The 144,179-nt window shown below is 45.9% G+C and overlaps 1 protein-coding gene across 1 annotated transcript; it reads right to left on the reverse strand.

Annotated features, from left to right (window-relative positions):
• Positions 1 to 8,346: 8,346 nt before the first annotated feature.
• On the reverse strand, positions 8,347 to 105,540 carry LOC144139672 (lysosomal alpha-mannosidase-like). Its single transcript, XM_077671965.1, has 25 exons — positions 105,171 to 105,540; positions 101,311 to 101,413; positions 81,769 to 81,942; positions 68,940 to 69,133; positions 67,251 to 67,356; positions 61,322 to 61,419; positions 59,019 to 59,090; positions 55,531 to 55,647; positions 48,384 to 48,584; positions 45,681 to 45,747; positions 45,181 to 45,220; positions 42,198 to 42,267; positions 41,988 to 42,110; positions 36,312 to 36,428; positions 33,112 to 33,274; positions 30,460 to 30,527; positions 25,191 to 25,406; positions 23,850 to 23,974; positions 21,703 to 21,804; positions 18,101 to 18,188; positions 16,366 to 16,452; positions 11,651 to 11,881; positions 10,564 to 10,716; positions 9,599 to 9,713; positions 8,347 to 8,652 (listed from the first exon to the last, which is right to left on the reverse strand). The coding sequence occupies exons 1-25, from the start codon at positions 105,270 to 105,272 to the stop codon at positions 8,522 to 8,524; spliced, it is 3,063 nt and encodes a 1,020-aa protein (XP_077528091.1). The 5' UTR covers positions 105,273 to 105,540; the 3' UTR covers positions 8,347 to 8,521.
• Positions 105,541 to 144,179: the final 38,639 nt, after the last annotated feature.

The following is a 144,179-nucleotide window of genomic DNA, read 5'->3' on the forward strand; positions in this document are numbered from 1 at the left end:
TCTACCGAAGCTGCCCGTACAAAAGACTCGGACTGCGTGGTTTCGCCGTGGACGCACCTCGCCCTCTCCCTGGCTAACGACCACGCGAAACTGACGAGTATCTACAAACTAGCCGTGGCCCAGCCCGTATCAAACATTCTCCGTCGCCCTACCCATACCAATTGCCGAGCAATCGTAGCCATGCTGACTTCGCATGCAGAAGGTCCCCTAGCCCACGTCGGGGAAACTAAGACCAGCAACCTCTGGAGGTGAAGTTGCACAACGGCGGAAAAGCGAAAAACCCCCGACGACGCCACGATTCACCGAAGACCGTTATTCACGTCATGCCCTCAGCCCGACGACCCGATCTAACCCTGACGTGACTCCCTAACAGGACGAAAGCCACATGGTGCGACGCGTACCTGACATGGCCGAGCCTAATGCTGAGAAGACGACGACAACGACGACGCGTAGTGCCCGACTGTCAACACGAACGACCCGAGATACGACGCCCCCAAAACTCGAGGAAGGTGGCGTCCGACATCCAGATGTGCATCAATGGCTTTGATGTGTCGCCCTTATAGACACGTGTGCCGACCACTCAGTAATGAGCGGATCATTCGCGTCTAAGCTGAGGAAAGTTACGACCACATGGGGCGGTTCATACATACGCACAGCAGGAGGCCATCTCGTAAGGCCAAGTGTAACGTGCACATCGCGCGTCACCATAGACGGCACAACGTACCCTGCCGCCTTCGGCATTTTGCCAAACTGCTCCCGCGACATAATTCTCGGAATGGACCTTCTGGGCCCGTTCCCACGTCACGATCCGAGAACAATTGGATTGTCGTACCGCCGGACTACATGACGCGCTACGCACGGACCGCCGCCCTAACAAGGGGTACTGCACAAGAAGTCGCGAAGTTCATAAACCAGGTTGTCCTGCGACATGCAGTCCCTGAAGTCGTAATCACGGACAGCGGAACCGCCTTCACTGCGGAGCTGTGATGGGGGATTCTTAACGTGACCCTAGGTCCACACTTGGCATGAGAAGATGGATGCACAGACACATGGAAGATTTCAGCCAATATTTAATAGAATCAACTGGCTCGATCTCGCTTACTGCTCGCCGTGTCTGTGCTGCTTCGGCATGATGCGGTACGGGCTTGTAGGAACGGCCTGACGTTCGCAGCAATTAGGCTGCCGTGGGCTTGAGCGTGGAGTACGCCGCGGTCACGGCGCGGTGGCTGGGGCTCGAATGAAGGGCCCGCCGCGATGAGCCTGCTACAGCTCGGGCTCGAACGAAGTGCAGAAGTCTTCCGCAAAGAGGCTGCGTCGGTGCAGGCTCGAACGGTGGCTGGACGTCGGTTGGCTAAGTGTGGCGGCGGCTGGTCAGACGTCGCACCCAAGCGATGGCTAGACTCCGGAGCCCTAAACCCCCCTGTCTTATGCCAAGCGCTTCTTGCGACCAGTCTCGTCCGCTCCCCCGATCACTCCTCCCCTCCGATCGGCCTCCTCTTTTAATACCTTTCGTCGTTCTTCCACTCCTCCTCCCACGCCGTCAGTGACCGCTGTCCCCTCGCATCCGGCGGGGGCATAATGAGCGACTTAGGTTGTCACAAAAGGAGTTATTCTTATCGGGGGGCTCTATTGGCGTCTCCAAGAAGGTACGAAGGTGCCCTTTCCAAGGTGAATCATTGACGCTTGCCAACGCACCAACCTTTCCGCCGCTTCTCGAAATTCCCATTGCTGGCTCGGTGGCGCCGTCCCCGTGTGGCGCGCTCGACCGTTTTTCGGAAGGGTCCCACCGCCGTGTCCCGTCGCCGACACTCAGAAGCTCAATGCACTCACGCGGACACACATATACTGGCCAGGTACAAGATTAGAACCAGCGATAGTCTCTTTTAATGCCGGTTCCGGAGATTGGTGGTGCTGCGGGATGACACCAAACCAGTATGGCGCCATGCACAGTTTATTGAGGCCAACCACCTGTGAAGTCTTTTCGGCGAACACGAGCCGTCACAGAGCTTAGTAAGGAATATTACTCTACACCAATACGGATCACCGAAGAACGACGGCGCACCACCCCCAAATGAAAGGACGAACAGAATGTCTGAACAAGACGATCGCGGATATGCTGTTTATGTAAGTTGACGTTGAACATAACTTTGGACGAAGTTCTTCCGTATGTCACCTTTGCGTACAAAAGGGCTATCCAGGAAACTACACGGATGACATCGTTCGAGCTTGTCTACGGCAGACGGCTGACTACGATACTTGACGTCATGCTTCTGCACGTAGAAGACGACGACTTCACCGCCGGCGTCCAAGGATAGCGTGCGGAGGTGGCCTGCCGCTCGCTCGGGTTCGTACAACGGACCAGCAATTGGTGAATGTCGGACGCTACAACCTTCGACTCCGAAACACCGAGTGCCACTCAGGGATCTTGTGCGGGTTTGGACTCTCATCCGACGCCGCGGACTCAGTGAGAAGCTTCTGTGACGGTATTTCGGGCCCTACCGAATTCTACAACGTGTGGGCCAACTTACCTACGAGGGGATCCACGATGGCGATTCCGGAACTTCCCGACGACGCGCGCAGCCCGATGTCGTCTGAGTGGTTCGTCTTAAACCTTACTACGGAAGATGACGGACTTCTTATGTTTGTTTGTTTGTTCGGACTATCGTTTTATTTTAGCATTGGGTCGATGCGTCCTTATTGGGGAGAAGGGTAATGCCGCGAACCATGCATTGAATTTGTGGATTTATGCTTTGTTTTTACCCCTCGGCTGCGCCTGACTGCGTTATCTGTGTCCCAAGTGAAGCGCGTGTTCCATTCTTTCTTATTTATGCCGCACAGATTATCTCATTTGATAGGTAGAACGTTTCGCCCTAACTTCACTAGCGTAGAATAGTCTTCTTTGATCTACAGTGCCCTCAAGGTAATTCGATGGTTCAAAGAACACCCGTGCCGAAAGATAAATGCCCTCAGAGGAGACGTCACGGCATTCGATTCGCCGACATCCGCCCGGGCACGTCCCTTTGTTCAGTGCTGCTTCCCCGCCTGTGTATTTTTTGACTTGTTAGCGGAGCACAGGTTCGCGCCAATAAACTTGTTTTTCCTTCAATACAACTGCTTCATCTTTGGCTTCGTGATAATATCCAAGCGAGGAGACGTTTTAGGCCTGAAGTCCAAATTATGTTTTGAACAGCATCGTTCTTCGGTGCTGTTCAAATGTTCGGTGACGGGATGTTGCTTTTCCCATGCCTCAGGCTGCGGAACGCCTCGCGCTTCAAATAGAGCAAGAACCGCCGGAATTTTTCTTCGCACACGTGAAAAATAGATGAAATACCAACCATACAAGCACAGCTTAAAAAAGAACTTGTAAAATAAAGGGAGAAGGCTTACGGGTGACTTGGGCTACGGGTACAGGCTTTAGGAAGCGTAGAGTTTGGATAGTGTTTTCTTTACTAAAAAAATGGTTTGACTCAACCAATGACTCCCTCTCTGTGATAGTATCTCTCTTTTTTGGGCTCAAATACGAAGAATGTAAAGTGGCAACTTTGTATATTTTTTCGTCTTACCTATCTCCGAGAAGCCACTTATTGGGTAGCCCTGGTTGTTGTAATTACATCCACACTTATGCGGCTGTATTATATTTTCTCTCATTACATATCAGTTACATTTTACCCATCGGTTCAACCGGAGCACTTGTAACGCTTCGACCCTGAGCAATCATCCTTGTGGGACTGTGCTAAACTAATCATGGCGTAATCATGACCATGAATGTTTGCTCTTTTCGAGCCCACATAAATCCAATAAGTCAAGAGGGCGTCGATTAAGGAGCAGGGAACGTAGAACAAAAACGAGAGAGGAAAGAATAAACAGTAGGCTGCCAGCAGAGACTTGCAGAGGATGTTAGAGGCTCTAGAAAAACTTCTATCGGGAAGGCATCTCAGATGATGAGGCCATGAGCACTTCCGCCGGGAACAACAGGTCTAAGAGAGCGCGAGTTAGAAGACCGAACAGTCTGCTCATCGCTGTTAGGGCGCTGCGGTCTGGGCTGTATGTGGGACACTCCGACAGTGTGCGGGTTGTCTTACCAGCAGGGGTGCAGAAAACGGGTGACATATAGGGGAGTGCGGGGGCTTCGTTGTGCCACTTGGCCTATTGTCGCAAGAAATTCGTGGTATTACTACATCAAACGGAATGCTTTAGATTTAATAGTTCTTAGTGCAAAATTCGTACGCGAAACTACCTGCTGGTGTAATTCGAAGGCAGCCTTGCTGCCTTCGAATTCTCAACAAGTATTTCCTAGTCAAAAAACACGAAATTCTGAACTCCTAATACGCGCAGTTTCTTGTGTGGTTTCTTCGTATACCTAAGGAGCGCGGCCAGAAGTACCCCGTCGCGGTGATTGAGTGGCATAGGCTTTGTGTTCCTGAGCCCAAGGACGCAGGTTCTATCCAGGCCGCAACAGCCGTTTTCCTGGCGGATGAAAAACAGGAAAACGCCTGTGAGCCGAGATTCGAGCACATGTTAAAGATTATCATGTGGTAAAAACGAATCCGGAGCCTTCCTATGCGGGCCGTCTCATAGCCGCGTGTATTTTCAGCGCGTAGAAGCGTCACCCTTAACAGAAGCCAGAGTGAAAAATGAGGCTTAAATGAGGGAATCCAAAGCCATGTATTGCTTATGAGCTTCAACAAGGGACAGTTGTCGCCGCCACACTAGTAGGAAAGTAGTATAAGTGTTCTCGATAAATCGAACTGGGGTAGCCGCAGCTTTTCCGTGAAACCGGATTTCGCTATGAGAAGGTGATGAGAAGTGAGGCCGTTCTGTATCTTAAATTTGCACTACTTATCTCCATTTGGCCAATGAATTGGGAGGACTGTGAAAAGATGCACGAGGGTGTGAAGGTATTTGTGGTGTGAGATGGCTAAGGGGTTGTCCAATCTAGACAAACACAAAAAAGAATGAGGACGAAGAAGTCCGGACGACAATTGGTCGCCCAGCTGTTGATCAACTGTCGGGTGGGGGGGGGGGATTTTCCTTTGAGAGCTGAGAAGGGCCCTGTTGTTCCCTGCGAAGATGTGAAGGGAGGGAGCAGGCTGTATGTAATTAATACCTTTCTGGTTGAAAGAGTCATGTTAGTCTCTGGAGGAAGATATTGTTCTTGCGGTGTACCCATTTGTGAGCTATATCCTTCACTGTTTTCAGCATATCATCTCAACATGTCAACTTCTAATTCTGTCGTCAAGGAGCACTGCCGTAAAGTTTATGTAGACTCACAAAGGGGACGTCACGTGAACCGTTTTCTTGCGCAAGCGCTGTTCCAAGGCAAAAGAATAATATCCCACAATGCAAGGGGAAATCATAAGGCCGAGCTTGGCGTAATTGTTTGTATGTTCTAAATTCATTACAAAACCTGACGGCACAAGCACTTCTTATTTGAAATCGCCATTATCGAATCGAAAAATGCTGAGAGCCATGGTAGCCAGGTCGGCGCTGGGAGAAAGGTGCGCAGAAGCAGCCGCGGTAGTGTGATGGTCTCCGTGTCGCGTTTTGAAATAGAACTAGCTTAACCAGAGACACTCTCCGCTTTTCCAGGTGGCTTTGCGCACGCGCTCGCAGTCACTCCTGCGCTTTACATTTCGTTTGTGAGGTGGTCGTGTTGTGTTTTTGTGGGACACATTGCAGGGACAATCGTTACTTAGGATTAGCGACAGACACCGACGCCGACACTCTCTTTTCCACGCAATCCACTCAATGGGTCATTTAATGTCTTCGCTATATACCATTATACTGGCCAGTCAGGACAAGGGTTCGTATTCCTGACCTACCTGCCTATCCCTGGTTTGTCCCGGCTAAAAAGTTTTGGGATGGTTCCAAAACTGGTGTCCGAAAACAAAACTACGCTTTTAACTCAATGGATAAAAATAATAAAACATCACACTTTAAACAAACTTTGTAAGACATCGACAGAAACAGCTTAAGACCATTTTTATAGGTGCGGGTGAAATCCTCGATGTACCATCGTAGTCATCACGAAACGGATTAGGGGTACCTGAAGAACGACAGTTCCAAAAATGTTACATTGGCAATTTGGAATCCGTGAGCAATTGGAGGCTACATCAACGGCAAACACTCGCTTCGCGCTGAAGGATAACCGCACGCCATACACACGTGCTATTAGTTTTTCTTGTTTTGAATTATGTACCTCTTCCCACAATGTACATCGTATGCCTTCCGTGCCGTTTAATGGTGACGCCAATCGAATTCCAGAATGGCGTCTTCCCTGTAGGCCCTTGTTGTATGCTGCTCGTCCGTAGAGGCGGTGCTATGCTAGTCCCTGCTTGTTCTTTATTTCAGATAGGAAACTATTTTGAAAAACGTGCAGTGTGCGCTTAATTGTTCATACTGCATATTTAGCGGTCTACGATTCACTCGTTGGAGTTGTATGCCAGATATCGCCCCCTTATGAGGCCAAAAACGAGGCGTTGTGAGCAGTAGATCGTTCCAGAATTTTATGTTCGTTTAACTAAAGAAAAGAATAACTTGGCAGGGACGCGAATAGAACGCCCAGACATGCGGTGAAAGTCAGCTGACTTAACCACTTCTGTACTACACCGTAACTTTCAACTGACAATTGAACTCTCGTCCACAAGTGCTCTCTATGTATTTACAATGGAGCACTTGACAGACAATTAGTTCAACGGCCTTCAGAAGGCATTTTGAAACGGCTGTGTAGCACAGGTATAAGTCCCACACGTACCGGATTTGGGGTGCGCAACGCATGTTGTACGAGGTACATTCTTTGGATGTAAAAATGGCGTTTGTCGGTGGTACTTCACAGCTACACCGCGTGTGTGTCATGCTGGCTAAATGAATCTAAAATAATACAGATTCGTAGCTTCTCATAGCAAAGCTCGGAATGGTCTTCGAACTGACCACGTGTCCGCTTAATGTGACTGGTGAATGATGACCGCTGCGCGTAAGAATCTCACCGCCGATTCACCAATTTCCCTTCGGCTACGACGTCACCACACCCACCCGTAATTCCCACATATCTATTCAGGGGAATTGCCCATTCAGATGACGGATGTGGACATCGGCTCACGGGCGATTCTCCCCTTTTCATTGTGGCAATGCCTTAGCATTCAGCCACCTAAGGAGACTTAATCGCACCAATGTTTTACACAGATGAGTGGCCGATCTCATTTGCTCATAACTAACATCCCCACATTCCCCTAAACACAGCCAGCCTTACTGTTTTCAGTAGAAGTTGCTAGTCTAATGAAACTGAAACTTCTTATCTCCTGATAGTCATGCTTGGCGGTCATTGATATGTGTGTGCCCTGCGCTGCATTTCGTCTCAATTCCAGGGACAATAATGGCGACGGCGATCCATTCAGGTGAGACATTTTTACTGTATAGTTTCAACTGTCTACACTTGCAGTAAATGTATAGAACTCGAAAGACTTTGCACATTACAAACAATCAATAAAGAAGAACAGGTGACAGAGGAAGACAGGTAAGGAGACTGTCGACTCCCATGCCGCTGAGCCAGCAGCAATCTGACTGGCCCCTCAGTGGCGATGGCACCGCTGCTAAGGCTGCACCGCAGATCCACAAAATCCAGGTAGATATAGGGTCGAAGTGCGTTCATTGGAAAACAGCGAGCGCGCTGGATGACAGGGTACTACGCGCGGTTTCATCAGGGAGAGACCAAAGCCCAAAGATTCCCGATTTCCTGGTGGGAGACTGCTGTAGTTCACTCCCAGGGCTTCGGGGTGGCGTCGTGCACCTCTATTTAAGACCGATTGGTCCCACTGAAGGTTTGCAACGGTCGTTCGTTATCCGCCTTGGTTACCACTGCCAGTACGCGGCGCCTTGCTTTCAGCGGCCCAAACCGCTAGCTGAAAAAAGCGGGATGGGGATGTCACATTCACGGAACAGGGTACTTTCCCTGCCGCAGTACTCTTGTTGTGCTCTTTATTTCTTCACTGTTGCGAAGTGCTCATTTAGAGTTCTCGTGCGACTTTCGCTGTCAAAAGAGTAAGCAAAATCCGTGCGCGGTGAGTGTTCTTTCAATTGAACAAGGGTCAGTGCTCTGCACTATTTCGTTCCGGTTCTCAATTACAGTGACGTACATGTCCTTCACCTTGTATACTATGCCCAAACCTCGACGATGGCTCTTTCGTTTACTCACCACAGCTATAACAAATTCAAGTTAAAGACAACAACACCAATAACAACGGAGGAACTTCTGAAAGAAAAGAAGGCTGAAGTAACAAATTGCTCCTAAAAATAAGCAGAAATGAACGCAAAAATCAAGATCCGCACCTCCACACGGAACGAGACAAGTTTGGTCTTTAAAATCGAGTTTATTCATTAAAAAGTAATTTCTCGGATACATAATTCTTCAAATGCTCTATCAAGTACTTAAAAATTATAAACCCGTCAAGCCAAAATTTATGGGAGGGCACTTTTCGGCGCACCCTTGCTTTTGCAACAACTCTTCGTATTCACGTGCTATGACCTATACCACGGCACACTTCACATGCTCCATGTCGCCTGCTGAAAACGTAACTAAGAAGGTTCTTATTTCCATCGGTGTCAGGTATACGTAGTATTCTGGACCAAAAACAGTTGTGTCCACCTTGTCCTTTCCTGTAATAAAAAACACACACGTAAACCATGTAGCCATGCAATACTGGGTTGGCGAGAGACAGTGTAGATACCCTCACGCACATATATATGAGTTCTAACAAAGTCCGAGAAAAGAATTTAGCTTTGCAGTTCTGCATCCTCTTCTGCATCGGCATCTGCAGTTCCCTTCGCTACACTGCAGAACATCGTTGTAGTCAACAGCCAAAGGCTCAGCCAGCGAGCAGCTCTTTAGGGTTACAATTGCAAGTGTTTAAACTTTCCAGATGCGCGAAATCTTTTAAGCAAACTATGAAACGCGACAGGTATGCACATTTCGGGTGCGGGCCTTCACCGTTGATGAGTTGAGCAGTCTGTGGCCCAATTGTCCACACACAGTAGCAGTGAGGGAAGGGCAAAGTCGATGTTCCATATCACCTGCAGGCTTCCGAGAATAGGTCATTTCGTCTGCTCAGCCTTGCAATTTGCTTGCGCTAGCAGCAGTATAGATTCACGTTTAGTTCCCTATATCCATAGAGCTGTGGGGATTCAGGGATTCTGTTCTCGTCTCGCAGTCGGGGCAACACTGGTTCGAGATCAACCGAGCGCAACATTTACACATTTTTGTGCAATTCCTTTGGGTGCTTGGCACGTAGAAGCATCCCTGAGGAATAAGGAGTCATTCAGAACATTCATTGTCCTCGTTTTTGTCATTTGTGCAGTACTTATACACCCATCGTTGACACCATCGGAAATACGAGGCCATGGTGACATCATCACGATTGTTCATTGTGCTTTCATAATCGATCCCAGCAATCCTATAACGTGGAGAGCCCATAAAAACAAAAGAAAGAAAGCACGTTTTCGCATGTATAAGTTTGTCACCGTTGGATTTCTGTTTCCCCACAAACAAGGCTAGTTATCAGCCTTTATCATTCATACCGTGGCTGTCCATGGACGTGTTACCTACCTGCTGGTGAGATGTCGCACTCAGCCTGAAATTCAAGGCGGCGAGTCCCATCCTTTGTCTTAGTGACAGCCAGGTTCATTTCTGAAACACCTGTTATGGTCCGAAGGAAGGATGCCTGCGATTTGTAGAAACAGGGCAAAGCAAGGTGAAAAGGAGTGCGCGCTGGGCGGAGGTCGGCGAATGTCATAATATCTAAAACGTGTGTGATTTTCTAGAACGGCATTGTTAATAATCGTCGCTTTTTATTTACTTCCGCAGTGTGGAGGAACTTAAGAAGTACTTTGTATCATTAAATTCTCCTATAAAGTTAAAGAATTTTCACATCATCAAGGAAAAAGACAGATTGATGGAATATTACTAGGCACCAATCCACCGCACAGTTCATTTTGTTAGAGAATTACAAAAAATGCCTAGTATCCATGTAATGCGCTATTAAAGCCGTGACACAAAGCCGTAATGAGTTTTAAGCATCTTCTAAATATTTGCATCTTTGCTAGTCGTGCTCTCTTACAAATAGCTTGTGTCTTCCTGCATTAACAACCTGGCGCTATTCTGACTGGCCAAACAACTATCAAAACCGATTCGTTGAAAAGGGTTCACTTTATACCAATACGAGGACGCATACAAAGCACGATTTGTGTGTATTTCCCAGTAAATACTCACCTACGGAATCGGCGTGAGATATTGTTTGACAAGTACCAACTTTCATACATTTATGTCAGTCCCCGATGACCAGGAAATTCAAGCACTGATGCAACTACTTTCAGTACCAAAGCTTAAGCCCACATATTTGGATACCTCTATATCGAAATTATGTTCACTGCCACTTTTGTTGTCGTTCTCGTCCGAGATGGCATGAGTCTACTATTTCCCATAGCTCGTATAATTTGGAACTACTGAAATACCATACTATTGGGAGTGTTAAACGGAACACCAACTGCAGTGGGGTGCGTGAAACAGCTCACCTGCAAGCTAAAGTTGGCCGGCTTAGACAGGTCTCCCGCGTTGTCTTTTGTCTCATAAAAGTGCTCGACGCGAAGCAGAACTTGGTCCTTACTCCAGTGCTCCAGAGTCAGCAAGTGCACGTTGGGGGGAAGTGGCTTGACAAGTGCTGAACACTGCAGGAGGAAGACGTGTGACACGGACGCACACTGTGACGTAGATGGCGATGACAGACACGCGACATATCAAGCTCGAGGCTACTTAAAGAAGTTTAACGAATGTCTCTCTATTTTAGCTGGTTGAGAAGTTGGGTCAGTTTTTTTTTTTCCACCAGTGATGTTTAGAATTCTCTCTACATGTTTTTGGTGGGTTTGCTATGGCACTATGAATATTAAAACCGCTACGCTCATGGAGACCAGTTCGATTCGTAGCGAAGTAATGAAATATTTGATTCAAAATGATATCTGCGCTATTACGTTCAGCAATGTTAAACGTCTTACTTGTGTTGTATAACACCACAGCTTAGACGCTTTTTTTCTGCTCAAGTAATATGTTGGGCCTCATTATTCTCCCATTCCTTCTCTCCAGTTTGGTGTATAGCCATTCACCTGTGTTGTGATGAAGCACACCCCTGGCATGCTTTGGAATCTAGATTGTAGCTCAAAATGTTTCTGACACCAAGTGAATACAGGGCCCACATAGCTTCTTGGAGAGTGGTGCAGTAAAAACAGTGAAAGCGTACACTTCTTTACCAGTATGCATTAGACGCTGCTGTACGAGCTAAGCCATTCGCACTACACGGGCGCACGCAAAGATTGGGTCGACGTCTAAACTGCCGGGAGGGAAGAAATTCTCCACATAGCCCTGCTACTTCACCTGAAAACCGTTCTAATATTATGCTGGTCGGCTGCTGTAACACTAGAGGGTCGTCACTCCTTGGTCACATCCTGTGATGTGCAATGAAGCTGTTCGCCGCTGATTCTACAGTCCGTTTTTTGCAAAACTGCAGCCGGATTGACATGTAACAGACGTGTGGTCAAGACCAACGGCAACCGCTAACAAGTAGCACGTTGACACCCCCCTGAGAAATAGCCTTGTGGGGATGCTTACACTGGTGTTGCACTGTTCCATATACGAGGCCGGGTCGAGGGGTGCGAAGAAGAGCGCAGGAGCGGCGTACAGCGCTTGCGCCAGTGGCCGGTGCAGTAATGATGCTTGGGCCAAGGGACTCACGGTCACGCGGTGCGTACCACGTACGACCAGGCCCTTGCCGCCGTAGTAGGACTCGTTGAGCGCCTCACCCACACCGAATGCGTCGTCATAAAGGAGGCGCCGGTGGACCTGCGCAAGCACGCCGGTATAAGCCCTCACAGAAAAAAAAATGTCGAAATAGCATGCATAGACTCACAAACATCCTTTGACCAGACGAGAGTACCTTATGGCTTTCGAGATATAACTTTAATCAGTACCCCTACGCGCTTACTGATTTAAACAGCCAGGTGCGACCAGATGCTTATAAATGTATAATAATAATAATAATAATAATAATAATAATAATAATAATAATAATAATAATAATAATAATAATAATAATAATAATAATAATAATAATAATAATAATCAATCAATCAATCAATCAATCAACCTTTATTTTCGGTGCCCAGGAACAACCCTAGGGTCTTGGTACTGGTACACCATATACAAATCGTACATAAAAACAAACTAAAATCAAGACAACACAACACACACAACTGTATGCATGAAAGAAACAATAAAGTAAAGATAGTTACAGTAATCTCAGAAAGCAAAACAGCAAAAAAAAAAAAGAAAAGAAAAGAAAAGAAACAGGAGACCTAGCGTTGCAAGCCATAATAATAATAATAGTAATAATAATAATAATAAACATTGTTTATTATCAAGGAGTGCATACAGAAGCGAAATGGGGCCGCCAAAGCCTACAGGTGGGCTTGTGCGGCGTCGCCCGGCAGCAACGGCCTTCACTTCTGTAAAAAACACTCATTGACAGTGGTAACTGAATATGAAGGTAAAAGAAAGACAAGCAAAAAAAAGAGAAGCAGAGAAGAAGAAAAAAGAGAAAAAGCGGGAAGACGAAAAATTAAATTGAGGAAAGAAAAAAGGAAAGCAAACAACAACCGACAAACGGAAGAGACGAAGACCAACAAACAAAGATGCAATAAATCAACGTGGGTTTAAGCTACATGGGCGGCATTTTCCTCATCACAAGAAAATAATTAGACAACAAAGAAATAGCTACCAATCACCGCATACACATACATATTTCAGCATATTTCTTATGCCAGCATAGCAGCACGCAAGTGTTTCCCCGTTGTTGAAGAGAACAATTCGTCGGGCAATTCGTTGAAGATAGCAGGAACATAATATGGCCGCGCAACCATTCCCTAACGGGTACGTACCCTTGGCGTCATATATCGAGGTATGTGCGCAAGAGGTATAGGTCTAACATTGGGAGTTCAGTAATCCGTACACCAGAAATATTTTAGCACGACGATTTGCCTACACAATGTATCGAATGACGGGAAACCACTTGCCTTAAATACACGGTCCGAATCCGGCCCGTGTGAGTTATAAAGAAAAATCTTGGCTATGTTTTTTTAAAATAAGATTAACTCTCTTTTTCCAGGTAGCGGAGAAGTTACAAAAACAGAACATGCCATAACAAAGAACACTATAACCCAAAGTTTGAGCAAGTATTTTTCGAACAGAGAAAGGCAGTAACACTTTGCAGTTGTACAGCATACAGGCAGTAGTTCTAAGCTTTTTACATATGTGAGCCATGAGTGTGTTACACGAAAGATTCCCATCAAAATTTACACCTCGGTATTTAACAGACTCGACACAGAAAATACGGGCACAGGAACAAGATGCACAATTTGATGAGTGTACTGTAATGAAGCAGTCGTTCGGGACTGTTTTCTGTCGATTTCGGAAACAAACTAGCCTACGTTTTACAAGGTTGATTGTTATTAAATTTGCTTCGAACCAATCCGCTACCCTTCTGGCATCGTCTTGAAGATTTGAGAGAGCGAGGGAGTAACCAGAGTTGCCAGACACCAGCAGGGTGTCATCAGCGTATTGATAAATTTTCGAAGCTTTAACAATAGCTAAGTCATGAACTTAAAAATTAAAAAGAAGGGACAACATAGACCTTTGCGGGACACCTCTCTTAAGTCTGATACTATCACTCAGCACCGATTCAAGTGATACCACTTGAGAACGATCCCGGAGGTAATTTTGAAGCAGAGATAGAAATGGTCCGCGGAAGCCATAACGGTATAATTTAGTACAGATTATGTCATGGTTCACAGTATCAAACGCTTTCTTAACATCAAGAAATACCCCAAACGAAACCTCATTGTGATCTATGCTGTTATGAAGGGTATCAGACAACTTTTCAAGTAACACCTGCGTGTCCGCGCCAGAGATGAACCTGTATTGATGTTCACTCAGTAACTCATGTTTTGTTACAAAGGAAGTCATGACACCCAATATGTTCTTTTCAAGAACTTGAGAAAAAGAAGATACAAGTGAAATAGGGCAGTAGTTTAAAGGGTCTTTTTTTGCCGCTTTTACAGAAGGTAACTACGCGTGCGCAATTTAGACTGTCTGGCCAAGAGCAATGTTCAATTATGTTGTTCAGTATAAACAAAATAACACCTTTTAAATGCCCAATATTTCTGCAGAGATCACCTATGTGGATATTATCAAGCCCTAATGATTTCTTCCTGCTTAATCTACTGACTATGCAAAGGAGATCAGGGTCTGTCAAAAACCGGATAAATGCGCACGATGACAGAAGATTTGGTAGTATATTGTTACTTGCACACTGAACTGGATCGTTTTGTTCCAATGAAAACGGTTCATGGAATTTGTTGGCCAGGTCGGAAGTCGCGGAACCAAAGTTGCGTTCTATTGTGCTTTTTGTAGACAGGCGTTCGTTACCTCGTAATTGATTTACTAAGTACCAAGTTTTAGTCATATTGCGACTAGACGCTTTGAACTGTTCGCTACAGAATTGCCTCTGTGACAAAGGAATCTACGCGGTCATTTTATTTCGCATTGTACGGAACTCGTTGCGCAGCGCTGTGCTGTCAGGGGCTCGGCGACATCTTGCCCCAAGCATATTTTTTTCTTTAATCAGTGGCAAAACACCAGGGGTAATCCATTGATGCTCAGCCCTCCGTTTTTTGTTGCTACCGTTTTTTTACACGCTTCCTTCATCTGGCCTAACGTGCGAACGAAATTGTCATATGCAGTGGCATTGATATTATCTAGGATGAAAGAATTTCAGTCAAAGCTAGCAATTTGTTTGTCAAACATTTTTTTATCTAGGATGGTGACAATATGAGTATGGTCCGATTGTAAAGAGTTGGATTTGGTTAACTGACCCACAACGAAGTAGCTCTCAGGTAGCTCTCAAGCCTACTTAAAATATTCCAAAATTTACTGACAAATGGCGTATATTTTTGCAGTATTAGTGAGTCACGTTGATGAAAGAAAAATGTTGCACAGATCATCTCCGATTGTGTGACTTATGATTTGGGCGAGAAAGCGGCCATTCGATGCTTGTACTCAGTTGCAGCACTTTTCAAGATAGAGTGACATGCTTTCGAATAACCTTTCTACATGCGCCGGTTGCAGAGCACAGCGACCTCGAACCTCGCACGCTGGTGACTGTTGCGCCGCTCGTAGAGGCCGCGCCGGGACTATGAAGCTCGGCTGGAGCAGTGCGGCGAAATACTAAAAGCATCTGTCTAGCGAGCCTCTTGGCTACATCTCTGCTGGGCTATAATCACGTGCCCCTTTCATTCCCCCCAACCCTGCTTCTTCTTTTATTTGTGGTTTTATTGTCTTAACACAGTTATAGTACCTTGAAGGCCCTGTTGGCCGTGGCATCACCGTAAAGAAGTGGTTAGGCACCACTATTGTCGCTGTGCATTCGCAGGTTCCCTTCCCGTCCATGCGACAGTTTTGTTACTTAAACAACTTGACGTCTGCGCTGGAGTCGTTTTGGTGGGAGAGGCGTATCGGTGGGATGGCGTCAGTTTTGGGCACGGACGCCGAGCTGGGCTATTGAACACGGCTGGCGAGTGCAAGGGATTCCAAGCATTAAATGCTTTTGATCACGAGTTGGCGTTAAATATAGATTATGCCTATTGGCGCTAAGCTTGCTAAAATACTTAAAGTCGGTTCTGAAAACATCTAATAAGGCAGCCCTGGAAATTAAATGCTGCCCTGTAAGACCGTAAGAGTGCGCGATTTTACTTAAAGAAATGTTGACCGAATTATGAAGGCAGAGAGTCCATGCAATCGGTGGGTCGTCCGGACATTTGCTCACCCATGGCCCTAGGCTATAACTTGTTGGGAGTTGAACTCATAATTCGTGTACAATTCGTGGACTTCTTCTTTCGCACATCGTTTGTGCAAATTACCTAATCGGATTTCAGCTGGCCAACCGTTTTTATCAATGTTCTTGTTCTGTTAGTGACGCAATTGAGGTATCTTTCTGCGACCGCGTTTTTCCCTGCCTGAAGTATTCTAGAACGGCACGTGTTAGTACGACTTCGCAATACAGTCGTTTCGAAAAAAAGCCGCAACTCAAAATTGTTATCATTAGGACAACCAAATATTAAAACTTTCTGAGCTAAGTTTGAATGTGCCCCACGGTTCCCTCAGTTGAACATAAACGACACGAACCAATGCTGTAAACGATGAGTCAATTATTATTATATGTCTAGCAAATTCCTACCCACGTAACCGAAGGAAACTGCCTACGTTTCACTTACCATTAGCTCCACAGACCCGTTCCGAATACTGCTTCCGCCTTGAGAGCGGTCGGTTAGCACGGTGAGTTGGGCGTCTCGGGCAGTATCCTTAAACCGAAACAAAACAAAGAAGTCATAAAAAGTCACAAAAAAGCCTGCAGAAATTCCGAGAATTGTCTATAATGCGTAGCATTTTTATGCCGCTTGTCTAGAGTGTGAGTTCTTTGCAGCCAATTTTTTTGGCTTTTAAAAATCCTCTCCGACCAATTGTTATCATTTACGCTATTATAACGATCAAAGTTGGAACTTCCGCGAAATCTGCATTTTTGTGCAAACGCGGGGCGTTACACGGTTCGGTATTTTTGGTATCTTTCCGTTCCTTATTTTTTGTTGTCATAATTCTGTTCGACCAAATATCTCCATTTACGCTATTATAACAAAACAAAACTTGTTACCTCCCGCGAAATCTCGAATTTTCTGGAAATTTAGGCCGTTACACTGTTCGCCATTTTCGCGATTTTTTTTCTATTTTCTTATTTTTGGATTTTTCAAAATTCTGTCGCACCAATTATCGCCAATTACGCTATTATAAGGATGAAAGGTAGAAATTCCGGAAAATATGAATTTTGTGGAAATTCAAGGAGTTACACTGTCCTGGCTGTTGCTGTACTCGGCCACGAATGCTACGCATCAAAACACAAAAGACTCAGACATGACATATAGTGCTTGCGTTGAAATATGCTACGTACGGAGTTCGCTGCTTTTCATCATACACTAAACAACCAATATAGTAGGGTACTCGAGGCCTAATAAATGCTGGAAGAATGTCAGACTTTATTACAGCAATCCTGCTTTCGGCACTCTTCTTTTTGCCGCTTCTGCACGAATGCTCCGTTGGAATACCTTCGCAATCCCATCACCCCGTTGGTGGCACTGTGATAGAGATTCGGGAACGCTCCAGTCGAATTTATTAATATTCATTTATAGTTGTCAACCTATATTTTAAGATCCCTTTCCGTAAAAATTTACACCACTAACCCCATTTAAGGGAGATCTTGCGCGGCTGATACAATGACCTAAATCATGCACCACAGCACTGATACATAGGCTAGTCGGAGGATTACTCTACTAACAACATGATTGCGTAGATTTTGGCAGGACAACTGTGGGTGGTGACCGTAGCAGTGTGGCTGAGACATATGTGGTGCATATGTCTCGAATGATCATGTCGCGATATGTTCATGCCTCATATGTCACGATTGCAAGGTAGGACAACAGAGTTTATGCCACTAAACACTACACAGACTGATTATATCATTTATATTCTTCTAGTTTCTGAAAAACACCCACCCCCATAACACTTAGGGGCGTACCGGACGTAGCTTTAAGTGCTCTTGGGCGGACCGATTGGCGGCGCGGCTTGCAAGCCAAATTCTAGAGGCCTTTGCTTCGGTGATACGTGCACATACATACTCTATCTTGTTGTTGTGGTTGGATGCACGGTGACTTTTAGACATGCGATGCTATTTTGGGCTGCATGACGATTAAAAAACAAACTTGTTTTGTTCGCAAGTTCTTCCTTTTTGACGAAAACATCAGTACGGAACAGCGTGTCTGTCTGCCTGTCTCTCAGTCATTGGGAATTAACCGACCGGCCAAAAGTTGAAGGAATGCTAGAACAAGACATATACTGTATATATACAGAACCTCTGCAAAGAACTATTATTGGTGTTGGTTTTATTGCTGCCAGACTCACCATTATAAAGATTTTGCTGTTAACGGGATAGTAGTTTCCAGCAACCGGTTCTTGAACGTCAAGCTGCCATGTCGGCCTGAAGTTTCGCCTGCAAGAGAAGCAGAATATCAAAGAATTCTCAGGGGACGTTTCGTCTTGTGTTGTGCGCGCAAGGTATATTGACAGGGAGTGTTCCTCTTAGACTAAATACATATCGTTTTAAGTTATCACGTGGAGAGGACTAAAACAGCAATAGACGTCGACATCGTAACCACGACGTAGAAAACGTTCATTGTAAAGCTCGTTTAAGATGTGTGTGTTGTGCGGTGCTGCAAACAAACATTTGACACGGTTTCTAACATCTAAAAGTGTAGGAGGAGGCATTGACCTCTCAACGTATCCGGCAGCTCCAGGCATACCACATATATAACCGTCTGCACCGTAGCTGCTGCAGCGGCTTAATACGGAAGCGACGCTATCAGATTCGTTTGATGACTGTAATTTAAATTGCCATTATATTTCAGAGTTTTTGGCGGGTGTTTTGTGTTGATCAACCACAGTAAACATCACCTTAAGCAGTTCCAATGTATAAACAACCCCGCTTTTCAACAAAAGAACCCAATACAATTTATTACGCTAGATTAGAGTACAGTGCCACAGCCTACACTGCAGTGAAATAGTGCCCAATATCGTACAATGAACATTGTAAACTTTTTATAAGCGCCCAGTACATGTGCGGCTTCCATCCTCTCCCTCATGTACTGCTTAAAAGACACCGCAGTTTTAAAAACATAGTGGCGACCACCGAGTGCGAGGTCCTAGTAGTTTTCTTGCTACGATTGGCCGAAAAACTGTACCATACGGGAAGAGTGAGGGGAATAAAGGGCCACAAGCGCAAATACCACCACAGGTAAGCATGGACACCTCACGGAATAATCGAAGCAGCGATAGCCATATACCGTAATTACCCGATTCTAACGCGCACTTTTTTTCCGGAAAAATAGGTCGAAAAATCGCATGCGCGTTAGAATCGGATACGAAACCGAAACTGCCGAAACAGCGAAAATTTTGTTCCACCCATCGCCATTTCAAGATGGCGCCAAAGCTTTTAGCAACAATTTTTAGGACGCAGGAAGCACAGGTGCCTAGGCTTTTCTATCGGCGTTCACACAAATCGTCAAATCGTTCCACTTGCGCGCTTGATAACAGCAATGGCAGCAGCGGCTCTCACGCGTACAAAACGAGCGGTCGGCTGAAGCGTGCGCCTCTGGAGGAGCTCGTGGGATGTGCGTGCGCGGCGTGGGCCACGATCCCATCGACCATGGTTGAACGTCCGTTCAGAAGTATGGCATCGCGAACGCGCTTGACGGCACCAAGGACGAGATGTTGTGGTCCGCGGGGAGTGACGAGGAATGAGATGAGTAAGATTACTTCGAGTAATAAATCGCCGGTTTCTCTCGCACACGTTTTTCTGGCTCACAAAGTTCCGCGCGCATTTCAATCGGAGGTGCAAGTTTTTTCGTTTTTTTTTGCCAGGAAAATCGGGTGCGCGTTAGAATCGGGGGCGCGTTAAAATAGGGTAATTACGGTACGTGCATATGTTTGCTTTATTTTCGCGGTCTAGTTGGCGACAATCAAACTTTTTTATCAGGCCCACAGATCATTTGAAAAGCGCTGAAAAGTTACACTTTTGAAGAAAAGTAAACGGAGCACTGGATCAGTAGCTGAGGGGCATCCCTGTGCCGCCTCGGAATGGCAATGTAAAAGAACAGCCACGCTCTAAGTGTGCATTCGCTGTTCCAGCAACCATGCTATTCGCTATGTTCAATCGCCACTTTTTGAAGCGTGTCCGCATGGTCTTAACAGATGGCGCCGAGGCTGCGCAATTGCGCTGGTTACCTTCCCGGACGTACCTTTTTATAAGCTTACTCATACCGCCGCTATTGAGTTTAAAGAACCTACGCGCCATTGAATACGTGCTATTTTCGCACCATAGAGTGGCACCATACTGCTCACAGGCGGCATAGTATTGTCTTGCCATGTTAGCGTGCCGTAGACGTCTTAAAATGAAAACCAATTTGGCCTGAAGAGTATAGCAAGCACATTCGGAACTTAGACGGCGACCAGAGACGTAACGCCGTTGACATGAAGCTGTATTGCCGCTGGGAAAGCAGCGTTGGTTTTGCATTGTTGACAGGATTGTGAACCATTCGTTATACGTTCCATATAGGTATTTGGTGGACTTCACTTTCTGAAATTTTTTTTTTCTTTTTGGGTCCTCCTTGGGCCGAAAGTCGCCTTTCTACCTTTCTCTAGTCTAAGTATTGTGTGACATTTGGGCGCTATTTTTAGCAATACGTTCATATTTCCAAAAATTAGGAAGTGGCCCACACGACACCGCATGTCCCGACCTCCCGAGAGTCATCACTTGGTAACGAAATTCATGCGGCATAGCACTAGCGCCCCCCCGCCCCCCCCACGTGCTTAAAGGCGCCCATCCCAAACTATTACACTCCTCTTCCCCCCACCCACTCGCCTCTCTCAGGCACGTTACCCCAAAACAAGGCATAGAAAGAGAACGTTTGCGGCCGTCACGAAGACAAGTCGCTTGTCAAAACCACTGACGTGGACTTAAGCAGTGCCTGTTCAGAACTTTTTACCCCTCTTGTATTATATCAGCCCCATGGTTCTTTGTACCTTGATTTAGAATTCAACGGTGTTGTATGAAGTCTATTGAGAATACCAAAATTTTCATAAATCAGCAAATTTCATAAGATCAGCAAGTTCGTAAAAATCGAGAGCATCAAGTGAAAACTACTACTTTATTCCCGGCTAAAAGTTGTTATTATGACTTCCTTTGTGGTATTTACAGAACTCCATCGCACACTTCCACTCTATTCTCATTCTTTCTAATGAGAAATTAAGCCTGAACGTTTTGCAGAAGCAGTCCAGAGAAGAAAAATTGAAATATTGTGGGCCCAATCTCCCTAGCGGAAAAGTGTATAATTCTTCAATGATAAAAATACAAGTCTCAATCACATCAGTGCAATGACTGCCTGTGCACAGTGCCCACTTGTTCCATAGGCACCCGGAATCTTTTACCGCGCTTTTATAAATATGGTTGGACCTCTACAATATAGAATTTTTTGTGTAATCTGGATTTTTCTTTTTATCTGCCTGCCTTAATACGCCTCTATTTCTTTTCGGAAGACCATTTTTTTCTGCCTTTCAGGTGCGGTCGCCATTCTAATTGAATATGTCTTCGTTTCCCACTGTTTAACTTTCCTTGCAGTCATTTTCGTCTCGGATGCATTCTCAAACACGATTTTCAACTGTTGTGAGATTTGCAGAAGTTGCGGGCCCTCGCATCAAGGTATAGCGATTTGAACAAAAATTGCACTATATAGGGGAAACCATCGTCTCCAAGTATCAAGTTCATAGCTTAATAAGTTTCAATTACATTCAATGGCTACTTTTTTCTGGTATTCCGCCTTGTATGCATAATGAGAGTATCTTCAATAACCTGCCAACTTTGTCAAATAAGAGCGCTTATTCTACGGTACGAAAGGCCTACAACATCATACAAATGCATGAGAAGTAAGGCCCCCAAAGGAAGTTCTCACCTGCGCTGTAGAATCTCCCTGCCATTAGAGTCTGTGTAAAACAGTTCATCCGTTTGAAGCTCGGTGTCAAACCTGGTTACAATTTCTTTTCCAACTTCATCGCTGTAAAAAGAAGGGAATGGACAGGGAACAAGATGCTGATCACCGCGCAGCAGCCATTGTCACATGGCAGCGATCAAGTTGGTCTAAACAAAATATTCTGCATACAATAAAGCTATCTAAAAAACATTTTCGCAGAAAGTTAGGAATATAACTACGAACTATCATGTCCCTCAAGCATTTCGTTGGAACTGCCTCCTTTGGTTTCTATTTTATTTCAGCGTTTTCATTTCTCTTCAAGGTGGCCCACCACGCTGCTCCCTTCATAGGTTAGCATCCTTCACTTACAGCGGAAGCACTGTGACAAATGTGGGCCTACCATTGCAGAAGATTGCTTTGTCTTTTCGTGACAAAGTAACCGCGTGATAAATGTTTCCTCCTATCAGCATCCCAGTAGGACGAAGCTGGTTTAAAGGTTTCCACAAGTTTTCGGCCTGTGTTCTCTAAAGTGCGCTACCATTGAGATGGCACCGGGAGTGAATACGAAAACCCTCACACGTTTTCAGAAACGAAGAGCATTTGAGAAGGCCGCAGTTCTGATATTGTCGTTTGACAATTCTGAACCAAACTGCTGATATTGTAGACAGCTGAGTCAGTAAGCGGAATTTGTACTTTTAGTTGTTGTAAGGCATAAAATTCTCACCCCCGTTATTATAAACATCCCGCACCCTCATTTACGGAGGTGACGCACCCCTGCGGAGGCTTAACGTTAGTGGTTTTATGCCCGGTGTGAAACATTCCCATATACAACAAAAACAGCGCAACATATAACATCAAATTCTATACGGTCCAACGGCTTGACTAGTCAACCCCAGGGCACGCACGCGGAGACGCTGTGCATTCATAACATGTTGGGATGAAAGCACAGTCAAGAAATTTTGGCGTGCCCTCTTTCGCGTACGTTGCGCGGTGATAACACCTATACCTTGGCGGCCACATGTCGTGGCCTGCAATGAACGCATCCACACAAGAATGCAATGTTAGTCGTTCCTGGATCTTCGCTACCAAAATGTGGGCTCAGCGAAACAGCTGTTCTAATTGCGGACCAAACAGCCTTTTCTGCACGTGTTTTTCTGTGAGGAAGTTTTGTTGCTGACGGTTCACGGCATGTGGGTAGCCTTCCCTCGTAGTAGGCTTAAACGGCAGCTCCATGCCAAATCGTCAATGCCCGTAGTTCGTGCCATTTCTGTCCGGCATGCACTCGTCGTTCGGCTGGGGCGTTAAACCTGACAATGTCGTTGTTGCGTTTGTTTATAAATTTATGGGTAACTAGCCAGTGGCACTTGGTTTAGTCGAATCAGAACGGAACTGGAAGAAAATGACGCCACCATAAACCGGGCACCAAGTTTCTGTTTAGTTCGGCACCTTTGCCTAAATCTCTGGTTTGTGACTCTTCATAAATCATGCCGGCCTAACGATGTTTTTTTATGCTTTTTGCTTTGTATCTATAGCCCTTTCGTCGCATCTGGGGTACTGTCTTCTCCGCTGTCCTAGTGAGCTGGAATGACACACAAGTTTACAATATGCCCGGGGAAGTTCAGATTCTTTTAATTGGTTTCTTTATTTCTGCCCAACCTGCCCAATCTATTTTTAAAGGTAACTATTCCGCCCAAACGATACTCTATACCTCTCATCCCATCGCATACCCAGGGTAACTGGTAGCGGGAGCACAAAAAGAATGAAGCGATTTCCAATTATCCTTAACGGAAAACATAGTAGCGCTCTCCACCACTGGCGTGTACTTCACGGAGTTTGCCTGCTTCGATTTTTAGACCTAGAGGTGTTTCTCTTTAAAGCATTTATATAAAAACTGGGCGAGCCCTCTCATTTGATGTGGAGGAATTTACTATGCCCGAACTGTTTATACTTGGTTTTTGGATGTCCTGGGTATACTGTATGTCACTGTTCTTACAACATTACAAAATATTAAGTGCCGTGGTCTAGAATTATTCTAATCCCTTCTAGCACACGAATGAAAGTAATCATTTTTTTTCGGAAAGGCTGCCAATCCTTTCTAGCCCACCAATGAAGGGTCATAGGTTACTTACTCGACAGGAATAGAGCCCACAACCCAGTCGAATTCAACGAAGTCTGCCTCTTCGTACACACGTATGACTTGCGTTAGCCAGTCAGAGAACTTCTGGTGAACTTCTTGAACGATTGAGCCATTGTTCTGAAAAATAAAAACACGTTAGTGCTAGTGGTGCAGGAATTTGTCGAAGATTCAAGTACTCACGTCGCAGTTACTATATGATACAAATACTAAAAGCCACAACACATTACACACAGTACGTATCGACAACAGAAATTAGTGTTTGCGTATCGTCAGACTAAAAGAATTTGAGGAATATATATCAAGGAATCTTCATCGACTAAAAAAAGTACCTGATCACCACGCGACTCGCTAATAGGCGGTGGTGAACATAGAAACTGTCCTACATACATCTCTGAATGGTGGTACATAAACGAGAGAAAAAAATTCGCACAGAGAAGCTCGCGCAGCAAAGTGGCGCCACCGCCTCAAGCGGCTGCAATACGGCGCATTAACCTTCCAATTTGCTTAAAGTACTTGTCACAAAAAAATAACACCAGCAGTCTAGACACAGATACACGCCAGGAAAAATGCACAATAACTCTGACGAAACTTCAAGGCCTTTTAAAGAAGATATTTGTTCATTCAAAGATAAGCTAGAACCCTTGACTTGACTTGAGTGGACTTGACTTCTTGTATTCTACATTAGAATCTACGCAGAATTCTTCCCATCGGTATGAAAGTTTAGGGCATTAGGACAAGAAAATCTTGCGGTACATTTGCGTCAGTCGAATGGTCTGCTGGAGAATGTTTATTGGTCATGTGAGCGGGTCAAGGTGTGAGAGGTTTGAGCCGTCAAACTTTTACAATCTGCAGTCAGGAATTTAGGACATCTATCACTGCAAAGCAGCCACGAAGTTGCTTTTGGTAACTGTGGCTGATCGCATAGGAACATCCGGGGTAAGGACAGGTTCCCTTTGGTCAAGAACGCAGAATGGCAATATCATTATTATCTGGTTGCCGCAATGCTAACTTGGGAAGGCTTTGCCTCATTTCAGTCTTTCGTTTGTCACCACTGGAAAGCAGACTTTATTGAATTCCCCAGGAACGCAGGGATTTTGCCTAATTGTAGGTCATGAGATAGGAATAGCACTTGACGTGAGCTCTTTGTGCATCCTATTTACCGACGGAAAGGGGTTGTCCGCACGGCCACTGTGCGTGTAATTGCCTCAAGAGGGACAATACCAGTTATGCACCAGTTAAAGCAACAAATAAAACAGTGCACACCGCTCTTTGCCTCTTCGGAAACCTTTCACAGAGCAATTTCGAAAAGATGGAAAGAACAGTTCGGACTAACCACTATGTGGACGATCTCTGCCTTCTTTGCCACGGGAAGTGGTTCGAGCTGTGTAGGTCGGAATATGTAGGCACCAGATGCACGGAACTCGAACTTGGTGTTATTGCCAGGATGTCCCTCGTACCAGTAAAAGGACTGTTTCACACGGACGGTTGTATTCTTCCACGAGATGGCACTAAGCAGGCCACTCGTGCAGTTGATGACAGCACTCGCCACCTGGAATAAATGAAGCTTACTGTTGAGCTAGTCACCATCCCATTAGGAAGCGCAGGGGCACTACAATACAAAAATACAACACGCTGCAGGACGAAAACCCCAGCACCCATATTGTGAAGTCCGCTTCACCGAGTATGCTTTTTGCTTTTGTTCATATCCTGAGCTTTGTATTTCCCTGGAGAACCCTACCATTTTCATTCAGTTCAGCCTTAGCCACCATTTTTAAGGTTTACGTTTTTGAGGACCACGTCTTTATGCTCTCTCCTATCGGGAATAAACGAGAGTACAATGCAGGGCGGCAAAGGCGTATACTGCCTTCCACATAATCTTTCTCCTTATTGCAGTAATGTATATGAGATTGTAAATTATATTTGGATATGTTACCTGAGACATCGGGTAATATACAAAAATAGCAATACACAAGTGGTATTTAAAATGATCTTCACAGTGTAACCCCAAAAGTAGGTTACTTTTTGGGCAGGGCACAGCAAGCGCGAAAACTTGTCCAAAATCGTCCTTGATTCAGCAAAAAATTATTCTGATACCTATATCAAAACTTGCACCCACTTATGGAGAAAATGCACAGAGGATTGTCCTAATAAGGCACAGATTAAAGCTGTTGACGCCTAGCTATATGATTATACCATACTTAAAACACAGTATTTTATACAAAACTTCCTAAACTATTGCCTTTAGGTCATATCATTATTTTGTGATCACCTGCAATCGCATTTCATTTTCAGCCCTAAAACGAGAAAGAAAACGCTGAATCGAACACCCGAAAATAAATCTGACCAATTGTAAAGCTGTATCACCGTAAGCAGGATCTTAATGTGGGAAAGCATCGGTAAGACTTCTAGGGGTTAGAACTGGCCATCAGCGGTGAGAGAGAAATAACGGTTTAATGATACTGCCGAGGTTTGTCCAGCAAAGAGCCTGACATGCTACGTCAGGCGAAAAATGCAACAATTGAGAAAGAAAAAAAAAGAAGAAAAGAAAAATAAAAGCAAGAAGGGAAGATAGAAAGAAGGAAAAAGAAGGCCATCAGCGGTTCACATATATGCAGCGATATCGGCTTTAAAACTACGAGATAGTATTGTAATCGTCGGAAATGGCATGTACGCATATGTGGGAAGTGACCTGGGATATATGGGATGCAGTTGCCGATATTACTAGTAAAGTAATGGCCTGCCATATTATATATGAAAGCTTCGTAGCCTAAGCCTCGACCTTAGTTTACTCAAATATATAGAATGTTTTGTTTCTAAATGGCACCAATTTGTTTCAGCTAATAATTTCAACTCTTCCCCAGCAATAGTAACATCTGGAGTCCCACAGGGCTCAGTTTTAGGCCCGTTATTATTTTTGATATATATTAACGACCTTCCTAATTGTGTCTTATCCTGTATTCGTCTGTTTGCTGATGATTGTGTTGTATTTCGTGAAATTAAAAATGGCGCTGATGTAACTACCTTGCAGGCAGACCTAGATAACATAGCTATATGGTGTGATAACTGGCGAATGGAGTTCAGCATTTTTAAATGCAAGGTAATGAGAATAACTCGTACTTCAACAACTCCAATGTACTTTGTTAAAGGGATACCATTAGAACCAGTTGCGTCATATATATATATATATCTAGGAGTCCATATCACTAATTATTTGAAGTGGGATATGCACATCGATCACATTACCGCTAATGCTATGCGTACCTTGGGCTTTAAAGACGTAACTTCTCCGAAGTCCCACCATCCGTAAAACTTCTGTAGAAAACGCTTATAAGGTGAAAGCTGGAATATGCCGCTTCAATCTGGGATCCTGACCCCGCTTTTTTATTCATAAGCTGGAAATGGTTCAAAACAATTCTACCCGTTTCATTCTTTGCAACTGCACTAGAGCTGCCAGCATACGTTTTATGAAATCAACACTTAATTTACAAACCTTAGCGCTCCGTAGAACATTTTCAAGCCTGTGTCTCTTCCATAAAATTTACCATCATCCGCTCTTCAAAACAGAATTCATTCATGCTCCCGCTTACGTGTCTGAACGACTTCACCATTCCCAAAAAGTTGCTGTCTCCTCGTGTCACTCTCATTTTTACGCTGCTTCATTTATTCCACGGACTTCAACTGACTGGAACCACCTTCCCGCCACCAGAACTGCTACAGATAACGTTAATAAATTCATGTCTGCTATCACCAGTGACTTGTATAACGTTTTTTGCCAATTACCCTTGTTGTATTTTGTATTTTTGGTTGTATTTTGTATTTTGTATTTCTGTTGTATTTTTTGGACTAGGGCTGTGTAACTCCTCTTCGATATTGAATGTTATTATTGTTTAGCCTACTTGAAATGTACATGTAATTTTCACTGCTCACCGTTTTTTTTATTGTTTTACTTACCACCCCCTCTATAATGCTTCGGCCCTGAGCGTACGTGTAAACAAAATAAGCTTAATAAATACACACACACACACACACACACACACACCCGTATATATGTATAAATATATGCTTATATATATATATATATATATATATATATATATATATATATATATTGTACAACAGAGACGTACGGGACGAGGGATTCCGTAAGGGCACATATCAAAGTTGCAGTCCTTATTGCCAGTGCTGTTTGGCGTTTTAACTTTAACAGTGTTTTATAGCGCCGAATGAGGTATGATTGCATTTTTTTTTTGCAGGAATAAATAATTGAAAATTCAAGTCGAGAAAAAATGCGCCGTTTTTTCCGGAAGCGGGAATCGAACCCACAACCTCCGCATAACGCGTGCGGTGCTCTACCATTGAGCTAGTTCCGCGGCGACTCCCTTCTCGACTATACGGCGGGGTTTTGTATTTACGACTGCTCAGAGCCCGGTCAAGTGATATATATATATATATATATATATATATATATATATTGGAAGTCAAGAAAACCTTGGAAAGGAAGAAAGAAAGTGGAGAAAAATGCCCGCCAGGTGGGATCCGAACCCACGACCTCCAGAATACCGGTCTGGTGCGATAACCACTACGCTACCGGCGGGGCTTTTCTGGGGTATTTATGTCAATGTAATTTTTTCCTGTGCTTGGGGGTGGTAGCCAGCGCCACTCCGACTTCTCGTGGTGAAGGGGACCTTCTTTTTAACCCCCGGGCCGTGACTCCAGTGTCTACGACATGTCGAGAGTGGTCGACCAGCGTTGAACCCTCTTAAGCTTCCTATGGCACCAAGACTGCCAGAACAGAGGCCCTCGCTATGCATGTAGCGAATCAGAATAGGAAATGAGGGGCTCGTTGAAAATAAGACAGAAATAAAGTTTGGCAGTCAAGAAAACCTCGGAAAGCAAAGGGGAGGATGTGGTAGGTCATTGAAACAGATAAAGAATTTGGAAAGAAAAAAAGAAAGTGGAGAAAAAATTTTTCTCCCCTTTATAAAGCTTGATTAAAAATGGCATTTTCGATTGTCCTTGACGAAGAGTTGTAGACGAATGGTGAGAATTTCCACCTTCCGTAAGATTTCCGTAGCCGAGTGTATCGTGGCACCAGCAACGAGCATACAGCAACCGGTACACGTTGGGCACTCTGCGCAGAGAATAAGTACCCTCCATAGTAAGCTATTTTAAGCTGGAACGGCAGTGTTGAAGGAGGGAACGTGGCAGCTGAATACAGAACACGTTTGCATTTAGAAGGCGTTTGTTTTGATCAATTACATTTAGGAAACATTCAGTTGCAATGTTAGGAAGCGCACAGTAAATGTACACATATTTAGTACCTAAAAAGCAGGCTCGAAGTTATGTTTGTCAAGCAACATTGATTACGATTGTAGAAGGCGGTGTAAATTAAGTCCTACTGAGAGGGTGGTTAGGAAAGAAAGCAGAAAAACAGAATACAGCTCAAGAAGGGCGGATGACAAAAGAAAACGATGCTTACTCTAGACAGAGCGTTTTCCAATTACTTGCAAATGAACTCGCTATCATTTATAAATGTACTGGCTATGCCGCATCGGCGACAACTGTCTGATGCTCACTGATCGTTAGGTATTACGGTTTGGTAAACTTTGAAAGGAGCGAAATATTACCGGCACGTTTTTATTAATAGTGATAATTCCGTGATTTTGAGCCCTTTTAGCCTGGGTACGCATGACCAGTTATGTATACACACAGTAAGAAACCTTCCGCAAGTAAAGCTCCAAAGAAATAAAATGGCAGCCACTACTTGGGTCCGGAGTAACTTCAGAAACCATGAAATCAGTGAAATATTGCATTTGAACCATAACAGAGAGATTACACAAAGAGCTTCATGCATGCGAGCCATGAGAATTAGGTCACTGCTTCTGAGCGCATAAGAAGCCATGCTGTAATTCAAACCTGAAAACGGAAATCCAGATGAATGCTTTTCATTAATCAGGTGCATTAGGCAACCAAATTTAGCATTTACACAAGAACACCACATGTCACGATGTATGCATTTTGGAAGTAGAAAGTGGTACAAACCGATTTGGTCTAGGAGAAGGTGAATATCGAAATATGAGGAATGTGATGGCTGCCAGTTGACAGATTAAAGACCTTGGCTTCAGAAACAGTGCGAAAACATATTTCTGTTATTTCTAGCTTGAAAATAAAAGGGCAATTTTTTTGTTCACCAAGGGGTGAAAGTCAAGTTTTCGAAGTGCTTAACACCCTAAATTACGCTCGCACTGTAGGTAAACCAACACGGCATGATCAAATTACCCGAAAACACCGCAGTTCACGTTGTTTATTGAATGCCCCTGCGGAGTAATTTGATGAGCACAAGTAATGAGTTTACGAACGGACCAGAAGATATTGTTCCGAAGGAATAATATGCAGTAGTATTTTATGTAAACTCTTTAGTAAACAAATTGTACAAGGTTTCGTATAGCTCACGTATCCATAATTATTTCACTCCATTCATGAATGAAAGGGTAGTGTTTAAACAGCATCCACTACGATTAAAACGGTTTTGAAATTCAATCAGATTCGCATGCATTAAAATTAACTGTTTTGATTTGATGATTTCGCTGCAAATACTTTACCTTTCCTTGTAGAACCATTTGTTTGACGCCAGGTTCACCACAGGTTGCCGTTTTCACCATCGAAAGGTCTTGAGTACATGAGAAAAAATGTGCCATAAATATCAAGCTTGAAATAAAATTGGCAAGCTTCAAATAGTGGTATCAGCCAACTCTCGCTTCTGTTTACCACTTTAAAACTATGCACAAATACTGCATGTTAAGGAACAAGGAGCGCAGGCACAATACCTACCCAAATTGAGCTCTTCTATGCTGTAGTCCATCAAGCATTGCTGAATACAGCGTTGAAAATGTGAAAGTGGTCAACTGTTTTGTTCAACTTTCGTTTTTACCCGCCACGGTGGCGCAAAGGTTAAGCCAATGGCCGCCCGAGCCGGAAGACACGATTTCAATACCTGTCGTGGTTTCGGTTTTTAACAGGGAGGCGAAAAGTGGAAACACCTGGGTGTCGACATTTCGGCGCACGTTAAAGATCCTCAGGTGGCCGTAATTATCCCGGAGCCCTCCACCGCGGCTTGCCTTATACCCCAGGTTTAATTTCTCCGCGTTAAACCCCTGAAGTTTGCAATTCGAACATGCCTAGTTTATGTTTTTGCTACCTGCGTCAGGCCGCGCCGGGTTGTGCTATTGTTTTGGAGCTTGGCATGGGCTTGCTCTTTTTGTCATGCGCCGCACCGGGCAGTCTTATTTGATGTGGAGAGGGTTTCACCCTGTCTTCAGCAGCCTAGACTTTTTTTTTCTTTGATTGACAAAGTTCTCGATCAACTATGACTTTTCGGGAAAGGATGTCGGTAAGCAATAGTTTGAACCCTCCTTATACAGAAACGTTTTTGTGACTCTGCTGAGCCATAAATTTTCTGACCGGGTAGTTTTATATGCTTCGTGCACAGTCGCATTACAGGGTACAACAAAAGCAGAACCTGAGAAAAAAATGGAAATTGCTAGTGTATGGCATGCTTCCAAAACGGTAATGAATGACCTTCCCTGGTCCGCGTCAAAAATGATCATTTTCCAGCTCAAAGAGGATGTGAAAATGAAAGGTTCCCGAAGAATGAAACTTTTTGAGCCCAATCAGGGAGACAAAACCAAGAAGGCTGCTTATAAGCTTTCAAAGTGTGAGATCGTCAAACGAACCACTTTATGTTAAGCTTTAGGGCTGCCGCCGGAAATAAAGCGGGTCGTTGTTTCCCCTTGAGTGCAGTGCCCGCACAATCCTTCCCACTTAGCGGCTTAAGCTCTTTGCTGTGCTTCGGAAGCTTCCAACGGTTTTTTGGTTCCCAATGGTTCACACAGGCTTGAAAGCATCCGACCCAGAACACTGTAAGGCAACATTCTACAAAGCGCTTCGTGTCTCGACACTGGACAATTTAGAGAAGCTAAGTCAAAGCAGCGGTTAATGCAACCGGCCACACACAGAAGACAGCACAATGGTCACGTGGTGTCCACGAATTTTGGGAAGGTTAGAAAAGGTTGCCAATAGTCGGGCGACAGCAGTTGCTTTGCGTGAATTTCCATAACAGATCCCAATATTTATGTGCAAGCTTATTCACCTGCTTCCAAAAGTAGTTTTCAGAAGTTGAAAATAGTGATCTAAATTTGTGGATGCTACATTGTTTCTGCATTGATTAGAGGAAAGAAGGCGCAGCACAAATGAAAATATCTGAACACAAAGCGAAATCGTTCCTTACCAGTCCCTTACCAGTTTAATTCATTACAAATAAATTTATGCGTCGTGTTTACTTTGAAAAAATCGGCCGCGTATCTGCTCCTTTCGTTGCAAATGTCGTCAAAAGACTTGTAGACATTTGCCGAGGAAATGCCCCTCTTTGCTTTCCCGCTCACCTCACATGCTGTTCCTGTACCGTCGCGCTCATTCCAATGTAAACACACTAAAGGTTTACGCAAGGTGATTTGAATTTACCGCATTCTACTGCTACAGGCCGGGTTCTTCGATGCCAGCGCTGGAGTACGGCGGAGACGCGCGTGAATGGAAGCGGCTGACTAGAAGGTTTATAGAGCCGCGTGGCCGTGCTTCGCGTGCGTTCCGAGCAGAACGTGGAACCTAGCTAGTGCAACCTTTCGTTGCTGTTGCCACGTGATTTTTCATATGCCGCCAGGAGGCGGCGGTTTTCTGCAGATGTAGAATATCATTTGCTATCGAAAAACCACGCATCCATAAATTTTTTAATAAAGGAACGCTGTAAATATCCCTTGTGTACTAATTTCCTGTCTTATATTTGCGTAATGTCTTGTTCTTGTTCAACAAAGCTGACAAGTATGAACATATGAACCGGGCTTAGACGTTTAGATGTGGCTGTGAGTATGTAAGACTATTGCGCAATATCAGTTTTACTTCGGCCGGGTGGCTGAATCGAGTCACAGACAGACAGACATACAGACAGACTAAAATTTCTGGGTTTAGGTAGCCCAAGAAAGACTATCGTCTTTAAAACATACATCACCGGACCATGCTCCTGAGCGTGCCAGTGACACATCACACTATTTAGGGAGAAAACAAAGCTAGGTTTACGGCCGCAAGTACATGCCCATGTGTCTGATGTGCGGTGTAGCTCAGCTTACTGTTGCAGGCTCAGTGCGAGTGGTGTTCACTTACAGAACAGCCAAAGATGAGAACCTCCTCCCAAGTAGTAGTACCTTTTTTGTGATGTCGGGGCCGTTGGTCAAAAGAATGGTTGTCCACTTCAACAAAATATGTCGCGAAACCAATTGCTGGGACGTCCGCAACAGCAACTATCTCGTGGTCAGCCTTGCTCTTTCTTTCTGGGATGACGGTCACACCATCAGGTATCCTTGTAATCTGTAAGAGACACACAGATGAATGTTTCACTGTATTCGGTGTTGTGACAGGGCTAAACAAAAGGTACTGAGACTGAGTTTAAGAAACCACAATACCACCTCTAGTGTCTTCATTATATCTAGAGTCGAAAATGAAGTGGGCTGATCCTTTTTCCGGTGAGATTCTGCTGCCATGCTCTTGCACGTCATACAAACGAGGTTTACGCCACTGCTATTAGTGTCATCTTTACACTAGGGTGAGGCAATGGTGAGCAGAAACACTTTGCCATTAGTACAGCTTTCGAAATTACTGAAGCTCGTGGTTGTGTTTTATGGTGTAAATGGCTCCATTTCGGTGTCACCCAACATAACTTACGTTCGATAGCTAAAAATAACAGAAAAAATAAATAACAAACTTGCTTTGACCCTGGCACATACAAACAAAGGCTGAAGTTCCTTTTCAGTAGATGGAAATAGAGAGAGAGTACCGTAAAGTTCCGAGAGAACGCTTTCCACCGAAGCATCGCCCACCCCCCTTACGGTGGGAAGTATTCAATTTACTAAAAGACACCAAAGATCACCCACCACTACAAGATGCGCTAGCTTTGACGCCTTCGAATTGCGGGGAGCTCCCTCCGGGAAAACATACCGCGGCCGCAAATACCGCTGATGTCTCGACTTGGGACAAAAGAGACACATCCTGTCCGGCTTGCTTGGCAAGAGGAGGAAGGATTAGTAGATATAACAGAATTAAAGCAGGAAGAGGTAGTAGAATGCAAGAATACAAGAGCGGGAAGATACCGTCGCGGCACCATTTAAGCGGTGCGGCACCGCGACAACCCTTGACGATTCTAAAGACGGCGAATTCAAGGAGCCCCTAGCCTCTGCCAGCACATAACGCTCGAGGGGACCCGAAGCTCGAGAGAGCATGGTGGACGAAGTGTTGCAACTCACGTGTTAGACTCTGACAGCGACGCATGGTTCGATGCCTTTAGCGACGACGAGGGATTAGAATAAACAGGAATCATCTATTTTTGTGTCGATGCGGTCACTTATTTGTCCCTTCTGCACTTGACCGGGAAGTTCGCCCATCTCGAATTTTTTACTTTATATCCACGCAGTTTTGGATGTCGGTGCGGCCACTTTATTGTAACTTTTTGCACCTGACCCGAAAGATCGCTCATCCCAAATTTTACACTTGATATATCTGTAGTCTGGGTGGGCGTTCTTTCAGAAGTTCACGGTATTCGTAAATTTAAATACAATACTGATATACCAATTTAAGGGAACCGACAGCATGCTGTACGTGTATACACTGCCAAGATGTTGAAGGCAAGAAATGACATAAAATAGGGTTTAGTACAGCATTTCTAGGCCAGACCACATTGGTACGCTTGGCACAATATTATAAAGGCGAAGACCTTGTATGCCTCAGGAATTTAAAAAATCTGACGTTTTTACATGGAATGGCTGCAAAAATCAACGTTCTCCGGGCCGTTCTGGCTTACAAAACGCAAGTAGAAATGCAAAACCAGCGAGCACTGTGTCTTAATGGTCCGTGCAACCTGTCCTTAGGTGACAAAAAAAAAACGTGGGCGGCACGCAAAACGAGCGCGGGCACCGCGTGGCACTACAATGCTCTTCAAACAACTCGTGCATCGTGTTTGCGTCTCTCTGAAGGCTATTCTTTGTTTTCTTTTCTTACCAGACAGCAGAACTTCGGAAATCCGTCCGTACTGGGATGCTCTGAATGTGTTGTATACTAGCTTCATGAGAGTAGCACGACACACGTAATTAGCAGTAAAGAAGTCTTCATTACCTTAACCACGTGCTTGGTGTGCGCGGCAAGAGCTCTTTAACGCACAGCCACATTCGGCCGCTGGTTTATTTCCTCTCACCCTTCTTCCGTTCCCCACAAACGAAACATTCTACCTCTTCCTTCTAAATTCATTCATTCATTCATTCATTCATTTATTCATTCATTCATTCATTCATTCATTCATTGTCAGAAGAATTGAGCAACGATGTTTCCACATTCAAACCAAGTAAGTAGACTTAAGAGGCCCGCAATTTTTTTTCGGGAACGCCAGCCGGGCTTTCAGTCAAAATAGCAACAAAAAGTTAAAGGGAAGGTTCCTCTTGCCCCTTGTCCTTGTCTCACAAAAACATCAAAATAAAAAGCCGGAACCTGCCCTGCTTGTAACAAGCCGGAAAGGACATGTGAAGTTTATTATTTGTGACTGCGAAACAATGATTCACGGGTGGCACAATTGCTTGCTAATAATAATGAAATATTCTTATCATCCCAAATACGATTCTTGCCAATGAAACACGTTGCAGTTTTCTTATCATCCCAAATACGATTCTTGCCAATGAAACACGTTGCAGTTAAAAAATAGAGAGTACGTTTTCGAGTACTCTTATATTTTCTCATTACCAGGAAAAATATTGATCTAAACAAAATAAAACAAGCATTAGTGAAATTGCAAGTAAAGATCAACTTTTCATTGTTAATACGACAAAAACTTTCCGGTATAGAATTTTCGTCTGAAATATTTCAGAAAACCCTGAAACAATCACATAGCGTGTTGCACACATTTTAAGTTGTTCGATATTGGTGTTTTGGGCAACGTTCTGCGCTGTTTTTCGATGTGCTAATTGCAGGCTTCTTAAATTCCAATGCAAAATTTGTCCGGTTCTCAAAGTTTACTAAAAGTTTGGTGCGGTCAATTAAGGCTTTTTAATCTCATCTTGGTAGTTTTAACCTCGAATATCTTTCGACTTAGCCCTTATCTACATAAAGTTTATCCACCAAAGCGGCTGCTAATGAGCCAGTGCTAGTACTTTGCAGGACTATTTTATTATGTCAACACAGCTCTTATTTGGAAAACATGTTAGAAGAATTGAATACAGTTAAGCGAAATGGTGCGCCTGTTCTCAAAAGGATTATATTGTTTTACCCCCTGCCTTCTTTGCTCTAAGTAAAAGAGCGAAACGAATATTGACAGTAGGGTTGACTGTGAATATACAGATGGAACGGCCTATGACATTCAACCTACCTGTGTGGGTAAGTCCTTTCCGTCGGCACCGATAACCCTCCATTGATCACCCAAGACAGGAATTCTCAGTGGTGTCTGAACAGGCCTTCCTTGCGGGTTATAGACCAGCAGCACGACCTATTCAAAAAAATAAAGCAGTGTCTGAGGGAACTAAAAGCAGCTGCACAAAGCAAAAACCTTGAATTGAGTCAAAGATGTCTTTGTAAGGCAGTACATACAGGTTCGTACAGCTGTTTCAAACTGTACGTACATGCCGTACTTACAGCCTGAAAAAGATATTTTAGCGTTCAAGCGGAAACACATATAATTAAATGTACTGGGGTCATTTCAGGGCTAAACAACTCTTTGATGGCCATTCCCCAATAACAGGCATCAACCAGGCAACAGCCTGAGCTTAAACGACACTCGCATGCAGTGTAACAGATACTTGTGGCTGTTTCTTACTGCATCTCAATCAAAGCTAGGCACCTGCCGCGGTCGCTCAGTGGCTAAGGCGTTGTGCTGCAGAGCCAAAGGACGCGGGCGCGATTCCCGGCCGCGACAGCCGCTTCTCTGATAGAGGCGATTTCGGCGCACATAAAGATCCCCAGGTGGTCAAAATTAATCCGGAGCCCTCCACTACGGCATGCCCCATCGCCCGTGCAACGTCGGCGCGTTAAACTCTAGAATCAATCCGATCAAAACATCTTTATGGCTTTACATTAGGCGTGCATGTAAGCTTCAGTCTTGTGCGCGTTATTTATTGGATCGTCAGCTGCATGGCAGAGACTGTGGACATTCAAAACCGAACATGATGCAGTCATGTACTCCTTACTAGTTGCGTGTCTCCTCATCAATGCTGAATTGAAGCGACGATATTCTTTGTAGATTGTAGAATCGATTGACGCAGTGGCAACAGCGCCATGGCTTGACATTAACCAAATGGCTGTATTTTTCACCGAATAGGATAGTGATAGGTGTCTAACAGTAGCTGACGTAGACCTTCACGCCACAGACCATTGTAATTCAATGCCACAAGAATCGCTCCCACAGGACTCCTGTGCGTATTAGCTCCACCTCGCCTACTAAGACTCCCAGAAGCCTGTCACCAAATCTTTCTCAGGACACTGAGAACCAAGAGACACTGCTGATTTACTCTGTCGACATATCTGGAATCACTTCTAATTATTTCGACGTCACGACACGCTGGGATGTGCGGTAAGGAGCAAGCAAACACGCTCAGCCATGAGATATTACTCCGGGGCCACACAATCCTAGCTCCGCGGCTGCCCCTCTATACATCTCCTCTTTACCCAACTGTGCGTGAACCGTCAAGAAATTCCGCTTTTAACAGAAAACACACCGATCACCTCCTCCTGGTTAAGATAAATGCCTTCCGAATTACTCTCGTTGCACTCGTGAAGACCTGCCTCTGTATTCAATTTCCTCAGGTGCCTACCACGCTATACATCACTGAAAAGACTCTCTCAATGCCACAAATATTCTGGGGAATGTAGGGCCATTCCAATACACCTTTGCCTGGCGTGGTGCACTCAGGCCACATTTGAAATAATTCCCGCGGATCTGCTTTGCCACAATGCATCTGAAGGACCAATGGCGGTGAGCGCGGGAATTAATTTGGCAAATAAAGAGTCCCGACGTATCATTTTGACTGAAAAGTTTGATCTGCGCTGTGAAATCACGCAATGCACGTGGCATGGTTGCATTGCGCAATGTCACAGGACCGACCATGTTTCTTTAGTCAAATGTTATGCTGAGTGTCATCATTGGCCTATTTTTTCTCTCTGAGATTGGCCTTGTTTTGTGCATTATCAAGCCCATTTTCAAAGACCGCAGTCTTTCTTGGGCTACCCAGAAATTTTGGTCTGTCTGTATGTCTGCCTGTCTGTCTGTCTGACTCAATTCAGCCACCTGGTCAAAGTGAAACGAAGTGCGCGCAATAGTCTTATATACACACAGCGAAATGTAACATTGTTAAACAAGAACCAGACATTAGCAAATATAAGACAGAAAATAATTACACAAGGGATATTTCCAGTGTTTCTTAAAAAAATTCATAGATGCTTGATTTTTGCGAAATTAAATACCACATCTACTGCAGAAAAAAAATCCTACTGTCGCCTGCTGTCGTACGCGTCATTATAGCTTCGGCGGAATTTTAAGTATTCAAGCGGCAAGAGTTGCGAAAGGTTCCATTAGCTAGGTTCCACGTCCTGCTTGGAACGCAGGTGGACTAAGGCAACGCGGTTCTATAAACGTTGAAGTAGGGCGCCTCGATTCACACGTGTCTCCACCGTACGGGTTCGGCAGCGCTGGCATCGAGACACCCGGCATGGAGCAGGGGAACGCGGTAAATCTAAATTGACTTGAGCAAACCTTTAGCGTGTTTACCTTAGGATGAGCGCGACCCAAGGCGGACAACATGAGAAGTGAGCGGGAAAGCAAACGGGGGCATTTACTTGGCAAATGTCGACAAAAACTATCGTCTTTTGTGGACCTTTGCGAAGAAATGAGCATATACGCGGCCAATTTTTTAGAGTGAAGATCATCAAGGTAATTCATGACTTCGTGTAGCGCCAACAAAACGACAAGGACAAAGGGGGGCGGCAGGCACAAGCGCTAACTTTCAACTGAGTTTATTGAAAAAATGCGTTAATTTAAAAACACTTATCAAAAGAAACAAAGATAGGAAAGAACAGAAAAAACAGCTAATGACAAAATTTGCACACAAAAATAATTCGCACAAACACTGTGACGTCGAGCACAAGGCAGCACGAGGCATTAACTAAGGTGGCACCCACCCCCCACTCAGATAGCCAATCTCCTTATCGGATAAGGCCACGGATGGCGCGGACACGCAACGATCCCCCAGGCGTGCTATTTCGGCAGCCTCGATTATTTCTCTTGTCTTCTGGTTGGCGTGACGAGCGATGACGGCACAACTGTCGAAGAAGGGCGTACAACCGCAATCGTGGCAATTTATGCGCTAGTGGCCCTTGACAACCTTATTAACATTGTAGTCATGCTCACGCAGTCGGTCGTTCAGGCCTGTTTGGCCGACATATACTTTACGGCACTTGAGGGGAATGGCGTACACAACGTTTCCCATGCATGGAACGAACGGCTTTTTGTGGTTCTTGTCACACATTGGCTGCCAGGGATCTGCGCCGTCATTTATGCGGCAAAGGCTTAACAATTTCCTTCGGGCAGAAAACACAACATTCACCTCGGTCTTCGCACCAATCTTCTTCAGCATATGTGACAGGTCGTGAAAGTAGGAAATCACAGCGAGCCGTTTCTTGACAGGGCTATCAGCGCCGTTACGCGCCTCAAGCTGTGCATCTCGACCGGCGTGCTTGATAGTCCTGAGTAAGGCCTCAGCGAGAGAGGTGACAAGCTGTGGCGGGAACCCGGGCTGTTGAAGGCGCCGCACCTGCTGCAAGAAGCTTTCTTGGATCTTGGATTCCCTACTTTCACGACCTGTCACATAGGCTGAAGAAGATTGGTGCGAAGGCCGAGGTGAATGTTGTGTTTTCCGCCCCAAGGAAATTTTTAAGCCTTTTCCGCATAAATGACGGCGCAGCTCCCCGGCAGCCCATGTGTGACAAGAACCACAAAAAGCCGTTCGTTCCATGCATGGGAAACGTTGTGTACGCCATTTCCCTGAAGTGCCGTAAAGTATATGTCGGCCAAACAGGTCGGTGCCTGAACGACCGACTGCGTGAGCATCACTACAATGTTAATAAGGTTGTCAGGGGCCACTTGGGCATTCATTGCCGCGATTGCGCTTGCACGCCCTTCTTCGACAGTTGTGCCGTCATCGCTCGTCACGCCAACCAGAAGACAAGAGAAATAATCGAGGCTGCCGAAATAGCACGCCTGGGGGATCGTTGCGTGTCCGCGCCATCCGTGGCCTTATCCGATAAGGAGATTGGCTATCTGAGTGGAGGGTGGGTGCCACCTTAATTAATGCCTCGTGCTGCCTTTTCCTCGACGTCACAGTGTTTGTGCGAATTATTTCTGTGTGCAAATTTTGTCATTAGCTGTTTTTTCTGTTCTTTCCTATCTTTGTTTCTTTTGATAAGTGTTTTTAAATTCACGCATTTTTTCAATAAACTCAGTTGGAAGTTAGCGCTTGTGCCCATCGCCCCCCTTTGTCCTTGTCGATTTGTTGGCGCTACACGAAGTCATGGATTACCGCTACCAACTAGCCCAAATCCAAACTCTAATAATCATCAAGGTGTCAACGCAAATTTTGCATTAGATTTTAAGAACAGCCATACAAGGCTACAAAGAAAAGCTATGCAGATTTCGCAGCAACTTCACAGTTTAAGGAATATTTTGCCTCGTCTTTAAGACTTGAAATTGGGAAAGTACATTTCTATCGTGGTAGAGGGCACGCGAAGGCTGCATGTTTAGAAAATGCACATTTCAAGGAAGTAAAATGGATCCAATTGTGTTTTAGCAAATTGTAATTATCTACAGGACCAATAACATATCGCACTGCTACTTGCGGATATATGCAGCCAATATAAATGCCAGAAAAGTAGTACCAGGTTTTTGCTCTAACCAACCCTTACGGGGCGAAATCGGATGAGCGGTAACGTGCGTGCTTTCACGGATTCCAAAATGTCTGGCCGGCACGTTTAAATAGCGAGTGGTTTTTGGCTGACAACTTTCGCCCGAAAATGCACAAACACAGCTGAAGTTAAGGATTTCTCTCTGAGAGTCCTCAGAAAGGACGAGTGGGACTTCGTGAAGTTACAATCACAATGCAGTTAAAATGGCTACGATGGGATATCAACGACCAGCTAAATTGGTGAAATAATGCCTTGAAATTTCGGGAGTACATTCCTACCCTGCCGGGTGAGCTCAATAGAGCTTCATTCTTTATTATACGCATATTGAAGCCAATATTTCTGCATAATATGCATTATCTTATCCACGATGTGTTAGGAGGTTCGACCGACAGTTCTTACTCTGAAATGTTTTAATCCATTACGCCTGTTTTCCCATTATTTATGCACATTTACCGTCCAATGAACTCCAATAAAATTCATATTTCAAAATCGAAAACAGAAGAGGCTGAGATGTTTCTGTCAGAACATTTGTATTTTCTTGCAGGCCCGTTCATACCTATATAAATCTGGTTGTTCCTGCTTTGTAAAACGCTCAATAACGTCTACCAAGCATTTGGAAGTTTGTCCCAAATAGAACCTAATTGAGAAAATCTGGATTTGGGGCAAAATTACGCGTTCTTGCGGATTTCCAGAATGTGCTTGGCTGTTCATATATTAGTGTTTTCGCATATAGGGCAGGGTGCACACGTATAGCGTTCACGTAGCGGGTGGCGTGGGTAGCGGTGGCCAGTGTACAGGGACCCAAGTGGGGGTGATCGGGCAGGCATGGCGCGGCGGGAACGCGCGGATGCGGCGTCGGGTCCGGGTACCCCCAGCCGATAGAGTAGCGTACGCTATCTCTTATGCGAAAACACGCCATTAACACAACAGTACACCCGCTACACTGTACACATCATGCATAAAAATGGCGCAAAGCATGAAAGCGAGGCGCACACGTAGTATTTACCTTGGAACATTTTCCTAATGATTCTGTTATCTGATACTTCTGGTAGAGAAGCAACATCAGGAGAAATTTGCCACGCCCCTTCCAACTCACCTGTGTTGACGATTCTGTGATCTCGCAAGCACTGACGTTCAGGGTATGGCAACGAACGAACCGTGGAACTTGTGCCTTGGGATGCTTGGCGAGCAGCTTCTCGAATGCGTAGTTTGTGTAGTTCTGAAAATTATTATGAAACGGGACACATAGTTAAGCTCGGCCATCCTGGAGGCAAGTCGCAAGAAAGGAAATGGACGACTGCCTCACATCCGAAGCTCGATGGCCGATAGAAATGTGCTTTACGTAGTCGTTTGCCACTGCCTGCTTGGCGGTTCCGCTGAAACAAAAACATGCATGCATGTTACTCATACGCGTCGAATGTCCACGCGAGTAATTTAGTAAACGCAATCGTTTCGTCTTCACTCCTTAGTGGACAGTGCATTTGTTAGAGTAAGTATTGTCAGCTGTCACATTCGCCCGCTAGATTTTCTATCCTTCCTTTTAGAGGGGTTTGGGTATTCAACTTGCTCTATTCACACCTTTAAATTTGTGTGAAGCCTACACTCGAAGAAACCGCCGTAGGGCGTCTTCAACAGATGGTTTCAGAATGATCAATTGAATTGGCCTAGTGTGAGAATTACGAGCCAAATGTACGGGCAAAGATGTCTTTTTTTTCGCTAAAATTGAATGCTCGGAAACGTCACTCACCGAATTCGCTGCCTAGGCCTCTTGATTGGTCATTCTAGAGCACTGTGGTGAAGACGCCCTACGAGGACTTAGAGTGTATTTCTCCTTAGAGTCGACTTTCCACAATTCGAAGTCCCATAAAGGGAGTCTGCAACACTTCCCATAAACACTTTCACTCTTTCCTTCGTGTCTGGAAGCATGTGAAAGTTTCAGTTATCGCCAGCACAAAGCGGCTCTGCTTGATTTGCTCGTCGCTTCAGATCCGCCTCCCGTTTCTGTTTTGCTTTTGTGCAGATTTTTTAAAGTGGCTACCGAATGCGTTTATCGCTGCAACGGAAAGGATGCCGACCATTATCCGCTACATCGTTCTAATGGCGTTATTCAAGTGCTCGAAGAACGCCAACACTGGTAAAGAGCGAGAAATCTTTTGAGCAAGTTTCGAAGTTATCTGATGGGCATAGATCAGTAATTTTTGCCTGAGGTGCGTCGTGACCCTCTATTTTAAGTACTGGATGTGTTTTGTTTTACTCCAGTCTGAAAGCCTTTACGATTTAAAGAAATCTGAGAAAAGTGTTGCAGGGTTTCCTTAAATAAAAGTTTCACTGAAATGGAATTGATGTTGTGGTCCCGGCAGTATATCATGCAATTCTATAGAAGAAATTTAGAATGAAAAGCATCGAGGTGACCGTCATTTCTCAGTAAAATTCGAAATTTTAATACCAATGTCCGCGCCATTGCAACTGAGACAACGCACAGTCGATAAAGCGGCAGTGCACTTCTGATTTCAGGTCGTCAACCTTCTTTGCTGCGGACAGCGCCGCGCGAGCAGTTTGCGTGATCGGGGCTTTGGGCTTCGATTTTTCCCGTACTATTAGGGCAAACCGTGTCCTACGCTGAATCGGCGACGACAGCCGAGATTCTGAGCAAAATTAAGAAGGCAGACGCGTTGTGGACTAATAACAATGGTTCTCTTGTGCTTTTTCTTTATTTGAAAAATCAGTGTATTAGAAGCTTTTTGCGGTCCCCGTGGACTTTGAATTAACGGGAGCGGACTCTATTTCTCGTTGGAAAGGCCCGAGAACTCGTTTTTGCTTATTATGTCATCAGTTTTCGGATGAGTACTGCTCCTCTTCGTTTCTGAATCCTGCATTAGTAACGATCCCCCCCCCACCCCCCCTTTTTAGAAATTTCTCCAGACGCCTATGGCGTTGCCCCTTATCCGGTCAACAACTTCGATTATCTCCTCTAATTGCGAGTTAACGAGGTTTTGCATAATTTTATTCCACAGCTTAATTGCCTCATGAATAAATCAGCGACAATATACTGAAAAACACACTCTCTCTTGTCGCGACGAGCTATTATGCGAGCTCCTTTTGGAAACTACTAAACACAGAACAAATTGTTTACCTTTCGAATACCCGCTTGGAATAACCCGTATACTTAAAATCGTCATGCCTGTTATACGGCTTTTTTTTAGAGTTTATAGGTGTTTTTTTAGTTGTTAGTTTTAGTTAGGTGTTTTTTCGCTAGCTTTGCTTTTAGTAAGTGCCCTAGATCCACATAGACTGGTTTAAAAGTTGTTTCTTTTCATGCAGCATAACGCAAATATGGAAAATATTGCCGCGAACCATGCATTGGGTTTGTTTATTTATGCTTCGCTTTTACCGCCCGGCTGCGCCGGTCTATATTATCTGTGCGCCCAGGGAAGCGCGTGTTCCATTCTGTCTTTCTATGCCGCATGTGTTATCTCTTCTGATAGGGAGAGCATTCCGAACTACCCTGAACAGCCTAGAATAATCTTCTTTGTTCTGGATGTAAATCGACGGTTCTACAAACGCTGGCGCCGAAAGATAAAAACCTGCAGAGCAGACGTCGCGGTATTCGACTCTCGACGCTCGACTACGCACGTCACTTTCTTGACTGCTGTTTCGTCGCCTGTGTATTCTTTGAGTTGTTAGGGGAACACAAGTTCGCTCCAATAAACTTATTTTCTTTCAAGACAACTGCGTCGTCTTTGGCTTCGTGACAATATTTTGTAGCTTTAGATTCGTTTTTATGGCGCTGAATTGTATCATGTGAAAACGTACGATCTATTATGGGGTTATGTTAGTTTTGCGGAGTTGAAATTGTTTGAAGAAATTTTGAAGAACAACGCAGTAATAGAAAAGCAGACTATGCAATAGGGATCCTCTGTGGGAAGACAATCTCAGAGTAGGGGTTTCAGCCGTAGTAATATCGCTTTTACAATCATTCCAGGAGTGAATCGCAGTAGTAACGTTGACTAGACCCTAGTGAGTGAACTTTTATATTATATATATACAGTTGTTTTTATTGAAGAAAATGCCTTAGTTTTTTTTCATTGCGCATTGTTTTGTGGATGGAAATGGTAATCTTTTTGCAGGTACACCCACTCAAACTAAAACAAATGTAACAATTACGGTAGTCGGCGCCTTTAGTTTTTCTGGAAGTAGATATATGCGCTGTAGGGCTTTAGCATCCCTAAACTGACTTCTGGGGAATAATAGAATTTAGTATCTGCTTTGTAACAAAACACGGAACATACGTGATGGCGTCATGGTGCTGACCGACTGCCAATGCTTCGCCTGCAAACGAGAAATAGGGTGAGTTAGTGTTCGGTTTGGTGGCCGTAGGGAAAAAGGGCCAGAATAAACAAGCATTTGAACGACAGAAAATTAACAGGGCTGATTTTCTTTGCTTTGCCACGGTATGCGGCCTTCGTGAGATGAAAATAGCTAAAAAACAGAAGCACATTCAACCTATTAACAAAAATAAAACTGCCAGAGTTAGCCAAGATATATTTGGCATCTAGAATAAACTGATTTAACGAAATGTAGATAACTGCAGACGTTCTCTTCGGCGATCGCGCTCTCTTTTTTAAGTAATGATACCTAGAATTATCAAGTGAAACGTGGTAAAAATGTTAAAGATTTAGAGACTATGAGTGCTATTTTTCTGACTGCACATAGCTTTGAGAATTTTTTTTTGTTCTTCAATAAGTGAAGCATATTATTTGACAACTGAAGAGTAGTTGCACAAACTCACGCAACACGTTCAGGGATGCTTCGGTAATTTCTTGGGGACCGGCCAAGACACCCAGTTGTTTGGCGACCTGAAATGTTTGTTTGTGCCCTGTTCACGTCACATGCCAGTGCAGAAAAAATGGCTCAGGTTTGCACTTCTAACGACAGTTATCACAAGTGATAGCAAACAGTATGAACACAGCGTTTCGGGGAAGTTTGCCTGTGCTTGAGATTCCGCAGCCTGCCATCAACGTATCTCCATTTATCCATGGTATATCCACTGGCTGATTAGATTTAGCATTTCGCTTGCGCTGAAGGGCATGCACAGACAGCCGCGGCGCATCAGACATTAAACGGCGGGGCTCCCTGCATGCAAAGTGGTCATAAAGAAAGGTGAAAATTGTGTGCTGGTGGCTGAATGTCACTTCCGATGCAACAAATGACCCTGAATGGTGTAACGTATTTCGCTCTAAAAACGACCGGACGATATGTTTCAACATGCAGAAGCTCGAATTGACTGTTACGCAGAAATCTTTACGAAAGTCGTGCACGGTATGATGAAACCGGATCTTCAAGAAAAATAAGACGGAAGGAGTCAGCATTAATATTATCATCATCATGAGCCTGTCTACGTCCACTGCAGGGCAAAGGCCTCTCTCATAGATCTCCAATTATACCGGTTCTGTGAACAATTTATCCCCGCGAGCTTCTTGCTCTCATCTGCCCATCTAACTTTATGCCGCCCCCTGCCACGCTTGCGTTCTTTAGGGATCCACTCTGTTACCCTTGATTACCAACGGTTATCTTTTCTTCGCATGAACATGCCCTGCATACACCCATTTCTTCTTCTTAATTTCTACTAATATGTCCTTAACACGCGTTTGTTCACTGCCCCACTCCGCTTTCTTCTTGTCCCTTAATGTTACACCCCTCCTCTTCCGTTTTATTGCTCACTGAGTCGTCCTCAATTTAAGTTGAACCTTTTTATTGAGCCTCCAAGATTCTGCCAGTAGGTGAATTTCGGTACGATGCAGCTTTTATACACTTTACTCTTCAGGAACAATGGTAGGCTGCCATTCATTATCTGAGAATGCCTGCCGATTCCATTCTAACCCATTCTTATCCTGATAATTATCTCTGCCTCATGGTTGGCATCCGGGGTCACCACTTGGCTTAGGTAGATATATTCGCTTAGCACGTCCACTGCCTCGCCCCCTATCTCAAACCGCGGTGCTCTCCCGAGGCTATTGAGCAACACTTTAGTTTTCTGCATATTAATTTTCAGGCCCACGATTCTGCTTTGCTGTTCAGGTAACTACATCTGCGAACTCTGCAAAGTGACTCGGGGGACGAATTAGAAAGCATGAAGGGGAGAATAACGCGTACTAAACGTTAAATAACTAGAGCGCCCGAGGGAACTCAAGGTAATGACAATATGTTAGCGGCTGTCTCAGCAATGGTCTCGCCAATGGGCCGGCCTCTAATTGGAAAATGAAGCAACTGCCTGTTTCCTTTGAATCAAATATGAAGACAATTTACAAAACTTATGGCTTAACAGCCCGCGGTGGCTTAGTGGCAAGGTGCTTTGGAGCTGAGCGAAAGGACGGGGGTTCGATCCCGGCAGCAGCGAACGCCTTTCTGAGGGAGGCGAAAAACCAAAACGCCAGTCGGTCGAAATTTCGGGACACGTGAAATTTCCCGGGTGGTCTCTAAACTAATTCGTAACGTTTCGTTAAAGTGCGCCTCATATCCCAGGTGTACCTTGGGTGCTTAAAACCTCCAACAGCGGAAACAAAAACGTATTTCGACGCCAGTAGGTTCATGAATTAAATAAAATAGCTATAGCTCAAAAAGAACAGAATGAATCGACATGCAGAGCGACTAATCCAATAATTTATCGTGGACATATCGAACTCAAAGCCTTCTGCCACAGAAAAAGAAGCGTGAAAAAGGGAATTTGTCTACAACAGTTATCTAACTGAGCTTTATTTACCTTCCCATCTTTCTAACTTTACTATTTCCAGGTCTCAACATTAGAGTTCTATTTTTAAAATATAAAAATCGCGCTATTCGCAAACAAAATTGAGTGCCTTAGAGAAAAGTTAGGGTAGGCACTGGCTTATTTTGGCCTTTTCTTTGAGTGTAACAAATTTCATTCTAGTCGTCTCAGTGCTTGGGAGATTCTGCTTTGCGTTGGGAAATATTTTCTATTATGTGATGAACATAAAGCTTCAGTTCAGACTTCGGATTGTCCACGAAGAACGCGAGGGAATGTTCGAACATTATAAGAACAACACCTTGCTATCACCTAATTCAGACCAGCTTACTTCCAGTCATATTTACATTTAACAGCAATGATTTAGACATCATGCTCGTTGTGATCATCACCCCGCTAACCGGTTGTTCATGAGCGGAATTCTTCTGTTCGCACTGCCAATGTCAAATACCTGTTGAATGACTAGAAATGTTGAACTAGTTGACTGAGATGTATAAATGCGGAAGTTTAATTTTGTTGTATTGCCAAATATTGCACTGATAACAAAATTTTTAAGCAAGATAGGCATATAATAGTATGCCGTTCTTGTTATAGTAATTAGCGTGTCATTGCCTAACTTAGGCAAAGGAAGGTAAGCTTTGAATCTCGCATCATAATTACATGTTACTGTAATAAACGTCTAAAATAACCTGCAATTCGCGACCACCTACACGACAAAGCTTCTCTCACCTGAAGTTGGTTGTTGGTGTAACGGTCGAGATACTTGAAGGCTGCCCGGCTTGTGAAGTATCCGGTCCAGTAGGCATGGGGGTCGCTGGCATAAGGGAAGAAGTCGTCCGTCTTGTTGGGCCACTTGGCGCCCGACTCATGGAGAGCCTTCAGGTAGCACGACGGGGTCGAGTACAGCAGGTTGATCTTGGTCTTTTCAGACTGAAACGAGAGTAAGAAAAGTGATGCTGGAGGGTGGGGAAGGTACGGCGAACGCACCATTGGACGCCGTAAACGCGAACATTTGTTTATCTCGTTGTACAAAAGTGTCTGTGCATGCCCACGCTCAGAGCCCGCTAGTGATACTCCGTAAACAGAAACACTACTTGGTCATGAACTCTCATTTAGTGCATTAGGGGACCTTATGCTCAATTATTAAATATCCAGTTTCACTGTAATGGGCCGTAACTGCATGAAGGATAAAAATCATGCAATGGAGAGTTCTGAAATTATGTAGACCATGTGCACTACGCCAAAGTATGTGCGGTTAAGCCCGTTGTTAGAAATGTTTATTTCGGTCTCCTGAAAAACGACAAGCTACTGCGCAGTAGTTTTCAACCTGTGGCTTTGTGCTTTGAAGTAGAACACCTTAGGCGATTAGCCCCTGGTATATTTGAAGCTACAGAGTGGGTTTTCTTATGCAATGCTTAAAAATTGTTTCACACGTAAATCACTCCCCATGCCGTCTACGAGGGGTCCTGTGGACATTTGTTAAATCTGAATGTTTTGAAATGTGATATAGAATAATAAAGCCCACTAGCTGAACGTTTCTTTAATTCAAATTCGGATAGTGGCAATAATAGTTTAAAAACCCGTTGCCAATGCCTTGGAACTCTTAGCTCAAAATTAAATATTAAGTTTGCGCTAACAATGATGTACTAACAGTACGTATAAAGTGTAAACTAAGTACAGAAGCGGCCGCTGTTACGGGTTAACACGACAGCGCGTGGCCACGGTCCGCCGTGGGACACAACCGGCGCAGCGCGAAGTGCTGCGGCGGAAGCGCGGTCAGTGCAAGAGGCGAAGATAGTTGCGTGTCGCCAGGTAAAATTCCCCCCACTAGGCCGCGAGCGCGAAAGTGCTCAAACACTTTCGCAAAAGTGCTCTAAATAAAAGTATTCGAACTCATTTATCAAAGCCAGAATGCCTGCATCACGCACTCAAATTTTAAATGCGCCTTCCACTTCCGCAGGTACATGTTCGTTGCCGAGGGTAGCTTTCAACATTTTTATCCATGCAGAGGGAAAAAATCACGAGACACACAATGCCAAATTAGTAATGTTAGAGCACCATGGCTTCGTACTAGAGCTCTGGTCCCCCAACCTGCCCTTCTTGCGGCGCGTACCCCTCTATCCCGCACTCCTACTGGGACTGCCACCCCCCGAAGCTGCCCCCCTCGCTCTTCCGCGTCACCTCATGGGACGCTTGGCTGGCTACCCCGCCCGGAACAGGCGTTCGGGCCGCCCAGGAGGCTCTCTTCCTCCATATCCAGAAGACCTCCAAGGACATTCTGGACTACTATGAAGACAGTGACGCCTCAGGATCCATCGTTTAGCTGACCTGGACTTAGGGTGGTGACTGGGCAATAAATGTTTCCTCTCTCTCTCTTTCTCTCTCTCTCGTTCTCTCTCTCTCTCTCTCTCTCTCTCTCTCTCTCTCTCTCGCACTTGTTCAGCATGCACCGCAAAACCACGCGGCGCCAATCTTGACGCTCCGCGGAGGTTCGAGGTAACACTGCCTTATTATCTAGAACAGTGGCCGCGCCTGTACATACCAGCAAAAAAGCTACGGTGCTAGTTTACTGCATTTCACACAAAAAGTGCAATCTGTAAATATGCACTGTCTCTCCGGTGTCTCTCCTGCCTATAAATGTCATCCTCTTCCCCAACACCAGCAGTCGTTCGGGTGTGTGCACCCCCTGGTGAGACAAATTACGCCAGCTGGTACACTTCCCATTCAACTCACCTGACAATTCATTCATTCATTCATTCATTCTGTGGTAAAACACGAAGCTCAAACGCTGCGGTGACTGAGAACTGACTTAATTACAAAGTATGCTGAGCAGTTGTATGGACCAGGCCACGTTATGAAAGTAGGTAAACTACAGGCGTTGGCACATCAACACGAGATCAATCACTGGCGAGGTAAGTAATTTATTGGCGACGTAGAGCGAATAAGGTCGAGCTGACGTGGCAGTAATTTTGTTTATCGATAGCGCATCCTTCTAGACCAAAACACCGCAACACTGGCCGGCAGGTTTTGTGCGGTCTGCTTGCCACCTGAATGAAAAAAATTCGGCCACCTTCGCAATGGAGACGCGAAGACTGAGAAAACAGTGGAGCTGGTAGTCTTCACCAGCTTTAAGTGAGCATTTATTAGGTCTGCCCCCTTTTGGAGAGAAAGACAGTTAAAAAGCGAAGCTTTCCAAATGAAAACAGATCGAGTTAAATCGAAGTACACAATCCACCCTCCTAAATTACAAAATCCAAGCTGCCAAAGTCTGACGCCAACGCCCGCTCGACGAACCCAAAGGAAATCTTGTGCGCCTCGATGGGATGATAGCGGCAATGAGATAAACGCCGGTTTTATAACGAGAGGGACCCCTGTTCGATACCGACCAGCGGGAGCATCAATTTCTTGAGGCGCGCACTCCCACCCGTCATCATGGGATCCTTGCCCCCCTCTCTCCTCTCGCCATTTTCTTCGGATTTCTTGCCATAGCGTTTTCCCCTCTCTGGTTCGCCGTGCGGAATTTTTCTCTTGAAGATCTGCACGGACAGAATAACGCTTCAACAGCTCCGCTGTTATTAATATCGTGGGGCTGTGGCAGCGCGTTGGAAGTGTGGAGAAGGAGCAATTTTTAAATATTTAAAGTGGCCCTAAATAAGTCCGGATTTTCAGTGCGCTACCGTTAGATTATGTATGGTTTTTTTCCTTGTTTGCGTGTGAATGCTCATTGCCATTCAAGGTAGCATTGACGTAGCTTTTCTCCTGCAGACGTAGCCTCGGTGGCGAGGCTGACGCTGAAGACTATGACGCCGCTATTGTAAGCTTGTAACACTGCCGATAAACGCTTTCCCTTTTTCTTGTATGCCTGGAAGCACCGTGAAAGGTATAGTTATCGCTAGCACAGAGTAGCACTGCGTGCTTTTGCTCCTCTTGGAGATAGGCGTACCATTTTGTGCTGTGCTTTTTTGGGGGCTTTTTTTTTTAAGTGGTTATGGAGTAAGTTTATTGCTGCAGCGGAAAGGAAGCAGGCCAATAGCCGCGATATAGCACAAATGCCGTCACTCGTGAGGGAAAACAATGCCCACACTGAGAAAGAGGGGTAAATGCGCTCATGCACTCCGTAGAGATGTTAACCATGCGAAGACGTAACGCGCGTTTCTACCCGCAACGCCTCTGCCACTCCCCGACGTTGTCGCTCCACCCGGGCTTCGCGCACTAGCTCGCTGTGAACTCGCTTCGTTGCGATAAATCCTGCTAATCTCTATCTTCTTGCTCCTAAGACCTCTCCAACCTGGTTTTTTTCGTCCATGCACATGGGAATGCGCCCGGGGGAGAGTTTCCTGCGTACACAGGCCCGCGGGATTTTCGTGTCGCTTAGCCATGCAAACATGCGCTATAAAAATCTGCTGGGAAAGCTTATACGTTATCTGATAGGCGTAGGCCATTATTTTTGTTTAAGGTTGTTTGTGACTTGCTATTCTATGCACTAAATGGACTTGTTGAGCACGTTACGAATACATTTGGGAAAAGCATTGCAGGGTCCGTTTCAAGTGCACCGTGGCTATTATTGAATGGTCTTATCGCTGCAATTGAAAGGAAGCGTCTAATACGCATGACGATGCTCTAATGACATCACTAGAGTGTGCAAACAACGCCCAGGCAGGGAGAGAAGGAAAAATATTTTTGAGGATGTTTCTAAGACATCTCATAGGCTTAGGGGAGCACTTTTCGACTGACGTATTTTGAGGCCCCTTTTTCTAAGTGCTGGATGCACGTTTTGAGTGTGTTCAGAAACCAATTCATATTTGGAAAAAAAAATCTGTCAAAAAGCGTTAAAGGGTGCACTTAAACAGCGCTCACAATTGGATAAAAAACTGGAGGAGATACGGCATGGTATGCTGGCTGTGAATTGAAGTTAATAGTTAAAAAAGAAATATCTAGGAAGAACACACGTGCGGAAAAGGGTGAGCGAACATGATTTGTGAAATGTCACTTTATAATGTGGGAATTGTAAGTATAGGTGCAGCATTTCTTTGAGAAGAGGCCTATTAACGGAGTCCCTGTACATGACGCCACTCTTGTGGTAATCATGAGCGCTTCACAAATCACGCCGGCGTGTTGTTTTCGATACATTTTCATTTTGCCAACATCTTCAAGCATAGGAGAAATCAAGCCACATGGGGCACTTCCTTATTATTGATCTTCTTTTGTTCTTCTGCATAGCCTTAATGTCCCTGAATGCGTGTAAATAAATAAAAAAATGAATGACTGTACTTCTTCCTCTACTTGCTTATAATGTGTTGTGATGCTCCCATACAGGGTCGTTAACGCAGAGTCTTATATTGCGCATAGTATAATTTCCCGCAGGATAACTACCTTTCGCACACTACCTTAGTGACACTTACGGGAGTGCCTAACACGGTTATTTCTACACACAGTACCAGAACTCTTCTCTTGGCTAATTAGGCGGCACAATCCTTTATTATGTGCACCGAAAAAAACGCGTACTGCTGGCCACAAAACATTGCGGATGTGCAGTGCGTGGTGCAGCTGCGCAAATCTGCATTGCTGCGCCACCTGCCGTCACAGACCGCCGGGTCGAGGCTCCAGAAACTTGCGCACCACGCACGCTTTGTGCATGCCGGTCCTTACGTTGTTATCAAGGTTCTCTGGGCACTCGCTTCCCCGTGGCGTGCTTCCCATATTCACGGCAACCACTGCCGCGCCGCGTGACCATCGTGGCGGTTCCGCTCTCACTGGTAGAACAAAAAAATGTAGCTCGAGGACGCCTTTTGCGCGGGGACCAACTTTGTCTTAATATATGCAATCTATACAGTGTAATGGGCTGGTTGAACAATAAAGTAATTATAGCGGAGCTCTTATTGGCTAGGATCTGAAGAAAACTGCGTGATCCGACAGGGTGTGTAGCCGTGAAGCCATCTTACTGTTGAAAGTTCTGGAGGTGTCAATCTAATGTCGGTATCTTGAAAAACATCTGCGAAATCGGCGCTACGACGATTTAATGTCAACAAATTACGGGCTCAAATCACTGAACGCCCCTTTTACGAGGCTCCGCATAAATGGATGCAACGTTGGAAGATTTACGGGCGTAGCAAGTATGCCATTTCATATCAAGGTTTTTCCTGTGAAGGTGAGTAGGTGCACCGATTGGAAATGTCGCAACACACAGCTCATCTTCGTTGAAAAGAAATTGGGGAAAATGAGTGCCCTTCCACTCTTTAAAGAAAGATGACCAGCGGATCTGGGCACAGTACAAGTGAACGAAAGAAACACGTTTGTAAATTGCGATTGCGCATACTTCCCATTTAGTCACCCGAAAGAAACTTGGGCGCAGTAGTTCTATTCTAGCGCACAAATATTGGGCTGCCCGTTTCCTTCCCATACAAGCCCATGTATTGACAGCAGATAAAAATATCGTGATATTAACAACTACATCGTTAAATATCTAATTTTGAAAAGAAAATGATAGTCGGCGTACCTGCAGAGTGGTCCTAGGAACCAATTTCAGAATGACTTCTTCAAAACCCTTAACGCAGTATTCACCAGAAAGTTCGCTTTGCCGCAGCACACCTTGTCTACGCATGCAGTTTTCTTCAAATCCTAGCCTATAACAGCTCCGCTGTAATTACTTCAAGGTTCGACCAGCACATCACTTCGTAGATAGCATGTATTCAGACAAAGTTGATCCCCGCGCAAAGGGCGGCTGCGAGCTACGTATTTTGTTGAACCAGTGAGAGCAGCCCCGGGGCGATAGTCAAGGCGCGCCATAGTAGCTGCCGCGAATATGGAAAGCACGCCACGGGAAAGGGAGTGACCAGAGAGCCTTGATAACGAAATAAGGTCCGGAATCCACGGAGTGCGCGTAGTGCCCAAGTTTCTTGAGCCTCGACACGGCGTACTGTAGCGGCATATGGCGCAGCAGTGCAGACTTACCCCTCTCCGCCACGCACACCACAGCCGCAAACTTTTGCGGCGGACAGTACGTTTATGATAGCCGAACAAGCAGCTGTATTTATGTAGTGACATTTCAGAAATCACGTTCTTGTTGATAAGTTCCAGCTTAATAATTGAGGACCAGCAAAATCTGATCCGGCGGCCCACCCGTGCAGAAACAGCACATGGCTACCGGGAAGGCGGCCGCCCATCGGCTCTAAATCTGTAAAATAAATGTTTGTTCTCCTTACCAAATAAATTGGCAGCGAGTGCATCGGATTAACTCACAGTGTATTAATCAATACTTCGAAGGGAGTGGTACAAAAGTGCTGTAATTGATTGAGGAAGCTAGAATGGTCAGCCATAACCAAGCACTGAAAGTGGCTTAGCCACACAGAGAAGGGGTTTTTGATTGTAGGGTAATTTAACGCTCCGACGCAACGCAGGCGATGAGGCACGCCGTAGTGGAGGGCTCCGGATTAATTTTGACCCCCTGGGGATCTTTAACGTGCGCCGAAATCTCGTACACACAGGCGTTTTTGCTTTTCGCCTCCATCAGAAAAGCGACCGCCGCGGCCGGGAATCGAACCCGCGACCTCGTGCTCAGCATCGCAACGCCTTAGCCACTGAGCCACCGCGGCGGGTACAGAGAAGGGGGAGGAATTGAGGAAGTGATGAGAGCCGCAAAATCGCTTACAGAACCACGAACAAACAAAAGTCATAGCTTTGCCCCGCTTTCTGAGTTAACTTTTACGGTAGATACTGGCGGTAATGTTATGTTATGGGGCTATTTCTTTTCAATGATAAATGTGCAAGGTTGCAGCAGCCCGTTTTCTAAACACGCGTGCGGGGATTCAGGATACATTGCTTGCTCAAAGTTCAAATTTAAAAGCGATATTCTGAGATGTAAGTGCTTGCCACTTACCGCCAAGTTGGCGTGATGAATGAGCTTGTCCAAGTTGATGAACCAGTGTCCGGCACTTTGGTAGTTGAAATCGTTTCCCATAGTGACAGGAATGTTGTTCGTCTGGTAGAAGTCCGCCTTAAAAATTCAGTGGTAAAAATGCAGAAAACTATTCAACACGAAGTAAGCGCTTCGGGGATCCCTATAACGGCTTTATAATATTCTAAAGTGTACCTCTTCTAAGTCCATAGCACTCTCTATGCAGCTGCCATGTCGCGTTTGACTAGTCAACATGTAGAATCATTGGTGTGACGCCGATTGCCCATTTATTTCCTGGATCACCCCAGCAGATCGGCCATGAAAATGTATTTCGCAAAGAACCTTGTGGCGTCATCTGGGTTCAACAACTGGTACACGCAGATTCATTCGATAGTGTGAAATTGAAGAACAAACAATTTCAAGTTATAGTTTTAGAGAGATTTTGAAACAATAGTCTGCCGCACTTTGGCGTTGATTCAATAAAACAAATTCTCAGAAGCTCCGTTGGGAGGTCCTGAGGAGATGGGCTTCATATGCTTACTGAATTACGTATTTTTTTAACTCACTTCGTGTTGATATTGTTTCATAAAGTGAACGTATATAAAACAAATATCACATTTAGTTCCACAAGCCGCAGCCTATGCCAAAGTATCGTTTACACCAAATAAATGTGGACAAATTGGCGACTAAAACACAGTCATTCGGACAGACTAGGAGGAAGCGAAGCTACAGTGGTAGCTGAATGGCGTGGCGTTGGGCCGTACCGCGTACGATATGGGGTCATGGGTCTGCGCAGCTCGTACTGGTGGCCCATGGCACCTTATGTTTTGCTCAATGAAAAGTCAACCTAGCAATCTTGGTCGAGAGTATTTCTCTTCTTTTCTACACAGGTTAATTGCGTACGGGGGTTGTTTGAATCACAATTGAAAAATGTAGTTTAATTTATTAGAACACTACTGCTCTAGCTTTTGTATGTGTGCTTATCCTCAGATTGGCCTAAGGTATCTCTAACGCCAAATAATGTTGACCAGCATGCACCTTTCCATCAGTTGAGCAGTTGGGAAAGTTTTTGGTATCATTATACCTTTCGTTCATCATAGATGCTCTTTGCGCACAGCTGCTTTTTGCGACGACACAGCTCGATACCTGCCCCCGGCAACCTAAAGGGGCTGCCAAAACGTGACTTTATAGAACCAACGACAAACGATTGCCGGCGTGTACTAAGATGCGCTCGTATGTAAAAAATATCTTACGTATTTTACAAGTTCGGGTGAACTATATATTTTCCTAAATAGGTTGAACTACATCCAAAGAGTCTGCGCGAAGAATGTGTGAACTTGAAGTTGCTTTGCTCTTTATAGAAAACTTGCGTAGTGGCTAGCAGTGTTCGATAAGGCGCATTATTTAACATCACTATGATAAACCCTAATAAAGTATCCTTTGAGTTTGACTTTTTATTATTAACAAAAATCTAATTTGTCACATCACAGTTAAGCACAACGCACAACTTTCTCCCACCAAATCTCAGGCACCTGCAGTACCAAATAACCGTCCCAAAAGCTGACAAAACCTACTAACAGTGAATAGATAAATACAGCTACCTAAAAAGACTTCTTTGACAGATATTAATAAACCGACCAGAGCAACTGGGACGCCCCCTTGACACTCAAGGCCCATCCCTTTAGAAATATTAATACATAAAATGTATTTTATATTCGAGGTTTTTTTCTGTTTAACCATAACACTGCTCACCACATTTCACTGCACATTTCACTGCAATCACATAAGTAATAGTTATTTCTGGGGAAGAAACGAGGGACGTTTTTCAAATTACTTATATGAATGTCAAAGTACGAAGCATTTTAGAGCTGCGTGATCAAAATGTATGGAACGAAGCCCATAAACAGCAACAGCTATTTTAAAGAAATTAAGATTATCTCGAATCACTCGTAAATACGCACATAAAATATGCCTTGGACATTCACAGAAAGCAATAAACAAGCACTGACTCAAAGATTTTTGTGGTCGAGATCAAACTTTTACCGAAAACAAATTATTACACACAATTTTTTCAAAAGACCAACAAATCCATCCATAGCAGACTGCACGGCCGCATGACTGCAGGGATACTCTTAGTCAACAAAGAACGTTGCAACAAAAAGGGCTAATTTTTGTATTTGCTTAAGCTATTCCTGTTTTAAATTTGTCTAGAAATTATTTTTAGGTGCTTTACTCACTTCACGTAATTTAAATGGCCAAAGCCCGATATAGATTTGCAGCATGAGATGGGCCGTCCTATTTTTATAAGGGACCCACAATAAAGCTTATATAGTTGGATTTTGCTGCTTTTGGTTGGAATGGATGTGGACGCATTGGGTACGGCTTCGCTAAACGCCCAGCAATAATTACTTACAGCGCATTTTGAATACAAAACGTGTACTCTGATTGCCGCACTTTAAAATATTCAGCTCAAAACGGGCAGTGAAACAAGCGCATTAGGTTACAAAAAAATGTAAGGCAATTGCTTGGCTTATCAGCGCAAAACACAGATGTTTGTGTGTACAGTGAATATTTCTCAATATGCTGGGGTGGTAGAAAAATTGCAGAACCTCCAAAGTGGGAAATGTGGAATAGATGTGTCAGCAGATCTGCAACACCCCAAGAACCTCTTTAAATTCGGCTTCATCATTACAGACACATGCATTTCTGGGAAGGATTTTTTCAGGCGCCATGTGTGTCGCCTTGTGCCTAAATATGAAGGCCCCGAGGGCCTTTAAATAAATATCTTCATTAGACTGCATGTATCCACGAAAGCACTCTATACCGAGCTATTTTAAAGCCGGTTGTCGCCGTTACTTTTACGCACGCGTGTTTTGCTGAGACCGACGTTTTTCAGGGGCTATACAAGGAGTCTCACATCGAACTATGCAGTGTTACACACGGGGCGTTACAGACGGACATTCCGTTTTCCCCTGGAGCCCAGATACAAACGTTTGAGCATTTCAAACGCACTCACGAGGTGTGTTCTGAACAAACCCGTTCATACTACATGACGGTTGCACAGGGCTTGTTTTCAAGGAGCGTTTGAGGAAAAAATAGAAAGACTAATTTTGATGTTTCACTACGCATATCTAGAAATGGAAAGTGAAAGGAAACGCTCCAACGGCAAGCATTGCTATATGATAATGCGAGCTTGATACTGCCATTATGGGCTCTCCTACACAATAGCTATTACGCCCAGTGGTTTAACTGTAAGATGGCTCCACTTATGGGAAATTCCTCTATTGCAGCGGTCACAAATGTTTGCGGAGGGTGAGACTTGTAATCGCAATTATTGAAAACAATTGTGAAAAATTGCGTATCAAGGCAGCAAACGCTACAGACCAAACATTCAGCTCTATAAGTGTGAAGCGAACTTGCACTCTCGCAAAATGGTATGAGGAATGTGTAGAGGTAATATCACACCTTACCTGCTCCCTTGCATACGCGACGAAGGCATCGATCCTTGTATCGACATTGTACTCCTCGCTGTCACGGTCGTCCTTTAAAACAAAAAGTGTGCAGCAGAAATGTAGGTACTATTATTTATAAGATGTACTCCAAATCACAATAAAGAAACTATTCACATCATTGTTTCTTATTGCAGTGCGTTACAATACATTGTTAAGAGCTGTAATCGCTGAGCAGCCATTTTTACCCTTACCTCGTACTTCAGTGTGAGAGGTGCGCAGTTTCACCTTAAATATATTTCTGACAGGTTTGGTTACTGACGATGCGGTACACGTCTTACCCATTGGAAAAATAACGCTGAAGGAGCTTGGCAGAGAAGAACCTAATTCGCTTACAATTTCCGAAACTGTGAGATGGGTTATAATCAATGCATCCAGTTCAAACCGAGACAATTAGATGTGGAAGCTTTATTAATAGTCATGGCAGCCTGGTGCTGAGTTTTTTTAAAACGTTACAAAGTGGACTGTAACATCACTCGGCCGTGCAAACTTGCAATGTATGCGGTGACAGCATTCCAGTGCTGAGACGCGATTTTGTGTTGAGAGATGCAATACAGAAATACGCGAATATAACAGCATAGCGACGTTAGCAAACTCTCAAATTTTAATTTTCAGTAGATCCACTTGTTCTGCTTGAGCTTTGAGCGTCTTTGTTGTTCTAATGGCGCTCCACAAAAATCAAGAAATTTCAGGTATTTCTTACGCAAAAGCCAAGAAAATTGCATGATTGCTATAGATATCGTGTACATCAACCGACAAAAGATCATATATGACACGAGATGCACATTAAATTAAGTAGTATTCTATAGCAACCAAATTTGTTTGCTTTATTTTTGCTTTATTCACTAACAGGTCCGACAACCTACCCTCCGATCTTACGTTGCGCGAGTTGCACAACTGTACCGTTCAGTAATAGAAATTACCGCTCAGTAATACCGTTCAGTAATAGAAGTAATAGAAACCTTTACCGCATCTCAATAGAATGAAATACTGCGTAATGAGGAATGTATTCTGAAACCAATATTGCTTTCTAGGGATGCCCCTAAGCCACACATTGCAAACGAATGCTGACGCATCCGGAGATCAAACAGCTCGTATGGAGCAGCGCATTTAAAAGCCACTCGTCTACAGCAAACGCTTATTGTGGAATCTCGGTTCGAATTTAGTGCCAATGATCTATTAGTAGCACAGCTGGTGTAATGGCTGCTGCCTATTTGCTCAGCAATATTAGCTGGATAAAGATTTTTATTATTAAAACAAAATTACCGTTTAAATTATCAGACATTCCTTAGTCACAAGTTTTATTGTCTGTCAATTATGTATGTTAGGTTTCCCGAAACGTAATAGACACGTCCGTGACACACAATGTCGAACACTCCGAAACCTGTAAACCAAATAACCAGCTAACCATAGAGTTAGCCTACTTTCAACGTATTTGCATGTAACAAGGTTTTATATTACAGAACACCAAAATTGAGGTTATGCGTGTAAAAGCTCTTTTTATAGCATAAAATAACAAGGATTTATCATTAATACTACATGTTCGCCTCACCTATTCCACATTGTCATCGTGTAGCAGGGATCTCATCGTGAAACTATATACAAAAAAACGGACCATGACAAACCTACATCGCGCCAATAGCTGCCCCGAGCGTCCAAGTGATGACACTGTTTACGGGAGGACATGTATTCCTTACACAGACCCATGGACAGGAATGATGACTTAACTATAGTGTACAGGGATCAAAGTGCTGCCACCACGAGCAACAAAAGGGTTTCTCAAGTCTGCTATACAGAATTTCTGGCGTATAAACCTTGCATTGGTTCGTTGCATCATTTGTATGCCGTGATCGATATTTGTCACGGTCCTCAAGGAAATAGATATAGCGCATATTATCCAAAAAGACAGCCGTACTTGCACCTTTGCGCAAATAGTTGGCATACGTATTCTCTTGCATTCAAAAAGGTACAGCCACGGCGGTATTATTTAATAAACATAAGGCATCAGGTTTGGTTGGCTATAACAATAGAATGTTTAAAAACAGTTTTTGTTCCAAGAGCTCTAGTAGAAGTAGTTGTTCCTGAAGTAGTTCCTGCTGGCAATAGTGTTTTTATTTTTATGCTTCTTTTTGTCAGAAATATATGCGAAAGGCTGCCAATATGAGTGCCTGAAAGGTGAATTGGTGGCTGTGTCTTTTGATTCGTGATGGTAGAATTTTTACGATGTAGTCTTCTTTTACTGTAAAGTAAAATAAGTAACTTGCCACAATTGCATCGTCAGAGCAGTAAACGTCGAAGCAAAATCCTTTAGGAGGGCTGTAGGTGTTTGGCAAGATTCCGGTGAACATATTGGCCGCAGTTCCTGCATTTGAAAAGAGTAAATGCGACATAATTAGGCCCCACAATTTTTACAATCACCTGTAAAAGAGGACCAAAATGAAATTATGTCCATACATTAAATTCGTTAATCTTTAGCAGTGTCACAATGGCGGATCCGGTAGTAAAACATCGCAAGAAATAAAGGCGTCAGAAAAGGGTTATCTTGAATCGATATTGAATTGTTCATCGCCATCAATTAAAGCGCTTTTGGACGAAACCATCTCCTTCACTGAAAGACTTGGCTGGTGTCATTGCTGATTAGTGCTGGCTTTTCCTTCAAGTTCTGAACAGCGTACTACAGCGCAACCGGTTCTGGTGTGGCTTACATACATATGTCATACAAACCCGAGTTCACGCTAGTCTTACCAAGGGTGGCGGGATCGCGTATACGGGGCATAATTAGCACCGCTATCTACGGAAGCAGTAACAAGGCAAAAACCGAGTTTGCAAAAAGTGAGCATTCAATAAAATATCAAGTAAATTGAATTTTTAACTAACATTTTGTATTGTTGAAAGCAACCAAGAGTCATACGCGGAATCTCTTTTGAAGCAATAAAATACCAATATAAAGCCAGTATGCGTAGTCCCGGGAACAGAAAGCCGCAAGAATAATATTGAGAGCCGCAGTCTTAGAAGTTCGTGTTCGACAAAGATAACGCTACTGCAAATTTCACAAAGTCTAATGCATTTGTACCAATAGTACTTTGTAACAGTCATGATGGTTTGAAATAGATGTTCATGTTAGCCACAGAGAGTGTCTACATTGTTGGTAAATAAAAAATAATAACGTATGTGTCCAAATCACTCACTGCTTCAAACATGTTGGCATGCATCGTAAACCCCATCTCAAATTATAATCTCTGGCTGTGAAAGTGCATTACCACCAAAGTAGTGTAAAATACTATAGTATGGGAGACGGGATGTTTGCGTAAAGCCGACCCGCTAACCAAACGTTTTGAAATAACTTCGGTCATCGCAACTATGAGATAAAGATTTGCTGGAAGTTGAATTAGTCGAATTAAAGTGTCTGGCAAATCTGTCCCCTATTTTATTAGTTGCAATAGCGTGAAAGGCAGTAAAAACTGTGATGAAATGGGTATTTTGTTTTTGCAAACTTACAAACCGGCTCACGTTCCTCCTACTTCCTTCCCCACGTCAACAAGGAACATGAGGAGGAGCCTATTCAGGACATGCTCTCCTCGAGAGGTAATGTGATGCATTATTCAGAAGATTGAGTAGCGAAATAATGGTCCGTCTGATTAGGAAACGAACATGAACAGTACAGCCAAGAACAATACAAAAACATTCTAGTCATCTGTATCCCCATCCGTCATTGTTTATCATCAATGGCGGAATGGCCCTAGCAGGCTTGGTCGTTCGTTGCGTTACTAACGAGCATGGAAATGCGCCACTTCCTCTCATGAGCGGAATCACGATCCAACTCTTCATTTCACATGCTGATATCAGGCAGGTGCAGGTCATCTCAACGTGAGGGAGGAAGTGATATGATGATAATGACGATTGCTATGCGTAGTGGCCATGTAGGCACCCACGTAGATACGGAGAATGTTTTGAATTGGGCCATACAGCTTATTCTAATATAAATTCCTCCGGTTCAACTACGGTAGTGGAGGAATAAAAAATCGCGAGAAACTTCTAAAGCAGCTTAACTTTTAGGCAGCCTTCAGTGTTCCTTGGCCGTAGTAGCTCTGCCACTACAAACGGTAGATCGAGCAAAAAAATATGTGGTGGATGGCACTTCCGCAATCGCACACGAACCCGAAACGGGAGTTTTTCACTGTTGTCAGATGTTGCCTCATGCTCTGATGCACTACTCAAAACGCTTTGCCCTGCTCAGAAACGCCCCTGTACGTTTCCTTTCGCATGTTTTGTGGAACCTGTTGAGAATCTGCGTGGAATTCTGTTTGAGAAGGCTGTTCTAAACTAGTCGGCTGTCAGAACGAATTTTAGTTAGGGAAACCGGAAAAGTTCCGCAGGTCGTGATCATAGGCAGTGAATTATTCATACTCGATTAATATATCTGTGGGACCGGTCACAGGCGGCCTGCGCCGTTCAGTCTGCAATTTTACGTTAAGTACGACTTAATAGAGAAGCAAGTCAAGAAATGCTCAAACCAGCCAACAAGGCCGTTCAACTCCTTGTCCATTACGGGCAACGCTTATATAATCTTCACCTGTTCCGGGCGTGAATATTCGCCATGCTACAATTTCTTCATAGCTTTAAGAAAGCTAGACTTCTGTGCGGCGACAATGTAATTGACCGGAATGTGGCACAACGAGCTAACGCTCCAAAACTAAGTTATTGCAAGGCTCGGCGTGATTGGATCAACGAACGGACATTATGAACTGAAGCTTAAACGATTGCAGACACATCGGACTCTGCTACTAGTGGGTGCAAACTAGAAACTGATTTATACTAAACGTTTACCTGACAGTTCGTTTTAAACACGACGGTTTTAGCGACATGTAAAAACGAGAGTACGAACAGCACACAAATTTCATGTAGGCCTATAGCCCGTTGTTTGGGCCTTCTCTTCCCACGCATGCCTGTTGATTTGGAAGCTCCCTTCCTATAAGCTATCTCTTCTTCGTCGACGGTTAAGGATGGGGCGCTGACGAATCCGCCTTCCAAAATATGTGACTTTTGTGAATTGAAGCAGTGTAATATATTTAGGCGGGATCAATCATAGCTGTACAACAACAATCCTGGGGGATTATTATATAGTTTTCGTCTAATTCTTCCATCCACGGTGTTTCTGCCGGCATGAAATTTTACTCACGTTTACACAGCATATATTGCTATTACCAAACACATACTAACTAGTCGCTGTCAAACTTTAGTAGTTTCGCGTTTATGTTGTGTTTCCCTCAACTGACAGCTTCAGTCTCAATGCCACTGTAAGTTGTTTCAGGGCGGTTCTGTAAAACTGAATATCGACAGCTTGTTCCCTTGGCAGAACGCACAGTAGGCAGCTGTCCCCTAGGCACAAAAAGTAGGAACTACATTATTAACGCGAAAGCCTTATATGTCTCTTTGGAAGGTGACCTTGAGTGACTCCGGCGGCGACAAGAACAGTGAAAAAACCTATGAAACGCCAAAACCGAATCTTAACATCCCAGCCGGGGATAAGAGATGAATAATGATTTAATGATCACCAAGGCTAACGAAGGGTTGACTACGGATTGATCGTAATAAATAGTAAGGCCGGTTCAGATTGAATAAAGGTTGAATTCATGTGGATAAATATAAATTGACGTGGATTAGGGTGAATGAAGTCTCTACGTAGAGATGGTGTCATTTGATGTCCTCCGTATTAGGCGGGAACAAGGCTCGTGATATATCTAAGCGACCGACAAAGGAAAGTTATGAAATATATGTTTTACGTCTGAAGTGAAAGCACTTCAATTAAGTAGGTCTCCAAGAGCGATCTATCCGTGTATCTTTGAATACGTAAACGCTATGTAGGCTGCCTACCAGTTAAAATGAACGCTGGCCTCCAGGACAAAAAATCAATGCATAAAGCTGAGATTTGTACTTCAGAATAAAAAAAAAAAACGCTACTTAAAACATGACATAAACTGAAACAGAGTGTTATCCGCCCACAGTTTTAATGACAGAATTTGGGCAGCGAACGTCACCTGCATGACATTTTTACAGCATCCGGCACCTTAGTAGGTTAATGTCCTGCATTTTAATAAGAATTTCTGTCTATATTGTTGACTATATAAAACGACAAGATTTCTTTACCCGAGAAGTTTCGCACACCTGTCCTTTAATCTGACACCTATCTACTCCTGTATCCCTCCTTTATGAACGGCTGGGGAGTCTAACGAATGAAGCAGGAAATTTCTGCTGAGTATTGCCGTAAAGGCAATGAATATCGACACCCCGCTTGTTGTTTGCGGCTTTCAATGCATTGTTCGATTAATATTGGACAAGCCCTGAGAAGAAGACGGAAAAACAAAACTTTGACAAGCGCACCATTTAAGAAAGCAGAAAGAGCAAAAAGTAAACAAAAATGAGCGACTAAAAAACGGAATACAGAAGTAAATGAAGCCGGACAGAATCACCAACACAAATCCGACCCAGTGCAAGAAAAACCAGAAGCACGCGGCGCTAAAGACTTTCCAGACTGTTGTTCTCAATTTAAAAAAAACTTAGGTCCTCATTCCTACTTCGCTACCTAAAAATAGTGGTTTTTATCGACGGATCAATATTTACAAACTTTTTACGCGCTAGGTACACTGTACCCTTTACACTCTAATAAATTTACACAGGTGGACTTCACCCCAACGCTCACAAACGTCAAATCAGCAAGCCCAAATGTGCGAGTTTGGCAAAAGATGAGGCCCAGCATGGGGTTAGAGTGAAGAATAGAATCTGCGCTGGGACAATGCGCTGTTGTCCCAGCGAAGATTCTGCTTTTTAATCAAATCGCATGTTGGGCGAATTTCATCTACGTCAAATTCGGGCGTTTTTTCACGCCATTTGGTCAAAGCGGAAGGTTGTACGAGTCGGTTACTAACTAATGAATCCATACTGCTAGCGAACGGGACACTGGATGAGGAAAGAAAAGACAAAACACTAGAGTTTTTTTAGTATTTTGCTTCTTCGCCCAGTGTCGTGTTCGCAAGCAGTATGGGTTCATCAGCGATTGGTCGCTCTGGTGCATTGGGGTGGACCTCACCTGCGGCAATTTCTCAGAGTGTATGGTCTCAAATTCATATAAACAAAATCCAGCCAGACATTTCCAAATGCTTAGCCATTTTTTACGCGTGTAAATGTTACAAACAAATATTATTTAATCGGTGTTTTGAGCCTAATTAGCCGTTTTATGGCAAATGTCTTATCTGCACATGTTGTGGACATCACGCTTCATGTACACCGCTCAATTTTTGAGCACGTTTTGCGTCATTGCATTGTCAACACAAATCGTGGTTTCACAGTGTTTATCTCTCTGTACATTTATGCTCCTAGGATAATGGTAGTGAGTTTATTTCGAACTGAACGGAAACGGCGTCTGCACGGTTGGGTAGCTACTGGTTTCGCAATTTAGTTATAAGGAAAATTCCCGCTGACATCCCCATGCTTTTTCATGGCCCGCTGCTAGCCATTCGCCAACAGCTCGTACGCTTTTCGAGACGTAGGCGCATACTTACCTAAACCGATGATTTCTGGACTCTCAATCCTACGGTGCTTGGAGACTGTGCTAGCATTCTGCATATCGGAGACTGCATTCATAACTATCAATTAAGGCTTCACGCACCTGCTTAGGACTGTACAGATATAAGCAGAAGGCGACTTCTACAAGAACCAAAAGATTTACTAGGAAAGAAAAGCTTAGATTGAGGAAAGTGTTGAATAGTTGAATGCAGGGTGACAATTGGTGGATCTCATTCATTGCGAGCAGCCCAGAAGCGGTGGAAACGCGAGCATGCGGTTCCAATACAGTCACACAGCTAAGCTTGCTCTCACCAGCAACGTCGATAATGTTGAGCTTCATAACAAAAAACAAAATAGCTGAATACCAGGTCATTGATTTCATTTGTCTTTAACTACTGAATCAAAGTGGACTACTGGAACACTTCGTTTGGAACTGAGATAATAGCCCAGAAAAGAATACCACAAAATAAATGACGATGAGGAGGGAGGTTCTGTCCTTCTGTATTCGTTGCGCACGTAGCATCGAGTCCTTCTCTTGATCACTGTATTTTTTAAGCCTTTTATAACCAAACTTGCTTCCACGTTCCTCAGGCCATAGTATATAATAAAAACTAAACACTGCCAACTCACCGAGATTGTCACTGGCGTCCCAAATAAACTCTAGCTGCTTGTTAGTCTTGCGGGCTTTGAAGTCTTGGTAGTCAACTCTCCCGAAGAAATACCCATCCATTCCCATCTGTAACATAAACGTATTAATAGTTGGGACCTGGTGACATCATACCAGTTATGGATGAGCCATGTCTATAGAAATGAAAATACAAACTCAAAAGCAGCGTCTTTCAGTCCCGCGCTTCTTTTGAGACTTTACTCAACGTTCGGTCGCTTACGGAAATCAGTAAAATTGACCTAAGGTGTGTCAAAACCACAGCCCATGCAAAGAGTTACGGATTCGAAGAAAGTTTCCCACATTCAGGAAAAAATAAAAGATGGGAGAGGGCAGAGGTAAATTTATTTTGATCAAAGTATAAGGAAAAACTTGATTGGTGAGGATGAGAATGCTGTTAACTTCTTTGCAATGTTTATGCAATTTCGGGGATTTGTAGTGGCTGTTTGATGCCTGGTGAATTCAGACAAACACTTATCTTTTTGCAAGGACCAGCTCAAGCTACATATCTGCATTGCTCTATTAAAGTTTCAGTGGCCACCTCAATGTATATTTCAAGATTCTATATTGTTTACAAAAATTCAACTTTGTGGCAACAGACACCAATAAGGGCACAAAATTAGAATAAAAAGAAGAGTAAGAATAAAGCACTACAAATAATATACAATGTACGTCCTCAACCACTACTTCCCGTTAGCAAAGTGTGTTATGGTTGACTATTACTTCGTTGGCTTTTAGATCTATTTGAATATAACTGATTATACTGGTAAACGTTTGATAGGACACTCTTCTCGGGGCTAATATACATGAGTTATTATATAAGGGACCACGAAGACAAAAAAAAATGTTTCGTTCATAATAAAAAATCTACTGTCTCCTAATAACAATGGTAGCCATTTTAAAACAAAGTTCGAAAAAATAATCAACATATTAAGAATAGAAGAGACGGGGCTGGTCACCACCTATTTTTCGCTCAGCCCTTGTGGTGTACCATGGATTGTTTAGAGACTACCGACGGCCGACTGAAGCCCCCACTAAGAGTCATGACTGCGATTGTAGTAGTACCTCTTCTTCTGTTTGGTCCTAGCTACTGATAATAACATTGGATTACCCACTGATATCCTGGTTTAGTGTTAGCCTTATTACGTCAGTGATGACGTTGCGCACGGTGAAATGTAAATACTTTATACTTCCTATTTTTTAATAAAAAACAACCTGTAGTGGGGCTGGCACGGAATTAAATGAGTTATGAAAGACTAATCATTCCAGAATTGCTGCGGGTGCGATTTTCTGTAGTCTTTTTGAATGTTTGTTCTGGTGTTTTATAAGCTTTTTTAGATGTTGTTTGGTACGGAAAGAATCAAAATGTTACTTTGTTAGGCGGAAGAAAGCCAAAATTACTATCTGGTAACACTGCCGTACACTCAATAGCGTTGCGGCGTTCAAAATTATTTGGGAGTTTTTCCAGCAGTCCGCTAATGTTGTGCATACTTTACGCGTGTTTGTTGGTACCTTCTTGTAAGCATTTTCAGCATGCAAGGCTAGGCAATAAGGAAGTGCTTCTAGGAGATCTCTATAAGATTAGACAGCTGTGTGAGAGGTACGAGTACATTCGATGCGCCTGCCTTCGTCACAAACTTGTTAACGTCTTTCACCTGCGCGAGCAAGGAGGCGTATTCCCTGGAGTGGCCGAATGGATCAATCTGCCAACCAATCCTGGGTACGCCGCAGTCTCCAAAGATGTCTTTCAGTTTGCGTATGCCGTAGGTCATCTGGTCGATGGTGTTGGAGTAGTGGACGCTGGCCTCGTCGTTCATCACCCATCCACCACTGATAAACTCCATACGACCTGCAAAATGTCGCAATGAGAGTTCGGATGAACACCACGAGTAAAGACAGGTTGCACGAAGTGGTTTCAGTAATATCATAATAATGAAATTGTTCTAATTATAATCGTATAGACGTAATATTAATATATTGTAATAGTATAGGCATCTTCAGACTACGACACAACTGAGTTGTGTTTCAGGGCTTTACAGCAAAGGCACACAGTTCAATCCGAAAAAGCAGGTGCAGCTTTCAGGCTCATGTCTGTCCTTGCAATAGTGATTACTCTGGAGTTATTTAACGGAACGTAAAATATTTTCGCGCGGCCTACATTTGAAGCGAGAGCTCGTTTTGTGCACACTTTCAAGTCTAACACGTTGCGCTATAAAGCTCCAGAGCCATGGAAACTACCCCTTAGAAATGCATAGAGAGTAAGATTTGACAGCGAATTACACATAAAAATATTCAGTATCCCGGAAAGGCTTTTTACACGTCTCATCTCCAGCTCTACTTCTTGCTTTATGTCAAATACCACTTTCTCAAAGTTGATTTACCAGGTTCCCTAAGAGGTCATAATTTTGAGCGAGAACGCGGGGGATGGAATGGATAACGGAAGATGAAGCGTAGTCGCTTGCCGGATTCGAACACTTGTCGCACGGAAATTATGCTATGATGTTGTACTTTCTCGTCTCTATAATCTGCAGTCATGCAATAACGGCGCAAAACTGGTTTCGTTTTAATAGTTGTGGTTGGCGCCATTTGTGCCGAATGCTAGGATGTTCAGGTTTCGGTCCGTGAAACCTGGCTGATGAGATAATAAATAGCTAGTCTACAAGGTTACAGGGTTTTCCAGGTAACTAAGCTCTCTAAGAGTGTGTGATAGAGGTAAAGTTCGCAGCAGTGACAGCACAGTCGACGCATCGCGTAATCTGCATTTTCGCACTGCAGGGAATCTGGCCGGACCTGCGTGATCGCCAACAGTACAGCCTGTGCGTGGAAACCCTTCTGCGCGAGACCTCTGCGCCGGAAGCGACACAGCACCGGAAGCGACGCAAAGACAGGCCTGCGACACCAGGGCGGATCAACATAAAAGGGTGTCGGTCCTAGGTGCCAGCATTCGGTAGCAGTGACAGCACAGTCGACGGATCGCGTAATCTGCATTTTCGCGCTGCATAGAATCTGGCCGGACCAGCGTGATCGCCAACAGTACAAGCGTGCGCGTGGAAACCCTTTTGCGCGAGACCTCTGCGCCGGAAGCGACACAGCACCGGAAGCGACGCAGAGACAGGCGTGAGACACCACGGCAGATCAATATAAAAGGGTGTCGGTTATAGGCGCCAGCGTTCGGCAGCAGTGACAGCACAGTCGACGCATCGCGTAATCTGCATTTTCGCACTGCAGGTTGGTGTATATTCTTTGCCAAACAGTCTTGTATGTTATATTGCTGTCGCTGCTGCCGAACTGTTCATTGTTGATTCTTGGTCAACCACTCTGTTGCAAACCCTCTACTTCATTTCGCTGAGAGTATGACTCAGCCCACAGCTGTGACGGACCGAGATAACCATAGCGATTTTCGAGAGCTTGGGACCAAAGTTCGAGAGATGAAAGAAAGCATAAATTTTTTCAGCGGGAAATATGAGGAGATGAAAAAGCAGCTTGAGGAGGCACGCGTCGAGCAGGATGCACTTAAAAGAGAAAACGAACAGTTGCGTAGCAAGTGCAATAAAAAAGGTTCGGTCATAGAGGAACTGCAGAGGCGAGTTGTTCAATGCGAGCAGTACTCGCGAAGGTCGAAACTTGAGATCAAAGGGCTTGTCCAAGAAGAAAACGAAAAAGTGACTGAGCTCGTTAGCAAGGTTGGGGGCGTACTGTATGAACCCATATCGGCTGATGATATTGAGGTGTGCCACCGTGTGCCCACTCGGGAGGAAGGCAAGTCGAACGTAGTGGTACTGTTCAAAAGCCGCCAGATGTGCGACGCTGTTCTCGAAAACGCACGGAAAGCCCGTATCTGTAACAACGCTCTTGAACCCCCTGGTCAAACACAAATATTTAGAAACGAGCATCTATGTCCTGCCCTGAAGCGACTTCTCTTCCAAGCACTAACCAAGAAACAGGAATGTGAATGGCGGTTCGTCTGGACTCGAAACGGCACAATTTTCACTCGCAAATCAGGATCGAGTGACAGGGTTCGCATTGGATCCTGCCGTGATTTGAGCAAAATTGCCTGAACAGGAAGGTGCTCAAGGCCCTTCGTTTTTGGATTCCATTATGTATCACGAATTCTGTTCGCCATCCGTCATCGTAGTGCCACTCCAGGCATCGTCCACTACCTGCGCTATCCATATTAACGCACGATCTGTTCTGCCAAAGCAAGATGAACTTTCCATATTTTTGCCGAATGCAGCTTCAATTTTGACATAATCATGTTCACTGAGACATGGTATTATGAAGGGAGCTAAATATTAGATTTTGAGGAATATAATCGCTATTTCATTAGTAGAACAGAAAAAAGTGTGGGGGAGTCGCCGTGCACATCAAGCAGCACAAGGCTTGCGAAGTGTTACAAGAATACACATGTGTGACGGCCGATTACGAAGTACTATGTTTGAAATGTGATAGGGAATTATATGTTGGCGTTTACGGCCCTCCGTCAGGCAACACGAACGTTTTTCTCAATTTCATTGAACATATGTTGGAATATTCTCCTTTCAATCAGTACCGCATGTTACCAGGAGGCTATTTTAGTATACATTTGTTGGACGACATCTCCCCTTCCAGCGAATTCAGAAACATTATCAGTGCCTGTGGTTTTCAGAATGTAATACCAACACCTATCCGCGTTACTCAATTTGAATAGACTGCACTTGATCTGTTGATAGTAAGCGTAGATACACCAGTAGAAGCAGCCGGTACCATAAGCTACGATATTAGTGACCACTGCACAATTTTTATCACCTATTCTAGCACTGTAGCACAAAAACCAACGCAGCAAAGGGTTACAAATACAGATGCCTGTCAAGTGATTCTATGGAATCTTTTCGAGCACGTGTGCTAAATGCTGACTGGTCAACCATCTGTAGCATGGTTAACGCAGTTGAGGCTTACAATGAATTCCTGTAAATTTTTAGCTACCACTACAATGCTGCTTTTCCTTTCAAAACTATAAAGACTAAAAAAAGATACGAAAACCCTGAATCAGCCCCCAACTAATGAAAATGATAAATAAAAAATGCTATATTTAAATTTTTTTTTGAGGACTAGGGATCCCAGCGAGCTGCAAGAATTTAAGAAATACCGAAACAAGCTTAATGTAGAGTTAAGAAAGGCCAAAGGACTTTACTTTGATAATCTATTTTCTGATATCTCAAAGGAGCAACCTGACCGGGTGTGGAAAGCGATTAACCAGACATTGAACCCCGCCGACGCAAAAGGGATCCCACTTGAAATGACAGTAGGAAAAAATATTTCAGGGATTCAATTAGCCGAATACATCAACGCTCATTTCACAAATATGGTGCAACCGATAGGTGATTCAATTCATACACCAATTAACTATCATGCCAACACACTATTTCTCCAACCAACAGAAGAAGCTGAAGTGTATCACGCATTCATGGGTTTAAAAAATAGCCGGGCAAGTGACGCCCATGGCATTGAAGCAAAGCCGGTAAAATATGTATCTGACGTTATCGCCCCTTTCCTTGTGTATATTTTTAATCTGGTGCTTGACTCTGGTTGTTTCCCATCTTCCATGAAGTTGGCAAAGGTTACCCTTATACTTAAAGGTGGGGAAAAAATGACCCCAAAATCAATAGGCCTATCTCCGTCCTCCCGGTATTTTCTAAAGGGCTACAAAAACCTTTTTTTTTTTCGTGTGAACTCTTTCTTTTCGAAGCGCAATTTACTGGTCGACCAGCAACACGGTTTTCTACAGGGGAAATCTACAGAGACTGCACTTTTAACGCAGAAAGAACTCATAATTAAGAACATAAAAGAAAACAAACTAACGCTTGGAATATTCTTCGACTACAGCAAAGCATTTGACTACTTAGATCATATTATATTGTTAAGCAAATTGAGTGATTATGGCATACCAGGGGTCACTCATACGCTGCTTTTATCCTACCTCTCTGATAGAAAACAGCGAGTCGCTATTGACAATTGTGTTTCCGAATACAAACCTATTTTATACGGTGTTCCTCAGGGTAGTGTGTTGGGACCTTTCCTCTTTAACGTATATGTAAATGACATTTTTGAAATTAGTAGTGATGCATCATTCGTTCGTTATGCGGATGATACTAGCCTATTCGTTTCTGGTAGTAATTCAGAAGTGGAACTTCAAAAGCGTTACACTTGGTCAAAATCAAATGGCCTAAAAATTAACTACGCACAAAGAATACGCACATTATCGGTTTTTTAGGCATTGACACCACGCATGCGCTGTGCGCAATGCTCGTCCGCTTTTTGGCGAGCGTATTAACGTGCGCTTTTCAAGCAGAATAGGGTATACGCCAGGCGCTTGCATGTCCCTCTCGGGTGACTTCGCCTGGCCGAAGTCAGCGAGTCTGGCAGCTCAGGCCAGCTGCGTGCTTGCGCTCTTCACTTGATAATTGTCTCCATCTGTCAAAACAAGTTTCTGATAACTTAAAAAAAAACGCCGCGTCTCTCTCATGTTACTCTAGCAGGGTGCAGAACCCACGCGCACTCGATGAGGTCTCTAACCTTGTGCAACCTCGCCGGATGTCGAGGTTGTGTGCGTTCGGGACGCCTTCGTTTATCGTGGAATGCGATACTGTGCTCTTGCTGGAGGACTCTGCTTTCCATGTCCGCAATTAATTTTCCCAATATAATTACTGAGCACCGCATTCGGTTTATCTACAACGTCCGAGGCTGAAAACTTTTGTGGTAAGCGCGCGAATAGAATGATTTTTAAAGCGAAGCTTTGTTGGACTCACTGATGGCGTTGTTTTAATCAAAACCCACTGCAGGAAAGCCAACTTTACACTAACGGTGCGGACATGATGATGACGTTGATGGTGAAACAAGAAAAAAAACACGCTTCCATTGGCCAAAATTAAACCTTAGTCCCTCCCGTTACGAAGCCGACGTATATATACGATTGCACCATCATTTCATTCAGGAGGTCACTCAGCATTGCTTGCGGACCCGTTTCGCGCGCGTTTGCTTTGGACTACATGTTTAGATTTTGGGCGACGACGATGGTCTGACGACAAAGATGGGTGGGTTAGGGGAGGTGGCGCGAAGCTTTTAATGAGGGATTCGTTTGCTTTCGTCTAAGTTTGGACTTTGACTCCACAGGCAGTTTGAATTTCCACCGCTGACTCTTATACTTTGACTCTCAGGTGGTTCGCACTTTGATCGTTGGCGCTTCGACTTTAATTCAAGGGGCTCTGACTTTGGCAATTCGCTATTTCAATTTCGTACGCGAGAAAGCTTGGCATTTTAACCACACTTGTCTTTAGGCGGAGGGGCTTCTACTTGTTTTGTTTTATTCCGCCAATCGCGGAAAGACAGTGCTCCTCCACAGCGTACGAAGATATCCCATCACCTCTTTATTCTTGCGCTAAAGATTTGCAGCGCATGGCGTGACGTGTGTTCTCTCGCAACGTATACCGCGATTTTTGTGAATTTTAATAAAATGTATATGCCAGGCACGGTCGGTATCCAGAGCAGTAGTTTTGTGCAATAGGGTGAAACAAATGGCCTGGCGCTTTGATACTTCTCTCATGGAGCGTGCTTAGACAAGAGGACGTGAAAATCAATTGTATAATTGATTTTCACTTTTATATATTCAGCGTTAACACCCTGGCGTTTCTGTGGATTGGTTTTCGTGGCTGAGGAAAATTCCAGCTACTTCTGTGGCTATATTCGAAAATTGGTGTAGCTTGCACTAGTTGTGCAAGGCTGGCGAAACAGCAGAGCTGGGGGTCGACGTAGCTTCTCCCCACACTGACAGCGTATCACAGGAGAGAGGGCGAAGTAAGAGCAAATCTACGCACGATCCTCGTACGGCGAGCGGCAACCCAAAACTGTCACCCTCGACATTAACGGCAGGGAAGACGTCGTCGCCGCCGACCGAGTCAGGCCAGCTTACTTATCCCCCCCCCCCCCCCCCCGATTCAGCCAGGGCTTCCCCGTCTCAGCGACGCCGCCCCGGAATTCCCATGTTTAACCGACCAAAAATGTCACGTGGGTTACACAATGGCCTCAGGCTCTATGAGAGGGTGAAGTGGGAGGGGGAGTAGACCAGTAGTGACCGGCGCGCAGGGGCCCGCCGCTCCGAAGAACACGAAGGCGGGAGCTCCGTACGTGCAAGCCTGGACGACGCCAGGCGCTCCTCACGCACATTCACATGCGCTCGCTATTTTTTAAATGCGGAGCATTTCTTAGGCTCGCGATGTCACTCGTCGATGTTGTCGGCGCCGTGCACACGCTCACTGCGCATACGCGTCGCGTCGAGGCGCAGGTGCGCGTCTCTCCCCCGTACCCTCCTCGCTCTCAACAACAGGTGCGGCGTTGCGGGAGGAGCGCGTGAACCCCGTGCGCTCCGTCGCTCTCAACAACAGCTGCGGCGGTGCGGGGGGAGCGCGTCTGTGCGCGTATGCGTCGTAGCTACCCGTGCGCTGCGTCGCGCTCAACAGTAACGGCGGCAGGGCGTGTACACGTGATAACGGCGTGGTGGGTGCGTGGAAAGTTCGCGCGCTTGTGTACGGAAGTGTGCGCATGCGCGTCTCTCCCCCGTACTCCTGTCCCTCGAATGCGAGCGGTGTGTATATAAGCGGCGAAGCGCGTGTTCGGAATTCAGTCAAGGGCCTCTTTGCTTGGCTTTCGCTTGACTTGACGCTTTGCTTGACGGCACCAAGCAATAAAGACAGACTTTAACTTTACACTCCTTGCCTTCGATTCTCCTTCATTCAAAAATAAGAATAATAAAGACGAAATAACAATTAAGCATTCCCAAACCATACCCAATTACGCAACATTCACGCGATACCCCCACCACTCTGCGACGCATTTACTCGAGTTCCCCCCGTGGGAAGATGCGGGCGGGTTTTTTTTGCTAAGGCCACTGCGCAAAGGTCGTGTCGCGTGGCTCACGCCTACGGAGTTTTTTTTCTGATATTTTTTTCCTAACACCAACGAGCCGAGCCGAAGCTTAAATAGCTTTGCTGTTAAAATCGCCCCGCACCGCATGTGGGTCAACAGGTGGCGCAGTACGCATTATTGTTTTAGTACAACACTCTCTTCACGGTGCCTACGTGTGGCCCACAAATACGGAACGTTACGGCAACGCAAAGAAAGCAGAACCTATTTAAAAATTATCTATTACCTTGAAACAACAGAAAACTTGTGTCGGCTAAGGCATATCGCTGAAACAAATTTCCCTGCGCCAGTTGGCCGAAAATGGTAGAAAACCGCAATTTCAAAATGTCAGTTAATTTGAATCTTGCCCGTCTTGCAATCATCCCGACCAGCATTCAGTCATTCTGACAGGTGTTAACCAAACTCAGTATGGTCAGATCCAGTCGCTTCAACAAGATTTATATTCTTTTAATGTATACGTGTGTTAGCTGGGATCGTTTCGTTATCCATTGAGAAAGCTCCACTAAGCGAGCTGGAGGGGATCAGTGTACAATAGGCCCCCCTAAATGCTTAGAGTCTCATTAGCGTTTTTCCGAGCAATCTCTTAGAATTTTGTGTAATTAATTCAATGAGCACTACCATTACGGTATGGTTACCACTCCTACATTTCAAAAGCCCAGTGCTCCGAATTTAAAGTTTTTTTCGGGGGTTATCCTTCTTGGGGGCTGGGGCTGTTGGCGTCTACGGCTGTCGTCATCGTAAATCGTCGTCTCATGCAGTCACGCTACTAAAACACCGGGAAACTCATTTACGCCTCGAGCTAAAACGTAACGCGTGCTAAAAAAACACCGGGACACGTTTACGCCTCGCACGGGAGCGCTTCGTAACGCGTACTAAAAAAAAACACCGGGACACTCGTCTTGCTGCTTCAAAGAGAACATGGTGCTTCAAAGACAAGAGACTTTTACAGCACAGCGGTATACCTGTGCCCCCCGACAGTTTCACCGTCGTTGGAGAAAACGCTAAGGCGCCAAGAATGCACTTACACACTGCATGCTTCACCCCTCCTCAGGTTTCACGTTATCGGATATGGCCCGGGATTTTTCGGATAATGCAAGGCTGCGTTTTAGTCTATCGCTAAGTAGAACAGTACACGACATCGGTGATCTACTTCACAATGAGAGCGCTAGAGTTACGAGAGAAGACAACGGACATTTAAACTTCGTCCATCAGCGCACAAGTTGAGATAGCAGCACTATACAGCGAGAGCGGCTTCAGTTGTCTCCGTGATCCTATAGTTTCTGAAGGAAGTAGCTAAAGGGAACGTATTTGATGAATACGACTGCGCATTCTAGAGATTTCCCGTGGTTCAGCTTCATGGCAGTGCACTGAATTTACCAATCTGTGCAGTAAACAACAAAATGTTTTGCGAACAACGATATCGAACGTACGATCTTGCTCAAAAATGTTATCTGTACGGTGGTGCTGCGTAATGCACGGCGGCATATATACTATGGAGAGACGGACGAAAGCCATAGTGCCACGGAGGGAGATTGGCGACTTCCATGCCACAGCGGATAGTAAGCTCCATTGAGGATCAACTTCAATTCAATCCAACTTTATCAAAGCAAATTACGCTCTTATCCACACGTACGCATAGAGAGTGATAGAAATCACGCCGTGAACAGCAACATGTGACGGACCGACATCACCTAGCAACGGTGCTGCCTACAGTAGCGCTACGCCTCTTAATACGGAGAGATTAGGTATTAGACACATTAGTTGGTCGGTCTGAGTGTTAGTGTATTGCGGTGCGTAAAGCGGAGCCTATAGCCCGTCTCTCTGCACCCTTGGATAGTTTTGGATGCAGCGTTTTTTAACGGTAATGCTTGCCGCGCCATCTGTTGAGCCCAATTTCGAAGCACCCAAAGTTGCCCTTTCGTACGTTACTACTCAAGCCAAGCTAACCTGTAGCCTGTCTGCGGGTTTTTAGAGACAAATGCATTACCCCTGGCGTCGAGTGCAAGAGCGTGGAAGTATGATAGCCTCTTACCGTGATTCCTCTTACCGTGATCTTGCAGTGATTCATCTTACCTTTTACCTCTAACCTCTTACCGTAATGCAGCCTTAAGGAAAATACCAGGTACCCGTCGGGATATCTGTGCTCATCCACGCAACACCATATTTTGAAGGAACTGGCGGTGCTAGGGCTACCTATATTATTCCTCATCGTAATATTACAGGACCACGCCGCAAATACAGAGCATGGCATGCGACGTGGATGCGAGACGCCAAATGAAATAGCAGATAGCGCGGCACGCTGGTTTAGCGAGTCACCTCACTCGGGGGTCGGAACTGAACGAATTATACAAACCATTCCTGTTAATCACTTCCTCACATTTGTGGGGTCAAACTACAAACCGACTCCGATACACATGGGTAGCTAGCGCAGCGCCCTCGGCTTGAACTCGAGGGTACCATGAAGGCACAGCTGAAAATCCTTGACTGCCCGATAGGGAGCCTCCCTGACAAGCAACACCATGCGGATTTCTCCACCGCGTTTGGCCCGCGTGGAGAAAGGAGTCTGGGTTGAGCTTGCTCGTTCATTTCTTGGATTTATGCCATTTATACTGTAAACGCCGTCGCCTGCTGAGAAATGCATGCGGGAGGCCGCGTTTTCAGTACGTCATCCATAACTATCGCTATAGGGTGTTCTAGGCACTAAATACTCTCGCGTTCAGGAAGTGGACTGCCATGTTCCAAGTGTTTGAAGGCTGCCGAATTCTTGCCGTACCAAGTTCTCGCGAGAGTGCCCCAAATGCGTCAATGGCCAGCACACTCCCAGTCGTTGCATGCGCATGCACGCATCGCTGAGCCGGATGCGTAGCGTGCTGCGCATGCGCAGTCGCCGCCTGCAGCTCTGGGCCGTATACCCATCTGGATCAGGTCGTTTCATAAGGGTCGTTTCATAAGGAGCACACCTGCAGCTGGATCCACAGCTTTTAGCTCCAGCCCCTTCCTCTTAAAGGAACATACAGAATTGAATCGAATAATTGGAAGAGCTCTACAAGTAACTAGTTCCAAATCTATAAGACGTGTGCTCTTGGGATACGAAGTGCAAAAAAATTGGACGCGCCTCGAAAAATGGGGCAGTGTCCGCTGAAATACATGTGAAGGAAATGTTCCTATGCTTGTATCCCCAAAGTAAAAAGGAGCAGAAAGTAAACTAAGAAGCCATGGAGACCCTTGAAACACGATTTAAATGCTCGTGCTTAGATTACGCACTAAAGAGAAAGCTAAATTCAGAAGATAGTGGTGTAGGTCGGTACCATAGATTTAATGACAAAGCTGTACTTTCCCCCGCCCCAATATATAGAGAGAAAGCTCGTCATCATCGTCATTATGTTTATTACAGTGGAACCACGCTGATACGTCCCCCAGACTTACGACGACCCGCTTGTTACGATGGATCATCGCCGTCCCGGTAAACTCCCCATAGAAACAATGCATTGAAACCCCGATGATATGACGCTTCGGTGCACGCAGTCCGCTTCATACGACGGACCCTGGCGCAGATAAACCGATGTTTTTCCCACATTTTACACCACTTCGCCGCCTCGTCCCGACCTTTCTGTTTATGAACCCCCCTTTGACACTGCTTGATGTGGAAAGGTCCGTATGTGGGCCAGACAAGTGGCTGAACAGACGCAGACGCAAACGGGCACTCGTGAGCGGGAGATAACCTTCGGCGGCTGCACGCGGCAGCAGTACGCCAACGCCCCAACCGCGAGAAATGGAAGTTCAAGTGGCAGGCGGACCGTGAATTTGAAACTCCCAACCAGCCGCCGACGAATGCGAAACCACATACGACGCAACCGCACGGCGATGACCGAACACCCGCATTCCCGCCCACTCGATCCAAGTTCTTCCTTACACGAGGCTCCCTCTCCATATTCTCTGCTCTCTGCTTACCAGTGTTTTTTAAAGCCGCGTGGTCATTCCGCTCCTTTCTTTGCTAGGGCGCCTCGATTCACGCGCGTGCGCCGCAAGGATGGCGACAGGTATACGTTGGCACCGCTTTCTTGGATCACTCACTGGCCGACACAGCAAGTCACTGCAGCAAGACCACGCTATAATTTTCGCGGCAACACCGTTTACTGTCGAAGTTTGAATCATCTTATAAATTTCCCCTTGCCGGGTCTCGTGGCGAACGAAAACAGCTATGTGTTGAGCCCTTTGACCGATAAGTGGCGGCGCAGGACCGTTCGAAGGTCTCTCCAACCTATACAGGAATGCCGTATTTTTTTTTCATCTCCGCCTCGTATTATCGCTCGTTTCGCTTAGGCTTGGCCATTTCACACTCTCTTTTTCCTCTCTAAATTTGCTCCACCATGTCGGCCTGATCTCGATCGCGCAAAGCGCGGGGCTGGCGGGCTATAAATAGCGCCGGACGGCACGGGTAAGGTGGCTGCATGGGTGTCGCGTAGCATGCGGCGCTTGGCTGGCGGGCTAGCTCGGACGCCGTGGAGGTCAGGGGGCACAACATAGCCGTTTCTTCTTTACAGTTGGGATTTGAGCTTAAGGTTCACAAATCACGCGAGAACGCGCTATATATAGCCATTTCAATAAGTTCTCAACCCACATTTCACGTGTGACCGTCTACTAGGCTGGCAGGTACCCGCATCCCGGTCGTACGCCACCCCGGTCATACGACGCTTTCTCTCGGGGTCCCTTGAAAGTCGTATTATCTGAGTTCCACTGTACTAATATTATTGCACCGAAATAATAAGAATGGTTCTAGTAATAACCACTGCCAAAAAAATGTTTTGTGCCATCATCCGCCTTGCGATTCCCCAAGCCCATTAAGCACCTCCCAAAGACTTCCAATAATACGTAATCATGAACGATCTGGATCTGATAAGCTTCGTTGTATCCCTCTGCCAACGGCAGGGGAAGTCAGAGATGCCGATACATGACTAAGCTCCTGCTGCGAATGTTTCATGATCCGAAAGTCGGACCGGGTTTTTTCGCCGCCCACAATAATATCGCCCCGAGTATTTCCCACCCGATGTTGTGCAGCCAATGGCTCAAGGAATTACACACCAAGCATTCTACGAGGGGAACTCTGACTTATCAATGCAGGATCAACCCCACGGACGCATACATTACACTGAATAAACATGCCTAACTTCTTCAAGGAAAGTATCCAATACAACGCAATGCAAGGCCTGACCTCATGTATTGCCTGTTCTTCATATATTGTGCTGGATTTACTGCCCGAAACCTCCCTCAATGAAGCTTCGCAAGGCACGCAGAGGTGAAATGAAAGCACCGATTAGGGATCAAGGTAAGCCCTGGGGAGAAACGAAACTTACGTCCTTTTATTATGTTGGTGTGCCCCCTGCACCTTGGGCAGTCTGTTCCTTGAAGATATATTTCCATGCCCATACAAGAGGATGACATTATCAAAAGCGTGGCGGTAGGGGGAAGAGGTGGCAAAATGACGTGGTACCACGTTGTCACTGACATTGACATCATCCGTAAACTTACCGGATTGCACGAGTTGATTGAAGCGTTGCTTTTTTGTCTCGTTGACGTTCCTCCACCAGAGGTTGAAAAAGCCCGTCTCCACGAAGATGAATCGCCTCCGTGCGTCTTTCTCCAATTCGTCCAGCACACTGTCAAAAATGTACCGGACGCCCACGTTCGCGAACTCATTCTTGGCTGAAATATAGCAGAAGGCACCAGAGCGACATTGAAGAACTATTTCTCTGTTTCGGCTTAAGAAACTACTATGCAGAGATTTCTTTCCGATAGAAAACTTTTGATCAACTTAACAAACTGTTTTGTCATGCGCAGCATGAGTAATGTGGCTATCGGGTGCTCCAAACTGTCTTTGAATCATTACATGCTATACGGGTTTCACGTCTTAAGTAAGAAGATGTACCTTCTTCGCCTTCGCTAAGGCTATCAATAGCGTGCCCCAACAACACTTGTTGCTAAAACTTTCTAACCTAACTTACACCCAAACATTTTTAATTGTAATAAGTAATTTCTAAGTAGTAAATCTGCAGTAAAGAAACCATTTTTCGATTTTCAGTAACGTATGGGTCCTCCAAGGGTTCGCCTCCCCTCCCCCTATTTTCGGCATACATTACTTCTTCCACTGCAAGTTTCAAGCCATATTCGCACGTATTCTGATGACTGCGTTATATTCCGCCCTGTCACTAAAACTTTCGTTCAACGAACCGAATAGCACCATCTCCTGCACATTCAAAAATGGCGCTATGTGTGGCAGATGACAATTACCCTACCAAACGCAAAGTCATATCATTTAACCACAACCATATATTTTAATATTTCCGTATTATATTACTAATATTACATTAGACCTACTACCTTCCCTCCAATACCTTGGTGGTATTTTGTGTAATGATGCTTCGTTGAAACCTTATGCAAACAACACTACCACCTGAGCCAGTAAACCGCTTGGTTTATTGGTAATGCCATCTTCGCCATGCTCCGCCACATATAACGCAACTCCTGTTTCTTTCAAAACTTCAGTATGCATGTGTATTCTGGACCGCACTCGAAATATACCCCATCAACGCTCCTGAATCCCTTAACCGCGCCACTAGATTCATTCAAGGCGCCAAAGACCACATCATCATTTCATATTTAAAAGCACATTTTGGATTGAAACCTCTTTTTCCTCACCGTCGCATCACCACCCCTTACCATTTTTCATGGACTCTTTTTTCCTTTGCTCAACTGCGTGTCTTACACCACCCCATAGATGTACATAACCAATCGCCCCGGTCAAGCACTTAGAGTTCCAAGTCACCGTACCCGCACCGTTACATTCGCTGCCTCCTTCTCTAGTGCTTCTAAAGATTGGAACTGCCTTCGAAACCATTTCGCCGTCCCCACCAGCCCGTTTTAATTCACTGCCGATGTAACGAGTCATCTATCATGTTAATTCAATGTGGCTACAAAATACTGTTTGTCACTCTCCGTAACCTTATGTTACACCCCTGTGGGGGGTCTTTAGGTAAAATGAAATAAGAAGTAAATTCGGTAATGATATAGTTTACAAACCTATGGCCATCGCAGTTTGCGTGGGTCAGGCGACGTTGCATTTACAGCACTCCACAGACATGAGGAGCTGGCGGAACCGGTATGAAGAAACCTTTCACTGTTTGAAATCGACAGCTATGAGGCTGATAAACTTTAACATATTACAACGTTCCTGGTGAAGCGCACAAGACAGAAAAAATGAACGAAGGTGAGGTCGAAAATTTGCAAATATGATTGCAAATTTTGCACGCCAACTACCATATACAAAGAGTCAATCAGGTAGACGCAATGATGTGAGCATCTAATCTACAGCCATGCTTTACAGCTTATGGCAAGCGTCCAAAGCGTAGTCTTGTAATTAACACAAAACATCGCTCTATATAATTTGCGAGCTGCGAAATGCCTGAGATTGTGGAGGGATATCCAACGAGCTACGCTTTAAGTCTAGCTATCAAGGAGTCTATACAAAGGGCGGCATGTGTTGGCCTATAATATTGACTCTGACGGAGTGGCGCTTGCTGATTTTCAACAGCTTCTTGTTAGCAACTGTTCTTTTTTTATCACTGTCGTTCCCACACTACGATAAAGCGAACCGGTAGGATAACGCCCAGTACGCTCTAGTCATCGAGCGCATGCCGACGTGGTCGAATGAGTTAACTGAACTTTTACCTTATGCAAGCAGATAATCAGTTTCCTCAACATGATATAAAATACACAATATGGCTGTGACGTACTATGCTCCACATCAGTTGATTACCGTTACCTCACCTCAACTTACAGTCCTCTCGACCTACTAAAAACCTCAAGAACGTAAAAAAAAATTCATTTCCAAAATCAGCCATCACGGTTCCGCAATCTGGTATTACAGGCGAAGTAGACGCTTGGATGTATGATCGTGAAGACTACATATCTACCGCACGATAAAAAAGTCCCGTGGCCAAGTTTAATCTGTAGCCGTACGGCTCCTTCTTCCTGCCAAGATGTTGGTTGAGCACTTCAACGTACTAGGAATATTTTTTAGTAATATCCCTCCAATTCAATCTTTTTTTCACATACACAACGTTCGCCATTTTCGTGAGGGGAAAATCATATTTAGCCACGATTACTAACAGTTTCTCTAAGCAGTCAGCAATAACCGGGTAATATGGTAACACGAAAGTTTTCAAACAATCTGCTCACCGACGAACCTTCTCGTGGTGGAAGTATTCAACCCGACTTATGATTCCGCTACCCACTGCTAATAAGGATGGAACAATCTCAAGGAGCTTCGCCATTCTCATAGCCTTCTGCATCCACTTGCGACGAACCTCACTCGTGCCAAGCTACCTATACCTGCGTACAGATACGGATCCTCTGCCATGGGACCTTTCCATAGCCATATTCTCCACCACCCGGGCGTCCCATGTTGTATGTGTCGGTTAGCCAAACACTCAGCAAAAATACTGGTCCTGCCCGCAATCCACTCGATCAGAGCACTATGACCCTACCCTGACCCTACCCCCCACCGCCGCTATTCCTACGAAAGCTGAGTCACTCAGCCGGCACGTCTTACGTTCCTTCGGTCATAGGAAACTAAAAAAATGACTCCCGATTACTATACCCCTATTGCGAAATTTGTGCCCAGCGCGAACTGCAGTCTTCTCGGTCATGACGCATAGCTGCTGTGTCCCAGGAAGTTATCGCGTGACCAGCGAACGCACGGCAGAGCCCGCTACTCTGCCCTTATGTCGCAGCGCGTAGCCTACGCCGAGCATGTTGTAGTAAATCATATTTTAACCTCCCACGAAGATGAGCTACGCAACGACGAGGACGCGAGGAGGAGAAATAAACTTTATTGCAGTATGCAAGTTAGGGGCGGGGGGTGACCACTGGGCGCAGCCCAGCGGGGACTTCGGCAGCACGCTCCACCAAGGCTTTCTAGACCCTGGGGTCAGAGCTACCCAACGCCGCCTCCCATTGATCAACAGAGGGAATTAGGGGTAAGGGGTTTCGAGGGAACGCCCACATAGATTGGCAGATTGTGTCGGCATCTCATCAGTAGGAGCATAGGGGTGATGGGTACTGATCGGGATATATGCGATAAAGGTGTGCGCGGCACGGAAGGGTATTAGTTTGAAGGAGCCGCCACTAGCGTTCTTCCTTTGTAGAAACTGAGGATTGTGCTGGAGGGTATTTCTGGTGGAGGAGGCGGTAGTGCGCGGTGATGGCCGCGTACGTAATAAGGCTATCTCGAGGGGATTGCGCTCCCTGGTTAGGGGTAACAGAAGGGACTGCTCGGATAGTAAGATCTCGAGCTGCTGTATGGGCCGCCTCGTTACCCCCTAAGCCAGTGTGTGCAGGTGTCCACACCAGCTCCACTGGCGTTTTGGGGGGATTACGCAGAAGCATTTTGAGAGGTTTGACTGATATGGGCCCTCGGGCAAAGTTCCGTACAGCATATTGTGAATCGGACAAGATAACTTTTGGGTTAGGGCTCTGAGACAGGGCTAGCAATATTGCCGCTTCTTCCGCCTCAGTAGATAAGTGGGTGCGGATGGTGAAAGATGTGAGTTGGGGGGAGTTAGGACTGTTGATGACCGCCAAGGCATAGGCTGTGTGGTTGCAGTAGCTAGCGGCATCCACATAGTGGGTTGTCGGTTTGATAGGGTATATTTCTGCCAGGTAACGAGCGTGGTGTTCCCTTCGAGCGGCGTGGTTTGTGGGGTGCATGTTGCGGGGTAGTGGCCGGGTTAGGATATTGTCTCGAATGGTAGGGGGAATCGGGTGGGCAGAATTAGTGAAGATGGGGATAGGGATGTGTAATCGGCGGAGAATTGTTAGTCCCGCAGGCGATGATGCTAGACGGGAGTATTGATTCATTAAATGGGCCTCAATAAGTTTCTCAGCGGTATTGAGCATACCAACTTGTTCTAGTTTGGCAGTGGAAGTGCGGTGGGGTACCTGCAGGGCGACTCAGTAGACTGCGCAGCAGGCGGCTTACTTTGTCAAGTTCTGCACGGGTAGGATTGAGGTACGAGAGGGAGAAGGTGAAGAGACTGGTAATGAAAGCTTGAATGAAGCGTAGGCGTTCCATCTCCTTGAGGCCCTGATGCCGGGGAGAGATGCGTCGGGGAAGGCCAATGATTTGAATGATTTGGGCGTTTAGTTGAGAGAGGTATTGGGAGTTCACGCGATTTTGTTGTATTGAGAGCCCTAGTACCTTGATTCGGGGCACTGTAGGAATTTTGCTCTGACCGAGAGTTATAGTGATGGTAGGAGGACTGGGGGTTTACCGCGAGGCGGGGGAGAATTGAGAGCTCGGATTTCGGTGTGGAACAAGTGAGCCCTGCTTGAGTTGCGGCAGCGAGGACCATGTTTGCACCGTTTGAATCTTCAATCTGGGCATCGCTTCCTCCAGAAGTCCAATGGGTAATATCGTCCGCGTACAAACTGTGTCGAAGGTAAGGTATTTGAGAAAGGTGCTGTGGGCGGTGGAGGAGGGCTATGTTGAAGAGCAAGGCTGACAACACTGCTCTATGAGGGGTTCCTATGGATGACATTGTTATTGCTGCGGAGGCGACATCTCCCAGATGAAGCTCCGCGGTACGGTTGGTTAAAAAGGAGCGGATGTAATTATAGGTCCGGTGGCCTACTTTCAGTGCTTCAAGGTCACTCAGGATTGCGGCATGGGAGGCTTGGTCAAAAGCTTTTTGAAGATCAAGAGCTAGAATGGCGGCAGTGTCTATTCGGGAGGGAGGGGTAAAGATGTCATGATGGAATTTTAGTTGGACGTCTTGGACTGATAGGCGCGAGCGGAAGCCAAACATGGTGAAAGGATATGCGTTGGAATGGTCCAGTTATTGAGTAAGGCGGGCGTGAATAATATGCTCAAGGACTTTGCCTACGCAGGAAGTTGCCTACGCAGGAAGTGAGAGATATAGGCCGGAGATGTTCGAGTGCGAGGGGTTTGCCAGGTTTAGGTATGAAGGATACTTGAGCATGTTTCCATTCGGGAGGGAGAGTGCCAGTAATCCAGAAGTGATTATAGTATTTGGTGAGAGTGGCTATAGAGGTATCATCGAGGTTCCGTAGAAGTTTATTCGTTATGCCCTCCAGGCAGGGGAGCTGTGTTGGTGCGGATCTTGAGGAGCGCCGCGCGTACCTCAGCTTCTTTGATTTCTCGGTCTAAATCAGGGTGTTGGGGTCCAGAGTAGTGGGGCGCGATAAAAGTGGGGCCCTGTGCGTGTACGTAGCTTGGGGATAATCTAAGAGCTGGGTGTTGGTGCGGGGATATTTGTGGACAAGCCGAGTGAGTCGTGATTGCGTTTGGATTCGGGAGGAGCTAGGGTCCAGTAGGTGTCGGAGAAGGTGCCAAGTACGCCGCATACCCAGATTTCCGCGCATTTGATCGCCGAGTTGTGCCCCTTGGAGTCGGGAGAGTTCAAGAGCGTGGGTCTCAATAGTTTTTTGTAGTTGCGCTAATCTGGCGCGGAGTCGGCGGCGATGTGTACCAGGTCGTCACCTTCGTTCAATATTTCTATATGCTTCCCAGAGATGATGGAGGCGAGTGTCAACAGCCTCGCTTGGAATTTCAGGTCCGAAGGGTTTGTCTTGAGCTCATTTAGCTGTTACAAGTTCGGCCATCCAAGTGGTCAGACAGCTGGCATCTCATGCTTGCTGGTGGCGGGATCTGTTCACTTTCTGTGCGGAACTGGTGCCAGTTTGTAAGATACTGCTGACGCGGTTTCGATGAAAGCGCGTGGATGGGTTGGAGGTTCAGTGCAATGATGAAGTGATCGCTGCCGAGCGAATGTGGTGTGCTGTGCCAGCGTAAGCAATGGATGTTGCGGGAGAGAGAGAGAGAGAGAGATCAGGCATGGTATCGCGTTGCACAGTTTCTCATGCGCGTGGGGGTGGTCGGGTCAGATAGGCGTTTGCTTTGGACAAGGTCCCTCTGACGGCGGCCTTTGGGTGTGGTGCGATGGTCCCCCACGCGAGATGGGGAACATTAAAGTCACCAATGATTAAGAGGGGTGATGCTGTGCTGCTTGGATGGCATCAGTAAAGACAGAGTTGAAGTTGTGGGTTGTGGCTTTGGGGCTACTGTAAACATTCAGTACGTAGAGGCGAAGAGCTTGCCGAGCGAAAGGACATAGAATACGAAATGTGGTATGTCCGTACCCTCATTGGGCGTGGACTCAACAGAGACGTTGCGGTGGACGAGGTTAGCAGTGAAGGGGTTGTTAGGGGAATGTATTGTTTGATAGCCCGTGAGTTTTACTTTGAGCCCTGGTTTCTGAAGCGCAATGATGGTGGGACTCGGGTCGCGAGTGGATATGTGCATTTGCAGGTTGTGGCGTTTTTTACCAAAACCTCTTCAGTTCCACTGCCAGACTAGAATATTAAGTTTACATTTGCTCATTGTCAGAATCAGAAGGGGGGAGGGGGACTTCCTGTGCAGTCGGGGCTAGGCTAGCGTTTGTTGTGAGCGCCCGCACGCAAGACTGTATTTCTCCGCGAAGGTCTGTTATAGCAGCTTGTAAGGCGTTCTGGGTGCTTAGTAGGGTGTGGTGTAACTTAAGATATTCCTGCCTTTGATTAGTTAAAGCCTGTTGAATGGAGGCGAGGCGGCCATTCGTTGCGTTATAGATATGAGTTTGGGGGTTTTCTGGTAGCGGGGCCTTACGTTCGTGGGGAAGGGCTTGGGAGGCTTCAAGCTCCATGTCGGTGTCGAAAGGCGTGGGGACTGCGGGATGTGTGTTGGTACTGGGTGTGGCGAGAGTGTTGCGGAGAACGAGGTTTTCCTGTTTGAGGCGGATATTTTCTTGGCGTAGCTGTGCGATCTCGGCGCGTATAGTCTGTAGTTCTCGAAGGAGGTCTGGGGAATAGTGGGGTGCTTTTGGAGGTGGGGGATTGTTGGGAGGCAGACGTGGGCATCTCACCAGGAAATTTTGAGGGTATTGCTCTGTTTGTGGTGGGACGGTGGGTGTTTTAGTCGTGTGGCGTAAGTTAGTAATCAGGGCAGAAGAGGTCGCACTCTGTTGCATCGATGAGTTAGTCGGCCCTCCAGTTGGCATCTGCTTCCAAGGCTTGCACTGTCCCCCTGAAGGTTGCTGTCGGTCTTTGGTGCCCCATGCGTGGAGCTCAGGGTGGTCGGCGCAGGTTCCGCGGTCAAGGCCAGGAAAATCGGTGGGGGGGTCATTCGGAGTCCTGGCTGATTTCCCTTGTTCGGAGACCACCTGAGCGTACGATGGGGGCCGCTTGTGGGGTTGGAAGCGTCGTGGACAGTCCGCAGAGCACGTGAGGTGAGTGCCGTCGCACACTATGCACCGGGGAGTGCACGGGCGGTTCTCCGTTGGATTCGTGATGCCGCAACTGAAGCAGCACCGGGGGATTTGATGTTCGGGCACACATCTTGCCGGTGCCCAGCTTGCCAGTACGCTGCGCATGCTTCCGTCTTGGGGCAAAATGGCTTGCACCGGTACGTCGCTGCCCTATATCGCACCCAGAAAGGGACTCGGTGGCCGTCGTACAAGATTTGAACTTTGTTGGAGGTGTTCAGACATTTAACGTATTTGAACTATGTTGGAGGTGTTCAGATATTTAACGTCAATAATGCGTAAGTCCGGGTTATAATTCAAAATACTGTTCTGCACTTGTTCCGGGGTGTCGTCTTCGGGAACATTGAAGATAACTCCCGTGGTGGTATTAGCTGGCGCGGACACGTGAGCGGCTACTTCGTATTGGTGACCGCGAAGCACCTTATTCCGGCGTACCGGGTGGCACGGTAATTAGCCACATACTGTACCTGAATTTGGTCTTCACGGTTCAGCTCCACTGCTGCTTGGGCCTGGATTGCGTCGGCTAGAGTGGCGTGCGCTACAGACGACAGTGCAAGTCCTCCTCGAGGGCGAAGGCCGATTTCACATCAGACTCCGGGAGAGGTGAATCCGGTGGCGGGCGATGCGGGGGACCCTTTTTGTCTTGCGTGGGTGCACGCGCGGCGCTCGATGTGTTCATGGCTGCAGTAGACGCACGTTATTGGTCTCGAAAAACATCCACCTGTTGCCTTACTCGTTGTTCAGCACTCTCTGCTGGGTGCTGCAGTGCGATGAGGCATTACTCGCTCGTGGGTTCTCTCGACGGCATCGCAGCCGTCGAGAGGACCCACGATGCCTCTGCGTAGGTGGCGCGAACGGCGTCTCAGGAAGTGAATGCACATCATCGTCGAATGCACAACGGGAGGCGCTGCTATGGCGTGATCTCGCAGGACGTCGCCCCAGCGCAACACGTCTCACTGCTTCCCCCTCAGATTTTCACCATGCGTCGCCGCCGAGGAGTGTCTGCGTGGGCTCGGCATATTTCTCTCCCCCTCACTTTTCGCCACGCTTTCTTCCCCCATTTTTTTTTCGCTCTTCGTTCGCTCGGTTACGATGCCGACGCCGATTTCAAACCGCAGTAGCAGCCGCCAAGTTCTGCGCACTAAAACTAGAACTGTGCCATCCGCCGCCCACAAACGTGTCGTCTCAGCGATTTTTTATAATTTATGAGATTGCTCATTCAGTCAGTTCTTGAGTGAGTTCACCGTGTCTTTCACAGTTTATATTTCCAGGCACTTCTAGAATTCGCTCCACACCACCTCCGCACATTCTTAGAAAGGTTTCAATGCCACCACCTTTCACTAGGAAGCCGAAAATTCGCAGTCAAACGGCGTAGCCTAGCTCGACATACTGAACACAGCTGAATGCCGTTTGTGTCGTTAACTTTAAATCAATGTTTCATCGTGGAATGATATCAATTGTCATTGACATGACCATGGTTTTCACTGGATTTTTAACGACCATGATCTGGTGTGCAGACATTCAGTTTCACGGAAGTGTCCACGGGCCAACTTACATCACTCGGTACGATTCACCATCTGATAGCCACAATCCTGCAGTTGTTCACGCGTAGCATATACGCCTTTTAATTTATTCTTTGATTTTGTTGTGAAGTGCCTAACCACACCTGCCAGGTTTCCAGAATTGTCCGGGAGACTCCCGAATTTTGATGGTTTTGTACGATTGTATGACCGAAATAAAAACCTCTCAAATATGCACCCATGTTTGGCTAAAAAATTCTCCCAGTCTGGCCGCATTTCGCCGGAGCTACCTGAAAATCCAATCCAATTCTACACTGGTTGGCATCGTTATCAGTGAAGAGCTTAAAAAGCCTAGTCGGCAATACACGCGAGTTCAAATGGTCAGTACAACACCAACGCTGAATGTGAGAGGCAGTCCAGCATAATAAAGAAAACTTGCACCCAGTTCCGAACATCTATGTCTGACAGAACCCTAAGTTGGGTTCGTTTACTGAAGTGTCGACGCAGCAAATATTGTTACGCCCGAAAGTATTCCCAGGACTTCCTGGGAAGAGTGGCGTTCACGCCACATCAAAGATTTAGCAACTGACCAGTGGTGGAGCTTGTTAGTACTTTGGGCGAAGCAGTTCAGTTCTTGTTGCGTTGTAACTAAATTAAAAATCCATGCAAATTTTTCCGTTCTGTTGCTACTAATTTTTCTATCCCTCACTCCCCCCACCATCCACCAGGTCAGATCTCCCTAATGCCATGCTGGCCAACCTGGCAGGTATGACTGAAACTGAAAGCATACCGGCCAATAGCTGGGATAGCACTCGCATGACGTCATTACAGATCGCAAACAACACCAACACCGGGAAAGAGAGAAAAATCTTTGAACTAGTTTATAGCTGTCTGCCCTTCAAAAATGGATTTTGAGTTTCAATTGAGTTCCTGTTGAGTTTTTGTTGAGTCAATAGAACCTAATTCAAACTCAATTTGCTATTGAGATGTGTCAGTACAAAGTCAAAAGGATTTGTATTGAGAAAACGCAACCCCAAACCTATTGACACCAGTCTATTGAAACTCTTTTGAGAACCAATGGACAACACTCATCGTGCTAAAACATATACCTTTGAAGGGCTGTTTTTTCAGCGCTGCCCCTGTATCTACTTAATTCTATAATAATAAGACTACTAGGTTACTTTTATTATCTTTTATTTTATTCTCATATTTCAACTGAGTGCAGTCAATAAAAAGTCAGTTTAAATAGAAAAACTCAACAGAATATCAAATGACTTCGTTTAATTTAAACTCACTAGGGTTTGTACTGATAAAACTCAAGTAAAATTGAGAGTCGAGCTAGTTGGTGAACATACATTGTTTAAAATTATACCGGTGTCCTTCTTTCTTATCCGTGTTTTATGGTTCGCGCTTAATTTTCAACAATGTTAAAACTCCGTAGGCTAATCCAGTAGCCTCTACTAGGAGCGTCTTCGCACAAATAATAATTATGCCTGGCTAACCGGGGAAATCAATACTATTCGACAATTTTTGAATGCATTTCCTCAAATACTGCCGCAGCATGGCTCGCACAAAACAACGGAAAAAAATAAACATTGACAAAACTCTACTGGCTCATCTCTTCTGGCACGTGACTCCCGCAGAATCATTTCGCTGCTGTAGCAGCAGATTTTCTTCTGTATACCTTAGCACGCATTGACATAATAGTTGAGCAATCTGCACTAATGAAGTCAGTCTTCCGGAAAAGTTGTAGCGGAAGCATGCAGATCTCGGCCGGGAAAAAAACGGAAAGGCGAAGGGGAGGGGGTCAGGGGGGGGGGGGGCTCCACATATCTCGGGTCCCAGTTTTCGGGGCAAAAAAAAATCATCATTCCCCCTACCTCTTTACCTCTTTTCAAACATACAATGCTGTGATACCTTGGGTTTCGGGGGGATGATTTAAAAAGCGATTTCTTCTGCTACATTTACAAAAGGCATATGTGCCACCGCATCCTAGTGCAACGATTCAGTGTTCCTTTGGGGAGGCATGATACTAACGGCGCTGTTTGCAGAAATGTCTACTTATCTCACAAGCCCAAACGCTACAAGAATATTCCACTGACGAAAGTACGCCTATACATAATAAAAAAAACGAGCAAAACCTCGGTGTACACCACTACACGTCAAAAAAAAAAGAATACCAAGTAAATTTTTTTATACGTCGAACTTCGAAAACAAGACTTCAAAACACTTGAACACAGGCTTGGCCTCATCGTCGTTTAGTGCAACCAGAACTCCAGTTATCCGTCGCATACCCCGCCGCGGTCGCTCAGTGGCTAATGTGTGGTGCTGGTGAGCCCAAGGACGAGAGTTCTATTCCCCGCCGCGGAGGCCGCATTTCAGATGGAGGCAAAAAGCAAAAACACCAATGTGTTCGAGATTTCACCACACGTTAAGAATACCGGGCTCGGGCGATTAATCCGGAGCCCTCCACTACTGCGCGCCTCATCGCCTGTGTAGCGACGGCGCCTTAATCTTCGTAATCAAACAAATAAAAATCCCGCGCATACATTACTTTCATTGAGGATACCCTGAAGTGTCTACGATAACAACTGTAGAACTGCAGTATGGAATACAGGGAATCCCGCAATGAGCAAACGCGCATCTACGTTCTATCTAAACCAGGTGAAAACAGTTCTTTCAAGGGAAAAGAACTCCGTACTCGTAAGCGGAAGAGGCCCCCAGGCCAAGGCGCCGCCGCTCACACTAACTAAACGAACAAACGAAGAAAAAAAAAAGAAGACAAACTGAGGCGCTAAATGACAACTCATCTTTACTGCACTGCAGGGACACAAAAAGAAAGAACGAGCCTGGCACTGCTTCACGCCACTACAAAAAAAAAGAAAAAAAGAGAGAAACCTAACAAATTCGTGAGCCGGCTTGCCACTTGTTACACCCCGAACCATTATCTCGCTAAAAAAAAAGTATTTCTTTTAAAGATGTCAACGCGTTCGCTAAACATGTTCCTCAAACGCAAGCGCCTCGCAAACATCCTGCGCCCGCAAGCAGATACCGAACTTCAAAACAGTTTTGAAGGATTGGGATTTCCAGAATTCTTCCGTCCTCTCTTCTCCTGCCGTTCACCGAGGCGGGGAAGGGGGCGTGCGCGCGGACACAAAAGACTTTAAGCGCTGGACACATGTACGACTGGTGCACGTGATTCGCATGTGACTGATCGTTACGATAGATCGTTAGGACCTGTTTTGGCGTTGTTCGCTGGTCGGAGGATGCTTACGACGTGCGACTGGCAAGCCAAGCCAACTTTAGGCTTAGCCTCCTGGTGGATATTTGATCGCCGCTATCTGTGCAGCTGCGAATGACAATCCGTAACACAACATTTCACCACACTATCATCCCATTTCTCGCATGTGGAGCTTTATCTAAGCTATAACTGCCGTTTGAGCGACCGGTGACCAAGACATCTGCGTAGCCTGTTTCGATGCTTCCGCGCAGGTATCACCATCTCTCGGCCGCTCGGCGCACAGCGCGCCGCGGCGACCGGTCAGCGTAGGCTTGCATCGCGGCAGATATCTGATCGCCGCTTTTAAAATAAGCCCTGACAACAATCCCTAGCACAATTTTTCATCACACTAACACCTACTTTATTGCATGGGGAACTTCATTTTAGCGATCACATTGATTCGGAAGAGCAGCGTGCGACAAGCGGTTGCTACCGTGGTCTGCGCCGGTTCGAGCCGCTGAGTGTGCCGAGCTGGCAGGCACGGCCGGCGTGTGCGCGGACTCTTTCCGAAGGCAGAAAACGCTTCACGATTGCCTGCTTTATCCATTTCTTGCGAACAAACGCGCGGAATCTACAAATTCAGCTCAGCGATCGTCGTAGCTGTTGACCATGGAGCAAAAACAGTGGGTGGAGCGACGCCGACGACGCATCGCATGCGCGCATCGTGTCATGTGTCTCAAATTCACGCGTACGACTAGTCGTGGCGACAGTCGTAGCAATCAGTCGCATGCGAATCGCGTGTACCAGTCGTACATGTGTCTCGCGCTTTATCCTGTCACTTCCCCTCTACTTCCCTTCCCCTGCACTGGGTTGTATGCAGGTGAGCTGCCTGCCGAGCTCAAAATATCCCCAGTGGCTTTCCTTTCCTTTTCCTCTCCCGCCAACCACAAACAACAACACGTGTCATCCACCAGCGCACCCGGCGATAACCAGTTCTTTTCGTGCCTCGGCCACCCTCCCACGCTGAGCTAAAGTGACCGCGCTGTCGCGAATCTCTAATACGCCGCATCGCCACTGTCGCCAGCGGCATTAACAGCCAACCTCGCGACCTGGCTGGAGTTCGTCTACCTGCAATATAATATTACTGCTGCTTGAGGGGTTTTTAATATTTCCATAAAAATGATCGTAAATATTAACACAGGACTCACAAGCCCCCGTCGTTTTTTTAAATATATCATGTCATATTTTCACGCAGCATTTTCACAAGAATGCATAGCTGTGGCATAGCCATCCCAAACCGACTTGAAACCAAGCCAAAGTCGCATGTTCTCAATCACGGATGTGGGGGTCCGGCATGGTGTGTGCGTTCTCAGTGTTCTGTGCAAATTTACAACTTTGTTCGTGTTGTTGGGGATTTACGTACCGTATGCGAATGATTTCAACGAGCATAGAAGATCAGACATTGCAGTGTACTGGCGATACATCGAATTTATTGAAGGAAAAGCCATCATATGCGCTCTTCTACCGCCAGTGAGCATCCTTTGTGTGTCCGTGTTGTGTCTGTGCGCTGTGATCGTAAAGTAAAGAAGCTTGCGTGTTACCATACCTTGGCGAAATTTGTTAGCAACGCTTTGGAATCAGTCAAATTCACCACGCTTGGAGCCCCGCTGGGAGCGACGTTGTTATATATATATATATATATATATACACAAGGTAAGTTCATTCTTTCCGAGCTCCTGAAATTTCATCATGACTCACGTTGTGCTGTCCTACCTGAGTGGCTATACTCACGACTTGGTTGTTTGTCGCTATATAAACAGTGTTTTTATGCATTCCGTCTCGAGAGCGTCCTAAAAGGTATGATTTAACTTCAGCCTTTCAAAAACACTGTATGTAAGTGTAACAAAATGAAGGTGGAGGCTATCGTACCGGAATATCACATTTTGACATCAATGAGTATTTTACTGTCTTCCGCGCTACTGTATTGATTCCGCGTGTGCTATATTTGTATGTATCTTAAGCTAAAGATCTAACAAAACTTGTTAAGGCAAGCGAAGAATAAATGAAACCCGAGACAAGGTGCGGCTACAGAACGGAGCAGGAGCCCTGTATTATCTAGTACAAAGTTTCATATAAAAAGAAACGCCATGATTAAGGTAAATATAATGTTTGCCGAACGAAGTTAACTAAAATGAAAAAAAAAATTGAAGGAGGTCGAATCGAACAAGTGCCTGTCGGATCAATAACAGATGCACAAACACTGCGCCATGCAAGGACACCTGACAGCGCTAGGCTGAGCGGTAGAACTACCGGTCCCAAGCAGGATAGTGCGTTCAACCAATTAGGAGACATGGTACCAAAATATCCTTGCAAGAAAAAGTGCTGGCTGCTTCCTAATTCGAACGATTGCTTGGAGAAAGAGCGTTCCCTGAGTGCAGAGCAGTGACTCAGGTGCCAAACGTGGCCTAAAACGTACTTCATTCCGACTAAAAAAAATAATGCCCAAGAATATAACAAATTCATTGATTGCTTTTGTAAAATAGAGGCAACTATGTATCTGCAGAAGCTAGGGTTTGAACCCAAAGCATGTTTACACAAGTCTTATGCATTACCTTGACACCCTGAAAGCATGCAGGTAGACACTTTGGCTTTAAAACCAATGCAGAAAAAAACGTGGTGCGTAAGTGTAGTAGATGGAAACAGACTACACACTGTTGTCCTATGTTAGTCTTTTACCCCAAAGTGCTAATCCCTTGCACGTATTTTTCCGCGCATTTCTTATTTGCTAATTTTTGTCACAGGTACTAGGCAGCTTGTGCTAGAACATGCACAGGTGTCAAACTTTGAAACTGATGAATACCGGTTTTGACTTAAGCACTTGCTCGACTTGCTAGCATAAATTGAACTCTGCCATTGCTTCTAATCACAACTTGCTGACTGCCTTTCTCGGCGCAATTTTCATTAGGTTGGGCTGAATGTGGTGGGAGTAATATCAAAATCATTGAATAACATGTTGGGTGAACGTGGCATCAGACGTGCCACTGACTGATGCTAGACCGTCATTAAGCGAGGGCTTAGTCAGTATGTTGTGACATATGTTCTGCCTCTAGGAATTACCCAAACGATTGGTCGGCACGGTATCAGTATACTGTTTTAGTGCTGCTACTGTAGAGAAAATCTCGCCAAGCAATAGAAAAAAAACCTTTCAAATTATTTCTTATGTACCACAACTCTGCTGTTTTTCCCCTCACCAAACAAGACTGTTTTGTGTTCTCATTTTATGTAAACTGGCATCGGGTGACTTTGTTATACTGTGACACTCCTGTGACATTGTTACGATTAAGGCAAAAATGTGTATATACCCATGTCTCATATGATCCCTTCAAGCTGCTGCTTAGTGCTACTTGTTTGTTAAATGTTTTGCAAGGCACACACCATACTTCAGCGTTACAAGAGCGTGAAAGGCTGCAAAATTCAAGCTACAACGTATTTTTTTCTGTCATGTTCTTTCTGGCACGTTTTTTTGTGTCAGGTTCATGTATTTTTTTCCTCTAGTTGGTAAGCACAAATCACTAGGCGCTCACCCATTCATAAAGCAATTTGCAATGATTGCCTGTTGTAGTAACTTTAGTTTACTTTACCATCTGACATTATGACACTAGTTTTTTTATCATGGCTACAGTTTTGTAAGCCAGTGCATGCAAGTTGACAGTTTTCTAATTTTGTTTTATGCAATTCCAAGCATTAAAATTTCAAAAAACAAAATCCACAGGCTGACAGGGATGCTTTTGGACAAGTTTGGGGTTTCTCCTGTCAGATAGGGGCTCAACCAGTCTTGACAGGCCTATGTGGATTTCTTTTGGGCCTGAAAGATGTAGAAGATACGATAACGAACCCATGCGGGTGATTTTGCGGCTCCCTGCCGGCCTTAAAACATAGTCATTCCTCTAGATTTTAGACGCTTTAAGGCGGAAGACATTCAAGGAAAAGCATTCCACTCCCTACCTATTGTAGAATTAATTTATGTGGGTAGCGTGTCTTAATGCATTCAAACCTGAGAAAAGCATATACATTTGTTGAACGGCCATCTCCTTGCCTTGCTTTCCAAAAATACAAACCATCTAACTTCTAAAATACCAAGCTACTTAGACCAGCATGCTTAATGAAGAAGGGATGCAATCATCATTTCGTACTGTACTGGTGCAAACAAAGAAGTCTGTTTCTTGTTTTATTTTGCAGGCTACACAGTCAAGTAGCCAAGTGGACCCTGCGCGGCTTCCAGCCCTCCCGTGATGCTTTCGTGAGAAATAAAGCAAGCTTTGCCATGAAATACCTCACTGTTTCACCTGATCAATGCACACCTTGATCATGGTTTTTAGAATATTTTTGCATTATTGAAGCTGACTCAGTGTATATTTAGTACAGTCACCTGAACTTTACTAGGCAATTGTTGAAATAACTTGATAAAAAACTAAAATCAAATAAAACGGGCTGTCTTAAATATGCTCAGTAGGTTTTCATTTGACATTTCTCAACAGGAACACAACAGGAAATTCAATAGACAGTCAACAAAGACTCAACTGGAACTCAACAGGCTTTTCTCAATAGACTTTCAATTGATACGTCACAACAGGAACTCAACAGGAAAAGTGTATTCAGAGTCAAAAGAAAGTCAATTGGATATTAGCAGACGTGTTGTCTTTATTCAATATACTTTCAATTGAAACACAGCTTTGAGTTTCAATTGAAACACGGCGGCCAATTTTCAACGAGAACTCAATACAAAATTTCTATTCAAAGTTAATGGACTCTCAAAACAATGTACTGAGTAAAGTCAATTGACTTTCAATTCAATCTCATTACCAATTTTTGTAAGGGTGATATGGGCGTAACTATGTAATATTTGACTAAGGTGCATTGTCACCGCGCCGGTATTCTAGGTAGTGGGTACGCTTGTTGACTATGTTTTGAAGGGATTTCAGATTTGGAAAAAAAGCAGAAGAAAGGGTTCCAGTATCGTTTTAATCTCGTTAGTAGGAAGAGGTACGGGTCCGAGCAAGTACACCGAAGATGAAGAAGACTGGAGAACCCAGCTGAACGAGACAATCGACAAGCCGGACAATTCACCAGGGTCATCACGCCGGCAAGAAGGAGCAGCGAGCTACGCATATTAGAGCTATGCATTTACAGCCCAGAAGATGGGCTTAGGTGGCTGTGGGCTTTTAGTTCTTCCTCCGCCGCACAATTTATGCAATTCATCGGGTGTTCTTGCCCGGCTCTGACCTTGCTGATGGAGCGAAGCGAGAGGGCGGTGCTCGTCTTAATCTCAAAATGCTGAGTTTTAAAGTTGCAAATTACGCCTGAGCACACGCAAAATGACCCCTTAAAAACTTGCGCCCGCCGTAACTTTGACGGGCGATAAAAAGAAAAAAATTTTTAGGGGAAAGAGGTGCGGCGTCCTGGCTTCGTATCAGCCGTTTTTAGCTGAGACCTGTTGCGTTATAAGTGGGCACGTAAACAAGATATTGTTTCTGAGACTTAAAAAACGTAATCGTATGCAAGTGCTCTGCCCTATCAGTCATGCCGCCAGACAAACTTGAAAAAATACCTGTTACTGAGAGAATTCGGTCATTCTACCCCCTGCCGTTGTCATGCTGTAAGGACCTGTACGGCGGTCACGAGGACACTTTAAATAACACTGTAGTTTGCGTCGGTGATCACGCATGCGCAGTTCAATGGACGAGACACCGCGCATGCGTGTTCCCCAAGTGGCATGCTCTGCATACTAGCTTGGCAGTTGACAAACCGTATTTAAGCTTTGCATTAGCAGGAAGAATTGTTTAGTGGCTACAGTTGTATATTTCAGATAAGGCAGCGAGACGGGGGGAACAAAGTAAACGTGCGGTAATCGCAAGTGGCCGACAAATCAGCGGGCGTATAGACCGAACCATTTCCAGTTCTATATGTTCTGCCAATAAAAACTCAATCATCCAATATAATCCCGTGCTGAAACTGAAATCGTTCAACCAGAAAACTGTCTGGTGTCATTAATAAGCGTTCGTTGTCATTTCAGGGGTGATATCTTTCTAAGATTGACCGTTTTGGTCACTTCGTTTGCTTGTTACTAAGTTAGTAATGGTGCTGTTGGTAGTTACATAAAGACGAAGAAGAATTACCTAATGAGCTAGATTTAAAAACACAGACCTATAGTCATAGAATGAAATTAGAACAGTAAGACACAGTTTGAAGTCAGCAGAGCATTCAGATTTTAGGGATACCCGGGTCTACACAGTATAACACATTGTTCTACGAACTGTACTAGCTGCGCGCGTTCTTTTCGTTATACAAAATATATAAAAGTTACCGTAAAATTGCGAACAACCGGGCTAGTTCTGGCCCCTCCTTGGTCTAAAAAGCCCAGAAAAGAGAATCCACTGAATAATATTACGTATTTACAAATAGGTAAAAGAAATCCCCCCGCCTCGTCGTTCCATCTCCGAACCAAAGTCAGTAATGCCTCTCTGCCTTGAAGCAAAAAATGGTGCTGGGATATATTTATGCAGTACGTCCGCGGCGAAAAAATGTAATTACGGTGAGTTCGGTTGAATCACCACTACAACTTAGTGCGCGTAGTGAAACGTACGAGGGCGGAGATAATACCTAGTGGATAATGGACTTCGGCGTAAACTACCCATGTGCACAAGGCTACAGCTAAATGGCAATACATCCGAAAAAGACGCCACAATTATTTGGGGTAGCGTGTGAATAACAAATCATGGCCGATTATTATCCGCAGAGCCGGGCCATCAGCGTATGATCCTGCTCTGCACCTCGCTGGGCCAAAAACAAATGTGGAAAGGGATACTTTATGTAAATGATAGTTTGAAACAAGCTTGGGATCAAGCCGTAACGCATCAGGTGTTTAAACGAAGTTCCACGCGTGAGAGGCACTCACTCCCGTAGAAGTACTGGTCGACAGTCTTGAGCCATCCCAGGTCCATGTGGGTGTGGGCCAGCAAGTGGACGTTGAGCATTCCCGGTTTGGTTGCCGGACAGCTCTGTGAACATAAACGTAGCCGTTAACTTGTAGTCCATGCACTTGAGATGATATGACAGTACTGGACGACAAGGCCTCAAATGATTGCTTGGGATCAGAAATTATCCGTAAAAGGGTTTCAGAACTTGTAGTTTAGCTAAGTACACTCTCTTCCAACGTTCACGCATGTTTATCTAGTATTGAAACAGCTGTTGAGCGAAATTTACCTGGAACAACCGATGCACCAACAGCAGCTTCCTTTAACCAAAATCTGCTTTCTTGCGAAGTCTAGCTGTATCCCTTGAACGCTTTTTCCGCCCTTAGGAGATGAACCCAATTGACCGGAAACAGAACTTTGCTTATCCGGATCGGAATTGTTGGAAATGCTAATCCGAATTCTTGTTTTCACTGGGAATGCACACGTCCAGCAATAATGTGCACCGCACATTCTAGTGCCATGGACGTAACTGTTGTATACTTGGAATGAAATGGTTTGGTTAATTTTCCCCCAGTATAACAATGCAGTCATAGAAGGGGCGCAAGCAAGTTTCAGGTTTGTCTTGTTCAGTTTTGTATCAATGCAAGCAACTTGTACACGGCCTGCGCGACATTAGTCTAAAATCTGGGGAAGAGAGCCATTGCGACCAGAGGCAGCCTAGTATTTTATTTTCCGGCCGCCACTTCCCCAAGTCGGTTTCGTCACATAGCAAATGAACGAGCACTCACAAATGTGGCCTATGTGAGAAATAAAGATGCTTATCGAACAACCTCACTTAGACACTTGATCTACGCTGGAACATCACGCAACGTAAAACACCTTGTCCATGAACAAGCAGCATGGATGAGTGGTATGAGTAGTACACTACCTTCATTTTCCTACCTTCACCTTCACTACCTTCACCGTCAAGGTGAGACTCCTTTGACGTAGCGGATTGGATTAAGGTTGCGGTGCGACGAATTAGACCCAAGAGTGGCGTCAGGAGTTACAAAAAATTTGCGGCTCAAACGCCATGGAATGAGCGATACTCCCTTACGTTCTATCTTCCTGCAGTGTAAAGAGAAGGCCGCGACTTGGCATGGCGTTGTAATGTCAGAAGGACTTAAAATCGCGCCAAATTCTTCAAATATCTCGTGGGACTCATTCGTAGCAAAATTCTGAATTATCAATTGTTCATCACGTGTAAGCAGACAAATTTCACGAATAACACCCCACATTCCTATTCACTCAAAAATGCAATATGCGCTGTTTTCATCATATTAACAACATTGTTACCGTTGTTTTATAACGTTAGCAACATAACGTTTTTTGCGTAACGCCGCAGCGGTGCACCACATTTTTTCGTCAAAGCGTATTCTGGGCCTGTTGATTAGCGTTCGGTGATCATTTGACAGAACTGCCCCCTAGCAGCGTGGTAAGGCAACAGACTTACTGAAGTTTAAGTTTATTATAGGTTAATGGCCAAACTGGAAGAGCGGTGTGTGACAGAGTGAACCACAAGCTCACTCCATCATTATATTATTTTGTTACGCATGCACCAAGGGCAACCCGTTCACAATCCACAAACGTACGTTCTCGCGGCGACAAGAAAACCGTTTTCTTCAGTCGGTATAACCTCAAAACTTTTTCCTTCATTTGGACGATTAAGAAGTTGGTGATTCAGACACACCCGGCATACAACGATGCGTGACCTGCAGCTCACAAACCCACAAAAGAAAACTGTAAATCTTGTTTTCTTAGCATTCGAGAAAACACTATGAGAAATCGCCTGGGAAACGAAGGGTGTGGCTTTTAACACTCAAAAATAAAATCGCTACAGCGAATTTTTATTGCAACCATTCCTTGAAAGCTCTACATCATGGGACTATGTTTTCATGCTGACCTAAGGAGAGCTATACGTTCGTAATGCAAATTGTTTGCATAAGAAAATTTGCGACGTGGCATCGTACAAAGGAGGGCTACTCGCAATTAAACGACATACAAATTCTACAAAATACGCTCCCGCTTTACGCAGACAAAATGTGCGAATCCCGTAATACACTCAAGACCGGATATCGGGAAACTAGACCTTCTTGGGCCGCTTTTTTGGAGTTCTACACTGATGATTTGTCCTTGCACATGGATCACCTGACAGTGTACAGCAGTTGGTAAAAGGAAGATTTAAACAGCAGCATAATATACTGTCCAAGAAGCGGGACTTTTAGGCACAAGTGGCTTTGATGGCTGCGGAATGTTGTGTATGGTCGCCAATACTACCTGCGTGGCGTTGTCGTAGAGTTGGTGGCGACGTGTGTGGAGATTGGAAGTTCAGGTTCTTTTCCATTCTATGTGGCATGGTACATTAGAACAATTAAGGCTGGTAGGGGTATGCGTTTATTGTAGCTATATATGTGGTTTAGTTTGTTTAATTACGGGCGTTCGCATTACTATGCTTATTTCACAATGTGCGCCCACCACAGTGTCCATGGTACACGGCTCTCACCAACCGCGCCCAACAAGCGTGTCTAACTTGGCATTCTTCGGAGTCTAGCTGAAAAAAACAGGTAGCTGGTGTTCGGACATTGGGAAGTGTTTTCGTACCCCCCCCCCCTCCCTCCCGCTGTGCAGGTGGAACTACCCCGGCAAGCGCCGTAGCTTCTGCCCACGTGCACGCAGCTTGTGAGCATACACGTTTGTAAGCATCCCAAATCCCGTGAGGCTCCGGGAATAATGGGGTCCCGCAATCAGTATCAACACTTCTTATCATCTGTTATTCTGAATGAGATGAAACTCGTCACGTTTATAAAAGCTTTTTGCCGGACAAATGGGGCATAGGGTGTGTTACGCTGCGCGGATCGGAACGAAAGTTACCACTCTTTTTCTACTCCAAAGTTCGCCGTAGCTAGCGCGAGAAATCAATAACGCATTTGCACTTTAAGAGGGACAAAATATTCACAATCAAGGCGTAACCTCGGCACTGTTATACAGTAGTTTTAAAGGGTAGACGTGAAGGAGTAATTGATGTTGCGGTAAATATTTCAGACAGCAAATTACAACCATTTACATGGAAAGTGGACTTTTCCGACAAGCTCCTGTGTGGGGAGCGCACAAAAGCGTTAACAAGATCGCAATGAAAAGCTAGTATGCATAGAGATCCAAAACACTATAGCGCTTCCGTGTATAGGCAGAACATTTGGTTTACGGTTGGTGTACTATAGTGTACCAGAAGATACGGTACTCACGACACGGAAAGCAGTCGCTGTGCGTATACAGAAGGACGCGGAAGTTTACCCGAGATTTAAATCCCTTTTGGAATAAAAGAATCTGTGCTACAGGAGAAATTAAGATCAGCATTTAGAGGCGTGGCTACGTGAATTATTTTAACTGCTGAATTGCAAATTGAACGACAGTTTCAAATTCGTGTAACGCACCGCCGTTCATGCCCTACGGTCGACAAACCTTCTTCACCACTGTCTTTCAACACGGATCTTTCTGCCACGGGACATCCTTGGCAAAGAGCTCCGCATCGAAAATGCACTTTGAGTCTCGTGACAACGTTATCAACCCAATATACCAAACTATCGTTTGCAATCTTTGAAGTGAGATCGCTAACTGGAAAACAAGTTATCGCGATATCATACATGCTCTAGGGAAAAAATTTACAGTAAATGTTACCGTTCTTCTAGTCATGCTTATAACTGCTGATCCTTCCGTTATCACAGTGCAAACACGTGCATCTCGCGACGGCCATGTTAGGGTGAAAAAGGTTTCAGCACTTTTAGCAAGAACTACATGTACTCACCTCGTATCCACACTTTGGGGCTTTGGGGCTTTTAGATGGCGCCGAAAACACGGTAGCGCCCAGGTACACTACGGCCAAGGCAATCGCTTGAATTGGCTTCATAGCTGTGTACTTTTTCGGGCTTCAACGCCCACGAAGACCCTTCAATAAAATTGTGCGCCCAGTAAAGCTGCAGAGTTTCAGCTCCCGCGATAACAAAAAGAGGGCGAAAGAAAAGCAGGAGTACGAGGGCCTCTCCCTCAGAAACGCCCGCACTCTGGCGCGAACTGCGGACGCTGTGGACAATTGTGCCGGGCGTGCAGGCAGACGGGCAAGCAGTCAGGCAGCAGACGCAGACAACGTTGAACTCTGCAGCAACTGACGCTGTCTGGCGGCGGTGCTTCAAGTTTCTTTCCCGTATCAGATCTCAGCGATAATCGAACGTTTCTTCTGGCAAGGGCACGTGCTATATCAGTGAGAACTCCTCGCGCGACGGGGTCGGAAACGCCCGCGTTAATCAGCTGATAGGGCTTGGAGTGTGGCCAAGAGCGGCGCGGGAACAACGAGACCAGTATTGTATAGCACCCATTGTGTTTGCTAAAAGATGGCTGAGAGACAGAACGCACATTATGCTCCTGTGCGTTTTACCGGAAATACCAGGCTTTGAAACACGGCTCCCGGAGGTAGTGACAGTGCATAACGGATGCATTTTAGGCACAATGGAATTTTTGAACATATACAGCAGCACTACCGCACCACAACATATATTTCTCCTTCCGTGCAAATAGATACAAATACATTCACTTATTGGTACAAATGCAAATACACGCGTGGGATGCAGATACATTCACAAAAAATCCCAAGATAGTGGAGGGGAGTATAGCACCTCCTTTCTACCCCCGGTATAGTCAAGGGGGTATGGTATCGGACCAGTATATATATATATATATATATATATATATATATATATATATATATATATATATATATATATATATGGCGAATCAGAATTTGGAATGAGGGTCTCATTGAATTAGGACAGAAATAAGGGTTGGCAGTCAAGAATGTCTCGGAAAGCAAAGGGGAGAATGCGGTCAGTCAATTACACAGATGAACAATTTGGGAAGACAGAAAGTGGAGAAAAAATGCCCGCCGGGTGGAATCCGAACCAACGACCTCAAGAATAATCGTTTGTTGCGATGACCACTACGCTGCAGGCGGGACTGTTTGCTCGCCACTTTATCGGGTATTTATGTCGAGGCATTTTTGTTTCCTGCGCTTGGGAGTGGTAGCCAGCACCACTAGGACTTCTCGGGCTGAAGGGGACCTTCTTTCTAACCCCCGGGTCGTGATCCGGTCATGGTTGGAGGGCAGCGAAAAAAATGAGAAGTGGAAGAGGGGACAAAAAAAAAGAAAATCGAAAAAATCAACAAGAAATCACAGTCACGTGTTTCGAACAAGAGAAAAAAAACGAAAGAATATTTAACAAGGTAATTGCTATTTGCAGTATCCCATGGCAACAGGGGCAAGAGAGGGATCAAAAGAAGATATGCCCATGCACACATGTGGTGCGGATCTGGCCATACATATCCGTTCTAAGAATCAGGATCACGTGAGTGAAACATGAGAAAGTACTATACTTGGCTTCAGGTGGTGCGACGAAAGGGTAGCGGGAACAAAACCAGTCAGACAGGGACTTTCGGCAGGAAATTAGCGTACATTCCTATACAAAGAGCAGCAGAAAGCAGAAAAAAAGAAAAAAAGACAAGGTAAAACAGACCATGAAAAGAAAGATAACAGAAGACAGGTGCACGCACATGACGCGCACCTGGAGGTACACATCTAGTTGGCACATGGTGGCCTCAGCGAACCCCGAGGCCGTCAGCAATGAACATTAGAAAACTGTAATACAAAAAGGCAGGGGAGAGGAAAGCAATCACACACGCTCGCGTGCCCAAATAGATTACAACGGGAGAGTATCAAAGCTAACAATGGAACAACAGCATTCCACCTAGAACATAATGTCCACACTTTCTGGTCAGATTTAGTTTAGTGAAGCCACTGTGCTAAAAAACGCAGTGCTAGCACGCAACTGTAACCACCTACTGGTGGTCGCCAACTGATGGGAGAAAATTATCGAAAGAGAGAGAGAGAGTAAACTTTATTCAATTTGCCAGCTGTGTAGCTTAGTCGTCGACCGTGAGCCCTTGGGCTCTGGCAGCGTCCTCAGCCCGCTGGACTGCCCAGAGTTGATCTTCCGGGCTGGAGCTGAGCAGCACGGTCTCCCACTGCTCACTGTTAGTGATTCTGCGGCCATTTGTGATCGCCTGCGGACACTGCCATAGCATGTGCACCAGGTCCGCTCGTTCCTGACATCTATGACACTGGGGGGAGTAGCGCCCTGGGTAACAATAGCTATACACTAGGGGATTTGGGTACGAGTGGGTCTGTAGCAGTCGCCAGACCACCGAATGTCGTTTACTGAGGGATGGGTGCGCGGGTGGGAAGTGGGCCCGGCCTAAACGGTAATGACCGATGATATCACTGTACGATAACAGCCTGTCCCTGCCTGTCATTGGGACGAGTTCTGCATCGGAAGCGCCGTCCGCTCGGTCGGTAAAGCCTCGAGCGGCTTCGTGCGCAGACTCGTCCCCTGCAAGGCCGAAGTGGGCGGGGGTCCAAATTAAGTTGATCTTGCCTGTCCGGTTTTCGAGGTGGAGACCAGAAATGAGGATTGCGAACGCCTCCCTTGATATGTGTCCTCGTGAGAAATTTAGAATTGCTGATTTGGAGTCGCTGATGATTGTCCTGATTTTTGTGGAGGCAACCATGGCTAAAGCAATGGCTGCCTCTTCTCCAACCACCGAGTCTCTCGCTCGGATAGAGCAGGAGGCGATGGTGTTGCCCTGACCACCGCTATGGCCATTGCCTCGTGACCAGCGTAATCAGCCGCGTCCACATAGGCGACGTTCTCGACTTTCGCAAAGCGTCTTTGCAGGGCACGCGCTCTGGCCTCTCGCCGCTCCTTGTTATGTGTAGGATGCATATTACGCGGGAGCGGAGAGACCTGAATATTTTCCTGTATTGTTGACGGGATCGCGAAACTAGTAGGCGCACTGTGGGGGTGAGCTATACCCAGCGAGTCGAGTATGTGGCACCCTGTTGTGCTGTAGGTCAGCCGTACGAGTTGCCCTAGCCGTTGAGCCTCGATGAGTTCGTCCAGACTATTTGTCAGGCCCAGGGCCTCAAATCGCTCGGTGGACGTGTTTAGTGGGAGACCGATTGCCCGCTTGTAGGCTCTGCGGAGGAGAGCGTCTATTTTAATTGCCTCCGCCCGCTGTAGCCGGAGGTACGGAGTGGCGTACGTCACCCCACTTATTACAAAGGCCTGTACGAGGCGTAGGAGGTTGGCTTCTTTCATTCCGTGGTTGCGACCAGCTATCCTGGATATTAGCCTGGTTGTTTGGTGCACAACTTTTTCGAGCGCTAGCAAGGATTCGGAATTGTGTCCATTCGCTTGTATTCGAAGCCCAAGAACGCGAATACTCGAGACAATGGGAATGCGGTGCGAACTGGCGGCAAAAAGTTGGATTGAAGGGGGAGTGGAAGTAGAGTTCCTCCCTCTACTGGTGGGACGGTAGATAAGAAGCTCTGATTTTTCGGGCGAGCAGCTGAGGCCCCGGGGTGTAACGTATTTTTCTACTGTGTTTATGGCTTGCTGGAGGGTGTCCTCAATGTGAGCGTCACTACCGCCGCACACCCACAGTGTTACATCGTCGGCGTAAAGACTATGCTGGAGCTCTTCTATGCTATTGAGGAGATTGGGCAGACCGATCATTGCCACGTTGAAAAGGAAGGGGGAAAGAACCGAGCCCTGGGGTGTTCCCCTACTGCCTAGGTGAATTTTGTCTGATTTAAGTCCGCCAATAGTGATAGTTGCTGTTCGATCGGTGAGGAAGTTGCGAATGTAGTTGTACACCCTCCTTCCGATCCCCAGGCTGTTGAGATTCTCTAGGATTGCCGAATGTTTGACGTTATCGAAGGCTTTAACGAGGTCGAGCCCGAGTACGGCACGAGTATCTGTTGACGAGGACTCCGTCAATAACGTCGTGTTCCAGTCGAAGCATCGCATCCTGTGTCGAGAGTTTGGGGCGGAAGCCAATCATGGTGTGTGGGTATAAAGAATTTTTTTCCATGTAGGCGTTGATCCTGTTTAGGATGACATGCTCCAGGAGTTTTTCTACACAAGAGGTGAGAGAAATTGGGCGAAGGTTTTCAATTTGGAGCTTTTTTCCGGGTTTAGGGATGGTGGTTACGTTGGCCGTTTTCCATTGAGCGGGAATGTGGCCCGCGTCCCAACACACGTTAGAGTAGCGCGTGATAGTCTCGACAGAGTCGTCATCTAGGTTGCGGAGTGTCTTATTTGTTATGCCGTCCGGCCCCGGCGCTGAGCCGATCCGGAGGGTCGCAACGGTATCCCGTACCTCGCTTAAGGTGATGGGACTGTCGAGGAAGGCGTTATCACTGCCCGAGTAAGGGGGGAGCGTTTAGGTAGCCGAAGGGGCAATGTAGAAATCCTGAAGGGCCTGGAGAAGCTGTATGTTGGTTCCGTTAAATTTGTGGAGGACAATATTTAGATTGTGTCGTTGCGTGGTCTTCCTTTTTTCAGGGTCTATTAGACAACGCATGATCCGCCATGTCTTAGCCATCCCGATCTCTTTCTCCATGCGATCACAAGCCGCGTACCAATTTTGTCGCAAGAGTTGCTGAGTATAGTCTTCGACTTCCCTGTCAAGTCGGGCAAGCCGACGACGCAGGTTGCGATTTAGTTTATATTTGCTGAGTCGATGTCGTAGACTGTTCTTGGCCTCCCACATGTGAAGAAGCCGTGCGTCTGCTTGAAACAGGCCTGCCTCTGCGGGTATACTTTTGGTAGCTGTGTCAGCATCTCGACGTAGTTGCTCAGCCCATGCCTCAATATCGACTATCTCTGCCGCTCTCGAGTTAAATTTTGAGTCAGAGTGGAAAGCTCGTTCTGCTGCACGAATTTTTCGAAACGCGTCCCAGTCAACCAGTCGAAGCGTTTTTCCAGATTTATGCGTAACGCCGCCCAAAACGCTTGTGATGGCTACGATGTGGTCGCTACCAAGATTTTCTTGCGTGTTAAGCCACGTGGCCTCTTTCCGCATGTTTTTAGTGAAGCATAGGTCAGGCGTCGTGTCTCCACTCACACTATTGCCGATTCGGGTTGGGTACAATGGGTCTGTAACAAGGCTGAGACCTTCTTGTTGGGCGTCTAGCCAAAGGCTACGACCCTTAACGGTGTCCCGTTTGTATCCCCACTCGGTATGGTGGGCATTGATGTCGCCTACAATAAGTAAAGCGTGGCCACGGGAGATTTCGAGAGTTTTCCTTAGGAGGTTGGTGAATTTGGACTTGTTCTTGGGCGGGCTATATACGTTTAGGACAAACGTGCTACCACAGTCCTTGTTTCGGGTTGGAATTAACTCTACGAGAACGTGAGCCGCCGACGCTATGTCCGCGCCGGTCTCGTGGCGAATGGCCGTGAGGTTGCGCCTAACGAGGGTGGTGACAGCGGGTTTTAATTTGGATGATGTTACGGCTTTGTCTTCCTCCATGTCGGAGAAGGATTTATAATTTTGGAGCCTGGCAGAAGCGCCAGTTTCTTGGAGGCAAATTACATAAGGAAAGGCGTCCGAGTGGTTAAGTTTTATGTGATGTTCGAGGTTCGCTGGCTTGCGCCGAAACCCTCGGCAGTTCCACTGCCAGACGGCAAGTTCGTCAGGCTTACGGGTGGTCTGATTAAGGGAATTAAGCATGGTCCGCAGGATTTTTGAAACTGTCCGCCGAGGATGGACGGAAGTAAGGTTTGGTGGGTTTGATGGGTCCCGCTCCCCCTTCGCGCACCGGTCTCAGAGAGGTGTTTTCGAGGGCTGTGACGCGCGCGTTCTGACTGGCGATCTTAGCATTAATAGTGTCTGCGAATTTGGCAAGCATGTTGTCGAATTTCGAATTGAGGTTCTGACAAAGGGTTTCACTGAGTTGGTCCCCTTATTTCTGGAGCATGGTCTGAGTGACATACTGAACCTGACTATCGGGTCCGGGGTGTGCGGTTTGATTTTCGGGTTGTGACTCCGTTGCCCTGCGTTTCGGCGGTGGAGAGGTAGCATGGACTGTACCCATCGCGCTTCCGGAGTTGCGCTCCAATATTTCCGAGGCCACCGGTAGGTCGGAGCTGCCGGTAATGTCCATCGCGATGGCGGAGGTAGGCTCAGGCAGTTCTGCGGCCACTGGGTCGGCGCTGCCGGTAGCTTGGGGGTGCTGTTCTGCGGTAGTAGGGGCGTGGGTGGAATTAGTTTGGGCTGGACTGCCTTTGAGTTGAGCTAGCTCTGCTTTGAGCGCGCGGTTCTCAAGGAGAACCATCTCTAGCATTTGGCAGATTCGGGTAAGTTCGGAACGCGAATTGTAGTCTAAGTCGCAAATGTTTTGATCCAGTGTGCTCCTACCCTTCAGCTCATTTGTACCGTGGGAGACCGTGGCTGCCCAGCTCACCTTGTTTTTGTGGTTGTTGTGGGTGGTCCTTTCGCCGCCGCGTGACGTGGATCGGGATGTTCGCCGCTGGAGGCTCCGGCCCTCTTTGCGCGGTTGGCGACGACGCGACGATGATCGCGAACAGCTGCGGCCCTGGGCGGAGGGGTCCCGGATTCCCGTTCGGCGGCCTGTGTTTCGCCTGCTTTGCCGCTCTTCTTGGGGCAACCGGGGGAAGGAGCTCGAACGATCCCGGCCTCTGTGCAGAGCCCCACCAGATTTAAGAAGTCTTGACGAGTTGCCTCCGTCAGGATTACCGTGTTGTTGCCGGCGGTCTTGCTGCTCCTTCCTGCGCTGCTTGTCCCACTTGCGCTTGTTCAGTACGTAGGGGGTTTGAAAGCGGAGTCCGCATTTCTTATCCCCGGTGGCATGGTCGTTGCCGCAGAGTGCGCACTTGGGCGCGCACGAGTGGTCCTCGCCTGGTGTCTCTTCGCCGCAGAACTTGCATATCTTCTTATCCGGGGCTGGGCAGACATCCACGCGGTGTCCTAGTCGGCCGCATCCGTCGCAGATTTCATGGCGCTTCTTGTGAAGGAAGAAGCGGTACTCGGCCCCGCGGTAGTAGATGTAGTGCGGGACCGTTTTACCCTCGAAAACGATAAGGACTGAGTTGGTCCGGCCCATTCGTCTTGCCTGAAGAATGGTGGGATTTTTCTTGTATACCAGGCTGTTAGTGATGTCTGTGGCACTGTCGTAGTCTGGGATATTATGAATTACACTCTTGACGGTGTCTTCCGGAGGTGCCGCATACGCGGTGACCTCGTACATCTTTCCTCCCATGTGGAGTGCCTTCACGTCGTTGTATTTTTGGGCACGTTGCATGCTTGGTGTGCTCACAACGATGATATTTTTCTCCGAATTAATGCGGAGGAGATCCTCGACTGCCTCGTCGTAGGTAAGGCCGGTGGCACGCAGCACCCGTCACGAAGCCCCGCGTGGCTGACTTTGGTTACATCGAGGCCTGTTCTCGGCCGGAGCACTATCTTTATATCTTCACTGGACAAGTGCGGTTGACGCGGCGCCCGATTCTGTCTTCGTAGTGACTGTTGCGCTCGCGGCTTTCGGTCCGGGTCACGAGAGCCAACGGCGCCTTGATCGAGAGGATGTTCTGCTGTTGGGCTCAGCTTGACAAGGGCGCGAGCGCCTCGCCGGCGGTGGCTTGCTAGCCAGCCAGCTTCCTCCGTGATATCTTCCGGTGAGATTGGCTCACCCTCTACTTCGATGCCGTCCAGTGGGCTGCTCCGGCTCTCGGGGGAAGTCGCCTGAAGCCTCGATGGATGCCGGAAACGGGATGGAAGCGGCTAGGGCAAGGCCGCCGCCGTCGTTCCACCTCGGTGCACCGAAACTGCAGTTAGGGTTAGAGCTGGCTCCAGCCTAGGGCAGGGAAGCCGGCTCAAAAAGGCCGGTCCGTGGTCCAAACCTCCAGGGGTTGGTGTCCCTCGGTGTCGGAGAACTTCGGGCGCTCCCTGTGATAGGTTTCGCGAGGTTATCTTGAGTGGTTTCGCCAAAAATGACGTGAAAAGGTAGAGGTGACGTGGAATGCATCCGCTCAGCTCCGAGCGATGATGATCAAATTATCGAGAGAAATAAATTAACTGGCATAACACTATCCTGCCTAAAGCAGAATTACAGCATATTAATAAGAAGGAGAGGGGGAGGAGAAGGCGAAAGCAGAAATTTTAATCAGAGGAAAGACATGTCAGTTTCCCATAACTTTCATTGATGCCAAACGATGCTGACCTAAACTTATAGATAAGGTAGGACTCTCGAACCCGCGATCATAAGGCGTTTTAAAACTACACTCAAGAATTGTGTCCTTCAGCTGTTCAAAATAATGACCAGGCGTGTTCACGTGCTTTTATAGAGGAAAAGAGGGGCAGATTTTTGCATGAGAGCGGGGATTGTTAAACCTCCAACGGAAGGATGTTTCATTCTGGCCGATGTATTGTTTGCCGCAGAGGGTGCATTCCAGCAGGTATAAGACGTTGGCACAGTCACAGTTAAAGTTACATTTTACATTAACATAATAGTTTGAAGCCGTGCTGGCGGCGCGCTCTGTGGTGGTCATTTGTGGGCGTACCTTACACCGTGGTTTGTTACAGGAGATGCAACCAGTAGTCTGTGTTCGGCTGATGCTGGATTGGGTGAGAACGTCGCCCATATTCTTGCTCCGTCTGTAAACAACGCGTGGCGGCTCGGGAAATATTCCCTTTAGGCGTTCACTTTGAACAAGGATATTGTGATGTTTCCTTAGTATGGATGAAACTTTGTGGCTGAGGCAGAATGGGTCAAAACGAGGTATGTTTGTGTATTGGGTTTCGTAGCTTTTTTACGGAGAATTTCGGTGCGGTTCAACTGATTAGTTCGCGTGATCCCGTCGTCGATCGCCTACTCTCGGGATTGTTGATTCAATAGCGCGGTATTAAGTTGTCTGCAATTAGAATCTAAATCCGCTTGGCTTGTGCAGATTCGCCTAAAATGGTGATATTGGCTATAAGGTATTATGGGCTTGCAGTGCCTAAATGGCTGCGGTGGAAGTGCAAATACTGGCGCGTGTCCGTAGGTTTCCTGTAGAGATTAGTTTGAAGCCTGCCCTGAGAAAGTGTGACTATAACATCCAGGAAATGCATGCAGTACGGAGAGTAGGAATGAGAGAGGGAGATACTAGAATGCGCAAGGTTAAAAGCCTCAATTAACGTAAAAAGTTCAATTTCACCATGCTGCCATATCATGAATATATCGCCTATATACCGTTTGTAGTACAGTGGCTTCAAATTTTGTGTTTCGAGCAAGTTTGACTGTGGACATCCTATCAAGATATTCGCGTACTTGGGCCTGATTTTGGTTCCCATTTGCGTTCCGCTGACTTGCACGTAATTGACACCATCAAACTCAAAATTGTTGAGCTCGAGAATAAGGTGAACAAAAGTTTCAAGGGTGAGAGAATCGATCGGTTTGTCACCCGGTGACTGCCCATACGCACATGATACAGCGGTGATTCAATCTGCATGCGGAAAGACACAACATCCAGGGTAAGAAGTAAGCAGTCAGGAATTTCAATCTTCATGATATCCGAGAGAAACTTATTTATATCCTCAATGGAGGAAAAGCTGGGGGGAATATCGCGAATAAGAGAGTTGACATTGCGTAAGAGGTTCCCGGTGACAGTACCAATGCCAGAAACCATGGGGCGACTTGGATTGTTATCCTGATGAATCTTAGTGCGAAGGTAGAGTCTACCGTCTTCTGGGCTTAAAGGGACGCCCCAAAGCTAGCCCATGCCCCATACAACCTCCGCAAGAAACTGTCTTCTGACCCCAGAAACTGACTTGGAGCGAGAAAACTATATACATATATAGTCGGGAAACATAAACTCACAAAGAGCGCGCGCGCGCGTGTGTGTGTGTGGGTATGTGTGAGTGCGCTTGCGCTTGCGCGCGCGCGCGTATGTGAGTGTGTGCGTGTATGTGTGTATGGTGTGTGTGAGTGCGTGTGTGTGTGTGGGTGCATGCGTGCGTGGGTGTGCGTGCGTGTGTGAGTGTGTGCGTGTGTGCGTAAGTGCGTGTGTGGGAGAGTGTGTGCGTGCGTGCGTGCGCGTGCGTGTGTGTGCGTCTGTGCGTGCGTGCGTGCGTGAGTGTGTGTGTATGCGTGCGTGTGTGCGTGATTGCGTGTATGTGTGGGTGCGTGTGTGTGCGTGTGCCTGAGTGCGTGCATGCTTGTGTGTGTGTGCGTCTGTGCGTGAGTGCGTGCGTGTGTGTGCGTGCGTGCATGCGTGTGCATGCGTGCGTGTGTACGTGCGTGTGTGCGTTCGCGCGCGCGCACCCCCGTGCACTTGGCAGTAAATGGTGTGCTCGGATCCCGAAATGCTGGCGGATGATAGGATATACTTGAATTAGTACCCGCCGCAGTGGCTCAGTGGATAAGATGTTGCGCTGCTGATCACGAGGTCACCGGTTCGAATCCTGGCCTCGGCGGCCGTTTTTCTGATGGAGACGAAAAGCATAGACGCCCGTGTGTACACGATTTCCGCGCATGGTAAAGGTCCCCAGGTGGTCAAAATTAACCTGGAGCCCTCCAGTACGGCGTACTTCATTCATCGCCTGCGTTGCGTCGGCGCGTTAACCCTAGAATCAATCAATCAAAACTTGAGTTAGTGCGCAGTGCGCTTCCCTTATGCCAGAGCGTCGCTCCGAATTTATTGAGCTACGTCCGATGAAAGTTCCCTAGGAGAATTTTTTGAGACATGGCGTAGAATATCACCCCGATAGTTCTGTCCCTCTACGGTAACCCCATATACAAGGCCTTTCCATGCACGTTTGGTCGTTGCTTGAACTTTTTTTGAAAACGCGACGTGTCATGAGAGCAGTGAAAGCACTGTACCTATCTCAAAAAGGCGGTTCGGCTGCTGTCCGCATAAGGCTCACACAAGGAGAGTATTGCACTCACGGCTGGAGCTCAATCGCAGCCAATACTGAGCAGCAGAAGGATCACAGCGTCGTCCTGTCGTTTTTCTCTCCTAGTGTCCCCGTTGTTTTACGCTGTTTCGCCAAGATGATACATAATACTGAGCAGGTACCGGCCGCGCACCGATAAGCTGATAGCTCACTGAAGCGGTCGCCAGACAAGTGTCGTCTTTCGTCGATATTTGCAACGAAGTGAGCAGATGCGCGGCCATTTTTTCCATTTTTCTTATTTTTGATTTTTCAAAATTCTGGACACCAATTATCTTCTTCTACGCTATTATAGCGATTATGGGTAGAGCTTCCGCCACATCTGCATTTTTCTGATAGTTCCGGTCGTTAAACAATTCGCCACATTTCGACACTTCTTTCTATTTTTCTGTTTTTTTGGTTTTTCAAAATTCTGTTCGACCAATTATCCCCATTTACGCTAATATAACGACTACAGGTGGAACCTCTGCCAAATCTGCACTTCTGTTGAAATGCAGAGCGTTCACGGTTCGCCACTTTTCGCTTTTTTCTATTTTTCTCATTTTTTTATTTTCCAAAGCTCTCTTCGACTAATTATCTCCATTTGCGCCATTATAAGGATTACAAGTGGTACTTCCGCCAAATCTGCATTTTTGTAGAAATGCGGGGCGTTAGACGGGTCACCCCTTTCGCGAATTCTTTCTAACTTCCTTGTTTTCTTTTCAAAATTTTGTTCTACCAATTATCTCCATTTACGTCATTATAGCGATTAGAGGTGGAGCTTCATAGACCTTGAGCTCACTCACGCCATCAAGAAAACTCATCAACAACAACACCTCACCGATTGGCACGAGTTCAGAAATGTCAGAGAATCCCGGCGGGATGAACAAAACACACAAAACCCCCCAGACCTCCACAACTGGGTCAAACAACTGGTTATGGACGTGAAATCAGTAACTCAAGCGACGGACCCAGAAATTCCCGCGGAAACAGTGGACACGCACCTTCAACACCTATGGGAAGCATTCAAAAGCGTTCAAAAAAGGTGGAGGAAAAATAAACACAATCGAAAACTACATCGAAAACTTGCTGATTTAGAATCCGCCTTCCAAAAACACGCTCTTCAACTCTCACAGAACGAATGGGATGAAATTTGCGACCGAATGCAAGGGAACCTGGGAATGAAACGTACTTGGCAACTGCTCAAACACCTGTTGGACCCCAGCAAGTCGAAAACAGACCAGGCCCACCGACTCACCCACATCATACAAAACTTCACTGGCTCGGACACAGACCTTATTAATCGCATCAAAGATACGTACCTTCCCAAAACCACCAACGACCCCGTCCCCCCATACACGGGCACAGACAACCCGAGCATGGACAGGGACATTACCGAAGCAGAGGTTAGGGCAGCCACACTCAAACTACGACTTGGCTCAGCCCCGGGGCCTGATCAAATCACCAATAAGATGTTAAGAAATTTAGACGACGACTCGATAGTCGAGATCACCAGCTACTTTAACAAATACTGGACACGGGGCGCACTACCGCATTCATGGAGACACGCCAAAATAACATTTATACCCAAGCCCGGTAAACCCCTCTCTCTTGAACACCTGCGACCTATATCCCTCCCGTCGTGTTCGGGAAAACTGCTTGAACATGTGATACACGCAAGGCTAGTCACTCACTTGCAAACGACGAGCTCTATACCACGTAGGGCGGGGCTTTCCACGCAGGACATTCTTCTCCAAATCTCGCACGAAATCATAACCCCTAGAAACAACCTCGACACAGCAGCCATCCTAGCACTCGATCTAATAAAAGCATTCGAGAACGTATCCCACTCAGCCATTATGCGAGGACTTAGTTCAGTAAACCCAGGCCATCGCACACACAATTACATACGGAGCTTCCTAACCGATAGAACGGCAATCTTGCAAATTGGAGAAGTTACGTTAGACACGGTAGAACTCCAGGCTACAGGGACACCCCAAGGAGCAGTTTTGTCGCCCTTGCTATTCAATCTGGCCGTACTAGAAATCCCCCAACGACTTGACGAAATTTCGCACCTTAGATACAGTTTATACGCCGACGACATCACCTTGTGGGTCAAAGGCGGAAGTGACGCAGAAATAGAACAAACCTTGCAGGAAGGAGTGCAAGAGGTGGTAACAGGAGCCGAGAAGGCAGGATTAACATGCTCTCCTAGCAAATCCAAATTGCTTCTTCTGACCCCCAAGGCACGTTGCAAAGTACCCCCCAACATCAAAGTCTACATAGGGGATGATCCAATACCAGAAGTCTCCACGCTCAAAATTCTAGGAATGCTCATTCAAACAGCAGAGAAAATACAGAATATCTGAAAAAGCTTGAACGGCACGTCACCCAAACGATAGGCCTTATCAGTAGAATCTCCAACCACCGGAAAGGCCTACGTGAATGCGAAAGAATCCGGCTAATTGAATCATTCGCCATTAGCAGAATCACATACTCCCTACCGTACTTGCAACCCTCTAAAACTGAATTGCAAAAAGTCAATACACTAATTAGGAAGGCATACAAATCGGTGCTTCAGCTCCCTCTAAGCACTTCCACTGCCAGATTCGAGAGCATAGGGGTACACAATACTGCCGAAGAGCTTATAGAAGCTCACATATCGAACCAAATAGCTCGTTTATCTAAAACCCCAACTGGAAACAACATTCTCAAACAACTTAAAATCAACCAGATCAATAATACGGAAGACAGGTTCCCCCTACCCCCTGAAATTCACAAAAATCTGACTGTCAAACCGATCCCCAGAAATATGCACCCTGTATACCACGCCGAACGTAGACAGCAGAGGGTGAAAACTCTACAGCAACGATTTCCCACCAAAGTGGAAACAATGTATGTGGACGCGGCAGAATATAGGCATCGTGCTGCATTCGCAATAGCAGTAACCAACGACCCCCCAAAACCCCCCCTCAACTCCCTAACTCTTCTCACCTCCAACCCTGCAACTGCGGAAGACGCGGATATAGCCCTAGCGCTCGTACAAAGGCCAACCCCTACAACCACCATCTCCGATTCTAAGACGGCCATCCAAAATTTTGCCGCAGGCCTATTATCGCCGCAGGCAACCAAAATTATCCAACAGCACCCACCACGATCCCCAGTAGAACTCCTATGGGCTACGGCGCACGCTGGCCTGGAGGGTAACGAGGCCACCCACAGTATGGCTCGAGGGCTTACTATCCGAGCCGGGGCGAGCACGTTCCCCTACCATGGTGCCAGATCTGCCAGAGACAGAATGGTCTCATATCAAGAAATAACCATGCACTACCACCTCTCCCTCAGAAAACTCCCCTCAGCCAACGTGCTGCTGACACCCGCACAAGAGCACATGTGGAGACTCCTACAAACGAACCTTTCCGAACCCAGCCAAGCTCCACCTCATCCACCCTTCCCTTTACCCCTCACCAAACTGTAAAGCATGCGGAGCCCTCGCCACCCTTCCCCAAATCATATGGGGATGCATCAAAGACCCTTTCCCCCCCCCATTTCCTCCAATAAGCAGTGGGAGGAGGCACTGGCGAGCTCAGACCAGGAGGTCCAACTCTCCCTGGTCACTAGAGCCGCCGACGTCGCTGCCGGGCACAAACCGGCAGCCACAACCGCCTTCTAACCGCGCAAGCTCATTTAAGTGCTTTCTCTCTCTCTCCGCCAGACCTCAATGTTTTGGAAATGCAGCCGGTTACACGGTTCACAAATTTTCGCTTTTTTTATTTTACCTATTCTTTGGTTTTTCGAAATTCTGTTGGACCAATTATCCCCATTTACGCTATTATAACGGTTACAGGCGGGACTTTTCCAAATCTGCATTTTTGGAAATTCAGGGCATTACACGGTCCTGGCTTAGGGGGGGGGGGGGGGGGGGGGCACTCGGCAAAGAATGCTACGTATTAAAAGAAGAAATGCCTTCACAATTCTCAACCGGGGGGCATTCGAAGTATGCCCCTACCTATATTTTAGCGATAATTTAGGAGTGTTGATCTGCTCATAAGGGGGCGCCTTTGCAATATTTGGTTGAGGTTGCATTTTTTATGTTATTTATAGCAGCGGAGAAGTTATATGCCAATTCGCCCGTTCTTACGTGCGGAGACCGAGAAAAGCCGCTTCCCTCTTCCTCACTGCCGCACATCATCTCCCTTCGGCCACCTGCTCACCTCCAGCGCTTCATATTTTGATATGAGATGGCATGTATTGGCCCTACAGAAATTGTCTTCCGAGTAATGCACTTCCGGTTAGAAGTAAAGCCGACACTTAGGATATCGGTGTTATGCTTGGTCTTTGTAAGCTGGCTTCTCCACATTGTGGTGGCACAGTGAAATATCTACTCATAAAGAAGAAGATGGGCGGCCATGGGTGGTAAGGTGTTGAAAGGGGACCAGCCACGACGATCGGGCCGCGGCGGCCAAGCGTAAGGGATATGCCCGTCTTCACTAAACAATTTAGGAGGCTACGGGAGGGAGATATCACACTATCTCATTTCACAGGCATACAGACATATAAACGCGTCGCTGACACAATCACCTGCTTTTTCTTCATGTGATAAGCCTGCAGAAGTTCACGGGCTGTTTGGTCCCGGCTTCTAGCCACAATCCTGGCCTGGCGACACATCGGCTCACACGCCGTGCATCTTTTGCAGTGAGACAAAAGATGGGCCCCATCAACTTTCTTTAAATTTTGCGCATGCTCCCTTAACCGGTCATTAAGGCAGCGGCCTGTTTGCCCTATATACGACCTGCCGCATTTCAACGGAATGCCGTATACGACTTCTTTCGCACACCGCACATACTGGGTGGCATGGTTCTTTGAGAATCCTGCCTTTTTTCCTAGCCGGCTTGGTTGTGCGTGGTCAAAGCTGGGCGAGCTTGTTTGGTGCCGAAAAAAACCAGTGGAATACCATGCTGAATGGAAACGTTTTTTGGGGATGTGACACCTTGTGTAACATCACCATGAAGTTGTACCGTATGTACATGAAGTTGTACATACGGTACAACTTCAGGTTTTTTTGCGCGTACTTCCACATGCGCGTTTTTTTTCTTTTGGCACTGCCCTTCGATTTTCGAATTGATTGAGAGAAACCTGCAGACGATTGTCTTTTCACTTCATATGTGAAAGCCTCCTGTACTACATGTATGGACGAGTTTCTCAGAGCCGACTCTAGGCCGGATGGCGCTATGCCCCTTTTAAGAAGTTTAAGGGGCGCTGAATCGTACGGCAACAGTTCTTTTCGTGCCCTGGGAGAATACATCCAGCAAGTGTGCCCCCTCAACACCCGCAAATTAAAATCTATAAACTGCAAGGCATTCTCATCCGGCAGTTCATATGTGAGGGATAGGCCCTTTCCATGTTCCTTAAAAGCATTCACCACTGCCTGTACATGGTCTTGGATGTCCACCGACCATCTCTCGCCTAAAATAATTAAAAGGTCATCCATGTACCTACAACCCTTCCTAAACTCGCTATTAAAAATCCTTTAAAGGCTTTGATCCATGTCAGAAAGAAAGATATTACATAAAATTGAAGGAACAAACCACCCAATACAAATATCCCTATTCTGTAAATATTGACATCCAACAGAGATGTCAGTATCGTTGAGGTAAAAATCTAAAAGCGCTAATAATTATCTACAGTGACTCCCGCGGTATTTTGAAAGGGGATCACGCCGTTATCCTCTATGCAAGACCTCACCGCCCTTAAGAGATCGTCATGAGGGACAGAATAAAATAAGTCTTCCAGATATTTAGAGAAGGCATAGCCTGGTCACTGAGTTTCCTGAAGCAATAAAATAACATCTTCTGAGCAACGCTTGTAGAAAGGATCCTTTATTTTGAACCTGGAAAGGGCACGTAAAACGAATTTACTAACACTGCCTTGCCAAGTACCCCGCTCACATAAAGAAAAAAGGAGGAGATCGTGTCCGCGACACGTCTATATCTCTGTATACATGTGAAATGAAATGGTTTTCACACCGCCATCTCGTATCCTCCTAAGTAGTTTAGTGAAGGTCTGCTCCAAGCTCATCTACGCAACTTGCTGCTTTCTTTTCCCATATATGTTGTTGCACGTCATGGCAATAAAGCCAATTGTTAGCGCCTGTCCTGTCATCTTTCTTGTGTACGTCCATTTTTAGCGTTGAAGCCATGTCGCATGGTTCACACCAACTCGCCCAGCAGCAAGTCCTCCTTAACTACTGGAGGACTGCGGTAGGTTTCACCGGTGAAAAAATGAAGGAGGCTTACATTAAAGCGTGGAAAACGTAGCGAAGTTGTACGCAACCTTCACGACGATCACGACTGTTTAAGTCCACGATTGTAGCCGATTTGCTTCTTCGCACCGGCAGCTTCCTCTACTTCATCTGAGTTGCTATAAGTGTGAGCTTCCTTTATTTTTTTGTAAGTTAAAATCATTGGACATTGCGTGTACAATCCTGTTCAATCTCCCTACTCGGGCATGTTGGGCTTGACAAACTTCAGCCGGGAGCGTATTTCCAAGCGCTTCCGTGCACAGAGCACCCACGTCACATGTCAGTTCACACGATGCAGAACGGTAAATAAATGTCGTCATTACTGGGCCGCAAACCTAAAGCGATCTAAAACATACCATATTACTGTTATTAAAGGAGTACTGACACGAAATTTCAAAGTTGAGATAACTATGTAAAACGCTTCCTTTTTATCAGGAGATATCTCCCAGCAAGTTTCAAAAGCAACCGTTCAGCGAAACATATTTAAAATCCATTTTAATCTTCGCCCGCACGAGAAAGCCCAGAGCGGGCCGACGTGACATCATCTGCTACGTGCCCCAAACTGCCGACGTCGGGGCTCCCGTGACGAAGCCGACGCGCTGGCTGTAGTTGGCGCGCGCTGCTCGGGCGTGTGTACACGTCATGGTTTTGGGACTGACGTCATGCTGCCCGGGCCTGTGGGGACGGCGAAAACCTCGGCCGGTCTCGGCGCGCGCGCGCGCTCGCTCGCGCGCGCTTCCAGAGAGGCAGCGATACGGCAAGAATGGTGACGCCATGTGATACATGCTGTCATGGCGGCCGCTCGGCGTTTTTCAGTCGAAACCGAAACTGGCACGAATAAACGACGCCGTAAATGAATGTTTGCGCTGCGCTCAACCGTCTAATCTGTCATTCTATGATTAGTGGGCTGGTAGGAACGCATAGCAGCGAAAAAAACGTAACATAAAAATTTCGTGTCAGTACTCCTTTAAGAAAACCAACACGTAGATTTCTGTTCAGAAAAAAATAATTCAGATAAAAACTTACGTAATGAAAAAAACTAACAGATACACCTGCTTAGGCTCGATCTAACACAGGCCGTCAGCGCAAGTACTCAGTAGTCTGCATTGATGCCACGGAGCCCGAAGGGTGGGGTTCCTTTAGCAGGTGCTCAAAACAATAGCGCGCGCAGTGACATCACACATGTCACGTGGATGCTCTGTGCAGCGAAGCGTTCGGAAACACGCCGCCGTGGACGCTGCGCAGTCGCCGCGAGGCACGAAAACACGAACGCTAGGCATTTTCATGTTATTTTAACTCCTGGGCGGTGGCCGCGAGCAACCCGCACACGTGCACTCGGTATTTTCTTGGTATTTTTAACTGCGAACACCAAACCCGAATGATTTCCTAAACAGCCCCGCTATTCAAATTTCGGTACTACTGGTATACCAGACGACGGCTGTCTGCTCGGACTTCCCACGACAGACCAGTTACATATAACCTGATGTATTGAAAGAAGGAGCGCCATTAGGCCTATGCCAGCCAATTCCAGCTGGGGGCATAAACTCGCCGCATAACAACCGGGAAGTTCACTAATTTTCGGATTCCAGCATCTTCACGCTCAGAAAAAGTGCGTAGCCAATTCCCCACTTCTTGTAGTTATTCAAAACAAAGGTGCAACGTCCGCAGTTACAAAAAAAAATTAGTCTCACAGCAAAAGGTAAATACTTTTCTAAGGGTGAACGTTCTACACGCTACAATTTTTGTTTGGGTGGCTCAATTCACCCATTTTCTAAAGAAACATAAAACCTTGTTTCGCACCCGCAAGTTGAATTCACTCCTACCGCGGCGAAAACTCATAGGTTGCTTATAAAACTTATATACAAGAATAACAGACATCAAACACTCCGAAAATAGAGATAAAATTCGAGAAGAAAATATTCATTTCTTCGAGCAGCTGCGGGATGCCAGGATTTCGGTACAGCTGCCCATTGTACTTTTATGCGAGGAAGCACTGCTGGAAGGCGCCCGCTTATTGATGACGCAAGTAAAGTCCATTGGTCAACAGAACCAGGTGGTTATTTTTATCCATTGGTTGTTCAGCCGATTCTATTGTGCAGCGCTCTTGCAAAGAATGCGCTCTGGGAGGTCTCGCATTCTCTGATACAAATTTCACTTCCCACACTGATATGAAACAAACGGGCACGCGCTTGTCCAATAACGACAGGGTTCAATGACTCGCTTGAAGGAGAAGGGTCGTTCGCATCTGTTTTGGGCACAAGGCACTCTTTTTGTAGAAGCGCCGCCCTCTATAGTGTTTTTATCACTAGCCTCCCACTTGATATTCCTTCTGCATGTCTGCACGGAACTTGACATCACTTAAGTATTCTGTATGTTAACTTTTGGAGTGTCATGTAGTAACGCATGGAGAAAACGTAAGCGGATTGTAGCTAGAAGGCATTGTTTAACGTTACACGACCACAATCTAAAAAACTGACTAAAAGGCGACAAAATGGATAGAAACAATATCTTCTGTACCCTTTGAAGGATGAACGCCAAGGTTATCGGCGCTCTGGGCAGAAAATAAATATTCTAGGCTATGACACTACAAGTGTTTGGAAGTTTCCTACACAAGGCCTGATTTGGCTGCGATCATCTGTAAACTATGCGAGAGGGAAGTTTCGCGGGTGTTCATGATTGCCAAAGCGTACAGTGCACGCATACCCACAGAGCAATCGGTGTTGTGTGCCCGAACATTCCGAAGCTGCACAGATAAAAACTTCGCAGGCAAGCCCTTCGTCTGTTTCGCTTCCTGGGGGTATACGTTTTAATAGAAAACCATTGGGAATTTTCAATTGATTCTAATTTGCAAGTAAAATCAATCAGCAACAACAGGCACTTATTGCGATGAAAGGACGAATGGGCCTTCTTCATGGTGGTGCGAATATAAAGGCACACAGCGCATAATTTTGCTGCTTGCAACCTCCGCAGGCTCGACACTGTCGTTTTAATTCGACATACATGCAAGCCCCGGGATAAAAATTGGATCGGATATTACTGCGTTGTTTGTAAGATAAGGCGTCGCACTTAACATGAGCCGAAAATATTGAAATATTCGTTTTTTATCGCCACAACACGGTGACTGAGGCTTGGATCTTACGCACATCATTATTAAAATGCTGAAGTGATTTGGAAACGCCGTCGAAGTACCTCGCCATATTGACGTTCAGGACGTGAAAACCACTTTTGTACTCGTACCGGCCGCTGTTCGAACATTTTTTAACAAGTAAAATACGTCTGAAAGTGCCGTTTCCCCCACCAGTCCACACTTATCATTTAAAGGCGAAAAGCAAAAACGCCCGTGTGTACGAGATTTCGGCACACGTTGGTCAAAACCACCTTGGTCAAAACCAATCAAAACCAAAAACAACGTTGGTTTGACCACCTGTGCGCCGAGATTTCGGCGCACAGGTGGTCAAAATTAATCCGTAGCCCTCCACTACCGCCACTACGGCGCGCCTCATCGCCTGCGTTGCGTCGGAGCGTTAAACCCCACAATCAATCAATCAATCAATCAATCAATCAATCAATCAATCAATCAATCAATCAATCAATCAATCAATCAATCAATCAATTAATTAATCAATCAATCAATCAATCAATCAGTCAATCAACTTATCGTTTAATGGTATCAGCCATGTAGACAACTGGAAGAAACACGAGGTTAAATTTAGTGGGTAGCTAGTGGGATTAGCCTGAATAACCCGCACATGAACAAACAGAAATTCAATATTAACTTCCGAATCTGAGAGAATTTAAGCTTGGTGTCCTGAAATAAACGCATTGCAAACCTGTGTGACGTCAAAACAGGGTGTCATCCCCCCAAGGCTGCAGAATGACCATTTGAAGGGGTGTAGTGTGCAAATTTGGCGAATGACATGGCTAAGCATTCAATTTGAGTGAAAAAGTGCATCTGCGCTGCAACATTGTCCAACGCAAAACCCCTTACACGCCTAGCGTGTTGACACTGCGCACATGCATTTTTTTAGTCAAATGCTTCGGCTTCGTCATTCGACGAAATTGCACACTAGGCCACTTCTTTGTGATAATTCTTGAGCATTGTGCTGCAGACGCCTTACGGGCACTTAGAGTGTGGCGGTCTATAATAACGGCAGTGATTGTTTCGAAAATTGCCACGCTACGCAAGCCCCATAATTCCGTTTTTATGTTTCGGGAAATGGATGAGATAACATTGTTGGTGTTAGCTCTAGAATCATAACTACCTAAAATTAATTACCTCCCTACTTAGTTTATCCGTTGGCCGGGCGTTTGTGAGAAGTGTGGACAGGGGTAAGGTGATCGGAATGTACTCATTTAAACAAGAAACTCTTGAATCTGACCTCTGATTAAGTCTAATGTTCGCACAAAAATGCACTTAGGGCCGACTTTTTCCCCCATACTCCTTTCTTGGACGAGAGGAAACTCCAGGGCATTAGCAACACTTGCAGCGAAAGCTAATGGAATTACAATTCCGTTTTCCAATGCGGGATTAAAAAAGAAAGGACTGTGAGAGCGAAGGTTTGCCTGTGAATTAATAAACGTGCAAGATATAAAAGCAGTTTTTATTTTAAAACAGCACTTTGTCGCTTTTATAACGTAAGCAATTTTCTCGTGACGTAAAACGTGCTTCCCGACTGTTCTTTGGTGCATCTCTCAGAGTTAGGGCACAAAAGAACGGCTACAAAAGTTTGTGTTTGATGTCGATCACTTCAATATTACGAACGATCACCCAATATTGGACAGAAAGCTGGATTAGCGACAATCTTGCAGTGAGGGATAGTTATACTACTGCAACGATCCTAATGGCGGCGCCGAAGAAATCCCCCTAACCCGTGATGCGCCAACTGATGTATTCATTGATTGATGATTCCTCACTTAATGAAGGAGTGACTCAAGGTATGTAAAGAGGGAGAACAGGGGGAGCGTTGTTTACGAATGAAAAAAATCGACGTACACTGTGGCGCCCTTCGCTATGTAGCACGCGGCCCCGAAAGGCTGATCATACGTTATGGAACGTGGAATCGTGGTCTATCGGAGCATCGTGGAAGAAGCCCGCGTATATTGAATTCAAATTTGCTTCAACGATGAGCCGTAGTATTTGAAGGAACTATGAAGACAGGGGTGTTTCTCCGATCGAAATTGGGCCTTGTCAGAGTACAATAACGGAAAATGTCCCGAGAACTTTAATCAAAAAAGATTATAATTAGGACAAGAGATGAAAAGAGGCAAAATCCCAAGCTATTTTCCACTCAAATAACATGTGATGCTAAAAGTTTAAATGGCGCGCTTAGCTCATGTCACACAGCTATAGGGATTGCTGGAGTAACGTTTTGGGCTTGCACATGTAATGGAGGTGTTTACGAAGGAGGAGTAAACTTTATTTAGGTGAGGCAGGGTGTGGTGTGTGGTCAGCCACCTGGTGGGGGGTTTCCTCGGGTCCGGGATACCCTGGCCTGCGCTGCCCACCGGGCCCTCTCCCTCAGGCTACTCTGGGAGGACAGGTCGGAGCTGGTCAGCCGTGCCACCCACTGGTCGTATGCAGCATGGTGATTAGAAGTAAGGGACGGGGTTGGTTGACACCACATAACAGATGGTATAGGGTGCCAGGGTGGGAGCAGTATTTGCAAGATGCGTGGTAGAGGGTGGCGTACATTGCATGAAGTAAGGTATTGCGGGAGTAAGAGTTCGTTTGTAGTCGTCGGAATATTATTGTAGCTTCGGGTTTGGATAGGTGTGGGTGGGGTGTTCGGTATTGTTGGCGCCCGTGCCGTCAGTGCGCTAATATGATGGCGTATTTTCGCAGGGGCGTAGGCTTGAGGATGTCGTGGGCTTGTAGGTCATCACCCTCTAGGGAAACGGCCCAGTGTGTATGGGCGCGGGCAGCGGCGTGTGCCGACTCATTTCCTTTGAGGGATTCATGGCCAGGTGACCAGGCAATCTGCTGTTATTGAAGTTGTGTAATTTGTTTTCGTATAGCCAATGCTTGTAGGGATATTCGTCCGATCAAGAAATTGCGACATGCAGCTTTGGAGTCGGTCAGTATAAGTGTATAGTTTTCGCATGTGGTACGGCGTGGGCGATAGCAACTTCTTCAGCTTTTTCTATGAATTTTGAAGTGGTCGTAACTGCGGTTAGTTCTTTTCCATTGTCGCCGGTCACACTGGCAACGTAGGCAGAATTGGGGGGTATAGAAAGGGGTCTGCATAGCGATTGAAGGGGAGGTGGTCATACTGTACATGGATAGCTCGTGCCCTTGCGGCTGGTCGTACCTTATTATAGGTGGGATGCGTGTGACGGGGGATTGACGCCACTCTGATGTATTGTCGAACGGGTCCGGGAATTCGTGTTCTCGTCTTGCTGTTGTGCGGTCGAATACCCTAGCCGGCAGAAGGTGGCTCTTCCCGTGGTGGTGACTTGGAGGAGTGTGAATTGAGAAATTCGTTGCGCTTCTTAGATTTCTTTACACGTATTGTGGACGCCCAGTTGTAGTAACTTTTTTGTAGCTGTTTTTGGGGCAATCTAAGTGCGATTGTGTAGGCTGCCCGTATCGCGGTGTTCAGTTTGACTTGTTCGGAGGGTTTTAGGGCTTCGTACGGAGGACTGTATGCCATCGGGCTGAATAAGGATGGCTTGCATTATGCGCAGAGTATCTGATTCTTGGAAGCCAAATCTACGGTGAGAGACTCGGTGGATAAGGTGCATTAATTGTCAGAAAGTACGTTGGAATGTTATGATTGTTTAGTCACCCGACCCGTCTTCTCTCGGAATGGTGAGCCCCAGAATTCGGAGGTGGAGGATGTTAGGAACACGTTGATTATTTATGCGGAGTTCAGGATCCAGTATGGACTTGGCGCGTTGTTTAGGTGATCGTTTACACAGTGTAAGTAAGGCGGATTCTTCGGGGGCACCTTCCAACTACCGGGCTTGCAGGTATTTTTGTCGTACTTGAATGACGCTTTGGAGGGCGTCTTGTTGGTCACCTATGGAGCCCATAGGAGTTCAGAAAGTGAGATAGGACGTGTCGCAGGTTGGGGATAGTTGTCAGCAGGGGAGGTAAATCTTTCATGCCGATGTTGAACAGAAGTGGAGATATCACTGAACCTTGTGGGGTTTCTTTAGGTATAGTTTGAACAGCGTGGAAACAGTGGTGCCTGATTCCCACGGTTGCAGGGCGGTTGATTAGGAAAGAGGCAATGTAGTCGTTGAGACGTCGGCCGCATTTTGTGGAAGCGAGACCTTGAAGTATTGGTTGATGAGGGATGTTGTCAAATTCTCCTTTGATGGCCACAGCTAGGATCGAGAATATGTGCTGATTTGTAAGTTTGTCAATGATATTTTTTTTCAGTTGAAGTAGAAGATCCTGGGGTGAGAGATGTGAGCGGAATTCATACATCGTACTGGGAAGTAACTGTTGCCCTCGATGTGGGGTGAAAGTCGGTTGTGGACCATGCGTTACAGGAGTTTTATTAGACAGGAGGTTGAAGAAATGGTTCGTAGATTTTTGGTATTCAGACGTTTTCCCAGTTTCGCTATGAGGGTTATATCCGCATATTTTCATTGTGGTGGCAAGGAACCGGACGTCCATTGGTTGTTGATGCACTGTAGTACGTTTTCAAGGGCCATTGGGTCGAGGTTACGAAGTAGTCTGTTCGGAATTTTGTCTTTTCCTGGAGTGGTGTTTCTTGTGAGGTTGTGTACTGCGGCTTCCATTTCGGCTCTTGAGAAAGGTTCATCTGACTGGATGGGGGGTACCGGTGTATGGTGAGATAACTTGCGTTGGGTTTCCGGATGTTGCTGTGAGGGGGGGAGGGGGGGGTTCTCTAGTTCTTGTATGACGTCTTGCTTAGTGCCTGGTTGGTTGTGTATCAGTCTTCGTTGTTGATGCGTGGTACTCGATTTATATTCTTTTGTTCCTATCAGGGAGCGGAGAAGGTGCCAGGTGTGACGGGCTCCCAGGGTTCCTTACATTTTATTGGAAAACTCAGATCAGTTTTGTTGACGGAATTGGCAAGCGTAAGTTTCTGCTTCGGTTGTGAGATTGGCGATGCGTATTTATAGCTTACGGTTTCTTTTGCGTTTTCTCCATCGCTTAAGGAGTCCGTTTCGGGCTTCCCAGAGGAGGAAGAGGTGGACATCAATGGCTGGTTTATCTTGAGTTAGCGTTAACTCTTTGGTGTGTTTAGCGTCTTCTGTGACGAGCTTGGTGGTCCATACTTCTATATCGTCGATAGGATCGGTGGGGCAGTTTCTACGAATTATTTTTCCAGTCAGTTAGTTTGGCGGTGCCCATTCGCTACTGAGTGTTTTTTAGGTGTGGGATTTGAACTTGGATGAGGCAGTGATAACTGCCTAAGGTTTTTTCAGGCAAGACCACATGACATCGTTGATGTTATAGTTGAACGTGAGGTCAGGGGAGGCGTATCTTGAAGCGCTCTTGCCAATGCGGGTGGGGGTGCCATAGGTATTGCAGAGGTGGAGATTATTTTGTTGAACGGCTTCTTGAAGCCTAATTCTGTTCCGGTTATTTCTCAGATAGCCCGAAGCTTTGTTCGGAGCATTGAAGTTTCCATAGACAAAGAGTAGATGTCCTTTGGTGCGTTGGCGTACGTGTTTTAGTAGTATGTCAACTCCAGAGAGGGACAAGGTGGGTGATCTGTAATATTTAGAATGCAGAGGCTGGTATGAGACTTCCTGCGGGGCAGCAGTTCGATGAATGTGTAGTCTATTGTGGTGGGAATGGTATGATCTTGTGCCGTTTGGAAAGTTTGTACTATGGTAACCGTTCTGGATATGGGGTCTGTGGCGTATGCTGTGTATCCTCGTAATGCAATGTGGTCGGTGTCAGTTTCTTTTAGGGCAATAATGTCAGGTGAATTTTGCCGTGTAAGTGGATGAGTGAGGCTTGCTTGCTTCGATACGTTCGACAGTTCCACTGCCATGCAAGAAGCGAGGACGGAGGCGCTGAGTCGTGCATAGGTGGATTAGAAGGTGTTATTGTGGGATGGCAGGTTCAGGGTTGCGTTGTTGGCGACATGGGGAACGGTGTTTTGTTTGGCTTTTTATGGGCTTTGCGTCCTGTTTCTTCAATGGCGAGTAGGCGTTCTTACAGGACAGCAAAACGGGTGTTGAACTGGTTGCAATTTCAATTAAAATAATTCCTATGCGCCCTACATCCGAAAAGGGAAGGCAGGGCCCTTGTATGTTGGTAGCAATTCAGGGTACGGCTGCTTGCGGTGCAGAGTGTGGGGCTTTGAACTCTTGAAGTGGTGACATGAAGAGTTCTGTTTTAGTTAGTAGCTCCTGAATACCTTGTTCTAAGGTTGTAGTGCGCTTTTCCGTAGCTTCCAGCTGTTGGCGTAGGTGCGCATTTTCTTCGAGGGTGTGGATGCGGGTGTCGGTAACGGAGGTAGGTGGTGGGTTGAATAAAGTCATCATTACCCTTTTTTCTTCGCATCTTTTTCTTCTTCCATGTGGAGACCTCCACCCTCCTATTCTACTCTGCTTTTAATTCAATAATTCAACTTTCCTGCGCATACACTGCTCGTACAAAATCTGATGGTACAGAATGTGTCTTTTAGTTTTATCCTTTTTTTTTGCTATACCTGGAGCAGCTCGAGCCTAAATCTTTTGCCTTTGTCTTTGCCTTATTTTGCCTGTATTCGAGGCCCTTTTCAACTCGCTCTTTTTGAAGGCGAAGCCTCCAGTGCGCCATTTTGGAAGAACTCGTCGTTGTGGTAGTTTTTTGTCCAGTACAGCGAATGAAATACAGAGAGTTGACACCAAGATTTATTTATTAAACAGTGGTCACAAATCGTCGTTCCTTTAATTGCTGTGCCTCTTGTACTGTCGAATACAAAAAATATTCAGTTCTTTGTAGAGCTGGAATAGATGTATTGTCCATGTCCTGATATCTTCTGTGGGGCGGCTTACCTGCAATAAACGGGGAAGGAGGGGGAGGGGGGTGGGGGGGGCGGTAGGCTGTTGAATTTTACAAAGATGAATGTGCCGCTTTTAGCCAATTTCATTTAAAACAATCTTCCTGAGCGCTTTCATGTTCTGACTAAATCAAGTATTTTGACAACAGTTGCTTTCCAGATTGGTGAATATAAAACCGGCGCGAATACCTTCACGAAGCGTTTTGGTATCCCACAAAAACTGAGGAGCATTCAATATAAATTCCTTCCTACAAAAATATGTCCAGTATTTGCACATTTTTCTTCCAAAGAAATTCTGTACTCAATCAACTTTTCTGATGATCTTTCACAGGGCTGATCCTAGGAGAGACCGAACAAGTGCTTTCATTTTAAATCTACTTTTTATGTTGTTTTCATGAGTTACGTGTCCACCACTTAATACCCCGAAAAGAACTTCATTTTCCTCTAATGTCGTACTACGGTAAAAAAATTCTAGACGCGTTGCGAATGACGCCTTGCTTCAGGTGGCTGCAGTTGTATCCCGCTGTGTTCACGCAATGAAAGGCGTAAGACTAGTTTCATAATTTGTTTAATACCAATAACATAGCAATGGCAGTATTCATACAGCAAACCTTGCATACTGCAACGAAGAAAACAATAAATGTTTCATTGGGCAAGTTTCAATGCGTAAGGTTATTTATTTATTTATTTATTTATTTATTTGATATCTGCCTGCCTTTCCATGCCTTACAGCAGGGAGATACATCACCCTAAGCATCAAATATGAGACCAAATAACAAAATATTTCCACAAAGGGCGGTGAAAATCGTCATTATAAACAGTTGGTACAATCATACGTGGAAGATAATTAGAGTCTCGTATTGATCTAACATAAAATGAATCGCGCAAGGCGTCACCTTTAAAGGAAAGTTAATAATTTGCTTTGAGCTAGCGGTCCCCCTTTGGAATATGTAGAATGGCGCTTGGATATACTTCTCCCCTTCTATTCCAGTTTGCGAATGATAGATATTACGAAAAAATTCCCACCTGAGGTTTCGTCTCTGATCTTTCCCGTTTTACCATTCAAGTTTACTTTTACTTTCCCTCATACTAAGTTGACAGTGCCAATTACCTAATACGAATCGCACTGCCCTATTCTGTATATTTTCGAGCGTATCAACCAGCTCTTTGGTGTAGGGATCACAGAAAACACATGCGTACTCCACCATTGAGCGCACATGAGTAAAATACGGTTGTTCTTTTAAGGTAGATGGAGGTTCGCTGAAATTTTATCTCAGAAAGCCAAAAACACGTGCAGCCGTAACTTATGTGTTGTGAACGTGCCTATTTACCCTCTAACCTTTTGGTAAATAAACTCCAGGTAATTTATAGTCAGGCCGTTCTTAAAGCAGTGTAATTTACGGTATATATATTCAATTGGAATGAAGGTTTTCTTGAAAAGTGATGTTAACACGCGTTTTAACATTCAGCGATTTTTCTGAATCAGAACACCAGGATGTTATTAAATTAGAATCATGCTGCAGGTATTCGGAATCACGTTCATTCGCTATAGTCCTGTAAACTACACAGTCATTCGGGAACATTTTGAACAAAGATTTGAGGCCAATAGTAATAACATTTATATATAACAGAAACAAAAGAGGGGCCACAACTGACCCTTGGAAATTCCTGAGGCCACGGGAACATATCCGGACGAACAAGCATTCAGAGCGACCCCCTGCTGTCTTAGGGAGATATACTGGGCTATCCATGGAATAACGGATTCATTCAGTTTATAGCTCGCAATGTACTAACAAGAAGCTGATATGGAACACCTACAAATGCTTTTTTGCAGTACAAGAAAATACAGTCAACTACTTTAAGCTTATATTGCTAGAGCCAAATCGTGCGTGAACTCAACAAGCTGCGTTGAGCAAGAAAAACCCGACGAAATTTGTGTTTGCTAGGATGCTGGCGATTATGTTTAAGCAAATGAGTCATTTCCGAAGTGTAGCTTAGCTCACATTCAAACACCGCAACTAAATTAACATCCAGGCTTCGTCATTCACAAGGCTCTGTTGATATGGCACATTTAAAACAACACGTGTTTCTAAATAAACAGTCTTAAAATCCCATAAAGCAGGGCACGAAGTTGAGCCTACCAATGCACGAGCTTAGCCTCTTCTACGTTTATCACCAACAAAATAGTGCAACATTGTTTTTCGCAGTATTATAGTAAGAAGAATAGCCGCAAACTTGCTCTTTTGCGCGCCCTTGCCTTTCTTTGGTGGGGAGTCCTTGACATGGCGCCGGTTGAGCTCCTGCGTGGCGGCGGCTTGCTCGACGCCCTTTAAGGCCACTTATTTTGGAGAACCACCGCCACCTCGGGTCGAACATCTCTGCCGGGTCGATGTCTCCAATGCTCTCCATTTCTTGAGGGTGCGAATAGCCTCGAGCTGATGCGTCGACGAAGCCAGCGGACGAGGCGTGGTAGCGGCTATGACTGGCGAGGCTTAGCTCACCCGTCAGTGTGGCACAGTCTTCTTGTTGCAATAAATGGCATTCCGATGGCCTAAAAGGTTCCCTGGTAATGTCCAGTGAGTCCTTGCACCCTGCCGTTCACCTAGAACACTCATTACTGTTTGACAAATGAACTTCGTTGATTTAAAACGTAGAAACACTGAGCGGATAAGTAACACGTCTGCGGCCTTCGGCTCCCTAACGGCTCTTTCTTCACTGAGGGAAAAACTGGTCCTACACCGGCGGGTCTCCTTCCAAACACGTCTGTGCATGAATTCTCGGCGCCCAGACCCGTGCCGTTGTTCGGCTGTACGCCGCTTACCGAAAGAATGACGTATATAACTTGAGACCTTACGTAGGTTGGTCTCCTCTTGAACACCGGTTGCCAAAAATTTTGCCGCCGTTCGCTTGCCGTAATTCGGCCGAGGACCGCTAACCGAATGAAAAATGCACATTCTGGGGCTGTGCGTCTGCCGGTCTCCTGTATAACCCCGGTTGCCGGAAGAAAAATATTCTGCCACCGGACACGCGGTTCACCATTGCAAGAGCGAATGCGAGGCAACTGCGCTCCGGCCGGTCTCCTTTCGAACATCTACTGCCACAAGAATACGGATATTCTGTGGCCGGTCGCTTGCCGTGCTACGGCTGAACACCGCTTCCCGAAGGAAACACGGATGCCCGAAAGCCGTACTTCGGCCGTTCTCTTTCTCAATATCGGCAGCCGAAAGTGAACTGAATATCTGGCAACCGGGTAGCTGCCGTTGTGCGTCTGAACACGGGCGGCCGGAGAAATACCGAAGCGCTGGTTGCCGAATGTTGGCCGCTCATCGTATATGATCAGTGGGTGCTGCAGAACCTGGATGCTGGCCGGATATGCCAGAAAGTGGCCGGCCGGTCTTGGGACACACTTTCTGTGCCGCCTGGGGCAATAATGCTTTAGTTGCACGAGCGACACGTTTGGAAGAATTCCAAGGACCTAATACGTCCCTCAGTTCTAGTCCTACGGAGCGCGGCCGACCCAGGGACACTGCGACACACACTCTTTGCGTACTAAATCGCGCAGTCACAAATGAGGTGTTTCAGATCTTCACGTACACCACACTGTGGGCACAGAGGCGAGGTGAACTGGTTGATTTTGTAGCAGCAGTATCGCGTGTAGGCGACGTTCAACCGCATGCGGTGCAGTACTGCTTCATCATGCTTGGATAGTCCAGGTGGCATCTTAAAATTACAATGCGGGTCGAAAGAGTAGAGGGGCGCGTAATGACGGGATGCGTCTGCCCAAAGCGATAGCTGCATGCTCCATTCCACACTGGATGCAAGGGCTGAAGCACTGGTTTTTCGATCCACGTTTGTCATGCGCTGTGGATGCTGCAACGTCCGCCTTCATCTTTCGAGTTATCCCGCAATGGGCAGGGAGCCACTGAAGTGCTATCTTTCGAGTTATCCCGCAATGGGCAGGGAGCCACTGAAGTGCTATTTGATGGTGCGCTTGCAAAGCTTGAAGATGCAAAGCTTGTACATCAAGCACAAGTTGATCTTTGGGGAAAGACGCCAGACATTGCAGTGCAGCCCTAGAGTCTGTGAAGATGGCCCACACTCGTGCCGGCTGCTCGATGATGTGAGCCAAGGCCATCCGCAGAGCTGCAAGTTCGGCTGGACGCAGGCCTTTCAACCTGCCCAGTAAACTAATCCACCTGCATTGAAATGGACGGGACATTCTTATCTTCAGGGCCTTCTGTCAGGTGCTTCCCAAAAGGTGATATAACAAATCACACACAGCGGGTATACAACTGGTTTCAACTCGCAAGTTAGGTGAGTACAGTTCTACGGTTCCTTGATGTGTTGGGCACCATGGACAAGCGGGCAATACAAATTGTAAAGGCCCCGGATCTGGATACCAATGGGAAAAAAATAAAAAGCGATGTTTTTGTCTCGTATATGAGCCGCATATGCTAAGGCCTAACCATATCGCACCAAAGTACGATGCAAATGTAAACTTGCGTTCCCGGCTGTGGCGGCCGCTTTTCTGATGGAGGCGAAAAGCAAAAGCGCCCGTGTGTACAAGATTTCGGCGCACGTTAAAGATCCCCATGTGGTCGAAATCATTCCGGAGCCCTCTCTGCGTAGCGTCGGTGCGTTAAACCCTACAATCAATCAATCAAATGTAAACTTGCAGTGACTGATTACGAAAACTGCAAAATATGGCGCCGTGCTCCCGGAAATGGTATACCAGTTACCGACAGTTTAGGTCAGCATTGTGTGGACTAAAATGGATGTTTGGTGAAACGCTAATTTACCTGACAAAAAGAACAAATATTGCACCCGCGAGCAGTCTCACCTGTGTGCTTACTTTAATACTGGTGATTGCACCCCGCCACATGAAAACACAATGGTCTTGCTGTGAACAGCGCAGGCATATGCTGATGAAGCCGTTCTGCATCAAAAAATCGAAGGCGCGTAGTTCTTTCAGTTTTTTCTGGGGTATAGGGAAATAAAGTTTTCAAAAACACTTAAAGGGACACTGAACTGAAGTGAATTGTTCAAGCTCCCGTTTTTGCTTGCACTGCGTAGACTGGCTCAAATTAGCACACTTTTCATCGTTTATCCGGTTGACAAATCGGTAATTATTTTACAAAGCGCGAAAGAAGAAAAACTAACATGCGCTGTTTGCGGCGGCCGCACCAACTAAGGCTGTGACGTTGGGAGGAGGGGGCACCGTGATTGGACGATGCCCAAGGTTAGCAATCAAACAAGTTTCGGTTTCGGTTCTGTAAAACACAACCAATGGCGTTGTTGGATGGGCATTCTCAATATCTCAGTAATCATCGTACCGCGCTTCTGCCATGTTGTCGGCTGTAAAATGCATAAGATAAGCCTCCCAGGACCGCTTGGAATCGTAGCATTCACTAGCCGAGGCCTACGCAGTGCATGAACGCCCTCCGCGTCCCCGCAGACGCTCAAATGCCATGCGTTTTTCCCCTATATTTGGAGCTTGCCTCACTCATGCCTGTATCGTAAAAAGCGTGTTCGCACCAGGCCAAGGGTCTGTTGATTCTGGCCTTTGCCCACTGCCCGCAAGCAGTCGGTGCTTATGGCAACAGCACGCCAACGAGAACTCGCTAGCGCGCCAGTGCCAGCCTGCGCGCGTTCTGTGAACTAGTTCGTGGAGCAATGAACGCTGTGGCCCAAAAAAGGTGAACTCAGTATAGCAAACATCAGCGGAAAACGAAAAAGTTAACTTATAAAAAAAAAAGCATGTACCAGCGGGGATTCGAACTTGTGACTTGCAAAGCACTTGCGCTGGCATACCGAGCGTTCCTAACCACTCGGCCACGGGGCGAGCTCTGCCGACGACGGAAATATAAGGTATATAATGTATAACCAATTTACATTTTTATTTAGTTTTAGCATTCCAAGCAGCTTAGGTGACTATTTGTTGTTTTGCGCTCGTGCAGTAAGCATCCCCCAAGTTTCCACAATATCTCATGTCTAGCAATTGCGTTTCTTAGAGGGAAAAGCGTTCGCAGATGCGTAGTCGCGCTGCTGGTCGCTATGCTTGTTCACCCAGCGCAAAAAAGTGCTTCCATCACGCTAGTTTTACGCTGTACGGTAAAAATATCAGTTGATTTCATTTCTTTAGTACCTATATTGACTTCGCTGACTCTTCTCCCGCCTTCAAGAGGCCTTATATTTTCCTACTGGCGTACCAGTCAGCGAAGCGTCGCATGTGCGCTTGTGCAGCGCTTGTGTGAAGCCACCTTGACTTGGAGCTAGATACAGTGTACGAACTAACCAAGTACAGAAAGGCACATTCTTCCATTCACAAACGTATCCTGGCTTCGTTTCAACTGACCGAACGAATTGCGACGACCCGTCGGCGGCCGGCGGACGAAACGCTGGGCCGACTGACTCTGTCTGAAAGCCGGGGAGCCGTGCAGTAGCGCAACCAATTGCGAGCTCGGCTCCTCCCGACGTCACACGAAAACGCCACAGAAAATGGGCGAGCGTAAAGAGAGGAGGACAGCATTTTCGAATTAATGTTTCTACTAAACAAAATCGCGTAAACGCGCCCAGAGTGGTCGAAACATGGCCTGGGGACTCCGGACTACAATTTGCGCTAGTAATCCCGCAATGTTTACATATCACTTCAGTGTCCCTTTAAAGAGTCCATGAAGGCAAAATACAAGTTTGTTTATTCGAAATATCTCGTGTTTTATAAAATCTGTCTGAACGCAACCGATGCTTAATTTACTGCGAAATTTATCAATTTAAGATAAAATTTTGATTCACGCGCCCAAAGCGTGTGCTTGACCAACGTTTGCAAGGACCCCATAAGAACAGGTCTTTCAGCTAAACTTGGCGTGGAGCAGGGACTTGTTTACTGCTAGTCAACCTAGATGGCGCCACCCAACCGTGGCAAGCCATTTTCTGGCTTTGGTTGGTTTGTGACCGTATTTAATCCTGGCTTGTTACTGTCGATGGAGAAAATAAGGGTATCGTGAAACATTGGCTCGCTCGACAAATGTGGTCACGTACGATACCATCGCTTGCGTTAAGTGGCCAGTATCGTCTGAGACAACCCCAAAGAACCGCAGTGCTGTGCATCTAATACCCCTGTCACACGGGCACTTTCAATCGCGATTGAGTCGATCCGGATCGAGCTCAATGCGGATCGGGCGCATGCTACACGGCAGTTCCAATCGCGATCGAACTCGATCCCGCTCGAACTCAATCCTGGTTTCTCAAGCGCTATCGAGGCATCCAAGCGCGATCGAACGAAAGCGGCGATACTCTCGTCCCTGATCAGTAATGACACAGAAGGCGAAAACTTCAACTAATGCAACAAATTCTGTCAAATAACTTGACCCAAATAAGCGTGCGGTAACATTTCCATAGTTACGTATACCTACGACCGCGCGAAGTTACGAGACGCCGGCCGCAAGTAAATTGTTAGCACCATCTGGCGCACACAAGTGCAAGCGCTGCAACTTCTCGATCGCGACTGAAACGGGCCGTGTAGCAGCGGCAGCGCGTCGAGCGCGCTCGAAAACTCGATTGCGATTCACTTCAATTGCGATCGAAAGTGCCCGTGTGACAAGGGTATAAACCAAGCATAGTGCGCGCAGTACCTACAGCAGTACGCATCGGTGCTTCTATGTTTACCTGTGCTTTCGTTGCTTCCACTGTTTGTCCCACCATTCTAACGGCTTTAAAAAGAATGTGCCCTAAATTTAAGCGCAAATAGCTTGTTCGGAAAGCTTAAGCTCTGCCTAATTTGCGTTTCCTTTTGCCGGCCTCCACCAATCGCAGAGTTAGCTGGTATGACATTACAGGAAAGGGAGCCGTGGACTCGGCTATGCGCTGTGGCTCTCCTACATTTATTGAATGTGTGTTAGAACCGGCCGGAACTTGGAGAGCGGCGTATAGACATGCGACCGCCCAGGCGCTCGGTCGTGTTCGATCTCTGTGTCGCGTGGCACTGCTGACCTGGCGAAGCACCGCTGATTGTGATTGTGAAAGGATGCGGATGATGATAGTGGCGCTGATGGTGACGATGGCGATGATGTCGCTACAGGGTTCCTTCCTAGCGTGTAGCACGTTAAGATGACAGCTGTAGAACATGTGTGGCGGGAAACTAAAACTATGTGCAGGTATGTACAGTACAGCCAATTTACAGATGTGTCCGCATTCGAGTTGAGACAGTGAGCAGTCCTGGCCAGTCCGGTGAGAGCGTCCGCGGAGTAGACGGGCCTCGGCCTTGGCTGGGAGTGGAGCCGAGGACGAGGTTCCGTGCGGGTTAGAAGTCTTGAAGTAAAGTAGGCGCGAGCCGCGGCCACGCTGTCGACGAGATGGCGATGTTTGTGACGCGGGCACAATGGCACTGGGGCAGCGGCATGAGCCGGCTTGCACCTTTGACGATGACGCTTTGACCACGGGTTCGGGTGCGTCCTTTTTACACAGGCATGCGACCACCCAGGCGCTCTGTCGTGTTCGATCTCTGTGTCGCGTGGAACTGCTGACCTGGCCAGACACCTCTGGTGGTGATTGTGAAAGGATGCGGATGATGATAGCGGTGCTGATGGGGACGATGGCGATGATGACGTTAGAACATCGTAGGTTCTGTGGCCGGAAATGAGCTGGTGGGTCGCATGGCCATTCCCTCTTTTCGTAATTATATAGCTTATTTGAGTGAAGTTACGTTAAAAGCGGTGTCAGCATGATTCTAACGAGGCAATCTCCTGAATGAACCAAACTTGCAATTTGTCTGCATGGCCCCTTTAAGCGTCAGTAAAATATTTACCCCTAAGAGCACAAAAGAAAGCTACTGTGGCCAGCTGGATTTTTATGAACTGCATTCATCGGTGCTTGACTTCAGTTTTTGATGAAGTAAGTGGATTGTTAACGCAGCGCTATCGTTGTCGACTGTTCTTTGTGTTTCGTGTTTTTATACCCACCTCAGCACCATTGTTATTCACTTTACTACATGTTACGATGCATAAACAATGTGGCCTAGATGGCACATTTTTTAAAGTAGCATTCTTTGACTGGCAACCTGGCATCAGAACTTGATAGACAACATAAACAGCAGACTATTGTTCTGAATGTTTAATGGGATGGATGCCCTAAACACCACACATAATAAATATACTATTTCCAATATATGAAAACAAGATACAAGTCCCATCATACAAACAATTCAACACGGGTTAAATAACGAAAAACAAGGAAGGGTTTGCACATGATGCTTTAAAATCATGAAAAATGCTAGCTGTTTTGTATTACTCCTGAGTCATGAGCTTTGCACAAGTCACTTCAGCACCGCCATACTTGAGAATGCCACGGGGCGCTTACAGGCGAATTACCACTTGGTTTAATACTTCCACAGCCTGGTGCACGAGAACGTTCAGACAATGTTATATGACGTGCAATGTTATTGATATACAATGTTATACAATTGATAAGGTACAACCAACTAAAAAAAATTTGGAGGACCGTAAAGCTTCGCCTTTAGGCGTGGCCGCCTGTAATGTTATGGGGCCCTGTTTCCACCGCATGAAAACGCCTGGTGCTATGGAAACTTTTCGACTGGCGGTAAGTTTCTGCTCCTTGTGGCCTTGTATCTGTTGGGGCAGTGACTTACGTTCCCGGGTTTCCGAATTTAGGAACTCGTCAGGAAGAGCCGCTTTACGCGAAGAAAGCAAACGTCGCTTTGTTCGTTTCTGCTGTACAGCACGATCAACAAGGAATTAATCAGCCGTGAGAACCATGATGTGTAACTACGTCTGCTGTTGCAAGGTTAGAGGAACCGAAAGGAACGTCCTGAGGCACTTAAGCCTGGCAAATGGTTTCAAGTCGAAAACCTACCGATTATCAGGCTGTTTTACTGCTACATTGTGTTTGCGTCTCTTTGTTCGCTTTCTATTCTTCCAGTTTTGGAGAAAATCGCTTCCACAGGCGGAGTGCCCGCACTTAATGAGCCTGCTCCCCAAGAATCACACCTCTCCGTGCCTGGCGTGAAGCTTTCCACATAGGTGCCGTCACGTTCACATTTCGTGCGGCACACACCAGTAGGAGGATGCCATGTTAGCGCCGTGGTAACACATTCGAATTCCGCTCTGGAGACTCGATGGCAAATCTTACGCCAATGCCAAATGTTATTAGCTGATTTAATATGGAGTATCTGACAGTTTCATTTGGCGCAAGAAGGTGAGGCTGTGGAATTTTTCGCTCACAATCAACGCCACTGACAGCTTCTCTACGACACGTTGCAGTTAATGATGCTAGTTTAAATGTGGCGCATGAGGAAAACTGGACTCATACAACGCACAAACTGAGTAAAACACATTAGTAGCAAAAGGGAATACAATTTGGAGCGCATAACGAGCCGGATACAATTTAACACCATACATACTGTAGGAATCGGCCCGTACATTCCATGATTTACAACTCTGCGGCCGCGTGCATTTGTTTTGGAGCGTGCGCATGACCCTCCACTGTGTCTCGTATCTCGGATCAATCTCTTTTGTTACTGCCACGCCGGTTTTCGGAACTGCGCAGAGCATGCAGTATGTACTACTGTGGGAAACATTATCTAAAAGGATTGCGCGGTGAATGTCCGGGTACAAAACGCATCTGCTGCGGAGCCCTCGCTGCACCTACCCTTGGCGGCAATGCATTACCCATTGTGAACGAGGTTTTGTTAGACACACCTCTTGAGGGGTTGAACGGCTACCACTTTCGCGTAGTACGAGCTACAACCGCAGCCCTGCCACCAACGACCATTCTGCTAGGACCTCGCAGTCTGAGAGGACCACCTGTTGGTGTGGTACACTGTCGCCTGAGCTGTTTTGAGCCACGAATAAATGTTGTTTTGTGACACCTTGTTTCACGGAACGCTGCTTTACATATAGCAGGAAGGTAGAGCTGTTACATTCATACAATGGGATGCAATATAGGCGATACAAACAAGCGAATGAAATTTAGAACGTGAGAAGTATATGTGGAAAGGAGAAACAAGTTTATTGGAGCGAACTTGTGCTTCCCTAACAACTCAAATAAATACAGAGGCGGCGAAGCAGCGGTCCACAAAGTGACTTGCACAGGCGAGTGTCATCGAATCGAATGCCGCGGCGTCTGCTCTGCAGGCTTTTATCTTTCGGCGCAAGTGTTTCTGGAACCGTCGATTCACATCCAGAACATTGTAGATCACAGAAGATTATTCTGGGCTAGTGACGTTAGGGTGAAACAGTCTGCTTATCTGAATGTGATTAGCCCGTGCGGCATGAAAGTAAAGAATGTAACACGCGCTTCGTTTGGAACGCAGATAACACAACCGGGTGCAGCCCGGCAGTAGAAACAAACAATAAATAAACAAACCCATACAAGGAATTATTAGCCCATACCCATACATGGCATATTAGCGAGGTTAGGAGAGCAGACGAAGCCTTTAGGGTGCTGAAAAATGGTCACGTCTTATGTTACCCGGGTCTAGAGGACAGAAGAGAACTGGGAGTTGGATTTCTAGTCAATAAAAGCATAGCTGGCAACATATAAGAATACTATAGCATTAACGAAAGGGCAGCAGGTCTTGTAATTAGGCTCCGAATAAGAGGTACAAGCTCAAGGTGGTGCAGGGCTACGCGCCCACATCCATCCACGACGACCAAGCAGTGGAACGCTTCTATGAAGATGTGGAATCGGCAATGGCTAAAGC

This window comes from Haemaphysalis longicornis, unplaced genomic scaffold, assembly GCF_048455015.1.
Source record: "Haemaphysalis longicornis isolate Haplotype H1 unplaced genomic scaffold, Haemaphysalis longicornis Haplotype H1 scaffold_1, whole genome shotgun sequence".
Taxonomy (NCBI): domain Eukaryota; kingdom Metazoa; phylum Arthropoda; class Arachnida; order Ixodida; family Ixodidae; genus Haemaphysalis; species Haemaphysalis longicornis.

Bases quoted from the DNA above. Each gene is read 5' to 3' on its own strand.
- LOC144139672 (XM_077671965.1), bottom strand. From the start codon at position 105,272: ATGAAGCCAATTCAAGCGATTGCCTTGGCCGTAGTGTACCTGGGCGCT. The intron at 30,528-33,111 runs GTACTACTACTT...CATGTACTCAAG, and splicing joins GCCCCGACATCACAAAAAAG to ACCTTTCGATGGTGAAAACG. The intron at 23,975-25,190 runs GTTAGTCCGAAC...TTTATTTTTCAG, and splicing joins CAGAGATCGTCCACATAGTG to AACAATGGCTCAATCGTTCA.